The sequence below is a fragment of the Pelophylax lessonae genome (genome assembly GCF_965119305.1).
Source record: "Pelophylax lessonae genome assembly, chromosome: 4".
Classification (NCBI taxonomy): domain Eukaryota; kingdom Metazoa; phylum Chordata; class Amphibia; order Anura; family Ranidae; genus Pelophylax; species Pelophylax lessonae.
Genome location: NC_138771.1, coordinates 653,444,932 through 653,589,110, shown reverse-complemented (window position 1 = coordinate 653,589,110; position 144,179 = coordinate 653,444,932). Strand labels below are relative to the sequence as shown.

Here is a 144,179-nt window from a genome sequence, read left to right as displayed (position 1 = left end):
TCGGACCCCTAACTGACATTTTTGACACTTTTGGGGGGACCAGTGATATTACCACAGTAATCAGTGCTAAAAATATGCACTGTTACTGTAATAATGACACTGGCAGGGAAGGGGTTAACACTGTTGGTGATCAAGGGGTTAAATGTATGCCTCATGCTTACTGACGTGTGTGGGGGGAGGGGGTTGTGTGACACAGATCGCAGGTTCAGCTATGCTGAATCCTGTGATCTGTCCCTGTCTGTCACAGAGAAGATCCGCCTGCTTTGTTTACACAAGCAGGCGGATCTTCTCACACTTTCGCCGACTCTCCTCCTCTGGTCCGACTCCTGCTGTGTCTAAACACAGTGGGAGCGCGCCTCCGGTGGCGCGCGCATGCCGCCGAGATCACTAGGAGTCCAGCGACGTAGGTCTACATTGCTGGACCCAGGGGAGCCGCACTGCTGCAGTAATATTACTGTGAGCAGTCGGCAAGTGGTAAAATAATTGTGAACCATGGAGCCATACAAATGAAAAGTTAAAGAAACACGTTATACCAGAGAAAGCTTTTGGCTATCCCTCATAAGGAGATATAAAAGAGAAATGAAAAACCGGTCAGGCATCAAATGAGAAAGTCTGTAAGGAAAAAATAAAAGAAAGAATTAATAATTTTCGAGTATAAGCAGGGAAAGTAAGAGGAAGAAAAAGAAAGGAAAGAGGGGAAAAAAAGAGATAGGAAAAGTATGGAGGAGATATCAGAAAAGATAATAAACTATAAGTAATGCACAGCAATAAACAGTGAAGCCGTAAACCGGCAAGGGGAGGGACCAGAGAAAGAACCAAGGAAGACCATGGACAAGCTCCCTATATTACGAATCAATGCAAAAAGAAAAAATTCTTAGTAGTTAGGGAGAGGAGAGCCTATTTTTAAGGAAGTCAGAGGAGGAGAAATGTGTCCAAAGGAGCCATAAGGCCATAAATTTAGGGTAAGTGTTCTTATCCAAGGCCAACATCTCCTCCGTGCGCATAAATGTCATTCATAGTTGAGACCCAGGTGGCCAAAGGCGCAGCAGGCTCCTCCTTTGGACAGCAACAGAACCAGGCAGCATGGAAAGAAGAGCAACTTCTGGCGTGGGTCTCAAAGCGGTCTCAAAAAAATTGTGTTTATAAACCAGAAATACCTGATTCCAAAAGGGTCGGATCCTCTCGCGTTCCCACCAGATGTGAAGATAGGTCCCGATGGCTCCGTTACACCGCCAGCAGGAGTCCGATGTGGAGGGAAAAATGTTATGTAATGTCTGTGGGTCCCTATACCATCGTGATACAATTTTAAAGTTCTTTTCTTGCGAGTAACATGAGATGGAGGACTTATGCGTAAAAAAAAAAAAAAAGAAGAGGTTTGCCATTCAGCGTTGGTGAATGTCTTACCCAAGTCCCTAGACCAGTGCACGGTGTATGTAGGCAGATCAGGTTGGGTGAGCGTCTCGCCCAAACAATAAAGGTAGGATAAAAGATGGCCAGGGGTTTCTCGCAGAGCACAAATCTGTTCCAACTCCGTAAGGGAGAGAGATAGAGTTCTGAAAAAGGACTTAAGATGTAAAGAAGTTAACCCGTTGGTCGTATCGCAGAGATAGGGTTCTGAAAAAGAACTTAAGATGTAAAGAAGTTAACCAGTTGGTCGTATCGCAGAGATAGGATTCTGAAAAAGGACTTAAGATGTAAAGAAGTTAACCAGTTGGTCGTATCGTGGGATGCAACCGAAGGAGGCCAATAAAGACGCACAAAATTAAGTGCGACTGGCCAGGAGGCTCGGGTAAACATGCCAACCACGGAGGCCCCCCTCTCCGATAGGGAAGGCCGGGTTATCAAACAATGGTGTGAGCGGAGAGGGATCCGAGGAGAGGGTAGAACAAAGACCCCTCGTATACCATAGTTTTAGTGCGGAGTGTGTCAGCGGGGAAATGGAGTGCAGGCGAGATATTTCCTGGCTATAGCCCCAGAGAAGGGCCCGAAGATCTACTTCGGGAAGGGTCAGGGAAACCATTCCACAATGTGCGCTAATCACAGTGGCTTTATGATGGAGTTCAAAGTCCGGGGCGCCCACTCCACCATGGAATTTTGAAATGGTAAGCAATTTGTATTTAATTCTGGAGGGGCCCCAAATCCAAATAAAATGAATAGAAAGAGACGGTAGAGAAGAAAAAAAAGATTTAGGGACTAAGATAGGGATGGTTTGGAAAACATAGAGCAATTTCGGGAGGATGTCCATTTTTAAAGGTATTAATGCGACCCATCCAAGGCAATGAGGAATTACCCCATGATTCTAGATCTTTTTTAATATGAGATAACATAGGAGCATTGTTAAGGGAGTACAGTTTAGATAAGTCAGCTGGAATCGTAATCCCTAAATAGGAGATGCCCTTGGATTGCCATTGAAAAGAGTAATTAGAGCGAAGATGGAACATCGTGATATCCGGTAAAGATACATTGAGAGCCTCAGTTTTAAAGATGTTGAGTTTGAAATTACTAAACATCCCAAACCTAGAAAATTAATGGAAAAGAGAGGGGAGGGAGGTATGTGGGTGTTGTATGTAGACTAACAAATCGTCGGCATACAACGAGAGTTTATGGTGAGAAGACGAGGTAAAGATACCCTGTATTGATTCCTTTTTGGGTATAGCACAAGCCAGGTGTTCCATCACTATAACAAAGAGGAGGGGGGAGAGAGGACACCCCTGGCAAGTACCATTAGAGAGCTGGAATGGGGCCAAAAAAGTGCCATTCACAAGGACAGAAGCAGAAGGGTGAGAATATAGAGACATTGCTCTAGAGAGGAAATTGGTCCCCAAACCAAGTTGTTTTAAGGAGAGGCGGAGGAATTGCCAATTAACTCTGTCAAACGCCTTTTCGGCGTCAAAAGACCGTAGACAAGCTTTTAGGCCATGGCACGTTGAATATATAAAATTAGGTGAATCGTTTTGGCCGTGTTATCCCTCGCCTCACGGCCCGGGACGAATCCCACCTGATCTGCCTGTATAACCTTGGGAAGTAACGGAGACAAACGAGTGGCAAGTAATTTCGCAATAAGTTTAATATCGATATTCAGCAAGGATATCGGCCGGTAACTACCACACTGGGAGGGGTCCTTACCGGGTTTCGGGAGGATAGATATGTTAGCTGCCAGCAAGGCAGCAGAAGGCGACTGGGTGTCATCGATGGAATTAAAAGCCACAGTGAGCAAGGGGGAGAGAAGGTGCGCAAAAGTCTTCTAGAACCGAGGGGTATGCCTATCGGGACCAGGAGCCTTTCCCAACTTCAGGGCCTTGATGGCATTCAGAAATTCGATTTCGGAGAACGGTTTATCTAGGTCAAAAGCGGCCAGGGGGTCAATCGTGGGAATCGCAGTTTCAGCAACATAAGCTCGCATATATTCATGAGAGGCAGCTGAATCGTTGCAAGGGACATTGGGCGGTAGGTTGTATAGTTGAGAGTAGTATTGTTGGAAAGAAACCGAGATACCTTGCGTGTTATGTCGCTTACCATGTATCTATGATAAACGGGATAGGATGTCGAGGAGGCCTGGGATGTAAAGTCCTTGCCAAGTGTTTGCCACATTTATTAGATAAGGAATAGTGATGAGTGTGAGCCTTGTCGTGGGCTATCAGCGAATTAGAATCTAAAATGCGGAGCAAATCCTGGCGGGCATTGGACAAAGCAACATAAGTAGAGGGCAGGAGAACTCTCTTATGGGTAGCTTTAAGGGTCGCAATACTAGCTAGCAAGCGATTAATCTCAGCTGTTCTAGCCTTCTTCAGTCGGGAGCCCTGTTGAATGAGGGTGCCTCTAATAACACATTTTAGGGCCTCCCAACGTATAAGAGGGGATGTCGAGTCTGAGCCATGGCCTAAAAGAAAATGATTTATAGTCTTGGTGGCCTCAGCCAAGCAGACAGGATCTCGGAGGAGGTTGTCATTAAGACGCCACAAAGTACTCGTGCGGACGGTAGGGGGGTTGCATTCGTTTCAAATGTATAGGGGAGTGATCCGACCACAAATTATGACCTATTGAAGTGTGTAGTGGGGTATCAAGCAAAGATTGAGAAATGAAAAAAATAATCTAACCTCGCATAGGAGGTATGAGCTACTAAGTAATGACTATAATCTCTCCCCATGGGGTGCAGTATGCGCCATACATCCACCAGACGGTTGGCATGTAAAAGTGATTTAATACGTGTGAGAGATGTAGTGGAAATAGAGGACCTACCGGAGGAAGTATCAGCAGTAGGAGACAGAGCGCCGTTGAAGGCACGGACCACCAAATGAAGACAACCCAGTGAGAACAGTAGAGAGAAACCGAGCCTATTCTTGGTTAGGTGCGTAGATGTTAGCCACTGTGAAAACAAAACCATGATATTTCAGTTTAAGACAGATATATCGCCCCCCCCCCCCCCTTCATCCAAAAGAGTATCTAAAATTTCAGGGTTGAAAGATTTGTGAAACGCAATCGACTGTAATGTTCTGGTACCCTTGTTCCATATTTCTCCTTTGCTAATTGCGTCCCATCTTGTGTAACAAGAGACGCATATACCTTTAAGACCGGATGACATCATTGCCGAGCGCCGCTATGAGCGGCTATTTCAATCGCCGGCTTTCTCTCACTCATCGCTCGTTCAAACCACATGTTCACCGCACCTTCTCCTGTGAAGTCGGAGCTGCTGACATTTCCTTTGCTGAACTGACGCCAGAACCTCGCCGATGATCCGTATCTCGCTACGGGATCACCTCTCTATCTATGGACATTGTTACTACTAACCTATCTAAGTGATAAGTACCCCACAGGGGATTCCTTACTAACCAATCTCCTACTGTCATCTACTGCAATTACCAGGACTATCTATCTATCTATTCCATACCATCTGCATAGACTGTTAGCTCTTGGGACTACCTTCAACTATCCTTGCACTAGGTTACTCTGTCTAAGTATACTCCATCTGTGTCCTCTTACCATCTGCACTATACTAGACATCAGAACCTATCTGCTTTACCATCACCTGCAACTCTCCTAATATTACTCCTAGTAATCACCATACAACCTGTCTCTCATCTATACATTCTCATATGTTCTATCCCCCCACTAAAACATCTGATTGAGTATATGTATATTGCATAACAGGCTGTACACCGTAATGAAGTCCTGAGAGTTGGAAAGGTTTATTCAACAGTATCTCTACAAGGCTACTGAGTGTGATAATTCTGCAGCTGAAAATCCATCCATTAACAAAAACGCATGAACGTTACATCGACACACCTATAGATTTTGATTGAGGATTGGGGCTATGAACCCAGTTAGTGTAGTGTCTGTTGCGTATCAATGGAACAAGGCCAGTACGAAAATGTGTCTCCTGCAGGAGAATAATATCAGAACGGCTCTTGTGAAAGTGGTAAAGGATCTGGCTAAGCTTCTCAGGGGTGTTAAACCCGCAGCAATTGAAAGATGATATACTCACTGGGATCTTAAAATTCACATCACTAGCCATGGCATCGTATGGAAGCACAGAAAGAAGCTGTAGGTCCTGGGCCTCCCCCGGTTCCATACGTCCCTACTAGAAAGAGAAGACAAAAAAGAAGGGGGAAAGACAGAAAGAGAGAGAGAAAAGAAAAATAGAAGGGCAAGAAAACCGAGTTGGGAAAAAGGGAGAGATGTACCAAGGAAATGCCTGCTCGCCAATATCCATACCAGGCCCAGACGGGAAGGTATGTGACAGTATAGGATAAAGGCGACAGGGAAGAAAAAAATCAAGTAGCATAGAAGAATATAGGGACTCAAGAAGACCACTAGGTGGCTCCATATAATCAATAATACATAGAACTTGTAAAAACAGGTATCGGGAAAAATGGCGAAACAGTGAACAGTGCGGAAGTCCGCACTGAACAGCCAGGGGGGTACGCCGGGAGTAGTGGCTCCCGGGTCCCCCGTCCACAGGGCATAAAAAGGAAAAAGGAAAAAAAAAAAGGAAGGAAAAAACCTGATGGGTACACAAGCCAAAATTCGGGAACAGAGCAACAACAAATAGGCATTAAGCAAGGAACATATAATCCGGTGTCTGAAGGAAGTGTGCGAATAAATGTCACTAACGCCCCCGGTTCCACAACACAGCAGAGAAGAAGCCTGCAGAAATGGATATCCGAGGAGACACAGAAATCCTGTCAGTCATCGGGAGCTTTGCGGATGGGTGATCTGGTTCTGCGTATGCGGCCCTGTTTCTGCCATTGAGGGGCAAAGGGTAGGCCTGGGGTAGTAAGGGTGAGAGGCCAATCAGGCAAGGTGGCTTGAGGAAGCTCTAAAGTGCCAAGGAAGGTCGGGAGATCCCCGAGCGTGCGGAAAATCTCTGTCTTGCCGTCGTGGTGCACCCTAAGATGGAAGAGGAAGCGCCATTGATACTTGATTTTGCGGTCTTGAAGCAGTTGTGTCAAAGGTCTCAGGGCTTTACCCATAGCCAGGGTTTGGCGTGAAAGGTCAGGCAGGAGCATCACAGGGATATTATTGAACATATATATAAAGTAAATAACCGCGCTAAGCCAAAGAAAAAGCAGCAGCTGTAGTGGGAGTCACTAAGTAGAAGATGTAAAGGGAGAGCTGCGCTAAATTGATGGAAAACCAGAGTCACCCAGTATGAACAAAATAAGGTAAACCCACAATAACAGATGGTACTATGTCAAATAAATTCTCCTGCAACACAGACACATGTATGTCACAAATTGTCAGCAGGCATAAATACAGATGTGAGAAATAGTCCATCAAAAAAGTCCATAAGGTTGAATAGGTGTCCAGTGAAAAGGATGAAACCACACACCACTTTCAACGTGTCTAATTCCACAGGTGCCACATGCAAAGAGCTCAAGATCTGCTTACCAGAGCTCATAGGATTATGAGCATAACACACATGTCCACAAATGGGCCAACCAAAATCGACCATGTGTAGCGTAATACCACTATTCTTGGGCGGATGACCCCGAGCTGAAATAGGAGCCTCTCGGTGTTCCACGTTCCAAAAAAAAAGAAGGGTACGATAGCGTAGTACGTCCACACAAGTTTATTAAACATAGGTTAAAAGAAACACTTACATTGTATAAAAGAACAAGCGCTTGTAATAGTCTAATGCCGCCCGACTTCCGGGTCGCGTCGTGGTGACGTCAGCACGCCTTCCCTACGCCGTTTCGTGACACCTCACGTCTTCCAGGGGATGCGGGCGGCGCGCTGACGCACCACTTAAATAACAAACAACAGACCACCTCCTCCGCTGTCACACGGGACGGAAGCCGCCATCTTAACTAATGGAATGCCACTACCTAAGAGGTTTAACACCAAGGCAGGCAAAAAAAACACATAATCTCAAAAACAAAGCCACCGGAAGGAGCTAGGTCCGTATCAATATGCCATTTTAGACAGAAAGCTACATTGCAAAACAAACATCGTGTTGGTCCAAAAGCCCCCATGATGCTGTAATCAATTATACTGACAAACGATATGCAATTAGCCTCAATATCACAAAAACTTCACAAATGGGCAAACGCCCAATCTGCCATACTAAATGCTGGCAAAGTGGAAAAGGGAACCTGATCCATATAGCATAATCACAATAATATGAATAGACACTAGTATTTAAATAAGTCTACCGGGGCAGACAAAAAAGTAATTTGGGCAAAAGTAAGGATAGATTAGATCGTAATCTCTATATTACTAGATACTGTCCAGGCCCTTCTAAAATAAATAAACAATGATAAAAGTTCACCTATGTGACATTACATGAAATGTCCACATAATGGAAATGTTAAAAAAGGGGGCCAATCCTTGTCCCAAATCCATACAGCATAAACGCAGCATCATGAAAACCCATGGACACTACCCGATGCTTGTTGGTAAATACATGTAAATTACATAAATACATATAACAGCATTTTAAATATGTCAAGCATAGCCGAATAAATACACACTTTACGTGCGAACAAATGAAGGCAACCCCAAGCAAAAGGATCTGGAAGATTTTTAAATAAATAAGAAGATCCAAGCAGCAAAAAATAAAAGGTGAATAAATAAAAATTTAAATAAATAAAAAATTCCTTTTACAAGGAAGCATAATCCAAGGGACAAAAGGGATTGAGAAGGATCAGATGAGTACATAGACCTCAAGAATTATCTATGAATGCGTTCACATCCGTATCAATATTCAAACCAAACGGAGTGAACGTCTTCATCTTGTAGATCCAGGTCATCTCAAGTTTGGACAATCCCCTGACGAAGGGTTCCCCTCTCCAATGTGGAGAAAATTTATCGATCCCGAGAAAGATAGTACCTCGAGGGTCCTTGTTATGCTTGATCCTATAATGATTGGAAACAGAGTGTTTCCTGAAGCCCTTCTTGATGTTAGCAATGTGCTCGTTGCAGCGCACTTGAAAGGCACGTTTGGTCCTGCCAATATATTGCAGGCCACACGGGCACTGCAACAAGTACACAATCCCTGTTGAAGTACAAGAAATACAGGGCTTGATAGGGAAGCTGACACCCAAGCTAGTAGAGCGAATATCCCTGGTATTTCTCTGTTTGCATGCATTATAATAGCAAGTTTGACAACGGTTACACTTATAGTAACCCTTGAGTTGATCAAAGAAAGTAGGCTTAGGCCCGGGTACATCAAGAACGTTCGGTGCCAATTTGTCACGCAAAGTAGTGGCACCCCTAAAGATGACCCTGGGTTTCGTGGGTAAAACCTCTCTCAAGGTCCGGTCATTTTTTAGGATGTGCCAGTGTCGTTCTATGATGTTTTTTATCTTTCTATATTGAGTGGAGTAGGTGGTCACAAAGGGAGCAGTGTAAGCAGGCTGTGTGATAGCTGATCTAGTAGAGCCAGTTAACATGGCAGATCTATCCATAGCCTCCACTGTATTGAGGGTCCCAGTGAGAAAAGATTCCTCATAACCCTTGTCCAAAAAACGGTCAGTAAGGACCTGTGCTTGACATACAAAGTCCTCGTGACGGGTACAATTGCGTTTGAGCCGCATATACTGCCCCTTCGGCACAGCTTGCAACCAGGGGGAGTAATGACAGCTGTCTGTCGGAATGTAGGCATTCCTGTCGGTTGCTTTGAAGTATGTTCTTGTAATAAACTTGACCTCATCACGAGAGATGGTCAGGTCCAAAAAGTTAATGGACTCCTGGCTGGCTTCAAAACTGAGCTTAATACCTCTGTTATTGTTGTTCAGTTCTTCCATGAACACATCCAGCTCAGATCTAGGCCCATCCCATAGGAGGAGGACGTCATCAATGTACCTAGCCCAGAGCAAGATCTGGGGTTTAGCACTATTATAGATGACGTCCTCCTCCCACTGGGCCATAAAGAGGTTGGCGAGTGAGGGGGCATACTTCGCCCCCATCGCCACTCCTCTATCCTGGCGATAGTATTGCCCCCCAAACCAGAAATAGTTAGATCTGGTGGCAAATTTGAGTAGATCCATAATCAGCTGGGTCTGAAGTACAGAAATATCAGAGTCCCGGATAAGAGAATCCTCCACAGCCTTCAGTCCCAATTCATGCGGGATTATAGAATACAGGGAAGCCACATCTGCTGTGACGAGCCACAGGCCATCTACTGGGGCAATGGTTTCCAGCATGTTAATAACATGCCGAGTGTCCTTTATGTAAGATGGAATAAGCCGTACCAAAGGCTGAAGATACGAGTCTATATACCTCCCCACCCGGGACGTCACAGAGTCTATGCCACTGACAATGGGACGGCCCGGGGGGGAGGTTAGACTCTTATGTATCTTTGGTAAGTAGTAAATGATAGGCGTTCTTGGGGCCTTAGGTACCAAATAGGTCTTCTCTTTCTTATTCAAAATACCCAGAGAATGACCTTTGGACACAATATTTTCCAATTCTCTCTTATAACGGGTACCAGGGTCTTTTGGGAGGGGGGTATAGGTGTCGGAATCGCTGAGAATCCGCCTCATTTCAGACAGATAATCATCCCTATCCAACACTACTATACCACCCCCCTTGTCCGCTGGGCGGATCACCAGATCTTTATTCTGGCATAAGGTGTCCAGACCCAGGGTAAGTTTCTGGCTCAACCTGTTCTTGCGAACCTGGACATCGTTTAGATCCCGGATCACTACATCCCTAAACACCTTAAGGGAGGGTGCCAGGGCTCCAGGAGGATTAAATAAGGAGGCATTGGACAAATTGGAATGCTGGAAATGTGTGGGGACGGACTTCTTATCAGTTATAGGATTCCCCAACACATATTTTTGAATGTTGACCTTTCGGACAAATTTGTGAATGTCCATATAAGTTTGGAACTTATTTAATGGCCTAGGTGGAGCAAACTTAAGCCCTTTGTCAAGAATACTCATTTCAGAGTCAGACAAGGTCTGACGACTCAGGTTAAAAATACCAGCCCCACCTAGGTTCTTTTCTTTGCCCTTAAGTTGTAGCCTCCTCCCTCCTCTGGTGCCCCTTGGTTTTCTAACGGCCTTAGTGGGCCTTGTTTGACCCCTTGAAAACCCCAACCAGGGTAGCTCTGTTGGACTGGTTCATCCTGGGAGGGGAATTGTTTGTTCAATGAGGTACAAGTACTTGTGCCCTCCCCAGGGTCTTCAATGGCCTGTGACCTAGGTTCAATCTGTCTCTCCATTGGGGCTTGATTGTCCCTTAATGGGTAGAACTGATTTTGAACCGGCACATTGGGCCTATATTCAAGACCGTCATCTCCATCCCGATCCCTAGAGGGCATGCGTTGACCCTGCTGCTCATATGATCTATAATCGGGTCTATGCCTCCACTGCTGGGATTGGCCATTACTCTGTCCATAATACTGACCATAGGGCCCCCTATTATCAGGAACAAAGTCGGGTCTAGGTCTCCACTGTTGGTATTGATTGTTACCATAATGTTGGTCATGGGTTCCTCTATTATTAGGACCCTGAGGACGGTAGGGGGAATTGTTCTCCTTATAATGAGGTGACCAATTCCTATTATATTGATTACCCTGTTTATTACCACGAAAATTACCTCTACCACGCCCTCTGGCTCTACCCCTAGAGGGGGACTTAAAAGACTGGTAGTATTCCCTCTGTGGTAGGCTTAGTTGGGGCGGGTTGGTTCCATTAACAGGATTCATGGGTTCAGCTCCCGTCCGGATGAGTGGTACTGTGGTTGTCTCAACCGAAACGGCAGGTATCAGTTTTTTTTGCCACTCAAAAACCGTGCTGGTCTTATAATCACCCAGGTCCCTATTATATTTTTTCCGCTTTTTGATTTTTTGGTCCCTTTCTTCCTTTTCAAGAACCTTGAGGAGGTTGCCAGAACAGGCAATATATTCCTCATTGTCCTTGAGTGGGACCAACTTATCCTTAACCAACTTAATTTCTGTATCCAATTTGGCTAGTTTAGCTGTTTTACGCTTAATCAAAAACCTCAACAAGTCCAAACCAGCCTCATTGAAATATTTGTGCCATTGCTCAAGCTCCTCCTCCCCATTTTGGGGACTCACCTCCCAACGGAGGCTGCGGGGAACCATAGAATTTTTAATGTACACCTCAAGGAAGGCCAAATCCCATTGGGTATGGACTTCAGAGACCATCAGGTTTTTCAATCTTACGAACAGGCCATTAATATCATTGCTTTTCTCAGAGAAGGCTTCGAAGACTCCCTCTGTATTTACAATCCTTGAGGCCCGATACTCAAAAATATCCATAAAGGCTTGTGAGCAGCAGTTAGCGTTCCAAGATCAAAAATATAAAGTAAATAACCGCGCTAAGCCAAAGAAAAAGCAGCAGCTGTAGTGGGAGTCACTAAGTAGAAGATGTAAAGGGAGAGCTGCGCTAAATTGATGGAAAACCAGAGTCACCCAGTATGAACAAAATAAGGTAAACCCACAATAACAGATGGTACTATGTCAAATAAATTCTCCTGCAACACAGACACATGTATGTCACAAATTGTCAGCAGGCATAAATACAGATGTGAGAAATAGTCCATCAAAAAAGTCCATAAGGTTGAATAGGTGTCCAGTGAAAAGGATGAAACCACACACCACTTTCAACGTGTCTAATTCCACAGGTGCCACATGCAAAGAGCTCAAGATCTGCTTACCAGAGCTCATAGGATTATGAGCATAACACACATGTCCACAAATGGGCCAACCAAAATCGACCATGTGTAGCGTAATACCACTATTCTTGGGCGGATGACCCCGAGCTGAAATAGGAGCCTCTCGGTGTTCCACGTTCCAAAAAAAAAGAAGGGTACGATAGCGTAGTACGTCCACACAAGTTTATTAAACATAGGTTAAAAGAAACACTTACATTGTATAAAAGAACAAGCGCTTGTAATAGTCTAATGCCGCCCGACTTCCGGGTCGCGTCGTGGTGACGTCAGCACGCCTTCCCTACGCCGTTTCGTGACACCTCACGTCTTCCAGGGGATGCGGGCGGCGCGCTGACGCACCACTTAAATAACAAACAACAGACCACCTCCTCCGCTGTCACACGGGACGGAAGCCGCCATCTTAACTAATGGAATGCCACTACCTAAGAGGTTTAACACCAAGGCAGGCAAAAAAAACACATAATCTCAAAAACAAAGCCACCGGAAGGAGCTAGGTCCGTATCAATATGCCATTTTAGACAGAAAGCTACATTGCAAAACAAACATCGTGTTGGTCCAAAAGCCCCCATGATGCTGTAATCAATTATACTGACAAACGATATGCAATTAGCCTCAATATCACAAAAACTTCACAAATGGGCAAACGCCCAATCTGCCATACTAAATGCTGGCAAAGTGGAAAAGGGAACCTGATCCATATAGCATAATCACAATAATATGAATAGACACTAGTATTTAAATAAGTCTACCGGGGCAGACAAAAAAGTAATTTGGGCAAAAGTAAGGATAGATTAGATCGTAATCTCTATATTACTAGATACTGTCCAGGCCCTTCTAAAATAAATAAACAATGATAAAAGTTCACCTATGTGACATTACATGAAATGTCCACATAATGGAAATGTTAAAAAAGGGGGCCAATCCTTGTCCCAAATCCATACAGCATAAACGCAGCATCATGAAAACCCATGGACACTACCCGATGCTTGTTGGTAAATACATGTAAATTACATAAATACATATAACAGCATTTTAAATATGTCAAGCATAGCCGAATAAATACACACTTTACGTGCGAACAAATGAAGGCAACCCCAAGCAAAAGGATCTGGAAGATTTTTAAATAAATAAGAAGATCCAAGCAGCAAAAAATAAAAGGTGAATAAATAAAAATTTAAATAAATAAAAAATTCCTTTTACAAGGAAGCATAATCCAAGGGACAAAAGGGATTGAGAAGGATCAGATGAGTACATAGACCTCAAGAATTATCTATGAATGCGTTCACATCCGTATCAATATTCAAACCAAACGGAGTGAACGTCTTCATCTTGTAGATCCAGGTCATCTCAAGTTTGGACAATCCCCTGACGAAGGGTTCCCCTCTCCAATGTGGAGAAAATTTATCGATCCCGAGAAAGATAGTACCTCGAGGGTCCTTGTTATGCTTGATCCTATAATGATTGGAAACAGAGTGTTTCCTGAAGCCCTTCTTGATGTTAGCAATGTGCTCGTTGCAGCGCACTTGAAAGGCACGTTTGGTCCTGCCAATATATTGCAGGCCACACGGGCACTGCAACAAGTACACAATCCCTGTTGAAGTACAAGAAATACAGGGCTTGATAGGGAAGCTGACACCCAAGCTAGTAGAGCGAATATCCCTGGTATTTCTCTGTTTGCATGCATTATAATAGCAAGTTTGACAACGGTTACACTTATAGTAACCCTTGAGTTGATCAAAGAAAGTAGGCTTAGGCCCGGGTACATCAAGAACGTTCGGTGCCAATTTGTCACGCAAAGTAGTGGCACCCCTAAAGATGACCCTGGGTTTCGTGGGTAAAACCTCTCTCAAGGTCCGGTCATTTTTTAGGATGTGCCAGTGTCGTTCTATGATGTTTTTTATCTTTCTATATTGAGTGGAGTAGGTGGTCACAAAGGGAGCAGTGTAAGCAGGCTGTGTGATAGCTGATCTAGTAGAGCCAGTTAACATGGCAGATCTATCCATAGCCTCCACTGTATTGAGGGTCCCAGTGAGAAAAGATTCCTCATAACCCTTGTCCAAAAAACGGTCAGTAAGGACCTGTGCTTGACATACAAAGTCCTCGTGACGGGTACAATTGCGTTTGAGCCGCATATACTGCCCCTTCGGCACAGCTTGCAACCAGGGGGAGTAATGACAGCTGTCTGTCGGAATGTAGGCATTCCTGTCGGTTGCTTTGAAGTATGTTCTTGTAATAAACTTGACCTCATCACGAGAGATGGTCAGGTCCAAAAAGTTAATGGACTCCTGGCTGGCTTCAAAACTGAGCTTAATACCTCTGTTATTGTTGTTCAGTTCTTCCATGAACACATCCAGCTCAGATCTAGGCCCATCCCATAGGAGGAGGACGTCATCAATGTACCTAGCCCAGAGCAAGATCTGGGGTTTAGCACTATTATAGATGACGTCCTCCTCCCACTGGGCCATAAAGAGGTTGGCGAGTGAGGGGGCATACTTCGCCCCCATCGCCACTCCTCTATCCTGGCGATAGTATTGCCCCCCAAACCAGAAATAGTTAGATCTGGTGGCAAATTTGAGTAGATCCATAATCAGCTGGGTCTGAAGTACAGGAATATCAGAGGTTTTCATGATGCTGCGTTTATGCTGTATGGATTTGGGACAAGGATTGGCCCCCTTTTTTAACATTTCCATTATGTGGACATTTCATGTAATGTCACATAGGTGAACTTTTATCATTGTTTATTTATTTTAGAAGGGCCTGGACAGTATCTAGTAATATAGAGATTACGATCTAATCTATCCTTACTTTTGCCCAAATTACTTTTTTGTCTGCCCCGGTAGACTTATTTAAATACTAGTGTCTATTCATATTATTGTGATTATGCTATATGGATCAGGTTCCCTTTTCCACTTTGCCAGCATTTAGTATGGCAGATTGGGCGTTTGCCCATTTGTGAAGTTTTTGTGATATTGAGGCTAATTGCATATCGTTTGTCAGTATAATTGATTACAGCATCATGGGGGCTTTTGGACCAACACGATGTTTGTTTTGCAATGTAGCTTTCTGTCTAAAATGGCATATTGATACGGACCTAGCTCCTTCCGGTGGCTTTGTTTTTGAGATTATGTGTTTTTTTTGCCTGCCTTGGTGTTAAACCTCTTAGGTAGTGGCATTCCATTAGTTAAGATGGCGGCTTCCGTCCCGTGTGACAGCGGAGGAGGTGGTCTGTTGTTTGTTATTTAAGTGGTGCGTCAGCGCGCCGCCCGCATCCCCTGGAAGACGTGAGGTGTCACGAAACGGCGTAGGGAAGGCGTGCTGACGTCACCACGACGCGACCCGGAAGTCGGGCGGCATTAGACTATTACAAGCGCTTGTTCTTTTATACAATGTAAGTGTTTCTTTTAACCTATGTTTAATAAACTTGTGTGGACGTACTACGCTATCGTACCCTTCTTTTTTTTTGGAACGTGGAACACCGAGAGGCTCCTATTTCAGCTCGGGGTCATCCGCCCAAGAATAGTGGTATTACGCTACACATGGTCGATTTTGGTTGGCCCATTTGTGGACATGTGTGTTATGCTCATAATCCTATGAGCTCTGGTAAGCAGATCTTGAGCTCTTTGCATGTGGCACCTGTGGAATTAGACACGTTGAAAGTGGTGTGTGGTTTCATCCTTTTCACTGGACACCTATTCAACCTTATGGACTTTTTTGATGGACTATTTCTCACATCTGTATTTATGCCTGCTGACAATTTGTGACATACATGTGTCTGTGTTGCAGGAGAATTTATTTGACATAGTACCATCTGTTATTGTGGGTTTACCTTATTTTGTTCATACTGGGTGACTCTGGTTTTCCATCAATTTAGCGCAGCTCTCCCTTTACATATTATTGAACATGATGGTGTCCTGTGTGCGAGCAGTTCGCATGATGGATTCCTTTTCCCTGTAATAATGAACCCTGCAAAGAGTGTCACGCACAAAGGATGGATCTGGAGTGCGAGGGCCTGAGATCCTGTGAACACGGTCTACATCGATGGGGTCACCTTTGGCTCTATGGAGCAGCTCATTGAAAATGGTGGTAACCGCCACGTGTTTGAGCCCAAGTCCTTGGGCTCGACAGACTCGGGAATACCGCGTATCCGAATGTTATTACGGCGGTTCCTATTTTCTATGTCATCCTGTTGATAGGAGAATAGAAAGAATAACAATATAACCTTTTTCCAAAATTGAAATTTCGAATAGAACAGAAAAGAATAAAATATAATAGGAAATAATAAAATAGAAAATAAAAGAATGGAATAGAAAAAAAAAACAATAGAATGGAATAGAAAAAAATAACCATGTTCCGAAATTCTAATTTTATAAATTTATATGTCAATGGAATTCTATTCGATTGCAACTTGAATGGAACTCGAATCAATTTGAATTTTCAGTCGAATTGAATTTGGAAAATTCAAATCGATTTCAATTCGAATAAACAAAACTAATTCCAAAAACGAATTAAACAAATTTAACTAAACTACGTAATTTATGCAAATAACGAAAAGAAATTAAACAATTTTTTTTCGTTCTGCACACGTCTAAGGGCCAGTATACTGTCCTTCAGACTGTGGGGGGGGGGGGGGGGGGGCCGGACTGAAGCCAATGGGATTAGACAATGTCCTGGTGTCAATGGGAGTAAACTATGTCTCATCGTTGGTGTCAGTGGTGGGAATAGTGCCCAATCATTGGTGTCAGTAGGAGGAATTTTGCCCCATCATTGGTGTCATTAGAAGGAATTTTGCCCCTTCAATGGTGTCGTTGGTGGAAAGAATTGTGTCCCATCATTGGAGTTATTGGGAGGAATTGTGCACCATTGTTGGTGTCAATGGGAGGAATCCTGCCCCTTCATTGGTTTCAGTGGGAGGAAATATGCCCAATTGTTGGTGTAAGTGGGAGGACACTCCTTGTTGGTGTTAGTGGATGGAATAGTGGCCCAAGGGCGGCTGTTTGGAGACCACTCCTATATAAGGTGTTTTTACCTTTTTATGGATCACAACAGCAGGCAGCAAACAGAACACCGTCAGGACAGGAGGAATAATTTAGTGAACAAAGTCATGACCGGCAGCACTGGGTAAGTGGCCAATAGTGAAAGCCTAAGTCAGAACTGGCACCACAGGTTCGGTACTCGGCTGATGCAGCCAAATTCAAAAGAGGGGTGTTAGGGTTGATTTGGTTAAGCAGATCACACCAAGTTGGCACAAAACAGAGGAATGGCAAAGCCAATTTCAGGATAGGCAACTGCGAAACAGGGATCTGAACCCACAACCTCTGCTGCATCCAGCAGTGGTGCTCCTCGCTGAGCCACCTGAGATACTGAACAGCTTGCTGTCTGATTCCTTGCCTTGTACCTTGTTTCTGGTGAACCTTGAACTCCTTGCTCCTGCAATGAACATCCTATTTAAGCCATGCCTTTTCACTTTCTGTTTACCAGATTATTGTGCTCTCTCCCGCCGATATCTTGCCGATATCTTGCTCTTTTGCATTGAAGAGGCCCTTGTCCCCATGTTGATGGGGACAAGGGCCTCTTCCCGACAACCCTGGGCAGCAGTTGTGAGGGTGTGCGGGCAGAGCTGCCCGCACCGCAAAGCACCCCCCAATATTGAGGGCATGTGGCCTGGTATGATTCTAGGGGGGAACGAGTGACCTGGCTGACCTGACCTGCCGGGCTGCATGCTTGGATAAAGGTCTGGTATGGATTTTGGGGTGGACCCCACGCCGTTTTTTTTAACAATTTTTTTTAATGGAAATTCTTTTTATAACATTCAACTGTCAGAGGGGAACCCCGTTGAGAGCTGATGACTCATCGGTTGTTAACCACTTCTGGACCAGAAGGATTTTCCCCCTTACCAGGCCATATTTTGCGATTCAGCACTGCATTACTTTAATGGACAATTACGCGGTCGTGCGACGCTGTACCCAAATAAAATTGATTTCCATTTTCCCCCAAAAATAGAGCTTTCTTTTGGTGGTATTTGATCACCTGTGCGACTTTTATTTTTTGCGCTATAAACAAAAAAAGAGCGACAATTCTGAAAAAAAAAACAACTGTATTTTTCACATTCTGCTATATAACATTCCCGATAAAAAATTAAAAATCAAAATTTTTTAACAGTTTAGGCCAATTTGTTTTCTGCTACATATTTTTGGTAAAGCGTATTTTGATTGGTTTGTGCAAAAGTTATCGCGTCTACAAACTACGGGAAAGATTTCTGTCATTTTTATTGTACATTTTACTAGTAATGGCGGCGATCTGAGATTTTTTGCGGGACTGCAACATTGCGGCGGACAGATCGGACCCCTGACTGACATTTTTTACACTTTTGGGGGGGACCAGTGACATTACTACAGTAATCAGTGCTAACAATATGCACTGTCACTGTAATAATGACACTGGCAGGGAAGGGGTTAACATTGGGGCTGATCAAAGGGTTAAATGTGAGCCTAGGGGAGTGATTCTAACTGTATGGGGGCGTGGCTTGTGAAATTACCATAGAGACATGTGTTCCTATATAGAAGGATCACAGGAGCTCTGTGATCATTCCAGGGAGAAGAGCGGTTGGCTGTGTTTACAACAGCCGACAGTCCTTCTCTCTCAGTAGGGAGCAATCGCGGATGGCTGGCAGCAATCGTAGCCGCCGGCCTCATGCATCACCTTCCCCGTTGGTGAGCGGGGGGCGTGAGAGCACGCTCGCCCCCTAGCTCCTTGCGCACGACCGACGTATACCTACGGCGATTTGCGCAGGAGCGGCTGCCTGCCGCAGTATAACTGCGGCGGGCGGTCCTAAAGTGGTCAAAGACGCGGCAGTTGGCTTCCTGGCCCTCTCCTTAGCAGCTATATACAGTATTTTTAAAGGGGAAAAAAAAAACGCAAAACACATCAAAAATCGCATCACAAACACAACACTTTCTGGTGTGATTCTGTTGAAGTCTATTACACGCAAAACAGGGGGGGGGGGAAGAGTCCCTGGCCCTTTCTTAAAAGGCACCGCTGCAAAACTCATAGCCGTGAATGTGTACCATAGGAAGCCATGTTAAATGGACTTTAGTGCGTTTCTGAAAACTGCAAAAGGCACTAAACTTCCATTGCGACTTTGGAAGAGTGTGACATGGATGCAACTTTTAAAGGTTGACATTGCAGTCTATGGCACTCAAGTCACATGCAAGGTCGAAACAAAGCAATTCACACATGTTTGAACGGTTGTCATTGAGAAATATGGGGCGCGATTTTTCATGCGACTTTAGTGTCCAAAAGTCGCATGACAAGTTGCACAAGTGTGAATGAAGCTGTGATCCAGACAAGGTAACTAGTTGATGGGAATCTCAAAAAAAAAAAAAATTAATAAATCAGTGTCGGTGTACTACTACGGGTACAAACAACAACTAATGCACACATATGTGGTATCGCTGCAATCTCAGGAGCAAGAGAATTTATTTTCCACCAACTTTTTTTATTAGCTTTATTGAAATGTCACATAGTGACGCTTCATGAAAGTCTGTGCACAACAGCAACGCTGCGACTCACTGCAGTGCATTGACACGTGTTGTTGTGAGTGGCACTGCTTAAAAAAGCAGCATGTCTGCACATGTAGAAAGCAACCGCATAGCTATTCCTCCTGTGAACCTGTATGTACATTCGTTCTGTGCAAATGGGGCAAAATCAAAAGATATTAGGCTATTTTCTCTCCAGGTCGAATGTCATTCATTCATACTGAATAGAGCAGGAAAATATTGCATTACGGCCACTAGATGGCGCTAACAACCATTGAAAGAAATTACTGTAAATGTGAACATCAGCTCCATCTAGTGGCTGTAATGTGGACCAGTCTCTTTCAATGAATGAAAAGAAAATACCACATTATGGGCACTAGATGGCGATGACAGCCATGGGAAGCAAATACTGTAATGTGGACCACTATTTAATTGAATAAAAAGGAAATGTTGGATTATGGCCACTAGATGGCGATGACAGCCACTGAAAGTAAATACTGTAATGTGGACCACTATTTCATTAATTAAAAAGGAAATGTCTGATTATGGCCACTAGATGGCGATGACAGCCATGGGAAGTAAATACTGTAATGCCAACCACTATTTCAATGAATAAAAAGGAAATGATGGATTATGGTCACTAGATGGCGATGACAGCTATGGGAAGTAAATGCTGTAAATGCAATCATCCGCCCCATCTAGTGGACATAACGTGGACCACTCTATTTCAATTAATGAAAAGGAAATACCACATGAAAAGAAAAATACTGAATTATGGCCACTAGATGGAGCTGACAACCATGGAAAGAAAATACTGTAAATGCCAACGTCCGCTCCATCTAGTGGCTGTAATGTGGACCAGTCTATTTCAATGAATGAAAAGGAAATACCGCATTATGGCCACTAGATGGCGATGACAGCTATGGGAAGTAAATACTGTAATGCAGAACACTATTTCATTGAATAAAAAGGAAATTACTGATTATGGCCACTAGATGGCGATGACAGCCATATTGGGAAGCAAATGTTGTAAATGCTATCATCCACTCCATCTAGTGGACATAACATGGACCACTGTATTTCTTTCAAAAACATTTTATTAAATTTCTTGGTGAACACAAACAAGTGAATAGCAGTATTTTTACAATGACCATATAGTACAATGCTTAATAATGTTAGACATATAATACGGTCAATAACAAAGGGGAAGTGAAAGAGATCTTAAATCTTGACAAGTAAAAAGCAAAATACAATATCGCCATTGGTAAGAGTGATTGTGTGGGTAACTTTTATGCGAGAGATCCAGCACTGACACATTGTGAGTTGTATGGAACGTGTAAGAATCAAAGGAATCCGTCCCAAACTCCAGACACCCCCAAAGGGGATCATGCTGTGTCCAGGGCACGGGAGGATCCCCCGGATCTCAGCGTATGTCAGTAGGTAAACGTATCAGGTGTGGAGGAAAGAGGGGGAAGGGGGGGTGGAGGAAGGGTGTGTAAGGGGGGGGAGTGGTGGGAGGCACGTCAGGTGTAGGTAAGACATCATTTAATTGCAATCATCAATTTATCAAGACAATGATAGAGAAATGGTGAGCAGACAATTGTAATGTTCCGGTACCTTTGGTACCCTAAATTACACTTTCCACAAGTGTATGCGCCCTACCATTTACTTTTGGAAAGGTGCGCATACACCTTTAAGACTGGAGCTGTCATCACTCAGCGCCGGACTAGATGGCTATTTAAGGCGTCGGCTCTCACTCACATGTGTTCGTTCAAACACCCTTATCTGGATGCTAACCTTGCTTGAAGCTTCCATGCTTGCAAGCTTACTTCGCTGACGCAACCTCGCTGCGCTGATCCCTGTATCCCGCTACTGGATCATCCGCCTCTCCTGAACCACCCTTCGGCTGTATCGCTAATAGTGCTAAGTACCCCGCAGGGGAATTCTCTATAAACTTATACTAAGCTTACACTATCTAGCTCTGCATAGTAAAGACTGTTTATCACATCTGCATAAACTAGATTGCTAGCTCTTGAGACTACTGCTACTTTTCTGCACTGGGTTGATCTCTTTTGTATGTCCACCTGCTATTCTATCATCTGCTATCATACAACATTGCTAAACCTTCCTGCATCCATCTGCTACTGTCTCACCTTCAAGTGTCTATCACCTACCACCTCCACTCAACCTATCCCTCAACCTTCATCATTGTGTTACCACATACATGAAGTCACTCTAAGAACCAGCTTGCTAATTGTGTGTATTTACTGGCTGAAATAAGACCTTCCACACATGATGAGTCATTGAGGTTGGGAATGGTATCTCAGCATATCTCTTACATGACTACTGACGTGGAACTATTTCTGCAGCTGAAAATCCACACCATATAAAAACGCAGGAGCGTTACAACAATATGGTATAGAAGGGAAAAGTGTGTTTTTAGTTAGACCCTGAAATGTTAGAGGACAGGGTTATGTAATTCACGTATACATCAGACTTTGTGAATTCAAGCCAAGGGGCCCATGTCTTGTAGAATTTGTCAGGGGATTCTCTGGCTTGGTGGATTAATTCTTCCATCTCGGCTACTTTGTTGATACGGGAGAGCCATTCCTTTGTAGAGGGCGGGGTTGTTGACAACCAATGGCAGGGGATGCACATCTTGGCTGCATTGATGAGATGTAGTGTAAGTGATTTTCTGTAAGCTGATTGTGGGAGGGGGGTATGGTGTAAAAGGTATTGTTCGGGAGAGTAATCTGGAGTATAAGTAGTAATTTTAGATATAAGGTCATGAACACATTTCCAAAAGGGTTGAATAAAGTAACCTTTTTCTCTGTTACATCTCCAGCAGAGATTTGAGTTATCCGAATTGATCTTGTGCAGTTTGTCTGGTGTCATGTACCATTTTGTATATATTTTCATACTATTCTCTTGTGCTGAAACATTGAGGGAACCTGTATGTATATGGCAGAAGATACGCATCCAATCTGTATGTGAAAGGTGTATGGATAGGTCTTCTTCCCATCGTTTACAAGTTTTGTCCAGGGTGATATCGAATTGTGAGGACAGGAGTGTGTATATAGTAGAGATCAGATGTCGTTGGGGTTCGTTTGGGTACACAAGGCTTCGAAACGAGAGTGGGGTTTTGTCCAGTCTGAGGACCTTTTGGGGGATAGTAGAAATTGTCTAATTTGGAGGTAATTGAAGAAGGGTATACCATGTTTAGGGAACCTAGTCGTCAGATTCTCAAAGGAGGTGAAGGAGCCGTTGTGGAATAACTGTTCAGCTCTATCGGGACAATCTGAGGCAATTATAGGGTGGTTATGAAGTCTGAGACCACGGGGAAAGCATGAATTATTTGAGAGAGGTGTTAAGGGGCCGGGTGCGGAGGCTAGGTTAAACTTTTTACAAGCAAATCTAAATATTTGAAGGGTAGCAGCAATCAGAGGATATTTTGAGTGTGGTTTATGAGTAAGAATTGGATCAATCCAGGGAAGTTGTCGCGTGGGGATTTTTGACATGGAATTTTCTAAGGTAACCCAATCTTTAGAGGAAGCATGGACATGCCAGTCTACTAGTCTTGTGAGATGGCAGGACCAATAGTACTTAAGCAGGTCAGGGAGGCCTGCGCCACCTTGCATTTTAGGGGAGGTAAGTCTTTGCCAATTTAGCCTTGGGCGTTTGGAGGACCAGATGAATTTTGAACATATTTGTTTGTATGTTAGGAAAAAGGAGGGAGGGAGTTTGATGGGTATGGTTTGTAAAAGATATAGTAATCGCGGTAAGATGTTCATCCTAATGACGGCGATTTTCCCAAACCATGAGAAAGGGCAGTTTTTCCACTCGGATAGGTCTTGTTTGATCGAGCAAATTAATTGTGCGTGGTTCAGTGTGTATAGGTCAGGTAAGGATGAGGGGATCTGGATGCCCAAGTAAGTAATTGAGTGGGGTTCCCATACAAACGGGAAGTTTGATTGGCAAAGGTTGAGAATGTTCGCGGGAAGAGAAATATTCAATGCGTTAGATTTAGTATAGTTAATCTTTAGATTTGAGATGGATTGGAAAGAGGTAAGTTCGTGCAATAAGTTAGGGATTGAGGTAAGGGGTTCGGTAAGAAAGAGGAGGATATCATCCGCATATGCTGCGACCTTGTATTGTTTATCCTCAATATTAACTCCTTTGATGTCGGGGTGAGTGCGTAATCGGCGTAGAAAGGGTTCAAGTGTGATAATAAAGATAAGAGGGGAAAGGGGGCATCCCTGTCTGGTACCGTTTGACACGGAGAAGGCGTTCGACAGTTGGTTGTTGACCCTGACCCGGGCTCGAGGTTTGGTATAAAGTGTCATGATAAATTGAAGCATCTGATCTCCGATGCCAATTGTTTTCAAGGCTGCGGACATATAATCCCATGCCACTCTGTCGAACGCCTTCTCCGCGTCCAAGGATAAGAAGAAACCTTGTGTGTTTGAGTTAGTGAGCCAGTGATGGATATTCAGAGCTTTTAGGGTGTTGTCCCTAGCTTCCCTGCCCGGGACAAAACCTATTTGATCCAATGAAATCAGGTCAGGAAGGAGAGGGAGTAGGCGATTTGCAAGGATCTTGGCATACCATTTGATGTCTAAATTCAAGAGGGAGATGGGTCTATAGTTTGTAACTAGCGATGTGTCTTTTCCAGGTTTGGGTATAACTGCAATGTGTGCTTCTAATAGGTCAGGACATTTTTCGGTAGCTAAGGTGTTGGAGTTGAAGGTTTGAAGAAAATGAGGGGTCAAAATATCCGAGAAAAGTTTGTAATAAGTTGCGGTCAAACCATCTGGCCCTGGGCTTTTACCTGGTTTGATTTGATTAAGTGCTGTGGTTGCCTCATCCACTGACAGGGGTTGGTTTAGTTTTTCTGTTGCTTCAGCTGAGAGGGGGCCTGGGGAATATTTGTTTAGGAAGGCTTTGATTTTCTCTGTTCTAGACGTATTTGTTGTTTGGTTATCCGGGTGTAGGTTATATAGCGTTGAATAATATTTAACAAATTGATTGGCAATACCCTCGTTAGATGAGAATCTGTTACCGGCGGAGTCAACTATTGAATGTATAATTCTCAACGCTTTTTTGGCTTGGATGGCTTTAGCGAGTAATTTTCCAGATTTATTACCGAACTCATAATATAGTTTTTGCTGCAAGGAGAATTTTCGCTTAACTACTTTACCCAGTATTTCTAGTAATTCAGTACGAGCTTGTATTAGGTCGTTTAGAGTTTGGACGGCTAGGGATTGTTTGTGGGCACTTTCAAGGGAGCGAATTTTTTCAGTGAGTTGTGATATGTGTGCTTGTTGGATTTTTTTCCTCTTAGCAGCTAGTGATATTAGTTCTCCTCTAATGACGCATTTGTGGGCAGCCCAAATGGTGGCAGGAAGGAGATTGGTGTTTGAATTTTCACTGAAGTAATGTGTTAGGTTGGTTTCGATAGCTCTTATATGTTCTTGGTTGGAGAGTAATGAGTTATCAAGACGCCAGATATTGGAGTATGAGCGTTTGGAAGGGAGAGTCAGGGAAAGGGAGATGGGGTGGTGATCTGAAAGGATCATCGGGTCAATATCAGTTTTAGTAAGGGATTGGACAAAGTTTTGAGAAATGAAGAAGTAATCAAGCCTTGTGTAAGTGTTGTGTGGTGTGGAGAAGAATGTGAAATCTTTGGTATTCGGGTTCATGGTGCGCCAGGCATCGTGGAGAGTCAATTTATGTAATTCCAATTTGATTGCTTTTAGAGCTTTATATGAAAGAGCGGATGATCCCGAGGAGGTGTCCAGGAGGGGGTTGAGGCCCACGTTAAAGTCTCCGCCCACAATCATAAGTTCTGATTGAAAGTTTGTCAGGCGTTCTAGGACGTCTTTGAAGAATGTTACTTGGTCAGTATTGGGGGCGTAGACGTTAACTAAGGTTATGGGGAGGTCGAACAGCGTACCTTTAAGAAATAGGAATCTGCCTTGGGTGTCAGTAATAGAATCTGTTAGTGTAAAGGGGCAATGTTTAGAAATGAGAATGGATACACCTTTCGATTTTGACTCGAGATTTGGAGCATGGTAGGCCGTCGGGTAGTATTTGTTATAAAGTTTGGGGATATTATCTGCTCTGAAGTGTGTTTCTTGGATAAATATAACATCCGCTTTAGATGAACGGGTGGAAAGAAAAAATTTAGAACGCTTTTCTGGTGTATTTAGGCCTTTGATGTTTATGGAATATAACGAGAGTGTTCTAGGGGGGGGGTCAGGAGGTGGTGATGTGGGAGATGTCATCGTCAGTTTGCTTAGAGTGGGGATTAGGGGATAGGATAAAGGTTGAAGAGGATGGGAAAGGTGTCAGTGAGATTTCGGTATTAGGTGAACAAAGGGGGAGAAGGATTGGGCCTGATACTGTGTGAAAAGGGGTAATGTCTGGGACCAGGAGGACCTGCCTACCTGTCAGTCCAGCAGACCTAGGCGAAGGTTAGGCTAGTGAGAGAGTTGGTAGAATTTGGCAGTAAGTAAACTTCAGAGGAAGTTCTCTAGGTGGGGTTGGAGTTGTCCTCGCCGGAGGGTGTCCGCGTTGACCACGTGAACGCGAGCCACCGCCACGAGGGATGAATCTGTTAATAGTTATTGTCTGGAGAGTAATATGTTTCAGCCTGATGAGGTTTTTTTGGGTGTAGCTCATCGTATCGGGGACTAGGTAAGGTAAGGGAGGCCATTGGTTAAGGCCGTGTTGTGAGGATGTTAACAGAAGGGGCATTTAGTAGCTCAAAGAGAGCATTGGTGAGAATTTGTGCATGTTGTTGTAAGATCTCGTAAAAAAGTTGTTAAACATTTAAACATAGAAAAAAAACAGACTTAGAAATCAACCTGAGATGAACATCATTAAACATAGTTCAGTATTTCGTACATCACCTGGCATTGTTAGTCTAAAAGGGTAATGTAAACATGTCAAAAGTCAAATAAAAGAGATAAGATAGTCTTCTAGAAAAAATTTGGTGGTCTGTGTCAGCCACTGTTACCTCTGAGACTCAGACCATCTCCTCCACAGAAAACCGTGGGGGGGAGGGCCTTAAATGGCATTATGGCAAAGCATGTAATTAACACAGAAGATTAATACGCATGAGATAGGCATCATCAAATGAATTAGTGCAAATTAAAGAAAGTAGAAATAAGGAGCTGAATCTTCTACACGAGATAGGATACCTTGGTACGGGCGTACTGAGCGGTGCTCAAAAATCTTTGAGGGTAGGCTCAGTAGGCAATGTGTTTAATTGTCAAATCTCGTAACGGACAGTGACATATATTTCAACCTTTCTTCTTGTTTTTTCCCCCTTTTCTCCCAAATTTTTATCCTCCTCATTTCCCTCTCCACCCCCACCTCCCATCTCCTCCCCTCGAAGAGGGGAGAAGAAAAAGAAGAGAAAGAAAAAAAAAACAAAAAAAGGGGGGGGGGGGGGTGGGAGGGGGTGAGTCCAGTACAGGACCTAGAGTTTGATAGTTTTTTAAGGGTGGAAAAGGAAAAAAAAAAAAAAAAAAGTCTAATCAGTTTCTCAAAAATTCAAGGGATCTTGGTTCAAGCGAAGAAATCCAATGAGCTTTAAACGATATTAGGGTAAATGCCATCCTGCGTAATTGCTAAGGCATATGTAGGAAGGTAGTTTTGTAGGCAAAAAGTCAATAGCTGAGGCAATCTTTTGCTAGTTAGAGGTAACAGATACAGAGCTTTACCGGTGTATGGGGAGGGATCACAGTGAACAATAACTTGTGGCATCACACCAGGATCATTGAGCATGGGATGAGTATGCAATTGGTGGGGACTATAGAATGTTTTTAGCCATATGATAACCAGGGATGAGAAAAAGTGAAGAATAAAATGCACAGTGAACAGAACAAAAAAAAAAAAAAAAAAGGTGTATATTGACAGTTATCTCCCACAGTTAATGATCAGTGCGGGCTTTCCGTTGTTGCGGAGGTTTAGTTGGGCTGATTCCAAACGGCAGGTTATGTGAAACGGCAAAATCCCTGATGGTTGAAGGGGATCTCTGGCGTCTGTTTCTGGTTTCTAATGGCGCTTTTCCACTGCATAGAACCGTACCGGCTCGGCACGCTTTTGTGCTTTTCCACTGCTGGTACCGCATGGTATAGGGTCGGAACGGTTCGGTACGGTACGGTATAGGTTTGCTTTTCCACTGCATGGAACCGAACGGTACGGTACGGTACGGCTCTGAAAAAACAGTACCTACTCGATTGTGGTTCCAACAGGTACCAAACTGGTACCATATCCCACAATCCTTTGCATGCAGTCACTACTAGCCACTGATTGGTCAGAGAATCACACCCACCCCGTTGTTATCCCACCCACTTAACTTTAGTACTACTTTAGTGGAAAAGCAAACCTATACCGTACCGTACCGAACCGTTCCAACACCGTACCATGCGGTACCGCAGTGGAAAAGAAAACCGGGCCAAGCAGGGCCGAGTAGAGCCGAGCTGGTACTAGCCGGTACTTGCAGTGGAAAAGTGCCATAATACTTCCATGGAGTCTGAATCGGGTGGATCGACAGTGAGGGGGGAATTCCGGAATTCTGCATACCAGTTAGGAAGTGCCACTTGTTGGATGCCTAACGTTGCGCAGAAGAGCGGGAGGTCTTCTGGGACCTTTAATAGGGCTGTGCGACCTTGGTTAGTCGCCGATAGGCAAAAAGGGAATTTCCATTTGTAAATTATACCATTTGTGCGCAGAACTTCCAAGAGGGGTCTCAGATCTCTGCGGTGTTGTAAGGTGATATTAGAGAGATCTTGGTATATGTGTATGGTCACTCCTTCATATTCTATTTGATTCCTCACTCTTGCTTTTCTTAGAATGTCTTCTTTTAATTTAAAGTCAATCAGGCAACACACTACATCTCTGGGGGGGGGGTCACCCTCTCTGCCTTTGGGTCTCAGGGCACGGTGGATACGTTCCATATCAATAGGTGACATTATGGGGCGATCCAAGAGATTGTTAAATATGCCTGTAATTACTGAGGATAGATGGTCTGCATCAACAGATTCTGGGAGACCCCGTATGCGTAAATTATAGCGTCTCCCCCTGTTATCAAGATCCTCCAGATGACGCTGGAGGTCTCTCATTTGTAATGTATGATAGTCAAGTTTGTGAGTAACAGAGTGAAGGGTTAAGTCATGTGTGGCTGTGACTTTCTCAACTTCTTGCATTCTACCTGCCAGGGAAAGAATGTCAGCTTTCAGTTCTGCTTTCAGATCTAAGATGGCTGCTCCCAGTGTCTCTTTTATGTCAGCTGCTATGGCACGCAGATCTGACATATTTAGCTGGGGAGATTGTACAGGAGGAGTGTGTTTAGGGAGGAGGTCATCCGAAGTAGCTCTCAGGCAGCCATCCGTCGGCGAGGTCAAACCACGCCCCCGGACCACTGTATTTCAATTAATGAAAAGGAAATACCACATGAAAAGAAAAATACTGAATTATGGCCACTAGATGGAGCTGACAGCCATGGGATGTTAATGCTGTAATTGCTATCATCAGCTTCATCTAGTAGCTTTAATGTGGACCTCTTTATTTCAGTGAAGGAAAAAGGAAATACTGTACTGCTTTGAAAGGAAAATACCTCTTGGTGGCCACTAGATGGCCCTGATAGCCATGGGAAGTAAAAACTGTAAATGCTATCATCAGCTCCATCTAGTAACCAGTATGTGGACAACTCTCTGCACTATGGCCACTAGATGGCACTGGCAGCTATAGGAAGGAAATACTGTAAATGCTATCGTCAGCTCCATCTAGTGGAAATAATGTGGTCAACTTTATTTCAATGAATGAAAAGGAAATACGGCATTATGGCCACTAGATGGCGGTGAAAGCAATCAGAAGTAACTACTGTAAATGCTATCATCAGCTCCATCTAGTGGTAATAATGTGGACCACTCTGTTTCAACAAATAAAAAGCAAATGCCACATTAAAAGAAAAATAACGCAATATGGCCACTAAATGGCACTCACAGCTATGGGAAGTAAATATTGTAAATGCTATCGTCACCCCCATCTAGTGGCTGTAATGTGGACCAATGTCTTTCAATGAATGAAAAGGAAATACCGCATTATGGCCAGCTCCATCTAGTGGACATAATGTGGACCAGTCTTTTAATGAATGAAAAATCACATTATGGCCACTAGATGGCGCTGACAGCCATAGGAAGTAAATACTGTAAATACTATTGTCAGCTCCATCTACTGGCTGTAATGTGGACCTCTCTATTTCAATGAATGAAAAAGGAAATACTGCACTGAAAGTAAAATATCACTTTGTAGCCACTAGATGGCGCTGACAGCCATGAGTAGGAAATACTGTAAATGCTATCGTCAGCTCCATCTAGTGGCCATAATGTGGACCACTCTCTTTCAATGTATGAAAAGAAAATACCACATTATGGCCACTAGATGGTGCTGAAAGCAATGGGAAGTAACTACTGTAAATGCTATCATCAGCTCCATCTAGTGGCCATAATGTGCACCACTCTATTTCAATGAATGAAAAGGAAATATCACATTATGGCCACTAGATGATACTGACAGCCATGGAAATAAAATAATGTAAATACTATTGTCAGCTCCATCTAGTGGCCATAATGTGGACCACTCTTTCAACGAATAAAAAGCAAATGCTGCATTAAAAGACAAATACCGCATTATGACCACTAGATGGCACTGACAGCAATGGTAAGTAAATACAGTAAATGCTATCGTCAGCCCCAATCTAGTGGAAATAATGTGGTCCACTTTATAACAATAAATGAAAAGAAAATACGGCATTATGGCCACTAGATGGCACTGACAACCATGGGAAGTAAAACTGTAAATACTATTGTCAGCTCCATCTGGTAGCTGTAATGTGGACCTCTCTATTTCAATAAATGAAAAGGTAATACCACATTAAAAGGAAAATATTGCATTATGGCCACTAGATGTCACTGACCGCCATGGGAAATAAAACTGTAAATACTATCGTCAGCTCCATCTAGTGGCTGTAATGTGGACCACTATTTCATTAAATAAAAAGGAAATATTGAGTTATGGCCACTAGATGGCGATGACAACTATGGGAAGTAAATACTGTAAATGTTATTGTCAGCTCCATCTAGTGGCCATAATGCGGACCACTCTATTTCAATGAATACCTTTGGCCTACAGAGAACATAGCCTAATAACATTCGATTATTCCCTGATTGGCTCAGATCAAATGTACATATCGGACAAATAGCTCTGCATTTTCTTTTGATCAATACACCCCTTCGTGCCCTCGTGTTGAGCCTGTGTTGATCAATACGGATCCTCTCAGTTTTGCAGACCTAGTGCGAATGAGCCTAAAAAGCTAAGGGCTCCTTTAGACAGGCAGCTGGGGGGAAGGGGGGGGGCTAAAAATAGGTGGTTCAGCTGGGGTTTTACCACCCACCGACACGCTGACTTGCAGTTTTGATTAGGGAAGTGCAACCCCAATGACAACTGTGCTCCTGGTGTCACCCAAGCAAAGTATGCATGGATGGGCCTTACTATTCTTTCAGGATAAGAGAAAAGCAGACAACATTGACAGTGGGGGTACAGAAGGGCAAAAAAAAGAAAGACGGAGGGGTTCTCAATGCTTCAGCACAATTAAAAAAATATTTTTGGCATACACTTAAAGAAGGAGCAAATTTTTTGCAGGAAAAAAAAAAAGCTTCCTTGCTGCCTGTGCCTTTAAACAGCTCTTGGCTGCTGGTGCCCCCTAGTGCCCGGTAAGGGCATCTCACCCAAATATAGACTGGTATCCCAGCAGCTACGTGTCGCATGATCGGGGTAAACGCCATTCCTGTGTACAGTAAACACCCTGTATCACCGGGGGTTTGTGTCCAAACACCAAAACTGCCTACACCTGTCACAATATTCATCAGTCACACAGACCGTGGTCACGCTTGTTTATTTACAACTCGTGTCACCGAAACTGGGACCTTAATGTCAGAGGTCCACCTGAGGACCCCCGCTTACAGAGAGAACATTCGCCGCACGACGCAAACCGAGCCGCTGAAAAAATTGGGACCAGTTGAATAAAAGGCTTCGTTCTTTAGGGACATTTGGAAATACAGTATATATATATTATATATTTATATATTATATATATATATATATATATATATATATAGACACATATATACAGTATATATGTACATTTTAAAAAGAAACGGTATTATATATATATAAAAAGAAACTTAAATAAATAATAAGAAACAACATATAAAATAAAGTAAATCCTAAATCAAATACATAAATAAAACAAACAAACAGTGAATAAATAAATATATCTATTATATATATGTATATATACATATATATATATATATATATATATATATATATATATATATATATATATATATATATATATATATATATATATAACACAATAAAGAAAATAAATGAATACATTTGTTAATAAAAAATTATTTAAAAAATCTAAATAAATAACAAATAATACGTTCAAAAGAAATAATAAAAAAACAAATACATAAAATAAAATAACAATGTAAATAAATAAAACAACAATTAATTAAATGAATAATGAATAACATGTAATAATAAAATAAGCAAACTGAGGGAATGTACTATGTTCCCTGTATATACAAACCTTATATATAATCCATCTCTATATATAATCCCAGCTCTGTATATACAGACACTATATATAATCCCAGCTCTGTATATACAGACATTATATATAATCCCAGCTCTGTATATACAGACATTATATATAATCCCAGCTCTGTATATACAGACACTATATATAATCCCAGCTCTGTATATCCAGACACTATATATAATCCCAGCTCTGTATATACAGACATTATATATAATCCCAGCTCTGTATATACAGACACTATATATAATCCCAGCTCTGTATATACAGACATTATATATAATCCCAGCTCTGTATATACAGACACTATATATAATCCCAGCTCTGTATATACAGACACTATATATAATCCCAGCTCTGTATATCCAGACACTATATATAATCCCAGCTCTGTATATCCAGACACTATATATAATCCCAGCTCTGTATATACAGACATTATATATAATCCCAGCTCTGTATATCCAGACACTATATATAATCCCAGCTCTGTATATACAGACATTATATATAATCTCAGCTCTGTATATCCAGACACTATATATAATCCCAGCTCTGTATATACAGACACTATATATAATCCCAGCTCTGTATATACAGACATTATATATAATCCCAGCTCTGTATATCCAGACACTATATATAATCCCAGCTCTGTATATACAGACACTATATATAATCCCAGCTCTGTATATCCAGACACTATATATAATTCCAGCTCTGTATATACAGACACTATATATAATCCCAGCTCTGTATATACAGACACTATATATAATCCCAGCTCTGTATATACAGACATTATATATAATCCCAGCTCTGTATATACAGACACTATATATAATCCCAGCTCTGTATATCCAGACACTATATATAATCCCAGCTCTGTATATACAGACATTATATATAATCCCAGCTCTGTATATACAGACATTATATATAATCCCAGCTCTGTATATACAGACACTATATATAATCCCAGCTCTGTATATACAGACATTATATATAATCCCAGCTCTGTATATCCAGACACTATATATAATCCCAGCTCTGTATATACAGACACTATATATAATCCCAGCTATGTATATACAGACACTATATATAATCCCAGCTCTGTATATACAGACACTATAAATAGTCCCAGATCGGTGTCATCCTGTCTCATAGGTGTGTGTGCACTGGGTGTGCTGGGGGTGCCTGAGCACACCCTAAACACCCTGTACAGTGCAGATTGCCCCTGCTACCCAGCCCCCTTCTGTGTCCCCCCCCCTCCTTCCACAGCTCCCAGCTTCCCTCCTCTCCTGTCAGCTGCTGCGGACACACAGGGGGATCTTCAGGATGGAGAGTGAGGGAAGGGGCTGTTAAATATGTGGTTTCCTGCCTTTTTTTTGAATGAACACAGTGAGTGATCTGTACCAATCACTCACTGTGTTCATTCATAACTGAAGTATAGAAGCATAACAAACTGTGTTTACTATGCTTCACATTGTGAATGAACAGGAAGCCGCTCAGCACAGAGCACTTCCTATTCATCCACTGTCTAGTGCAGCTGAGACTGCAGAGAAAGGGACTGGGGAATCCGTGTCCTCAGTCCCGGTCTTAAAAGTGAGATATTATGGGTCTGTTTAGACAGTGTAAGTTTTCTGTCCACTCAAAGTAACCCAACACACAGCCATTAATGTCTAAACCTCTGGCAACAAAAGTAGGTACACCCCTAAGTGAAAATGTCCAAATTGGGCCCAATTAGCCATTTTCCCTCCCCAGTGTCATGTGACTCGTTAGTGTTACAAGGTCTCAGGTGTGAATGGGGAGCAGGTGTGGTAAATTTGGTGTTATCGCTCTCACTCTCTCATACTGGTCACTGGAAGTTCAACATGGCACCTCATGGCAAAGAACTCGTTGAGGATTTGAAAAAATAGAATTGTTGCTCTACATAAAGATGGCCTAGGCTATAAGAAGATTGCCAAGACCCTGAAACTGAGCTGCAGCACGGTGGCCAAGACCATACAGCGGTATAACAGGACAGGTTCCACTCAGAACAGGCCTCACCATGGTTGACCAAAGAAGTTGAGTGCACATGCTCAGCGTCATATCCAGATGTTGTCTTTGGGAAATAGATGTATGAGGGCTGCCAGCACTGCTGCAGAGGTTGAAGGGGGGGGGTCAGTCTGTCAGTGCTCAGACCATACACCGCACACTGCATCAAATTGGTCTGCATGGCGGTCATCCCAGAAGGAAGCCTCTTCTAAAGATGATGCACAAGAAAGCCTGCAAACAGTTTGCTGAAGACAAGCAGACTAAGGACATGGATTACTGGAACCATCTCCTGTGATCTGATGAGACCAAGATAAACTTATTTGGTTCAGATGGTGTCAAGCGTGTGTGGCAGCAACCAGGTGAGGAGTACAAAGACAAGTGTGTCTTACCTACAGTCAAGCATGGTGGTGGGAGCGTCATGGTCTGGAGCTGCATGAGTGCTGCCGGCACTGGGGAGCTACAGTTCATTGAGGTAACCATGAATGCCAACATGTACTGTGACATACTGAAGCAGAGCATGATCCCCTCCCTTCAGAGACTGGGCCCCAGGGCAATATTCCAACATGATAAGGACCCCAAACACACCTCCAAGATGACCACTGCCTTGCTAAAGAAGCTGAGGGTAAAGGTGATGGACGGCCAAGCATGTCTCCAGACCTAAACCCTATTGAGCATCTGTGGGGCATCCTCAAACAGAAGGTGGAGGAGCGCAAGGTCTCTGACATCCACCAGCTCTGTGATGTCATCATGGAGGAGTAGAAGAGGACTCCAGGGGCAACCTGTGAAGCTCTGGTGAACTCCATGCCCAAGAGGGTTAAGGCAGTGCTGGAAAATAATGGTGGCCACACAAAATATTGACATTTTAGGCCCGATTTGGACATTATAATTTAGGGGTGTACAGTGCGGCCATCAGAAATTTTGGGGCCCCTTACACAGCTTTAGGCCTGGGCCCCTCCGGTCCTGACAACCAACATTCCGCAGGGCCCGCCCTCTGGCCGTCCCACCGAATCCTTCAGTGCACCCACTTCTATTTTAACAGTCCTACAACTTAATATATGAAAATGAATTCAATCCATCAAAGAGACATCCCCATATATTCAGCAAAGAGACATCCCAATCCAGTAAAGAGACGGCCTCACATGTTCAGCAAAGAGACAGCTCCATATATTCAGCAAAGAGACGGCCTCACATGTTCACAGTGCCTTGCGAAAGTATTGGCCCCCTTGAACTTTGCGACCTTTTGCCTTATTTCAGGCTTCAAACATAAAGATATAAAACTGTAATTTTTTGTGAAGAATCAACAACAAGTGGGACACAATCATGAAGTGGAACGAAATTTATTGGATATTTCAAACTTTGTTAACAAATAAAAAACTGAAAAATTGGGCGTGCAAAATTATTCAGCCCCTTTACTTTCAGTGCAGCAAACTCTCTCCAGAAGTTCTGTGAGGATCTCTGAATGATCCAATGTTGACCTAAATGACTAATGATGATAAATAGAATCCACCTGTGTGTAATCAAGTCTCCGTATAAATGCACCTGCACTGTGATAGTCTCAGAGGTCCGTTTAAAGCGCAGAGAGCATCATGAAGAACAAGGAACACACCAGGCAGGTCCGAGATACTGTTGTGGAGAAGTTTAAAGCCGGATTTGGATACAAAAAGATTTCCCAAGCTTTAAACATCCCAAGGAGCACTGTGCAAGCGATAATATTGAAATGGAAGGAGTATCAGACCACTGCAAATCTACGAAGACCTGGCCGTCCCTCTAAACTTTCAGCTCATACAAGGAGAAGACTGATCAGAGATGCAGCCAAGAGGCCCATGATCACTCTGGATGAACTGCAGAGATCTACAGCTGAGGTGGGAGACTCTGTCCATAGGACAACAATCAGTCGTATACTGCACAAATCTGGCCTTTATGGAAGAGTGACAAGAAGAAAGCCATTTCTTAAAGATATCCATAAAAAGTGTCGTTTAAAGTTTGCCACAAGCCACCTGGGAGACACCAAACATGTGGAAGAAGGTGCTCTGGTCAGATGAAACCAAAATCAAACTTTTTGGCAACAATGCAAAACGTTATGTTTGCCATTAAAACAACACAGCTCATCACCCTGAACACACCATCCCCACTGTCAAACATGGTGGTGGCAGCATCATGGTTTGGGCCTGCTTTTCTTCAGCAGGGACAGGGAAGATGGTTAAAATTGATGGGAAGATGGATGGAGCCAAATACAGGACCATTCTGGAAGAAAACCTGATGGAGTCTGCAAAAGACCTGAGACTGGGACGGAGATTTGTCTTCCAACAAGACAATGATCCAAAACATAAAGCAAAATCTACAATGGAATGGTTCACAAATAAACATATCCAGGTGTTAGAATGGCCAAGTCAAAGTCCAGACCTGAATCCAATCGAGAATCTGTGGAAAGAACTGAAAACTGCTGTTCACAAACGCTCTCCATCCAACCTCACTGAGCTCCAGCTGTTTTGCAAGGAGGAATTGGCTAAAATTTCAGTCTCTCGATGTGCAAAACTGATAGAGACACACCCCAAGCGACTTACAGCTGTAATCGCAGCAAAAGGTGGCGCTACAAAGTATTAACTTAAGGGGGCTGAATAATTTTGCACACCCAATTTTTCAGTTTTTTATTTGTTAAAAAAGTTTGAAATATCCAATAAATTTCGTTCCACTTCATGATTGTGTCCCACTTGTTGTTGATTCTTCACAAAAAATTACAGTTTTATATCTTTATGTTTGAAGCCTGAAATTTGGCAAAAGGTCGAAAAGTTCAAGGGGGCCGAATACTTTCGCAAGGCACTGTATATTCAGCAAAGAGACATTCCAATCCAGTAAAGAGACATCCCTTCAGCTGCACTGGCTTACTCTGCAGCCACCAGCCACCCTGCTTTAGCAATTGCAAGTTACTACGGCAGCAACAACTTAGTTTTGTTGGTTGAGGCCTGGGTGGCCGGGCCCCTCAGGACGCCCGGGCCCCCTACATATGTATGGGCTGTCCCCCCTGATGATTCCCCATGGGGTGTAATCACTTTTGTTGCCAGCGGTTTAGACATTAATGGCTGTGTGTTGAGTTATTTTGAGGGGACAGCAAATTTACACTGTTATACAAGCTGTACACTCACTACTTTACATTGTAGCAAAGTGTCATTTCTTCAGTGTTGTCACATGAAAAGATAGAATAAAATATTTACAAAAATGTGAGGGGTGTACTCACTTTTGTGAGATACTGTATGTGTGTGTTTTAGCTAGGAATCAGACTTTCAGTATAATCCATGGGATCCTCATTGCCCAGTCTGGAGTTCGGCATGTTGCTGTTTGTCTTGTTCCTCTTACAGAGGAGGGGGGCAGGTGGGGGGGGGGGGGGGGGTGAAGGTTCTTATCATGTTTTGTGTTGATAATAAACTTTCCTCTGTTTGTTGTACCAACAAAAACTGTTTCTGTCTGAAGTTTATTTTTCTCTAAAACTGACAATCGCTCAGATCCGATATCAGCTGAAGGTGTGTCAATATGAGACAGCAAGGTCGCCGGATTGTGTGCTTCACCTTTAAGCCTCTTTATTTTCTTTGCTTGCATTTTTTTTTTTTGCAATTTCCTCGAGCGTTGTGTCATTAAAAAAAAGTTGTGTGACTGTTTTGTTTGGGAAATAACATGACCTGAAAGTTTCATTTCTATTGCAGCAAAACACAACACAATGTAAAATACCTAAACAGAAAATGGGAACATCCATTGCCGCCGTTCATAGATCTGAGAGGTTCAGCGGTTCTCCTTTTAGGTTTAGGCGTTGGGTTGCTATGGACAATAAATGGCACTGCAGAGTCCTAATGCATGAACGTGTGTTAATATAAATTGTACTAATGCACGCAGTAAGTCATTCATTCTTCTAACGCACCATGCTGACCGAACATCGAATCTGCCAGAGTCAGGAAAATGACCAGTCACTAACACTGCTAGGACCAGAAAACTGACCCGCCGCCAACTCTGCTAGAGCCAGGAAACTGACCGACCACCAACACTGCCACTGCCAGGAAACTGACCGACCACCAACACTGCCACTGCCAGGAAACTGACTGACCACCAACACTGCTAGAGCCAGTAAACTGACCGACCACCTACACTGCCAGAGCTAAGAAACTGAACGACCACCAACACTGCCACTGCCAGGAAACTGACCGACCACCAACACTGCCACTGCCAGGAAACTGACCGACCACCAACACTGCCACTGCCAGGAAACTGAGCAACTGCCAACCCTGCTAGAGCCAGGAAACTGACCGACCACCAACACTGCCACTGCCAGGAAACTGACCAACCACCAACACTGCCACTGCCAGGAAACTGACCGACCACTAACACTGCCACTGCCAGGAAACTGACCGACCACCAACACTGCCACTGCCAGGAAACTGACCGACCACCAACACTGCCACTGCCAGGAAACTGACCGACCACCAACACTGCCACTGCCAGGAAACTGACCGACCACCAACACTGCCACTGCCAGGAAACTGAACAACTGCCAACCCTGCTAGAGCCAGTAAACTGACTGACCACCAACCCTGCCAGAGCTAAGAAACTGACCGACCACCAACACTGCCACTGCCAGGAAACTGACCGACCACAAACACTGCCACTGCCAGGAAACTGAACAACTGCCAACTCTGCTAGAGCCAGTAAACTGACTGACCACCAACAATGCCAGAGCCAGGAAACTGACTGACCACCAACTCTGTTAGAGCCAGGAAACTGACCGACCACCAACACTGCCAGAGCCAGGAAACTGACTGATCACAAATACTGCCAAAGCCACAAAGCTGACAACTGCCAAAATTGCTAGAGCCAGGAAAGTGACCAACCACCAACTCTGCCAGAGCCAGAAAAATGACCAAACGCCAACCCTGCTAGAGCCAGGAAAGCGACCAACCCCCCACCCTGCTAGAGCCAGGAAACTTACCGACTACCAACACTGCCAGAGCCAGGAAACTGCCGACTACCAACACTGCCAAAGCCAGTAAACTGACAACCGCCAACCCTGCTAGAGCCAGGAATCTAACCGACCACCAACACTGCCAGAGCCAGAAACTGACCGACCACCAACTCTGCTACAAACAGGAAATTGACTGACTGCCAACTCTGCGAAAGCTAGGAAACCGACCATCCACCAACACTGCCAGAGCCACGAAACTGACTGACACACAACTCTGCCAGAATCAGGAAACTGACTGACCACCAACACTGCCAGAGCAAGGAAATTGGCCTACCACCAAAACTGCCAAAGTCAGAAACTGACCAACCACCAACTCAGCCAGGAAACTGACTGACCGCCAACTCTACCAGAGTCAGGAAACTGACCGACCACTAACATTGCCAAAGCCAGGAATCTGACTGACCGCCAACACTGCAAAAGCCAGGAAACTGACCAACCCTTAACCCTACAAGAGCCAGGAAACTGACCGACCACCAACATTGCCAAAGCCAGGATACTGACCAACCCCCCTACCCTGTTAGAGCCAGGAAACTAATCGACCACCTACTCTGCCATAATCAGAAAATTGACCGACTACCAATACTGCCAGAGCCATTAAACTGACCAACTACCAACACTGCCAAAGCCAGGAAACTGACCAACCACCAACTCTGCAAGAGCCAGGAAACTGACCGACCACCAACACTGCCAAAGTCAGAAAACTGACCAACTGCCAACTCTGCTACAGCCAGCAAACTGATAGACCACCAACTCTGCTACAGACAAGAAACTGACCGACCACCAACACCGCCAGAGCCAGGAAACTGACCGACCACCAACACCGCCAGAGCCAGGAAACTGACCGACCACCAACACCGCCAGAGCCAGGAAACTGACCGACCACCTACACTGCCAGAGCCAGGAAACTGACCGACCACCAACTCTGCCAGAGCTAGGAAACTGACCGACCACCTACACTGCCAAAGCAAAGAAACTGACCAACTGCCAACTCTGTTACAGACAGGAAATTGCACGACTGACAAGTCTGCTAGAGATAGGAAACTGACTGACCCCAAACTTTGCCAAAATCAGGAAACTGACCAACACCAACTCTGCCAGAGCCAGGAAACTGACCAACAACAAACACAACTACAGTGAGGAAATTGACCGACCACCAACACTGCTAAAGTAGTGAAACTGACCGACCACCAACTCTGCCAGGGCCAGGAAACTGACCGACCACCAACTCTGCCAGAGCCAGGAAACTTACCAACCACTAGTATAAAGGGTTGCGATTCTCTAATAGAACCCCTATATAGTTGGTTTTGCCAACATCCCTTGGGTATAGGATAGTTTGAAGGTTTGGTGCCTCAGGCCAAGAATAGGTGGGACTTTAAAGGCGAGTGACAAGGATTTTTGTAAAATATAACAATTTATTAAGTAAATAAAATAAAGCGCAAGAGCAAAAGATAAGAAGAGTTCAATATTGTGTATTGGGTTAAAGCCCCATTGGTGAAAGTGAGTACTGAAAGTTTGTGACAAGGTGATATGGTGACTTAATTGAATATTGTTCTCCGCTGTTCCATGCGTGTAGTTCAGCCTGGAATTTTGCAGAGAAAAAATATCCTAGAAAATCCAACGCGTTTCGGCTGGTTATGGTAGTATGCCTTTATGAAGGATTACTCGCCATATCTGCGATTCCAATAGAATGTGTTCAGTCAAAAACATATGCAAGCAAGGGGACAATTTCCCATTGTAGCATAGTGAGTAGTATATACATTTTCAGTGTTTGCCTGATCCATGTTAAAAAGGAATTTTGCTGATCCTCAAATTGCAACAAGAACTGTATGAGTGCTGCTTCTGGCAATGATATATAGTGTATTAACCACTTTACCACCGGAGGATTTTCCTGCTTTACGTCAAGGCCACTTTTTGCAACTTGGCACTGCGCGACTTTAACTGACAATTGCACGGTCATGCAACACTGTACCCAAACGAAATTTACGTCCTTTTTTTCCCACTAACAGAGCTTTCTTTTGGTGGTATTTGATCACCTCTGCGCTTTTCATTTTTTGCAATATTAATAAAAAAAGAGCGAAAATTTTGCGAAAAAATTGACATTTTCTACTTTGACAGTTAATAAATATCCAATATATTCAATTTTTGTCATATACTTAGGCCAAAATGTATTTAGCTACATGTCTTTGACAAAAAAATTCTCAATGCACGTATTTTTAACCGCTTTAAGACCGGAAGATTTTACCCCATTCCTGACCAGGCCATATTTTGCGATTCGGCACTGCGTTACTTTAACGGACAATTGCGTGACGCTGTACCCAAATTAAATTTATGTCCTTTTTTTCCCCACAAATAGAGCTTTCTTTTGGTGGTATCTGATCACCTGTGCGATTTTTATTTTTTGAAAAAAAAAGCGACAATTTTGAAAAAAAAAAAACAATATTTTTTACATTCTGATATATAACATTCCCAAAAAAAATTTAAAAATCTAAATTTTTTTATATTTTAGGCCAATTTGTTTTCTGCTACATATTTTTGGTAAAAAAAAAAAAAATCACAATAAGCGTATTTTGATTGGTTTGCGCAAAAGTTATCGCGTTTACTAACTACGGAAAGATTTGTAATGTTTATTGTTTATTTTTTTACTAGTAATGGCGGCGATCTGCGTTTTTTTTTTTTCTGGGACTGCGACATTGTGGCGGACAGATCGGACCCTTGACTGACATTTTTGACACTTTTGGGGATACCAGTGACATTACTACAGTAATCAGTGCTATAAATATGCACTGTTACTGTAATAATGACACTGGCAGGGCAGGGGTTAACTTTATTGGAGAAGGAGGGGTTAAGTGTATGCCTCATGCTTACTGACGTGAGTGGGGGGAGGGGATTGTGTGACACAGACACAGATCGCAGGTTCAGCTATGCTGAATCCTGTGATCTGTCCCTGCCTGTCACATAGGAGATCCGCCCGCTTTGTTTACACAAGCGGGCGGATCTCCTCACTCGATCCCCGACGATCGGGGAAGAGCGGCGGTGATCACCGCCTCTACTCCCCTGGCCCGTCTCCCGCTGTGTCTGAATACAGCGGGAGCGAGCCTGCGGCGCCGCGCGTGCGCCGCCGAGAGGGGGCGGGAAACAGCGATGCTATTGTTTATTGTTATTGTTTATTTTTTTTTTCTATGTATAATACAGTAAAATTTTGATGCTTTTTACAACTTAGTATTTTCTTTGTGTCCAGTGGCATTTATAGTCCCAAACAATTGGGGGTTTTCCTCTTGTATTTACCTATCGGGATGATGGCCACGGACACTAGGTACCAGGTGATGGGATAACATATAGGTCTACGTCGCTGGACGATAACGAGCCACTTTGCCGCAGTACCCTCAACGTGAGCGGTCGGCAAGTGGTTAATGAATAGTTCACATAAAATGTCTCTTTAAATAATATTAATGATATTTAGATTATGTACTCACAAGCTGCAGAATGTCCGCAGCTCTACTAGTGGGGAACACCAGAGGACCCCCCCTCTATACCTCTCCTGGATTAAAAATAATAACCAGATGATACAAGGAGAAACAAACTCTCCCCTGCAAAGAAATCCTTCAATGTGATCCAATCACAAAAATTCTTGTTTATTGTTTTTTGTTGAAATCAAGAGACAACTGGAACACCTACATACAATCACAGGTTTTCCTAAAAACATATGCCTCTTAACCACTTAAGCCCCGGAACATTTTACCCCCTTCCTGACCAGGCCCTATTTTGCGATTCGGCACTGCGTGACTTTAACGAACAATTGCGCGGTCGTGCGATGCTGTACCTAAACGAAATTGACGCCCTTTTTTTTCCCCACAAACAGAGCTTTCTTTTGGTGGTATTTGATCACCTGTGCGATTTTTACTTTTTGCGCTATAAACAAAAAAAGAGCCACAATTTTGCAAAAATAACAATATTTTTCACATTTTTTTTATATGAAATTCCCCCAAAAAAAAAATTTAAATATCAAAATTTTTTAACATTTTAGGCCAATTTTTTTATGCTACCTATGTTTGGTAAAAAAAAAATCCCAATAAGCGTATTTTGATTGGTTTGCGCAAAAGTTATTGCGTTTACTAACTACGGGAAAGGTTTTTGTCATTTTTGTTGTTTTTTTTTTTAACTAGTAATGGCGGCGATCTGCGATTTTTTTTGCGGGACTGCGACATTGCAGCGGACAGTTTGAACCCTTGACTGACATTTTTGGGGGTGCCAGTGACATTACTACAGTAATCAGTGCTATACATATGCACTGTTACTGTAAAAATGACACTGGCAGAGAAGGAGTTAACTTTATTAGACATCCAGGGGTTAAGTGTGTCCCTAGGGGCGTGCTTCTAACTGTAAAGGGGCGTGGCTAGTGGTGTAACTACAGAGACATACGATCCTACATAGCAGGACCGTATGATCTCTGTTCTTACACAGGGGAGAATGACAGGCGGCTTTGTTTACATCAGCCGCCTTCCTTTCTCCCTCTGCACCGGACGATCGCGATTGACCGGCGGACATCGGGTCTGCCGCTCACAGGCGTGGGGATGTGCAGGAGCGAGCGGGGGCGGGAGCACGCCTACGGCGGCGCGTGCTCTCCCCCTAGCAGAGCAGGGACAAGGTCATCCAGTGCCCAGGGCAAAGATGCCAAACTGCGCCCTCCCCTTTTCCTTATGGTTAGGGTCAGTGTGCCCCCATTCCTGAAATAAACCATTGCACCCAGGGCTGCCTCCCCTCCTGCCCACCCCTTGTCCCGGCCCTGCCCCCTAGAGCCTCACAGGATAGCGACGTAGTCCTACATCGCTTTGCCTGTGAGGGGCTGACTGCTGCAGTAAATATACTGTGGGCAGTCGCCAAGTGGGTAAACTCAACCCCTTTATCTGACATGTCCAAACACCTCGGGATTCCCACCCCCCTCCCTTCCTACTCGCAAGCCCCCAAATAGTTGCCATTTTTTTTCTCCTCTAAATCCTTACTGCTGTTAAAACCAAATTATTTTCACTTATTAATTGAAATCAGTAATTTGTTATTAGAATTGATGTGTACGCTATATAATCCTTTTTGTAAGCCCCCACCATGGTATACTCTTTCTGATCCATACAACTGCACCCAGCACGGAAAGCCCCGTTTCTCTCATGGAGCCGGGGCTGTTCAAAAGGCATGAAGGGCGGCAATACACCTTTTTCCCCTTCCTTTTCCCCTTCCTTTTCCCGTCCTTTTCCCCCTTCCTTGTCCCCTTCCTTTTCCCCTTCCTTTTCCCCGTCCTTTACCCCATCCTTGTCCCCATCCTTGTCCCCTTCCTTTTCCCCGTCCTTTTCCCCTTCCTTTTCCCCGTCCCTTTCCCCTTCCTTTTCCCCTTCCTTGTCCCCTTCCTTTTCCCCTTCCTTTTCCCCTTCCTTGTCCCCATCCTTGTCCCCTTCCTTTTCCCCGTCCTTGTCCCCATCCTTTTCCCCTTCCTTGTCCCTGCCCTTTTCCCCTTCCTTTTCCCCTTCCTTGTCCCCATCCTTGTCCCCTTCCTTTTCCCCGTCCTTGTCCCCATCCTTTTCCCCTTCCTTGTCCCCTTCCTTGTCCCCGTCCTCTTCCCCTTCCTCTTCCCCTTCCTTTTCCCCTTCCTTTTCCCCTTCCTTGTCCCCGTCCTTTTCCCCTTCCTTGTCCCCGTCCTTTTCCCCTTCCTTTTCCCCTTCCTTTTCCCCGTCCTTGTCCCCGTCCTTGTCCCCGTCCTTTTCCCCGTCCTTTTCCCCTTCCTTTTCCCCTTCCTTTTCCCCGTCTTTTTCCCCTTCCTTGTCCCCGTCCTCTTCCCCTTCCTTTTCCCCATCCTTTTCCCTGTCCTTTTCCCCTGCCTTTTCCCCGTCCTTTTCCCCTTCCTTTTCCCCTTCCTTTTCCCCTTCCTTTTCCCCTTCCTTTTCCCCGTCTTTTTCCCCTTCCTTTTCCCCGTCCTTCTCCCCTTCCTTGTCCCCGTCCTTTTCCCCTTCCTTGTCCCCTTCCTTGTCCCCGTCCTCTTCCCCTTCCTTTTCCCCTTCCTTTTCCCCGTCCTTTTCCCTGTACTTTTCCCCTTCCTTGTCCCCGTCCTTTTCCCCTTCCTTTTCCCCGTCTTTTTCCCCGTCCTCTTCCCCTTCCTTTTCCCCTTCCTTTTCCCCGTCCTTTTCCCTGTCCTTTTCCCCGTCCTTTTCCCCGTCCTTTTCCCCGTCTTTTTCCCCATCTTTTTCCCCGTCCTTTTCCCCTTCCTTTTCCCACCAGGGATCTGCCTCTTCTTCCGTGTCGGCGGCTGATATAGCAGAACATCCTACCCCTGATTGCGTACGCAGCCCCTACTAGGCGCAGGTGCATCAGGCACACAGCCAAAAAATTTTTTGGCAGTGTCACATGGTATACCACAGTGCTACTGAGCATGTGCGAACCGCTATTTAAGGCCGGGGAACTGAACAAGGTGTCACTTCCCTCTTGGAGAGGGAGACGAGCACACCAGCAGAGACGCTGCTCCTGGAGTACCTTCCCTTCTGATGAGCAATCTTAGGACACCTGAACAGTGAGTTTAGTTGAGCAATCTTGTGGAGGAACCCACTCAACACTTTCTAACAAATAAATCCTTTTTGGAAAAACTGTCACAACCTTTTTTTTTTTTTTTTTTCTTAATAGCAGGGCTTTTTTTCTCAGAGAATAGGTGCAGGAACTCCTCCCTTATAAGCCCCCCCCCCTTGTCTCTGCTCCCCACCCCTTTCCAAGAACCGTCCCTTGGTTACTCTCCCTACCCACCACCCAATACTGCCCCAAGTATCAGTTTATGGTGCTAAATAATTCGTATGGCATTTGTTCTTGTCTAATAACAAGAAAAGCAGATAAATAGATCCACTGGAGCCGGCAACAATAGATCCCCCCAGAAACAGTAGACCCCATCCCAGCAACAATAGATCACTCACACAACAATAGACTCCTCCAGCAACAATAGACACCAACCCAGCAACATCAGGTCCCTCCAGGAACAATAGATTCCCCCAGAAAGAGTAGACCCTACCCCAGCAACAATAGATCACTCACACAACAATAGACTCCCCCAGCAACAATGACACCAAACCAGCAACATCAGGTCCCTCCAGGAACAACAGATTCCCCCAGAAACAGTAGACCCTACCCCAGCAACAATAGATCACTCACACAACAAAAGACTCCCCCAGCACAAATAGACACCACCCCAGCAACAATAGATCACTCACACAACAATAGACTCATCCAGCAACAATAGACACCAACCCAGCAACATCAGGTCCCTCCAGGAACAATAGATTCCCCCAGAAACAGTAGACCCTACCCCAGCAACAATAGATCACTCACATAACAAAAGACTCCCCCAGCACAAATAGACACCACCCCAGCAACAATAGATCACTCACACAAAATAGACCCATCCAGCAACAATAGACACCAACCCAGCAACATCAGGTCCCTCCAGGAACAATAGATTCCCCCAGAAACAGTAGACCCTACCCCAGCAACAATAGATCACTCACACAACAAAAGACTCCCCCAGCACAAATAGACCCCACCCCAGCAACAATAGATCACTCACACAACAATAGACTCATCCAGCAACAATAGACACCAACCCAGCAACATCAGGTCCCTCCAGGAACAATAGATTCCCCCAGAAACAGTTGACCCCACCCCAGGAACAATAGATCACTCACACAACAAAAGACTCCCCCAGCAAAAATAGACCCCACCCCAGCAATAATAGATCACTCACACACGAATAGACTCCCCCAGCAACAATGGACACCAACCCAGCAACATCAGGTCCCTCCAGGAACAATAGATTCCACCAGAAACAATAGACCCCCCACAAGCAATAATAGACTCTCACACAAAAACAGATCCGCACCAGTGACAGTAAATCCCCCAGCAGACAGCATCAATAGACCCTCCAGCACACCCCTTGCTTTTATATACATTTAGTGCGTTCCCCCGCGTTCCAGCTGAAAAAAAGCCCTACTTAATAGTAACCTTTTAAATTTGGATGAAACCGGGGAAATACGTGGACCCCACTACTACAGCTGTAAACAATCTGCAGCTTGTGAGTAGAGAATCTGAATATCATTAATATTATTTAAAGAGACATTTTATGTGAACTATTCATTGATACACTATATATCATTGCCAGAAGCAGCACTCATACAGTTCTCGTTGCAATCAGCAAAATTCCTTTTTAACATGGATCAGGCAAACACTTACTACTCACTATGCTACAATGGGAAATTGTCCCCTTGCTTGCATATGTTTTTGACTTAATATATTCTATTGTAATTGCATATGTGGTGAGTAATCCTTGATAAAAGCATACTACCAGAACCAGCCGAAACGCGTTGGCTATCTAGGATATTTCTTCTCTGCAAAATTCCAGGCTGAACTACACGCATGGAACAGCGGAGAACAATATTCAATTAAGTCACCATATCACCTTGTCACAAACTTTCAGCACTCACTTTCACCAATGGGGCTTTAACCCAATACACAATATTGAACTCTTCTTATCTTTTGCTCTTGCGCTTTATTTTATCTACTTAATAAATTGTTATATTTTACAAAAATCCTTGTCACTCGCCTTTAAAGTCCCACCCATTCTTGGCCTGAGGCACCAAACCTTCAAACTAACGTACCAACCACCAACCCTGCCAAAGCCAAGAAACTGACCGACCACCAACTCTGCCAGAGCCAGGAAACTGACCGACCACCAACTCTGCCAGAGCCAGGAAACTGACCAACTACCAACTCTGCCAAAGCCAGGGAACTGACCGACCGCCAACTCTGCCAGAGCCAGGAAACTGACCGACCACCACCCTGTTAGAGCAAGGAAACTGACCGACCACCAACCCTGCCAAAGCCAAGAAACTGACCGACCCCCACCCTGTTAGAGCAAGGAAACTGACCGACCACCAACCCTGCCAAAGCCAAGAAACTGACCGACCCCCACCCTGTTAGAGCAAGGAAACTGACCGACCACCAACTCTGCCAGAGCCAGGAAACTGACCGACCTCCAACTCTGCCAGAGCCAGGAAACTGACCAACTACCAACTCTGCCAAAGCCAGGGAACTGACCGACCACCAACACTGCCAGAGCCAGGAAACTGACCGACCACCAACTCTGCCAGAGCCAGGAAACTGACCGACCACCAACACTGCCAAAGCCAAGGAACTGACCGACTACCAACTCTGCCAGAGCCAGGAAACTGACCGACCACCAACACTGCCAGAGCCAGGAAACTGACCGACCACCAACTCTGCCAGAGCCAGGAAACTGACCGACCACCAACTCTGCCAAAGCCAAGAAACTGACCGACCACCAACTCTGCCAGAGCCAGGAAACTGACGACCACCAACTCTGCCAGAGCCAGAAAACTGACCGACCTCCAACTCTGCCAGAGCCAGGAAACTGACCGACCACCAACTCTGCCAGAGCCAGGAAACTGACCGACCACCAACTCTGCCAGAGCCAGGAAACTGACCGACCACCAACTCTGCCAGAGCCAGGAAACTGACCGACCACCAACACTGCCAGAGCCAGGAAACTGACCGACCACCAACTCTGCCAGAGCCAGGAAACTGACCGACCACCAACTCTGCCAGAGCCAGGAAACTGACCGACCACCAACTCTGCCAGAGCCAGGAAACTGACCGACCACCAACTCTGCCAGAGCCAGGAAACTGACCGACCACCAACACTGCCAGAGCCAGGAAACTGACCGACCACCAACTCTGCCAGAGCCAGGAAACTGACCGACCACCAACTCTGCCAGAGCCAGGAAACTGACCGACCACCAACTCTGCCAGAGCCAGGAAACTGACCGACCACCAACACTGCCAGAGCCAGGAAACTGACCGACCACCAACTCTGCCAGAGCCAGGAAACTGACCGACCACCAACACTGCCAGAGCCAGGAAACTGACCGACCACCAACTCTGCCAGAGCCAGGAAACTGACCGACCACCAACACTGCCAGAGCCAGGAAACTGACCGACCACCAACTCTGCCAGAGCCAGGAAACTGACCGACCACCAACTCTGCCAGAGCCAGGAAACTGACCGACCAATATTCTGCGTGCTGTAATTTTTTTGTGCTGAGTAAAGAAGAACCTTCCCGGCAGAAATGCTTTCCTTCAGCTGCAAACTGTCACTCAAGGACCTTACTGGCTGATGTATGCAACACAGACAGTTCTTATGTCAGATTGTCTGACAAATGGGGCAGAACGAGCCTTATGCCTCGCTGCTGAACAGCTAATGATCGTCATGTGAGATTTTGCCTGTGAGCATGCAATCTTTTTACTCAATGCTGCAGACTGAACCAACTGACCCGGGCGTGTCTCCAACCTGAAAATAAACATTTTACTCCCCAGCTGAATGACCTCCACGTTACAGACTGAGAAAGTCATGTGACCCCGCCTCTGCCTGTGCCGTGTACATGGAACAGGGATTCATAGTGCCAGGAACCCCCAGGGACCATTCACAACATTGTGTATTATGTGACCTAGCATGCTACAACGCAGGCCCACAGCTTGCTAAAACATAGGACCACAGCATGCTACAACGTAGGACTACAGAGCGCTACAATGCAGGACCACAGACGCTACAATGCAGGACCACAGACGCTACAATGCAGGACCACAGAATGCTGTATTGCTGGACCACAGCATGCTACAATGCAGGACCACAGAGTGCACTACAATGCAGGACCACCGTGTGCTGCAACACATGACCCTAGAGAGCTACAATGCAGGACCACAGTACTCTAAAATATAGGACCATAGCGCGCTACAATGCAGGACCACAGTATCTAACAACGCAGGACCACATAATGCTACAATGCAGGACCACAGCTTGCTATAATGCAGAATCACAGCATGCTACAATGCAGGACCACAGCATGCTACAATGCAGGACCACAGCATGCTACAATGCAGGACCACAGCATGCTACAACGCATGACCACAGCATGCTACAACGCAGGACCACAGCATGCTACAACGCAGGACCACAGCATGCTACAATGCAGGACCGCAGCATGCTACAATGCAGCATCACAGCATGCTACAACACAGGACCACAACTTGCTACAACGTAGGACCACAGCATGCTACAATGTAGGACCACAGCATGCTACAATGCAGGACCACAGCATGCTACAATGCAGGACCACAGCTTGCTATAATGCAGGACCACCGCATGCTACAACACAGGACCACAACTTGCTACAATGTAGGACCACAGCATGTTACAATGCAGGACCAAAAGTATGCTACAATGCAGGACCACAGAAGGCTACAATGCAGGACCACAGCATGCTACAACGCAGGATCGCAGCATGCTACAACACAGGACCACAACTTGCTACAATGCAGGACCACAGCATGCTACAATGCAGTACCACAGCTTGCGATAATGCAGGATCACCGCATGCTACAACACAGGACCACAACTTGCTACAATGTAGGACCACAGCATGCTACAATGCAGGACTAAAAGTATGCTACAATGCAGGACCACAGTAGGCTACAATGCAGGACCACAGCTTGCGATAATGCAGGATCACCGCATGCTACAACACAGGACCACAACTTGCTACAATGTAGGACCACAGCATGTTACAATGCAGGACCAAAAGTATGCTACAATGCAGGACCACAGTAGGCTACAATGCAGGACCACAGCTTGCGATAATGCAGAATCACAGCATGCTACAAAGCAGGACCACAGCATGCTACAATGCAGGACCACAACTTGCTACAACGTAGGACCACAGCATGCTACAATGCAGGACCACAGCTTGCTACAATGCAGGACCACAGCTTGCTATAATGCAGAATCACAGCATGCTACAACGCAGGACCACAGCATGCGTTGGTTCACAGATATGCGATGACAGACATTGCATGTAATCCTGAGCGCACTGCTCTGAAAATCACATGCGATGTGCATGGCTGAATTCCCTTCGCATTCGGTCACAACACGCACAGAACCCTTTTCTGGTCCGCACCGGAATTGGATCACACGGGGGTGATTCATGTCCGAACTGACAGTTTACACTGCGATATGTGAACTGATCTGAGGGGGGTCATTAACTCCATACTGACACCCCCAGCGATTCGCATATGGCGGTGTGAACTGCCTGCGAGTCGGGTGCGATGCGGGAACCCGCAGTGGATTCGCAGGGATTCCTCATCGCATATATGTGACCCGGGATTCAGCCGTTGTGATATAAAAAACGTCTTTATAAATAAAACCAAGTTTCATAAACAAACAAAAAAATTGCTTTTTGACACACAGAAGTGCAACTTTAAAATACAAAAAAGTAGCGATTGACCGATATCGTTTTTCTATTGCCGATATTTTGGTCATCGGATAGCGGTAGTGGCCGATATTTTCGTACATTAAAATTCTTTTTTTTTTTTACAGGTTCTATTGTGGAGGGATCTGGGGGTCTAAAAGATCCCAAACCTCTCCTGTGCACTTAAAAGCATTCAAAACGCCAAGTTTGGCTGTTTTGAATGCTGTCATTTTTTTTCATTTGGCGCCCGGAAGTGATGTCATGACATCACTTCCGGGTGTTTACATGGAGACCCAATCAGAGCTGAATGCAGCTTTGATCGGGTCTTTGGCGGCCATGCAGGTTGGATGTCCAGGTGTCCCATACCACCAAGGAAGCTGCGGAAGGCATCGGGAGAGGGGGGGGGCCCCCGCCCCTTGTAACATCCCCTTCCGCCCCTTGTAACGTCCCCTCCCACACCTTGTAACATCCCCTCCCGCCCCTTGTAACGTCCCGTCCCGCTCCTTGTAACATCCCCTCCCGCTCCTTGTAACGTCCCCTCCCGCTCCTTGTAACCTCCCCTCCCGCTCCTTGTAACATCCCCTCCCACTCCTTGTATCGCCCTCTCCCGCTCCTTGTAACCTCCCCTCCCGCCCCTTGTAACGTCCCCTCCCACTCCTTGTAACGTACCCACCCGCTCCTTGTAACGTCCCCTCCCGCTCCTTGTAATGTCCCCTCCCGCTCCTTATAACGTCCCCTCCCGCTCCTTGTAACGTCCCCTCCCGTCCCCTGTAACGTCCCCTCCCGCTCCTTGTAACGTCCCCTCCCACTCCTTGTAACGTCCCCTCCCGTCCCTTGTAACGTCCCCTCCCGCTCCTTGTAACGTCCCCTCTCACTCCTTGTAATGTCCCCCCCCGCTCCTTGTAACGTCCTCTCCCCCTTGTAACGTCCCCTCCCGCTCCTTGTAAAATCCCCTCCCACTCTTTGTAACGCCCCCTCCCGCCCCTTGTAACGTCCCGCTCCTTGTAACGTCCCCTCCCGCTCCTTGTAACGTCCCCTCCCGCTCCTTGTAACGTCCCCTCCCGCTCCTTGTATCGTTCTCCCGCTCCTTGTAACCTCCCCTCCTGCCCCTTGTTACGTCCCCTCCCACTCCTTGTAACGTCCCCTCCCACTCCTTGTAACGTCCCCTCCCACTCCTTGTAACATCCCCTCCCGTCCCTTGTAACGTCCCCTCCCGTTCCTTGTAACGTCCCCTCCCGCTCCTTGTAATGACAGCCGAGTGGCTTCCTGGCCGCATCGGTTGTCATTACCAAACAGCCGACCATCGGCTATGGACGCCGGTACCGAGGTGATGCCTCTAGCTGCAGGAATCACTGCGGTACATGAACTTTCCCGAAATATCGGTAACCTCCGGGGGCCGATTCCGATATATCGGGGAAAGTGCAGATCGGCTTTGTCGGTAATCGGTCAATCCCTACAAAAAAAAACTGTAATTTCTATTGGCTGTGATGTCATCACACATTTTACCAGAATATATTGAATATTAGGAATAAATATCAGACAGTTGTAGATGCTCTCTGTGTATAGTGACAGTTGTAGACGCTCTCTGTGTATAGTGACAGTTGTAGATGCTCTCTGTGTATAGTGACAGTTGTAGACTCTCTCTGTGTATAGTGACAGTTGTAGACGCTCTCTGTGTATAGTGACAGTTGTAGACTCTCTCTGTGTATAGTGACAGTTGTAGACGCTCTCTGTGTATAGTGACAGTTGTAGACGCTTTCTGTGTATAGTGACAGTTGTAGACTCTCTCTGTGTATAGTGACAGTTGTAGACGCTCTCTGTGTATAGTGACAGTTGTAGACTCTCTCTGTGTATAGTGACAGATGTAGACTCTCTCTGTGTATAGTGACAGTTGTAGACGCTCTCTGTGTATAGTGACAGTTGTAGACGCTCTCTGTGTATAGTGACAGTTGTAGACTCTCTCTGTGTATAGTGACAGATGTAGACGCTCTCTGTGTATAGTGACAGTTGTAGACTCTCTCTGTGTATAGTGACAGTTGTAGACGCTCTCTGTGTATAGTGACAGTTGTAGACGCTCTCTGTGTATAGTGACAGTTGTAGACTCTCTCTGTGTATAGTGACATGTAGACGCTCTCTGTGTATAGTGACAGTTGTATAGGCTCTCTGTGTATAGTGACAGTTGTAGACTCTCTCTGTGTATAGTGACAGTTGTAGACGCTCTCTGTGTATAGTGACAGTTGTAGACTCTCTCTGTGTATAGTGACAGTTGTAGAAGCTCTCTGTGTATAGTGACAGTTGTAGACGCTCTCTGTGTATAGTGACAGTTGTAGATGCTCTCTGTGTATAGTGACAGTTGTAGACGCTCTCTGTGTATAGTGACAGTTGTAGAAGCTCTCTGTGTATAGTGACAGTTGTAGACGCTCTCTGTGTATAGTGACAGTTGTAGACTCTATCTGTGTATAGTGACAGTTGTAGACGCTCTCTGTGTATAGTGACAGTTGTAGACTCTATCTGTGTATAGTGACAGTTGTAGACGCTCTCTGTGTATAATGACAGTTGTAGACTCTATCTGTGTATAGTGACAGTTGTAGACGCTCTCTGTGTATAGTGACAGTTGTAGACTCTCTCTGTGTATAGTGACAGTTGTAGACTCTCTGTGTATAGTGACAGTTGTAGACGCTCTCTGTGTATAGTGACAGTTGTAGATGCTCTCTGTGTATAGTGACAGTTGTAGACTCTCTCTGTGTATAGTGACAGTTGTAGACTCTCTCTGTGTATAGTGACAGTTGTAGACGCTCTCTGTGTATAGTGACAGTTGTAGACTCTCTCTGTGTATAGTGACAGTTGTAGACGCTCTCTGTGTATAGTGACAGTTGTAGACTCTCTCTGTGTATAGTGACAGTTGTAGACGCTCTCTGTGTATAGTGACAGTTGTAGACTCTCTCTGTGTACAGTGACAGTTGTAGACGCTCTCTGTGTATAGTGACAGTTGTAGACGCTCTCTGTGTATAGTGACAGTTGTAGACTCTCTCTGTGTATAGTGACAGTTGTAGACGCTCTCTGTGTATAGTGACAGTTGTAGATGCTCTCTGTGTATAGTGACAGTTGTAGACTCTCTGTGTACAGTGACAGTTGTAGACTCTCTCTGTGTATAGTGACAGTTGTAGACGCTCTCTGTGTATAGTGACAGTTGTAGACGCTCTCTGTGTATAGTGACAGTTGTAGACTCTCTCTGTGTATAGTGACAGTTGTAGACTCTCTCTGTGTATAGTGACAGTTGTAGACTCTCTCTGTGTATAGTGACAGTTGTAGACTCTCTGTGTACAGTGACAGTTGTAGACTCTCTCTGTGTATAGTGACAGTTGTAGACGCTCTCTGTGTATAGTGACAGTTGTAGACGCTCTCTGTGTATAGTGACAGTTGTAGACGCTCTCTGTGTATAGTGACAGTTGTAGACTCTCTCTGTGTATAGTGACAGTTGTAGACTCTCTCTGTGTATAGTGACAGTTGTAGACGCTCTCTGTGTATAGTGACAGTTGTAGACGCTCTCTGTGTATAGTGACAGTTGTAGACTCTCTCTGTGTATAGTGACAGTTGTAGACTCTCTCTGTGTATAGTGACAGTTGTAGACGATCTCTGTGTATAGTGACAGTTGTAGACTCTCTCTGTGTATAGTGACAGTTGTAGACGCTCTCTGTGTATAGTGACAGTTGTAGACTCTCTCTGTGTATAGTGACAGTTGTAGACTCTCTCTGTGTATAGTGACAGTTGTAGACTCTCTGTGTGTATAGTGACAGTTGTAGACTCTCTGTGTGTATAGTGACAGTTGTAGACTCTCTCTGTGTATAGTGACAGTTGTAGACGCTCTCTGTGTATAGTGACAGTTGTAGACTCTCTCTGTGTATAGTGACAGTTGTAGACTCTCTCTGTGTATAGTGACAGTTGTAGACGCTCTCTGTGTATAGTGACAGTTGTAGACTCTCTCTGTGTACAGTGACAGTTGTAGACTCTCTCTGTGTATAGTGACAGTTGTAGACTCTCTCTGTGTATAGTGACAGTTGTACTCTCTCTGTGTATAGTGACAGTTGTATGGATCTCCCAGCTTTCTCCCTCTAGGACCTAGGAGTGTGGTGCAGCATTGGTCTGACCATGGGAGGAGATTGGGGGGAGTAGTTGTCTGTGGGAGGAGTAGTTGTCTGTGTGGTGGGGGGGGGGGAGTAGTTGTGTGATTCCGGCTCCCCTCTTGCACCCTTCCAATGTCCCCTCACCCAGTGCCCAGCACAGGATGGATCCCTCTGCCCCCCTGCACCCGGGGTCCTCTGCTGCATGAATGAGGAGCGCCCCCCCACCCCCACCTCCAGCCACGCCGCATGCATTGCAATCCAGGTATTTCCTTCCCTCCTGCAAGACCCCCCCACCCCACCACACCAACTGCCATGTGCCAGGCTGCAGCCAGGAGCCAGCCTGTCCCCCTGCCAGAGCACATGGGCAGGTCATAATGGTGGCCCCCACGCCACCCCCACCCTGCACCGACACCGCTGACTCCTGATCGGGGCCAAAGGACGCCGCCGACCATTATTGCAAAAAGCGTCGGAAAAAAAAAGAAAAAAGGAGCCCGAGCGCAAAAATACCCACCCAGCATGCGCGTGCCGAGCGCCCCGGGGGGGTGACATCCAACGTCTCTCTCCGCAGAACAAGCAACGTCCAATCCGCAGTCCCGGATCTCAGAGCGGCCCGAGGGGGTGACAAATCCACGCCAGGGTCCCCCACAAGACTTTTCCCCCCCAAGGATTCCTCGCTGGATAGGCCTGTGCCCTTTAAATGCTGCAAGCGGCTTTACGTCGCAGCAGCAGCAGCCGTCCCCCAATCCGAAAAACACATTGCAAAGTTTATTTCTTTTTTTTTTTCTTTTTTTCCAAGGCTGATTTTCTCTACTCCAAAATAAAAACAAGCGAGCAGCTACAACGTTGCAGATTTTTTTCTTTTTTTCAGAAAATTCAATTTAGCCTTGGAATTTTTTTTTTTTTTTTTTTTTGATCCATTTTTACTCTCAGAAAAATAAATTCAGCCTTGGAATTGTTTTTTTGATCCATTTTTACTCTCAGCAAAATAAAATTGAGCCTTGGAATTTTTTTTTTTTTTTGATCCATTTTTACTCAGAAAAAATTTTTTAGCCCTGGAATTTTTTTTTGATCCATATTTACTCTCAGAAAAATAAATTCAGCCTTGGAATTGTTTTTTGGATCCATTTTTACTCTCAGAAAAATAAATTGAGTGTTGGAATTTTTTTTGATCCATTTTTACTCTCAGAAAAATAAATTGAACCTTGGAATTTTTTTTTGATCCATTTTTACTCTCAGCAAAATAAAATTTAGCCTTGGAATTTTTTTTTTTTTTTTTGATCCATATTTACTCTCAGAAAAATAAATTTAGCCTTGGAATTTTTTTTTTTTTTGATCCATTTTTACTCTCAGCAAAATAAAATTTAGCCTTGGAATTTTTTTTTTTTTTTTGATCCGTATTTACTCTCAGAAAAATAAATTTAGCATTGGATTTTTTTTTGATCCGTATTTACTCTCAGAAAAATAAATTTTGCCTTGGAATTTTTTTTGGATCCATTTTTACTCTCAGAAAAATAAATTTAGTCTTGGAATTTTTTTTTGATCCATATTTACTCTCAGAAAAATAAATTCAGCATTGGAAATTTCTTTTTCTGTTTCAAATTTACTCCTTTTTTTTTTTTTTTTTTGCAGCCTATGTATGTATCACTACATATATAATTTGTTTTATTATTACTATTTCAAAAGAGACTTTACATTTTTTGGTGCTTTTGTTTTTTTTTTTTTTTTTTTTTTTTTTCTCTCAGGTGCAGATTTTTTTCTTTTTTTTAATGAATTAATTTGCTGGTGCTTGAATGTTGGCTTGAAAAAAAAAAAGAAAGAAACACACCTGGTGCTCTTGGACCTATGACCTGGAACTGGACGTTATATGCAGTCTGAGTGAACAGAACAGTTGTTAGCTCACTTTTCTTGCATGTGGACCTCGCCTTACTTTGCAAATATATTTTTGCTGAATGTGCAGATTTTGTGACCTCTTCTTTTTTTTTTTTTTTTTTAAAGGGATACAAACCATTAATTTTTTTTTTTTTTTTTTTTTTTTTTTTTTTTTCTCATCTTGAGTTGAACAGAAAACCTATAATCTGGCAAACACTGTGCTTCTTTCTTCCTCCCTTTTTTTTTTCCCCAGTATTTCTAAAGACGATCTGAGCCTCACACAGCTACAAGTGTTTAGAATATTTTTTTTTCTGCAATCCAAAGAGAGTGAAAAGCTTAAAAGATTCTTCTAAAAGTAACGCCGTGCCTTTGCCTAGTCTGAATCCTGTAAGCATTCTCTTTATTCCCCCACCCAGCCTAAGGGAAAAAAAAAATTTGCACATAAAAGTATATATATATTTTTTCTTTGCTGCATTTTATTTTACAGCTGAGAAGTTATTATTTTCAGAAAATTAAAAATTATAGATATATATCAGATGCACTACAGGTCTAAAGCTCTGTTTTAAGTTATTTTTGTAGCACCCTTAAAAAAAGAAATAGTCACTTTATTTTTTTGCACAAAAATAAAAATCTTAAGAAGCCACTGCTTTATAGAAAAAAAAAAAAAAGAAATTTGAGGAACCCCAGACTAGATATAAAAATAAAAATTAAGCTGCTTAAAAATCTACTGAATCGCTTTCCTTGGAATACAAGTGCCAAAAAAAAAAAAAAAAAAATAGTTAAAGGTCTCCATTGTTTAAGGAAGTCACCTCATTCATTGGCTGCACGCGATCTGTTGCACAATCTGATTAAGTAAATTAAACCTAGAAAAGTAATTGGTGCCTCTGAGGCTCAATTATTTATTTATTTTTTTTTTTTTTAAATTTTTGTTGTCAAAATAATTTTTTTTTTTTTCCAGGAATATTACTAAAATGTGCCAATGAACTCTCTGACCTGGAGCAATGGTGCATTAATCTGAAAAATATATTTTTTTTTCTAGGAATATTATTAAAATATGCCAATGAACTCTCTTATGGTGCATTGATCTGAAAAATATTTTTTTTTCCAGGAATATTATTAAAATATGCCAATGAACTATCTGACCTGGAGCAATGGTGCATTGATCTGAAAAATATTTTTTTTTTTCAGGAATATTATTAAAATATCCCAATGAACTATCTTACCTGGAGCAATGGTGCATTGATCTGAAAAATAATTTTTTTTTCAGGAATATTATTAAAATATCCCAATGAACTCTCTGACCTAGAGCAACGGTGCATTGATTTGAAATTAAAATATATATTTTTTTCTGAATATTTCAGTGTTTTGGGAAACTTGAATAGTGTTTATTCTCTCAAGAAGCTTCAAGGTACTTATGTGAAAAATTAAAGCCACATTTTTTTTTTTTAATAATTTGCATAAGTTTGGATAACAAAAAATTCATACATATTTTTTTTTTCTTTGTGAATATTTTACTCGATGGCATAATTTAATTCAGGAAGACGGGAACGTGACGATATAGACCTAGCGGTACTGGAAAATTAAATAGCACTTTTTGGACAGAAGGGCAAAAGAACATTTAAGTAACCGGCTAAGCAAAGATCTTGTGAAACCTGGACAGTTCAGCTATTTTTATTTTTTTGGAACATAAGCTAGCTCATCTGAAAAAAAAAAAACTTGTTCAGATATTTTTTTATTCTCGAAATAATAAAAAAAAAAAAACCTAAACTTATATTTCATGTACTTGAAGGGACTTTTTTGGTAAAAAAAAAAAACACCTAAGACGTGGATAATGTAGCTTTTTTTTTTTTTTAAAGAAGGAAAAAAAAATAAAAAAATCCCGCTGAATGTTTTTGAAATTCTTGGATAAATATATATATATATATTTTTTCTCTTTAACTTCATGGACAGAATGCTTTTGATCGTGTCCACAGAAATCTAAGATGGAGGACATAAAGAAGTCGGGGTATCTGCGCAAGCAGAAGTCCATGAGGAAGAGGTACTTTGTGCTGCGTGGCCCCGGGCCCCGGGGTCCGGCCCGGCTGGAGTACTATGAGAATGAGAAGAAGTTCAGGCTGGCGGACGGGTCCGGTGGGCCTCGGGGTACGGTCAGTCTGGAGGAGGCGTTTGGCGTCAACAAGCGGGCGGATGCCAAGAGGAGACACCTGCTGGTCCTTTACACGCGGGATGGCGGCCTGTGCGTGTCTGCGGATGGCGAGGAGGAGCAGGAGGCCTGGTACCAAGCCATACTGGAGCTGCAGGCGCAGGGTAATGACCTCCGACCAATCACATTGTCTTTATTGTCACTTATTACAATGTAACTCTTCCAAATAGAACATGTTTATAGTAATGGCACCAAAACCAATAGAGCGCCCCCTAGAAGGAAAAAAAAGTGAGATCTGCACTGTGTGTGTGTGTATAGGTGATGATGGGGATACAGTGTGTATATAGGTGATGATGGGGATGCAGTGTATGTGTATATAGGTGATGATGGGGATACAGTGTGTGTGTGTGTACCTAAGTAGACGTGTCATAGTGTAGAGGCATGTAAGTATGTATCGCGGTGTGTGTGTGCAGAAAGTTTGTGTTTTGCGGTGTCGTGGTGTATAGTTGTGTTTGTCATGGTGAAACCATATGTGTGCATCATTGTGTAGATATGTGCGTGTGTCGCGGGATGTGTGACAGTTTACCTGTTTGTTTGTAGCCTTATGTGTATTTTGTATGGTGTAGCCATATGGGTGTCACAGAGTAGCAGTGTGTGTCTTGTGGTGTAGCGGTGTGTGTGTGTCTCATGGCATAGAGAAAAAGTTTGTGTCCTAGTGTTGTGCTGTGTGTGTAGCAGGGTGTGTGTTGCGGCATAGTAGTGGGTGGGCTGTGTGTGTTGCAGTGGTTAGGGAAGGGTTGCAGTGTAGTGTGTGTGTATGTTGCCGCGGGGAGGTGTTGCGGTGTACTGGGGAAAAGTGTTATGGTGTAGCGCTGTGTGTGTGTGTGTGTGTTCCGGTGTATGTGTGTTGCAGGCGGGGGGTGTTGCAGTGTAGGGGTAGTGTAGTGGTGATGGGGTTGCAGTGTAGTGGGTGTGGGTGTTGCGGTGTAGGGATAGTGTAGTGGTGATGGGTGTTGCAGTATAGTGGGTGTTGCAGTGTAGGGTTAGTGTAGTGGGTGTGGGTGTTGCGGTGTAGGGGTAGTGTAGTGGTGATGGGGGTTGCAGTGTAGTGGGTGTTGCGGTGTAGGGGTAGTGTAGTGGTGATGGGGGTTGCAGTGTAGTGGGTGTGGGTGTTGCAGTGTAGGGGTAGTGTAGTGGTGAGGGGGGTTGCAGTGTAGGGGTAGTGTAGTGGTGATGGGGGTTGCAGTGTAGTGGGTGTGGGTGTTGCGGTGTAGGGGTAGTGTAGTGGTGATGGGGGTTGCAGTGTAGTGGGTGTGGGTGTTGCAATGTAGGGGTAGTGTAGTGGTGAGGGGGGTTGCAGTGTAGCGGGTGTGGGTGTTGCACTGTAGGGGTAGTGTAGTGGTGATGGGGGTTGCAGTGTAGTGGGTGTTGCAGTGTAGGGGTAGTGTAGTGGTGATGGGGGTTGCAGTGTAGTGGGTGTTGCGGTGTAGGGGTGAGGGGGGTTGCAGTGTAGTGTGTGTTGCAGTGTAGGATTAGTGTAGTGGTGAGGGGGTTGCAGTGTAGTGTGTGTTGCAGTGTAGCATTAGTGTAGTGGGTGTGGGTGTTGCAGTGTAGGGGTAGTGTAGTGGGTTTTGCGGTGTAGGGTTAGTGTAGTGGTGAGGGGGGTTGCAGTGTAGTGGATGTGGGTGTTGCAGTGTAGGGGTAGTGTAGTGGTGATGGGGGTTGCAGTGTACTGGGTGTTGCAGTGTAGGGTTAGTGTAGTGGTGATGGGGGTTGCAGTTTAGTGGAAGTGGGTGTAGGGGTAGTGTAGTAGTGATGGGGGTTGCAGTGTAGTGGGTGTGGGCAGGGGCGTAACTACAGGGGTTGCAGGGGTTGCAATCGCTACCGGGCCCCATGCTCCAGGGGGCCCGGTAGCAAACCAGTGGGTGAACTTCCAGGATTGCAAAGGTCACACTTGCGACCGGACCCTGGCATTGCACCACTGTGGGGAGGCCCCAAGATTGCAGAAAGGGGGCCCACTGCAGAACTTGTGAAAGAATCCTGCTGCGGGACCGTAATAAAAGGCCATGCAACGAGCGTAAAGAGCCCCAGGATTAGTGGGAAGAGCACTGGGCTTGAAGGTAAGGGCCCCGGCCAGGGGTCTGGGGGGCCCTTCATGGTTTCTTGCATCAGGGCCCTGAAGGTTCTAGTTACGCCTCTGGGTGTGGGTGTTGCGGTGTAGGGTTAGTATAGTGGTGAGGGGGCTTGCAGTGTAGTGGGTGTGGGTGTTGAAGTGTAGGGGTAGTGTAATGGTGATGGGGGTTGCAGTGTAGGGTTAGTGTAGTGGTGAGGGGGGTTGCAGTGTAGTGGGTGTGGGTGTTGCGGTGTAGGGGTAGTGTAGTGGTGATGGGGGTTGCCGTGTAGTGGGTGTTGCAGTGTAGTGTTAGTGTAGTGGGGAGGGGGTTGCAGTGTAGTGGGTGTTGCGGTGTAGGGGTAGTGTAGTGGTGATGGGGGGGTTGCAGTGTAGGGTTAATGTAGTGGTGAGGGGGCTTGCAGTGTAGTGGGTGTTGGTGTTGCAGTGTAGGGGTAGTGTAGTGGTGAGGGGGGTTGCAGTGTAGTGGATGTTGCAATGTAGGGGTAGTGTAGTGGTGATGTGGGTTGCAGTGTAGTGGGTGTTGCGGTGTAGGGTTAGTGTAGTGGTGAGGGGGGTTGCAGTGTAGTGGGTGTGGATGTTGCAATGTAGGGGTAGTGTAGTGGTGATGGGGGTTGCAGTGTACTGGGTGTTGCAGTGTAGGGGTAGTGTAGTGGTGATGGGGGTTGCAGTGTAGTGGGTGTGGATGTTGCAATGTAGGGGTAGTGTAGTGGTGATGGGGGTTGCAGTGTACTGGGAGTTGCAGTGTAGTGGGTGTGGATGTTGCAATGTAGGGGTAGTGTAGTGGTGATGGGGGTTGCAGTGTACTGGGTGTTGCAGTGTAGGGTTAGTGTAGTGGTGATGTGGGTTGCAGTGTAGTGGGTGTTGCGGTGTAGGGTTAATGTAGTGGTGAGGGGGGTTGCAGTGTAGTGGGTGTGGATGTTGCAATGTAGGGGTAGTGTAGTGGTGATGGGGGTTGCAGTGTAGTGGGTGTGGATGTTGCAATGTAGGGGTAGTGTAGTGGTGATGGGGGTTGCAGTGTACTGGGTGTTGCAGTGTAGGGTTAGTGTAGTGGTGATGTGGGTTGCAGTGTAGTGGGTGTTGCGGTGTAGGGTTAATGTAGTGGTGAGGGGGGTTGCAGTGTAGTGGGTGTGGATGTTGCAATGTAGGGGTAGTGTAGTGGTGATGGGGGTTGCAGTGTAGTGGGTGTGGATGTTGCAATGTAGGGGTAGTGTAGTGGTGATGGGGGTTGCAGTGTAGTGGGTGTGGGTGTTGCAGTGTAGGGGTAGTTTAGTGGTGATGGGGGTTGCAGTGTAGTGGGTGTGGGTGTTGCAGTGTAGGGGTAGTGTAGTGGTGATGGGGGTTGCAGTGTAGCGTGTGTGGGTGTTGCAGTGTAGGGGTAGTGTAGTGGTGATGGGGGTTGCAGTGTAGTGGGTGTGGGTGTTGCAGTGTAGGGGTAGTGTAGTGGTGATGGGGGTTGCAGTGTAGTGGGTGTTGCGGTGTAGGGGTGAGGGGGGTTGCAGTGTAGTGTGTGTTGCAGTGTAGGATTAGTGTAGTGGTGAGGGGGTTGCAGTGTAGTGTGTGTTGCAGTGTAGCGTTAGTGTAGTGGGTGTGGGTTTTGCAGTGTAGGGGTAGTGTAGTGGTGATGGGGGTTGCAGTGTAGTGGGTGTGGGTGTTGTGGTGATGGGGGTTGCAGTGTAGTGGGTGTTGCAGTGGGTTAGTGTAGTGGTGAGGGGGGTTGCAGTGTAGTGGATGTGGGTGTTGCGGTGTAGGGGTAGTGTAGTGGGTTTTGCGGTGTAGGGTTAGTGTAGTGGTGAGGGGGGTTGCAGTGTAGTGGATGTGGGTGTTGCAGTGTAGGGGTAGTGTAGTGGTGATGGGGGTTGCAGTGTACTGGGTGTTGCAGTGTAGGGTTAGTGTAGTGGTGATGGGGGTTGCAGTTTAGTGGAAGTGGGTGTAGGGGTAGTGTAGTAGTGATGGGGGTTGCAGTGTAGTGGGTGTTGCGGTGTAGGGTTAGTGTAGTGGTGAGGGGGCTTGCAGTGTAGTGGGTGTGGGTGTTGAAGTGTAGGGGTAGTGTAATGGTGATGGGGGTTGCAGTGTAGTGGGTGTTGCGGTGTAGGGTTAGTGTAGTGGTGAGGGGGGTTGCAGTGTAGTGGGTGTGGGTGTTGAAGTGTAGGGGTAGTGTAGTGGTGATGGGGGTTGCCGTGTAGTGGGTGTTGCAGTGTAGTGTTAGTGTAGTGGGGAGGGGGGTTGCAGTGTAGTGGGTGTTGCGGTGTAGGGGTAGTGTAGTGGTGATGGGGGGGTTGCAGTGTACTGGGTGTTGCAGTGTAGGGGTAGTGTAGTGGGGAGGGGGGTTGCAGTGTAGTGGGTGTTGCGGTGTAGGGGTAGTGTAGTGGTGATGGGGGGGTTGCAGTGTACTGGGTGTTGCAGTGTAGGGTTAATGTAGTGGTGAGGGGGCTTGCAGTGTAGTGGGTGTTGGTGTTGCAGTGTAGGGGTAGTGTAGTGGTGAGGGGGGTTGCAGTGTAGTGGGTGTTGCGGTGTAGGGTTAGTGTAGTGGTGAGGGGGGTTGCAGTGTAGTGGGTGTGGATGTTGCAATGTAGGGGTAGTGTAGTGGTGATGGGGGTTGCAGTGTACTGGGTGTTGCAGTGTAGTAGTGATGGGGGTTGCCGTGTAGTGGGTGTGGGTGTTGCAGTATAGTAAAGAAGTGTTGTGGTGTAGCACTCTGTGGGTGGCAAGGTTGTGGGGGGGGGGGGGAGTGTTGCAGTGTGTGTGTGCGTGTTACAGTGTAGTGGGTGTTGTGGTGTAGCGCTGTGTGTGTTGCAGTGTAGTGGGGGTATTGTGGTGTAGTGGTGAGGGGGGTTGCTGTGTAGTGAGGAGAAGTGTTGCGGTGTATGGGGGGTGTAGTGGTAATGGAGGGGGTGTAGTGTAGTGTAGTGTGTGTTGTGGGGGGGGGGGGTTGCATTGTAGCGCTGGGGTGTAGTGGTGAGGGGGTGTTGCGATATAGCGCTGCGTGTGTTGTGGGGGGATGGTTGCAGTGTAGTGCTGTGTGTTGTGGTATAGGGGTTGTGTAGTTGTGGGGGTTGTGGTGTAGCGCTGTGTGTCATACGGTGTAGGGAGGGTGTAGTGGGGGGGAAGTGTTGTGGTGTAGCGCTGTGTGTTGCAGTGTGAAGGGGTGTAGTGGTGGTGGGGGAGTGGTGGTGTAGCACTGTGTGTTGCATTGTGTGTGGGGTTGTGGTGGTGTAGTAGAGGGGTTACGGTGTAGGGGGGTGTAGTGCTGAGAGAGGTGGTTTTGTTGTGACGGTGGGGGTGTTGGTGTGGGGGTAGTAGTAATGGGGGTGTAGTGGTGGGGGTGTTGTGGTGAGGTGTTGTGGTGAGGGTGTGGGTGTTGTAGTGTAGGGGGGGGGGTGTAGTGGAGAGGGCGGTGGTGAATGGGGGGGTGTAGTGGTGAGGGTGGGGGTTTTCTGGTGTAGGGGGATGTTGCAGTTGTGTGGTGTGGGGGGGGGGTGTAGTGGTGAGGGTATTGTGGTGTAGTGGTGAGGTTTTGTGGTGTGTGGGGGGGTGTAGTGGCGAGTGTAGGGGTGTTGTGGTGTAGTGGTGAGGGTGGGGATGTAGGTGGGTGTGGTAGTGAGAGTAGGGGAGTGTAGGGGGGTGTTGTGGTATGGTGTAGGGGGGGTATTGTGGTGTAGGCAGGTTGTTGCGGTGTGGTGTAGTAGTGAGGGTGGTTGGTGTTGTGGCGTAGGGGGGGTGTTTGCTGGGGAGGGTGGGGGTGTAGGGGGGTTGTAGTGGTGAGGATGGGTGTGTTGTGGTGAGGGTTGGGGTGTAGGGTGGTGTCATGGTAGTGAGAGTGGGGGGATGTTGTGGTGTAGGGGGGGTGCGGTGTTCTATAGTGGTGGGGGTGTAGGGGGGGTGTGGTAGTGGTGTAGGGGGAGTGTAGTGGTGAGGGGGGGAGTTGAGGTGTAGCACTGTGTGTAGTAGTGAGAGTGGGGGAGGGGTGTAGTGGTGGGGGTGTAGTGGTGAGGGTGTAGGTGTAGTGTTTAGGGTGTAGGGGGGGTGTAGTAGTGAGAGTGGGAGGAGTGTTGTGGTGGGGGTGTAGGGGTGTGTAGTTAGTGAGAGTTGGGGGGGAGAGGGAGAGCGGGGATGATAGGAGCCGTCGCTGAGTTGCTTTTTATCTTGCCCCCATCTGGGCTATGTTACCAAATCCATGCCCAGGATAGGAGTCCAGACTTCACTGGCTGCATGCTTGTTCCAGGTCAGGAGCACAGCAGACAGTAAGTCGGGATGATGGCTCCGGGGCCCCCCAGATTTCGGCCCTCACAGGGTGACATACCGTCAGCTTCTGAGGCTGTGCCAGAGAGGACAAAGCAGCTTTCTGATTGGTAGGAACTGCCAACCACCCGCCCCCTTCACTTATAAGAACAGAACAGTGAGGGGGACGCCCAACTTCCTAAAAATCCTAAATATTTATTGAAAGTTCAAGAAGGCCGACGCGTTTCAGGGACCTTCCCCCCCCTTCCTTAGAGGCTGATGAGAAATAAAAGGGGAAGTTTGATCTGCTTGTATTTTCCTTCCCCGACTCCCCCCCCCCTCCCCCCTTTCCCCCTCCCTTCCCCCTTTCCCCTACACAACATGGTAATGATATTTTTGAATGTTATTGAATACCTTATTTTATACCCAGTGACATCACTGGGTCTCTGTGCTTCTCTATGCAGTGCAGGCAGATCATGGCTGGTGGGAGGGGCTATACATAGCTTCCTGGAAACCTCACAGCACCTCAGTAGTCATATCAGGAGCCCCCAGCCTTAATCCAAGCAGTGGGAGGAGTTATGCAAATACCAAAAAAGCCTTGGTAGGTAGGTGGGCATCCCTAAGCAGGACTCATTTGCATGCAAACCCCCCCCCCCCCCCCCCCCGGTGATACCTGCATGTGATGTTGAGCTTCCATGATTGGAAGAACTGAAATCCAATGAATGAAAGTGTAGTGGTGAGGGGGATGTTGTGGTGTAGAAGAGACAGTCAGGCTGGGGAGGAAAGGGCTAGATGATGCTAGTAGTCCTCCAGAAAATGGGGCGGAGCTCTGTCTGACTTGCTGCAGCTTTGAATGCATGTTGTGAGAAGCTTACACTTTTTTTTTTTTTTTTGTTGAAGTCCATCCGTCTGGCACAGTGTTGCCACAGTAACCAAAACCGGCATGATGGAGGGGGAAAAAAAAAAGGTGCGTTTCTATGGCGATTCTGGCGTCAGCTCTCTTGTTTTTCCTGTGCGGCGTCATGCCTTAACCCCTCGCATCCAGTTCTGCATCCAACTGGTTTAACCCCCGTCGTGCCGTCAGATTTACAACGTGGCCCCCCCCCCCCCCCGCGCTAAGTACAGCGGCTGCACACCCCCCGATCTGATCGTGCCGCCGTCTATCCTAATCCCCGCTGTATAGTCATCAATCACAGATCTAAAATCCAGCCGCTCGTTCTTCCTCTGCCACGCTGGCAAACTCCACTATTTTGTTTTTGGGGAAGTTGGAACTTTTTTAAAAAAAGGTTTAAATTACCAGAATAGGAAAAATCCTCCGACGCGTAGAGAATGCAGACGCAGAATAAATAAAAATTGTACAACCGCGCCGGGTGCGTCACAAATCTGTCCGAAAAGAGAAGAGAGTTTTTTTTCTGATTGGAACAAAATCGCCATTAAAACACGCCCTTTATATACTGTGTGTGTGTATGTGTGTGTATATATATATTTTTTTTTTTTATTATTATTTTATTATATATATAATGTTACCCATAATATTATATAATATATAGCTATAATACATTAAATATATATATATATAATGTTAAATTATTAATAATATAAAAAAATTGTATATAATATTTTATACATCCATAATATATATATATATATATATATATATATATATATATATATATATATATAAATATACACAGTGCCTTGCCAAAGTATTTGGCCCCTTTGAACTTTGCGACCTTTTGCCACATTTCAGGCTTCAAACATAAAGATATAAAACTGTAATTTTTTGGTGAAGAATCGACAACAAGTGGGACACAATCATGAAGTGGAACGAAATTTATTAAATATTTCAAACTTTGTTAACAAATAAAAAACTGAAAAATTGGGCGTGCAAAATTATTCAGCCCCTTTACTTTCAGTGCAGCAAACTCTCTCCAGAAGTTCAGTGAGGATCTCTGAATGATCCAATGTTGACCTAAATGACTAATGATGATAAATAGAATCCACCTGTGTGTAATCAAGTCTCCCTATAAATGCACCTGCACTGTGATAGTCTCAGAGGTCCGTTTAAAGTGCAGAGAGCATCATAAAGAACAAGGAACACACCAGGCAGGTCCGAGATACTGTTGTGGAGAAGTTTAAAGCCGGATTTGGATACAAAAAGATTTCCCAAGCTTTAAACCTCCCAAGGAGCACTGTGCAAGCGATAATATTGAAATGGAAGGAGTATCAGACCACTGCAAATCTAGGAAGACCTGGCCGTCCCTCTAAACTTTCAGCTCATACAAGGAGAAGACTGATCAGAGATGCAGCCAAGAGGCCCATGATCACTCTGGATGAACTGCAGAGATCTACAGCTGAGGTGGGAGACTCTGTCCATAGGACAACAATCAGTCGTATACTGCACAAATCTGCCCTTTATGGAAGAGTGGCAAGAAGAAAGCCATTTCTTAAAGATATCCATAAAAAGTGTTGTTTAAAGTTTGCCACAAGTCACCTGGGAGACACCAAACATGTGGAAAAAGGTGCTCTGGTCAGATGAAACCAAAATCGAACTTTTTGGCAACAATGCAAAACGTTATGTTTGGCGTAAAAGCAACACAGCTCATCACCCTGAACATACCATCCCCACTGTCAAACATGGTGGTGGCAGCATCATGGTTTGGGCCTGCTTTTCTTCAGCAGGGACAGGGAAGATGGTTAAAATTGATGGGAAGATGGGTGGAGCCAAATACAGGACCATTCTGGAAGAAAACCTGATGCAGTCTGCAAAAGACCTGAGACTGGGACGGAGATTTGTCTTCCAACAAGACAATGATCCAAAACATAAAGCAAAATCTACAATGGAATGGTTCACAAATAAACATATCCAGGTGTTAGAACGGCCAAGTCAAAGTCCAGACCTGAATCCAATCGAGAATCTGTGGAAAGAACTGAAAACTGCTGTTCACAAACGCTCTCCATCCAACCTCACTGAGCTCGAGCTGTTTTGCAAGGAGGAATTGGCAACAATTTCAGTCTCTCGATGTGCAAAACTGATAGAGACATACCCCAAGCGACTTACAGCTGTAATCCCAGCAAAAGGTGGCGCTACAAAGTATTAACTTAAGGGGGCTGAATAATTTTGCACGCCCAATTTTTCAGTTTTTTATTTGTTAACAAAGTTTGAAATATCCAATAAATTTCGTTCCACTTCATGATTGTGTCCCACTTGTTGTTGATTCTTCACAAAAAATTACAGTTTTATATCTTTATGTATGAAGCCTGAAATGTGGCAAAAGGTCAAAAAGTTCAAGGGGGCCGAATACTTTCGCAAGGCACTATATATATATATATATATATATATATTATACATACTGCTCAAACAAAATGAAATGAAAACTGAAAAAAATGAAAAAGGGTGTAGCATCAAGTCAAGTAAACTCCTGGGATATTGATCTGGGGTCAGATAAGTAGCAGAGGGGGTTGACATTTGTTTCCCCTACTCATCTTTTCTGACGTTTTTTCACTAGTTTTGCATTTGGCTGGGGTCAGTGTCACTACTGGTAGCATGAGGCCATACCTGGACCCTATAGAGGTTGCACAGGCAGTCTAACCCCTCCAGGATGGCACATCAATATGTGGCATTGCCAGAAGGTTTGCTGTGTCTTCCAGCACAGTCTCAGGAGCATGGAGAAGATTCCAGGAGACAGGCAGTTACTCTAGGAGAGCTGGACAGGGCCATAGAAGGTCCCCAACCCATCAGCAGGACCGGTATCTGCTCCTTTGTGCACAGAGGAACAGGATGAGCACTGCCAGAGCCCTACAAAATGACCTCCAGCAGACAACTGGTGTGAATGTTTCTGACCAATCAGAAACAGACTTCATGAGGGTGGCCTGAGGGCCGATGTCCTCTAGTGGGCGCTGTGCTCACTGCCCGGCACTGTGGCGCTCCAATGGCATTTTCCATTGAACACCAGAATTGGCAGCTCCACCACTGGCACCCTGTGCTTTTCATAGATGAGTGCAGGTTCACCCTGAGCACATGTGACAGACATGAAAGGGTCTGGAGAAGCCATGGAGAACGTTATGCTGCCTGTAACATCGTTCAGTATGAGCGGTTTGGTGGTGGTCAGTGATGGTCTAGGGAGGCATTTCCATGGAGGGACACACAGACCTCTACAGGCTAGACAATGGCACCCTGACTGTCATTGGGTATTAGGATGAAATCCTTGGACCCATTGTCAGATCCCACGCTGGTGCAGTGGGTCCTGGGTTCCTCCTGGTGCTTTACAATGCCCGGCCTCATGTGGTGAGAGTATGCAACCAGTTCCTGGAGGATGAAGGAATTGATACCATTGAATGCCCCCCCATGCTCATCTAACCTAATTTCAGTAGAACATCTCTGAGACATTGTTTGGGTCAATCCAATGCTGCCAGGTTGCACCTCAGTCTATTCAGGAGCTCAGTGATGCCTTGGTTGAAATCTGGGAGGAAATACCCCAGGACACCATCCGTCTTCTCATTAGGAGCATGTCCCCACATTGTCAGGCATGCATACAAGCACATGGGAGCCATACAAACTACCGAGGACCATTCTGAGTTCCTGCAATTAAATTTCAGCAAAATGGACTCGCCTGCTGCATCATTTTTTCACTTTGATTTTCGGGGTGTCTTTGAATTCATTCCTCTGTAGGGTGATAATTTTCATTTCCTTCCTAACACATTACCCAGTCCACACCAGTATAGATCCTAACACATTACCCAGTCCACACCAGTATAGATCCTAACATTACCCAGTCCATACCAGTATAGATCCTAACACATTACCCAGTCCATACCAGTATAGATCCTAACATTACCCAGTCCATACCAGTATAGATCCTAACACATTAGCCAGTCCATACCAGTATAGATCCTAACACATTACCCAGTCCATACCAGTATAGATCCTAACACATTACCCAGTCCATACCAGTATAGATCCTAACACATTACCCAGTCCATACCAGTATAGATGCTAACATTACCCAGTCCATACCAGTATAGATGCTAACATTACCCAGTCCATACCAGTATAGATGCTAACATTACCCAGTCCATACCAGTGTAGATCCTAACACATTACCCAGTCCATACCAGTATAGATCCCAACACATTACCCAGTTCATACCAGTATAGATCCTAACACATTAGCCAGTCCATACCAGTATAGATCCCAACACATTAGCCAGTCCATACCAGTATAGATCCCAACACATTACCCAGTCCATACCAGTATAGATCCTAACACATTACCCAGTCCATACCAGTATAGATCCTAACACATTACCCAGTCCATACCAGTATAGATCCTAACACATTACCCAGTCCATACCAGTATAGATCCCAACACATTACCCAGTCCATACCAGTATAGATCCTAACACATTACCCAGTCCATACCAGTATAGATCCTAACACATTACCCATGGAGGGACACACAAACGGAACTTCTTATGGCTTTCTTCTTCCCACTCTTCCATAAAGGGCAGATTTGTGGAGCGCAGGACTAATAGTTGTCCTGTGGACAGAGTCTCCCACCTGAGCTGTGGATCTCTGCAGCTCCTCCAGAGTTCCCATGGGCCTCTTGGCTGCTTCTCTGATGAATGTTCTCCATGCCCGGCCGGTCAGTTTAGGTGGACGGCCATGTCTTGGTAGGGTTGCAGTTGTGCCATACTCTTTCCATTTTCCCATGATGGATTGAACAGCGCTCCGTGAGATGTTCAAAGCTTGGGATACTTTATTTATACCCTAACCCTGCTTTAAACTTCTCCACAACTTTATCCCTGACCTGTCTGTTGTGTTCCTTGGCCTTCATGATGCTGTTTGTTCACTAAGGTTCTCTAACAAACCTCTGAGGGCCTCACAGAACAGCTGTATTTATACTGAGATTAAATGACGCACAGGAGGACTCTATTTACTACTTAGGTCACTTCTGAAGGCAATTGGATCCACTAGATTTTAGGGGTATCAGAGTAAAGGGGGGTGAATACAAATGCACGCCACACTTTTCACAGATTTATTTGTAAAAAAAAAAAAATATTGAAATCCATTTCTCATTTTCCTTCCACTTCACAATTATGTGCCACTTTGTGTCGGTCTATCACATAAAATCCCAATAAAATACATTTATGTTTTTGGTGGTAACATGACAAAATGTGGAAAGGGGTATATATACTTTTTCAACGCATTTATGTTGTTGCTGTTAATATTATTATAAAAAATATATATATATGTATGTATGTATGTATGTATGTGTGTGTGTGTATATAAATATGTGGGTGTAATGTATATGTGTATATATATATATAATGTATATGTATGTATGTGTATGTATATATATATAGTGTGTGTGTGTGGGTGTATGTATGTATGTATATATGTGTATGTATGTATGTGTGTGTGTGTATGTATATATATATATATATATAATGTATGTATGGGTGTATATGTATGTATGGGTGTATATATATATGTGTGGGTGTATGTATGTATGTGTATATATATATATTTATTTTCTGAGACGCTACAGCATTTTTGAAGAATGTAGCCCAGCGGTAGGCAATGTTGGCATTCAGCTGTAGGGAGACTACAAATCCCATCATGCCTCTGGGGGGCAGATCATGGAACTTGTAGTTCCACAAAAGCCTGAGACCCGGTTCACACTAATGCGAGTGCCGGGTTCGCATGTAATGTCGGAGCGCACTGCTCCGACATTACATGCGATCAGCTGTGCGGTGCGAGTTTAGCCATACAGTTTGTATGGCTAAATTCGCATCGCACCCGGTGCAAACACGCACAGGAGGCATTTTTGCAGCCGCATCAGGATCGGATCGCACAGCGGTTCACACTTGTGCGATCCCATCCTGTGCGAACTGCACGATCGCACTGCGATATGCGATCAAACTGGGGGTGTCGTTAAGATTACATTGACACCCCCAGCGTATCGCATATGGCAGTGTGAACTGCCGGGGGTGCGTGTGCGATGCGGGAAAAGGCTGCGAATTCGCAGCCTTCCCGCATCGCAATAGTGTGACCCGAGCCTTAGTGTGTAAATTGCCTCTATGGGATGATCGGTACACAATTATTTTGGCATCAAACAGCAGCAGATATCCCTGAGTACAGCTATTATAAATGTAACTGATTTGCGGGAAACAAAATAAAATGTATCAGATTGTATCACTCTGATTATTTGCTTTTGTAACTAAAATGTTGCAATTGTCTCCTATGCTTGTTACAAATGGCCAAGTAGAGAACAAAGCTCTGACATATACCTGAGTGTTGTACAGAGATCACTGAGCCAGTCACATCAGTCTCTGTACCAGAGGAGCTTACACTCTAATGTCCCCCCCACAGTCACATCAGTCTCTGTACCAGAGGAGCTTACACTCTAATGTCCCCCCCACAGTCACATCAGTCTCTGTACCAGAGGAGCTTACACTCTAATGTCCCCCCACAGTCACACACTATTATTATACATTTATATAGCTCTGACATATACCTGAGTGTTGTACAGAGATCACTGAGCCAGTCACATCAGTCTCTGATGACCAGAGGAGCTTACACTCTAATGTCCCCCCACAGTCACACACTATTATTATTATACATTTATATAGCTCTGACATATACCGCAGCGCTGTACAGAGATCACTGAGCCAGTCACATCAGTCTCTGTACCAGAGGAGCTTACACTCTAATGTTCCCCCCACAGTCACATCAGTCTCTGTACCAGAGGAGCTTACACTCTAATGTTCCCCCCACAGTCACATCAGTCTCTGTACCAGAGGAGCTTACACTCTAATGTCCCCCCACAGTCACATCAGTCTCTGTACCAGAGGAGCTTACACTCTAATGTCCCCCCACAGTCACATCAGTCTCTGTACCAGAGGAGCTTACACTCTAATGTTCCCCCCCCCCCCCCTCAGTCACACACTATTATTATTATACATTTATATAGCTCTGACATATACCGCAGTGCTGTACAGAGATCACTGAGCCAGTCACATCAGTCTCTGTACCAGAGGAGCTTACACTCTAATGTCCCCCCACAGTCACATCAGTCTCTGTACCAGAGGAGCTTACACTCTAATGTCCCCCCACAGTCACACACTATTATTATTATTATACATTTATATAGCTCTGACACATACCGCAGTGCTGTACAGAGAACACTGAGCCAGTCACATCACTCTCTGTACCAGAGGAGCTTACACTCTAATGCCCCTCAAGTTTGCTTCAATATTCACCTCCATTTCAGATGTTTCCACTGCTGTACTTTTTTTTTCTGCCACTAGATGTCCTCGGTCTGAAAGTCAAAAACATTCCTCCCACTTCCTCTGAGCCCAGGTTGTCCAGGACTAGCCCCCATCCTGTGACTGGACAGGGAAAGGAGAAGCAGCTCAGTGATGGAGCTCACCTACCTGTCACTCTGCTCTCTCCACCTATCAGCAGGCTTCTTGTCAGCACATGAACATGACTCCTTGTGCTGCTGCTTACTGTTCCAGTCTGAGCTCTGGTGTACAGGGATTGCAAGAGGCTGATACCAGGCCACATGCAGTCACATAGATTTAAAGAAATACATTATAATGGAGGTATTAATGATATTGGAGCTCAAAATTGTCTTGTATCCGCCGGGAGTTCAGCTTTAATGGATAATGCAGAAAGATGGCGCCTTCCATCCACTGTAGGCATGTGTATAGCAGGATGGAGGAGGGTTCTCTGTCATACTACCATATAATATGCATGAATGTATGCGCTCAGCCGCGCTCCTCCAGCACTGTGACTGCTGGCAGGACAGGCCCCTGATCTGTATTCAAACACATAATCCCCATACTGTGTGTAATCTGGACTGCCTGTAATCGTCGGCTCCATCTAGTGGCCCAAACACATAATCCCCATACTGTGTCTAATCTGGACTGCCTGTGATCGTCCGCTCCATCTAGTGGCCCCAACGCATAATCCCCATACTGTGTCTAATCTGGACTGCCTGTGATCGTCAGCTCCATCTAGTGGCCCAAACACATAATCCCCATTCTGTGTCTAATGTGGACTGCCTGTGATCGTCGGCTCCATCTAGTGGCCCAAACGCATAATCCCCATACTGTGTCTAATCTGGACTGCCTGTGATCATCGGCTCCATCTAGTGGCCCAAACGCATAATCCCCATACAGTGTCTAATCTGGACTGCCTGTGATCATTGGCTCCATCTAGTGGCCCAAACACATAATCCCCATACTGTGTCTAATGTGGACTGCCTGTGATCTTCAACTCCATCTAGTGGCCCAAATGCATAATCCCCATACTGTGTCTAATGTGGACTGCCTGTGATAGTCAGCTCCATCTAGTGGCCCAAACGCATAATCCCCATACTGTGTCTAATGTGGACTGCCTGTGATTGTCGGCTCCCTACTGTGGCCCAAACGCATAATCCCCATACTGTGTCTAATGTGGACTGCCTGTGATCGTCCGCTCCATCTAGTGGCCCAAACGCATAATCCCCATACTGTGTCTAATGTGGACTGCCTGTGATCGTCGGCTCCATCTAGTGGCCCAAACGCATAATCCCCATACTGTGTCTAATCTGGACTGCCTGTGATCGTCAGCTTCATCTAGTGGCCCAAACGCATAATCCCCATACTGTGTCTAATGTGGACTGCCTGTGATCGTCGGCTCCATCTAGTGGCCCAAATGCAGTATTTCCCTGAATGAGATATTTCAGGGAAATATCCCATTATGGGCACTAGATGGAGCTGACGATCATAAGGAAAACATATATTAGACAAAATTCTTACAGATCAATCTTGCTGAAATCATTTTACCCATCCCTATCGCTGTTGGTTCTGTAATAGGCGGTCTTGTATCCGGTTGGGAAGGTGGGTGTGAAGGCCGTGTATGTGATATAGCCGATTATTGTGCTACATCCCCCGCAGGTAACAATCTTTGTAAGACAGGCAGAGCCCACGTAGTACATCACAGTGTAAGAGGAGCAGCCATGACCCCGGACTACTGCATTGTATGAATGCGAGCACTGAGTCACTCCGACAGCGCTATAAACCTGCAATGTCCCCGCATAGTCACACACTATTAATAATAATATTATTATTATACATATATATAGCTCTGACACATACCGCAGTGCTGTACAGAGAACACTGAGCCAGTCACATCAGTCTCTGTACCAGAGGAGCTTACACTCTAATGTCCCCTCCCCCACAGTCGCACACTATTATTATACATTTATATAGCTCTGACATATACTGCAGTGCTGTACAGAGATCACTGAGCCAATCACATCAAGGCATTAACCATGATCAATATTTCATAATAATGATCAGTTAAATCATTGCTGGTCTTGTTGCGCTCCCTGGGGGAATGTATGCAGCTGGCGTCCTATGTAGGAATGTAAGCGGTGTAATTATAGTTGTTAATTATTAATGGATGTAATGAAATATTTATACGTATGACATCATAGAATTTAAAGGGAAGGCGCGGCGTATTGTTAGTGAGCTCATATTTTAAGCTGTTATTGTAGTGTTCACCTTGGGCAACCAAAGTGCATTTTTTACAAACGTTCTCATACAGATTTTTGTGTTAAATAGGGAGATTGTAAATAGCCACTGGAGGGAGGGAACATGCCACTGGAGGGAGGGAGTCACTAGAGGGAGGGAACGTGCCACAGGAGGGAGGGAGCTTGAAATCAGAGGGAGGAAATGTGCCGAGGAAGGAAGGGTGCCACTGGAGGGAGGGAGCGTGCCACTGGAGGGAGGGAGCGTGCCACTGGAGGGAGGGAACATGCCACTGGATGGAAGGAGGGAGCATGCCACTGGATGGAAGGAGGGAGCATGCCACTGGAGGGAGCATGCCACTGGAGGGAGGGAAGGAAGGAGCATGCCACTGGAGGGAGGGAGTCGCTAGAGGGAGGGAACGTGCCACTGGAGGAAGGGAGTCACTAGAGGGAGGGAACGTGCCACTGGAGGAAGGGAGCTTGAAATCAGAGGGAGGAAATGTGCCGAGGGAGGGAGCGTGCCACTGGAGAGAGGGAGCGTGCCACTGGAGGGAGGGAGCGTGCCACTGGAGGGAGGGAACATGCCACTGGATGGAAGGAGGGAGCATGCCACTGGATGGAAGGAGGGAGCATGCCACTGGAGGGAGCATGCCACTGGAGGGAGGGAAGGAAGGAGCATGCCACTGGAGGGAAGGAAGGAGCATGCCACTGGAGGGAGGGAAGGAAGGAGCATGCCACTGAAGGGAGGGAAGGAGGGAGCATGCCACTGGAGGGAGGGAAGGAGGGAGCATGCCACTGGAGGGAGGGAAGGAGGGAGCATACCACTGGAGGGAGGGAGTCACTAGAAGGAGGGAGCATGCCACTGGAGGGAGGGAGTCACTAGAAGGAGGGAGCATGCCACTGGAGGGAGGGAAGGTGCCACTGGAGGGAGGGAAGGAGGGAGCATGCCACTGGAGGGATGGAAGGAGGGAAGGAAGGAGCATGCCACTGGAGGGAGGGAAGGAAGGAGCGTGCCACTGGAGGGGGGGGGAAGGAGGGAGCGTGCCACTGGAGGGGGGGGGAGGAGGGAGGGTGCCACTGGAGAGGGGGGGGGGGGAAGAGGGAGCGTGCCACTGGAGGGAGAGGGGAAGGAGGGAGCGTGCCACTGGAGGGAGGGGGGAAGGAGGAAGCGTGCCACTGGAGGGGGGGGGAAGGAGGGAGCGTGCCACTGGAGGGGGGGGGAGGGAGCGTGCCACTGGAGAGGGGGGAGGAGGGAGGGTGCCACTAGAGGGAGCAAGCAAGCTACGGGAGGGAGGGAGGGAGCTACTAGATGGAGGGAGCGAATGAGCTACAGGAGGAAGGGAGCTGCTAGAGGGATGGAGCCTGCGAGCCACTAGAGGGGGCTCACTAGTTCAGTATTTCAGCCACACAGGTAGTGCATTGTTTTTTGTGCGGTCGGCCTGCTCGTACGTAGACCTAGATTATGGGAAGGAGTGGTGAATTGCAACTCATTGTGTAGCGCTGCAAATGAGTAAGCAGGGCCTGTATATACAATGAGCAGACACCTTTTCATTTCCTTTACAAATCTTCATGAATAAATTCCTAATGTCACCATAGACTTCAGCATCAGCAATATCATGAGTACAAATCCATGCTTGAGCTCCAGTCCGATGACTTTGCCTATGCTCAAAAATTCTATTGCCATTCTACTGAAGACAGGAGGAAACATTCCCTCAGTCTCCCCTCCCCCAGTGATCAGAATGTACAGTTATAAATTTGTAGCAAGGGGAGAGGGAGAGGCAGCAACAGGGAGCTGATATGTTTTAGATATTTGTGAACACAGCCATTTACGGCACAGGCACCAGGTTTTGTATAATTGTGTCATCTCTGAGCCAGCATCTCAGTCCAGGAAGTAGCTTGTGACCCTGGAGAAAATGCCTGAACAAAGATGGCATAATCCTTCTGGAGGAAAAAGCATAATGAAAGCATTGTTGGAGTAATTGGGGGGGGGGGGGGTCGTTATTATGAATACCAATAAATGTAATTGATGATGGGTCCACTTTAAAGTGGTATTTCACCCAAAAGGGTAATTTCCGCTTTTTCGCCTCTCCACCTACCCCCCCCACCTTTAACATTTGGGCACCTTTTTGGGAGGTGGGGAGCGGGTACCTACCTAGCTTTAATTTGTACCTACTCCTGGTTCTGCTTGGATCACCCAGGCCCCCCCCACCCTTCTGGGACAAATCACAGATACCAGAAGGCTCTAGGACCAATGATAAAGCCCAGTGGGAAACCACTGGGAGTCAAAGCTGACTTCCCACACTAGACATGGCAGCGCCGGGGACCTGAAGACCACCTACCTCCCACTTCCACCTTTTAACCACTTAAGCCCCGGAAGATTTTACCCCCTTCCTGACCAGGGGGTATTTTGCGATTCGGCACTGCGTGACTTTAACGGACTATTGCGCGGTCGTGCGACGCTGTACCTAAACAAATTTGACGTCCTTTTTTTCCCACAAACAGAGCTTTCTTTTGGTGGTATTTGATCACCTGTGCGATTTTTTGATCACGCGCTATAAACAAAAAAAGAGCGTCAATTTTGCAAAAATAACAATATTTTTCACATTTTTTTTATATGAAATTCCCCCAAAAAAAATGTAAAAATCAAAATTTTTTAAAATTTTCGGCCAATTTGTTTTATGCTACCTATGTTTGGTAAAAAAAATCGCAAAAAGCGTATTTTGATTGGTTTGCGCAAAAGTTATCGCGTTTACTAACAAAGGGAAAGATTTTTGTCATTTTTGTTGTTTTTTTTTTTAACGCGTAATGGCGGCAATCTGCGATTTTTTTTTTTTTTTTGCGGTACTGCGACATTGGGGCGGACAGATCGGACCCTTGACTGACATTTGTGACACTTTTGGGGTTACCAGTGACATTTCTACAGTAATCAGTGCTATACATATGCACTGTTACTGTAAAAATACACTGGTTGTGAAGGGGTTAACTTTATTTGGAAGGGAGGGGCTGTGTGTATCCCTAGGGGCGTGCTTTCTACTGTGATTGGCTGTGGCTTGAGCTGTAAGGACACTGATCAACGGATCTACATACTAGATCCGTTTTATCAGTGTCTTTACAGCGAGGAGAATGACAGGCAGCTTGTTTACACAAGCTGCCTGACATTCTCCCTCTCCCCCGCCGATCGCCGAGTGACCGGCGGACATCGGGTCCGCTGGTCACACGCGCGGGGGGGTCCGTGACCACGCGGGAGCGGGAGCGCGCCTCCGGGGGCGCGCGCTCGCTCCCTAGACCCTCACAAGCTAGTGACGTAGACCTACGTCACTTTGCCTGTGAGGGGCTGACTGCCGACGTAGATCGGCGTTAGGCAGTCGGCAAGTGGTTAACATTTGGTCACTTTTTTTGGGGTGGGGATTTTAATTTGTACCCACTCCCGCTTCCACTTGGAACCTGGCTGTGAAACAGCAAGGAGTCGCAGCTGGCTTCTCACACTAGACATGGCGGCGCCGGGGACCTGAAGACCAGCCTGGATGAAGACGGCGCTGAATTCCCGGACAGGTGAGTGTGTTTTGTTAAAAAGTCAGTGGCTTCAGTATTTGTAGCTCCTGACCTTTAATTTTTTTGCACTGAAGATCCTCTTTAGGTAATGGTGTAATAAAGATCCCCCTTTTGGAACACCAATAAATTGGGCTTCAGCCTGGGGTGGAGCAATCACCGATTTTCCTAATCTGTAAACCAGAAGAAATGTTTTGTCTTTAGTGTTCCGATAATTGAATAGGATGTTTTTTCCGGTCTCGTTCAATAGATCATATAGCTGTGTTGACCCGCCAGTAAAAGTAATTGCCTTTGCGGGTTGGAGGTGATTGGATGGCGGCCCCCTGCGGATGCTTTGAGATATTTTGTAGACTTTTCCCAATATAGGTTGACCATGGGGGTGATTTTAATCTGCGCTGTGCTATGATTGAAACGTTTCGGTCTGGCTCAGTGTTTACCCTGACAGCACATTCGTTTCACATTCGAGGTCTGGGGTCAAGAAGTTATGTATCTAAAGCCAAAACTTTTATTTGTGATTGTTTTAAATGGGGTGTGGAAGGTTTAACTCCTAAACACCAGCTGGACACATGTATGTGGTGGCATGGCGGTTGGTTGGAGTTGCTGTTTTGCCCTGGTGGGGCACTCACCAGTTACACCCAGCACTGTGATCGCTCTGTCACTGATGGTTTTTGGTCTCTGCTTGTGATCAAAAGCTGCTAGGATGGGCTCCTGATCACGTCATCACTGTGACAGCCAATCGCTGTGATCTACGACTGGGAAGCCCCAATGTAAAGATCGTAAATCCGCAGGAACCAGAAGCAAGGGGTTATAAAAAGTTGTCTAGCTTTTGTTCCTCCTGCGCCCAAGGAACACTTTATCCCCCCCCCCCCCCCAATACATATATACAATATATTACCAAAAGTTTTAGGATGCCTGCCTTGAATTTTAATGGCATCCCAGTCTTAGTCTGTAGGGTTCAATATTGAGTTAGCCAACCCTTTCTAGCTATAACAGCTTCAACTCTTCTAGGAAGGCTGTAGACAAGGTTTAGGAGTGTCTATGGGAATTTTTGTCCATTCTTCCAGAAGCGCATTTGGGAGGTCAGGCACTGATGGGACAAGAAGGCCTGGCTCGCTGTCTCCACTCTAATTCATCTCAAAGGTGTAAATCCGATCTCCAATATATCAAAAGTCAGGTCTCTGTGCAGGCCACTCGGGTTCCTCCACCCCAAACTCGCTCATCCATGTCTTTATGGACCTTGCTTTGTGCACTGGTGAGCAGTCATGTTGGAACAGGAAGGGGCCATCCCCAAACTGTTCCCACAAAGTTAGGAGCATGAAATTGTCAAAAATGTCTTGGTACGCTGACGCCTTAAGAGTTCCCTTCACTGGAACTAAGTGGCCGAGCCCAACCCCTGAAAAACAACCCCACACCATAATCCCCCCTCCACCAAATGATTTGGACCAGTGCACAAAGCAAGATCCATAAAGACATACATGAGTGAGTTTGGGGTGGAGTCCTGACCTCAACCCGATAGAACCCCTTTGGAAAGAATTAGAGCGCAGACTGTGAGCCAGGCTTTCTTGTCCAACATCCGTGCCTGACTTCACAAATGGGCTTCTGGAAAAATGGTCAAACATTCCCATTGACATACTCCTAAATCTTATGGACAGCTTTCTCAGAAGAGTTGAAGCTGTTATAGCTGCAAAGGGTTTGCCAACTTAATATTAAACCTAATCTGTCCCAATCTGTAATTAAACCGATCTGTCCACAGCCTGAAGGAGGCGGAAGCAGTGCTGGCTCATGAATAGAGAAAAGGCTCATAAATAGGCTAAAAAGAAGGGGAATTTTCTAGTACTGTGCTAGTTATTGAATGAGGAAGTAGTGGAGGACTACAGTGCTTTGCTGTTGGCTCTTCCATAGACCAAAAAATTGGGCTTCAGCCTGGGGTGGAGCAGTAACATTTTTTAATCTGTAAACCACAAAAGTTTTGGCTTTGGTTATGCTTGTATGGACATTGGAGGACTTAATCTATTTTTGACTGGGGAGAAGGAAAAAGGCATGGTTCCTAGTACTGTGCTGGCTCATTAATGGGGAGAAGGAAGAGGGAATGGTTTCTAGTACTGTGCTGGCTCACGAAGAAGAAAGAGGGCATGGTTCTTGGTACTGTGCTGTGCTGGCTCATGAATGGGGAGAAAGAGTGCATGGTTCCTACAGTAGTACTGTGCTGGCTCACGAAGAAGAAAGAGGGCATGGTTCTTAGTACTGTGCTGGCTCATGAATAAAGAGAAAGAGTGCATGGTTCCTACAGTACCGTGCTGGCTCAAGAATTGGGAAAGCGAAAAGCGCATGGTTCCTACAGTACCGTGCTGGCTCAAGAATTAGGAAAGCGAAAAGGGCATGGTTCCTACAGTACCGTGCTGGCTCAAGAATTAGGAAAGCGAAAAGGGCATGGTTCCTACCTAGCATTGTGCTGGCTCATGAAGGGGAGAAGGAAGAGGGCATGCTTCCTAGTATTGTGCTGGCTCATGAAGGGGGAGAAGGAAGAGGCCATGATTAGTAGGGAGTAGTACTGTGCTGGCTCATAAATTGGGAAAGTGAAAAGTGCATGGTTCCTAGTACTGTAGTGGTCCATTGGTTCATGAATGAGCAGAAGGAAGAGGGCATGGTTCCTAGTACTATGATGGCTCATGGATAGGGAGAAGGAAAGGAGCATGGTTCCTAGTACTGTGCTGGCTCATGGATGGGGAGAAGGAAAGGAGCATGGTTCCTAGTACTGTGCTGGCTCATGGATGGGGAGAAGGAAAGGAGCATGGTTCCTAGTACTGTGATGGCTCATGGATGGGGAGAAGGAAAGGAGCATGGTTCCTAGTACTGTGATGGCTCATGGATGGGGAGAAGGAAGAGGGCATGGTTCCTAGTACTGTGCTGGTTCATGAATGGGGAGAAGGAAGAGGGCATGGTTCCTAATATGGTGCTGGTTCATGAATGGGAAGAAGGAAGAGGGCATGGTTCCTTGTGCTTTGGTGGCTCATAGATGGGGAAAAGGAGTTGGGCATGGTTCCTAGTACTGTGCTGGTACATGGATGGGGAGAAGGAAGAGGGCATGGTTCCTAGTGTTGTGCTGGTTCATGGATAGGAAGAAGGAAGAGGGCATGTTTCCTTGTGCTTTGGTGGCTCATGGATGGGGAGAAGGAAGAAGGGGCAATCCCTGGTGCTGTGCTAGTTAATGAATGGAGAGAAGGAAGACAGGGGACTACAATGCTGTGCTTTTAGCTCCCTCATAGGAACACCAATAAATTGGGCTTTAGCTTGGGGTGGAGCAATAACTATTTCCTATTCTGTAAACCACAAAGAGTTTTGGCTTTAGGTATACTTTTATGGCTCTTGTAGGCATCAGATTTCTTAATCCACTTTTATGGGGTGTATGAAATGCTCTGCAGATTTTTTGTTGTTCATGGAGCAAAGTTCTGTAGATGAAGGGCTTAATGGAAAATTGGCAGACTATATGAACATTGATTTTTTTTTTTTTTTTAATGCATTGCGACAGTCAGTTTTCAAGTCTTTAAAATAATTCTCATCTCTTGTCCCTTTTTCCTCTGTTTCAGCTCGTTCTCTGTCCACCTCTGCCGATGCCTCGGCTTGGCCTGTTCCACCATTCAGGGAGGTGTGGCAGGTGAGCGTACGCCCCCGCGGACTCGGCCAAACCCGCAACCTCTCAGGAACTTACCGCCTGTGTCTGACGGACCGCACTCTCGGCCTCCTACGCCTCCGCTGTGACCACCCATCCGTTACCCTTCAGCTCATGAATGTGCGCCGATGTGGCCATTCCGACAACTATTTCTTCGTGGAAGTTGGGCGCTCGGCGGTGACCGGCCCGGGAGAGCTATGGATGCAGGTAAGGAATGCGGTCCACGTCCAGCACTTGGCCAATGCAATGTAGCTTGCCAAACCTAATGCACTTACTGGACAACTTTGTCTCTGGGTAAAATTGTCTATATTTTAGCTGTGGGTCAGGACTCCAATGGGGACCTTTTGTAAGTTTTTGGGGTCCTCCTTCCTATGTGCATTAGGACTACAGTGAAGTCTTATTGGGAATTTTATGGTTCACCCTTCTCTGTTCGTTGTGGGTCCAGTAGGGTCTTGTTTTTAAATTGTAGATAGGGGACTCTGTCTACTTGCATCAGCTGTAGGTTAGGACTCCACTCCAGTGGGGCCTTGTAAATTTAGTGTCTCCTGCCTAGGTGTTCCAAGACTCCACTGGGTTTTTCTTATGAATGTGTGAGATGGTTAAGCTGTGGTCAGGACTTCAGCGGGTTTTTGTGTAAATTGTTAGGGTCCCCTTGCCTAGGTGTGTCAGCAGTGGGTGAGGACTCTGATGGGGCCTTATTGTCAGTTTTTAAATTTGTCAAATCAAACCCCTGAGCCTTAAACTAAAACAGTACAGGGTTCATACCCAGTGGTGTATTTTGGTTTTGTGCTGCCCTAGGCAAGACTAAAATTGGGTGCCCCCCCCTCCCCCATGTAAATTTGCCTCACTCCTTTTTTAACGGATGTGACTCCCTCCAAAATTGAAGGAGAGAGAGAGAGGGGGATGAGAGAGAGGGGGATGAGAGAGAGGGGGATGAGAGAGAGGGGGATGAGAGAGAGGGGGGGGATGAGAGAGAGGGGGGGATGAGAGAGAGAGGGGGATGAGAGAGAGAGGGGGATGAGAGAGAGAGGGGGATGAGAGAGAGAGGGGGATGAGAGAGAGAGGGGGATGAGAGAGAGAGGGGGATGAGAGAGAGGGGGATGAGAGAGAGGGGGGATGAGAGAGAGGGGGGATGAGAGAGAGAGAGGGGGATGAGTGAGAGAGGGGGGGGGATGAGAGAGAGAGGGCGGGGGATGAGAGAGAGAGGGCGGGGGATGAGAGAGAGAGGGGAGGGTGAGAGAGAGAGGGGGGGGATGAGAGAGAGAGGGCGGGGGATGAGAGAGAGAGAGAGGGGGATGAGAGAGAGAGAGAGGAGGAGAGAGGAGGGGTGAGAGAGAGAGAGAGGGGGGTGAGAGAGAGAGAGGGGGGGATGAGGGAGAGGGAGAGAGAGGGTGAGAGAGGAGGCTCTAGCAATCGGTGGCCAATGGTCTCAGGTGGAGGGGGGGTGGCTTTTTTTGCTGCCCCCCTGCAAAGTTCTGCCCTAGGCCTGGGCCTTGTTGGCCTAGGCCAAAATATAGCACTGTTCATACCCCCAGGGTGACCAAAGGCTGATGCTGCATCAAAACAGATACAACCACCTAAAGGACATACAGTAGACACTTCTACACAAAACACAGCATTGTCTGTGCCAAAATGTTTATTTGTATAGTAGACTAATATGATGCATAACCAACACTTTGGGGTCCTCCCAATCCATAGACCTTATTGTTTAGATATAGCATCTGGTCTAAAGCTGCCATGGCATTTATTCAAATGTATAATTCCATTATATGTGATGACGGATGGCAACCACATGTCGCGTGCGACAGTTCACATTCCTCATTTGTTGATCTGGCCCCGTATCTCGTATGTCAGTAATATTTTATAATTCCATGCGGTTGTATATGGCAATCCAATGTGATGACAGGGATAAATATTGCATAGGGTTTGACATAGCTCCTTCAAATAGAAGTATGTGCAGTATATAATCTCATGAATATATTGCATGGTAGGGTATATAACTTGTGTAGAGTGAATGGTAGTTTGCATGTAGGAATCATAAATATAATGTATGGTAGGTCGCAAATAGGAGGAATCCTGACTGTAAACGATATAGTATGAAGCGTATAGGAATCCGAGTGCATATATAAATCCTGTATATAATGTATGTTAAGGTGTATATGGGAATCGTCAATATAACATACAGTATGAAAGGTTGTAGATAGGAATCCATGAATATAATGTATGGTATGTTGTCAAAAGTATTGGGACACCTGCTTTTAAACATACATGAGCTTTAATGGCATCCCAGTCTTAGTCCGTAGGGTTCAATATTGGGTTGACCCACCCATTGCATCTATAACAGCTTCAACTCTTCTGGGAAGGCTGTCCACAAGGTTTAGGAGTGTCTATGGGAATGTTTGACCATTCTTCCAGAAGTACATTTGTGAGGTCAGGCACTGATGTTGGACAAGAAGACCTGGCTTGCAGTCTGTGTTCTAATTCATCCTAAAAGTGTTCTATAGGGTTAAAGAGGTTGTACACCAAGAATTTTTTTTTTTGTCTTCTTTACAACCTGAAAGAGAAACCCATAATGAGCTATTATGCATCGCATACTAGCTCATTATGAAATACTTACCTTAGAACGAGCCCCCGCCGTGCCGTCCGCTTACCTGTATGACGGGCGACATGTATAGTCGCCCGTCTTCCGGGATCGCGGCATCCGGCCATCTGATTGGCCGGAGCCGCGGTGACGTCACTCCCGCGCACGCGCGCGGGAGCCGACGGTCACGGCACGGGGCTCTGAAGGAACGGCATGATCTGCCGTTCCTTCAGAGCGCATGCGCCAGTGACGTCACTGGCTGCATTAAAGGTAAATATCTCCTAAACGGTACATGTTTAGGAGATATTTACAGTACCTATAGGTAAGCCTTAATATAGGCTTACCTATAGGTACAACTTCCTGAGGAGGGTTTACTTCCTCTTTAAGGTCAGGCCAGTCAAGTCCCTTCACCCCTAAGATCCACGTCTTTATGGACCTTGTTTTGTGCACTGGTCCAAATTACTTGGTGGAGGGAGGGGGGATTATGGTGTGGGGTTGTTTTTCAGGGGTTGGGCTTGGCCCCTTAGTTCCAGTGAAGGGAACTCTTAAGGCATCAGCATACCAAGACATTTTGGACAATTTCATGCTCCTAACCTTGTGGGAACAGTTTGGGGATGACCCCTTCCTGATCCAACTTGACTGCGCACCAGTGTACAAAGCAAGGTCCATAAAGACATGGATGAGCGAGTTTGGGGTGGAGGAACCCGACTGGCCCGCACAGAGACCTGACTTTTGATATATTGGAGATTGGATTTACAACTTTGGGATGAATTAGAGTGGAGACTGAGAGCCAGGTCTTCTCGTCCAACATCAGTGCTTGACCTCACAAATGCGTTTCTGGAAGAATGGTCAAACATTCCCATAGACACTCCTAAACCTTGTGGACAGCCTTCCCAGAAGAGTTGAAGCTGTTATAGCTGCAAAGGGTGGGCCAACTCAATATTGAACCCTATGGACTAAGACTGGGATGCCATTAACCACTTGCCGTCTGCTCACATTGCTGCTACTGCGGCAATGTGGCTCGTTATCGTCCAGCGATGTAGACCTACGTCGCTGGACTCCTCCCCTTGTGGGCGGTGCGCGCGTGCCGCCGGAGTCTCACTCACACTGTATTCAGTCACAGCGGGAGTCGGGCCAGGGGAGGAGCGAGGAGTGATCGCCGCCGCTCTTCCCCGATTGTTGGGGATCGAGTGTGGAGATCCGCCCACTTGTGTAAATAGAGCGGGCGGATCTCCTATGTGACAGACAGGGTCAGATTGCAGGGTTCAGCATAGCTGAACCTGCGATCTGTGTCTGTGTTACACAGTCCCCTCCCCCCACACACATCAGTAAGCACCAGGCATACGTTAACCCCTCCCTCTCCAATAAAATTAACCCCTTCCCTGACAGTGTCATTTTAACAGTAACAGTGCATATATATAGCACTGATTACTGCAGTAATGTCACTGGTAACCCCAAAAGTGTCAAAAATGTCAGTCAAGGGTCCGATCTGTCCACCGCAATGTCGCAGTCCCGTAAAAAAAATCGCAGATCGCCGCCATTACTAGTTAAAAAAAAACACCAAAAATGACATAAATTTCCCGTAGTTAGTAGCTGCGATAACTTTTGCGCAAACCAATCAAAATACGCTTATTGTGATTTTTTTTTTTTTTTTTACCAAAAATATGTAGCAGAAAACAAATTGGCAAAAAAAGTTAAAACATTTTGATTTTTACATTTTTTTTGGGGGGGAATTTCATATAAAAAAATGTGAAAAATATTGTTATTTTTTCAAAATTGTCGCTCTTTTTTTGTATATAGCACAAAAAGTAAAAATCGCACAGGTGATCAGATACCACCAAAAGAAAGCTCTGTTTGTGGGAAAAAAAGGACATAAATTTAATTTGGGTACAGCGTCGCACGACTGTGCAATTGTCCGTTAAAGTAACGCAGTGCCGAATCGCAAAATATGGCCTGGTCAGGAATGGGGTAAAATCTTCTGGTCTTAAAGCGGTTAAAAATACGCTCATTGAGAATTTTTTTGTCAAAGACATGTAGCTAAATACATTTTGGCCTAAATATATGACAAAAATTGAATATATTGGATATTTTTTAACTGTCAAAGTAGAAAAATATTGTTATTTTTTTCAAAATTATCGCATTTTTTTTATTAATATCGCTAAAAATGAAAAGTGCAGAGGTGATCAAATACCAAAAGAAAGCTCTGTTTGTGGGAAAAAAAGGACGTAAATTTCGTTTGGGTACGGCGTTGCATGACCGCACAATTGTCAGTTAAATTGGCACAGTGCCGAATCGCAAAAAGTGGCCTGGACGTAAGACAGCAAAATCCTCCGGTGGTAAAGTGGTTAAAGTTCATGTGCGTGTAAAGGCAGGCGTCCCAATACTTTTGACAATATACAGTATAAGTCATGTATGTAATTTATGGTAGGGTACATACAGTCAATTGGGTACAATTTGCTAGTACCTGGTTGGATCCCCCTTTGCCTTCAGAACTGCCTTCATTCTTGGTGGCATAGATACAACAAAGTGTTGGAAACATTCCTCAGATTTTGCTCCATAGTGACATGATAGAATCACACAGTTACTGCAAATTTGTCGGCTGCGCATCCATGATGCCAATCTCTCGTTCCACCATAACCCAAAGGTGCTCTATTGGATGAGATCTGGTGAGTGTGGAGGCCATTGGAGTACAGTGACCAGATCTGGTGAGTGTGGAGGCCATTGGAGTACAGTGACCTGATCTGGTGAGTGTGGAGGCCATTGGAGTACAGTGACCAGATCTGGTGAGTGTGGAGGCCATTGGAGTACAGTGACCTGATCTGGTGAGTGTGGAGGCCATTGGAGTACAGTGACCAGATCTGGTGAGTGTGGAGGCCATTGGAGTACAGTGACCTGATCTGGTGAGTGTGGAGGCCATTGGAGTACAGTGACCGGATCTGGTGAGTGTGGAGGCCATTGGAGTACATTGACCTGATTGTCACGTTGAAGAAACCAGTGGTGAGATTGGAGCTTTGTGACATCTTGCATTATCCTGCTGGAAGGAGCCATCAGAAGATGGGGACACTGCAGTCATAAAAAGATGGACATGGTCAGCAACAAAACCAATGGATGATCTCCTAATTGACAGTCAGGCTTAGGCGTGGGCACTCCCTAATTACCCCGTGCCTGTTAGTGTAGCCGAGTATCGGCTGTCTCCCGAGATCTCCATTTTTGGCACTGAGGGTAGTGAGATACCCGAAGGAGGGGTGGCTGTGCTGTTTGGCTGTCATGTCTCCCCCCTGACACCCCACTACTATCACAGTATCTTCCCGCAAGGGGCTGCCATGAAATGCTGCATCCAAGGAGTGTGTAGCCCGTGCTGCCTGCGAAACCATTTCACATTCAGCAGATTCCACAATGCCTAGCTATAATTTAGTAGATTAGGGGTTAAAAAGCTGCCAATTATCGGCATTGATTCCAGAATGTTCTCTGTGGTGGAGCAGTCTGTGTTTTGATGTGGACTTCGGGGAAAGGTTGGTAACAGCACAGAAATAGAGCATCGATCGAGTCCAGTTAGTGAGGAGAACTAGAAGATCAGTGAAGGCTCTTCAAAGTAATTTAAACCTAGCTCTATAAATCTGGGACTGTTGTGCTAAACTTATGGCTGCCAACTGTCCCCATTTGCCTGGGACAGTCCCTGTTTTGAGGGATTGGTCAAGTGCAAACAAACCTCCCAGTGAAGACACACTGGGGTAGTCATTGCCCCTGCTATCTTGCCCCCCTGGGCAGTAGTGTTACGGAGGGCACCAGTAGGAGTCATGGGCCCCCCTAATATGGACGCTGCTGGAACCAGTCACGCATGTGCGGCAATTGTCTCTTGAGCTGACTTTCCTGCGCACTGCGCAGTCAATGATTTGGTGGGTGTGGTTACCAGTAAGGGAGCAGTTTTGTGGGCGTGGTTAAGAGCGTGGTCCGTAGGGTTTTTGGACTTCATTTTGAAAATTTGGCAACCATAATGTGGCATTGTATCTTAGTGAATCACATGTCAAACTATTAGGTCACTGCAGATCTACTTTATCTGAGTTTATTTTATTTTCAAACCCTGCAAACCGTATAATATTCACTGTGTAATACTTACATTATATACTAATGATATTATAAAAATCTTTAAATCTGAGGACGTTGTTTTAACCACTTAAGCCCCGGAAGATTTTACCCCCATTCCGACCAGGGGGTATTTTGCGATTCGGCACTGCGTGACTTTAACGGAGAATTGCGCGGTCGTGCGACGCTGTACCTAAACGAATTTGGCGTCCTTTTTTTCCCACAAACAGAGCTTTCTTTTGGCGGTATTTGATCACCTGTGCGATTTTTTTGATCACGCGCTATAAACAAAAAAAGAGCGTCCATTTTGCAAAAATAGCAATATTTTTCCCTTTTTTTTATATGAAATTCCCCCCAAAAAAAATGTAAAAATCAAAATTTTTTAAAATTTTCGGCCAATTTGTTTTATGCTACCTATGTTTGGTAAAAAAAATCGCAAAAAGCGTATTTTGATTGGTTTGCGCAAAAGTTATTGTGTTTACTAACTAAGGGAAAGATTTTTTGTCATTTTTGTTGTTTTTTTTTTTAACGCGTAATGGCGGCGATCTGCGATTTTTTTTTTTGCGGTACTGCGACATTGCGGCGGACAGATCGGACCCTTGACTGACATTTTTGACACTTTTGGGGTTACCAGTGACATTTCTACAGTAATCAGTGCTATATATATATGCACTGTTACTGTAAAAATACACTGGTAGTGAAGGGGTTAACTTTATTTGAGAGGGAGGGGCTGTGTTTGTCCCTAGGGGCGTGATTCTAACTGTGATTGGCTGGGGCTTCAGCTGTATGCAGACTGATCAACGGATCTACATAGTAGATCCAGATGATCAGCTCTCATACAGCGAGGAGAATGACAGGCAGCTTGTTTACACAAGCTGCCTGACATTCTCCCTCTCCCCCGCCGATCGCAGAGTGGCCGGTGGACATCGGGTCCGCCGGTCACACGCGCGGGGGGGTCCGTGACCACTCGGGAGCGGGAGCGCGCCTCCGGGGGCGCGCGCTCGCTCCCTAGACCCTCACAAGCTAGTGACGTAGCCCTACGTCACTTTGCCTGTGAGGGGCTGACCGCCGACGTAGATAGTCGTGCGGCGGTCGGCAAGTGGTTAATATTATTGGCCGAAATGGATTTCCAGTCTATAAATCTGGAAACATTGTGATAATATCGTTGGCTGAAATGGATCTCGAATCTATAAATCCGAGAAAATTGTTTTATCATTATTGGAGAACCATTTCGGCCAATAATGATAGAACAATGTGCTCGGATTTAAAGATTGGAGATCCATTTTGGCCAACAATATTATCAGTGTTCTCGCATTTCTAGATTGGAGATCCATTTCAGCCAATGATATTAAAACACTGTCCTCCGATTTTACATATTTTTATAATATCATTACTATGGTGCTCCAATCAATAAATCTGATGACATTGTGATAATATCATTGGCTGAATATGGTTCTCCAGTGTTCTCAGATTTATAGATTGGAGAACCATTTCGGCCATATGTGCTCAGATTCATGGATTGGCTGAAATGGTTCTTAAATCTATAAACCTGAGGACATTGAAAAACCATTTTGGGCAATGAGATTATAACATTGCCCCCAGATTTACAGACTGGAGAACCATTTCGGCCAATGATATAATGTTCTCAGAGTCATTGATTGGAGAACCATTTCAGCCAATCTATAAATCTGAGGACATTGGAGAACCATCTTCGGCCAATGAGATTATCACAATGTACCCAGATTTACAGATTGGAGAATCATTTTCGGCCAATGATATATAATCTCAGAGTTATAGATTGGAAAACCATTCTGGACAATGATATTAGAACAATGTTCTCAGATTTATAGATTGGAGAACCATTTCGACCAACGATAGTTTCACAATCTATAAATCTGAGAACATTGTGATAATATTGTTGGCTGATATCGTTGGCTGAAATGGTTCTCCAATCTATGAATCCGAGAAAATTGTTTTATCATTATTGAAGAACCATTTCGGCCAATGATAGAACAATGTGCTCGGATTTATAGATTGGAAATCCATTTTGGCCAATTATATTATCACAGTGTTCTCACATTTGTAGATCGTAGATCCATTTTGGCCAATTATATTAAAACAATGTCCTCAGATTTACATATTTTTATAATATCATTAGTACAGTAGGTTCTTTAATCCAATAAATCTGAGGACATTGTGATAATATCATTGGCTGAAATGGTTCTCCAGTCTTTAAATCTGGGGACAATGTGATAATCTCATTGGCCTCCCCAGTGAAGACCCACTGGGGTAGTCCTTGCCACCTGCTATCTTTCCCCCCTGGGCAGTAGTGTTACGGAGGGCACCAGTAGGAGTCACAGGCTCCCCCCCTAATATGGACGCTGCTTGAACCAGTCACGCATGTGCGGAAATTGTCTCTTGCGCTGGCTTTCCTACGCACTGCACAGTCAATGATTTTGTGGGTGTGGTTACCAGTAAGGGAGCGGTTTTGTGGGCGTGGTTGAGAGTGTGGTCTGTAGGGTTTTTGGACTTCATTTTGAAAATTTGGCAGCCATACTGTGCCATTGTATCTAAAGCCCCGTACACACGTACCGATGGTCGGCTTACAAATGTTCCTCTTTTCTCCCCGGGATGTCGGTGTCTGCTGAAAAGTGCAAAGACAGCACAAGGACAGCACAAGAATTTTGTCCGCCGACTGCAGAAGTGATGTCATGTAATGGTTAACTTTCCCTGTGTTTTCTATTTTCTGAGCATGCCCAGTCTTGCAAATCTGCGGTCTGTCGGCCGAATTGTGTACTGACAGGCGAACAATCGTCCGTTCTGGTGTCGGCATACAAATATTTTCATGTTTGCAAGAAAGACTTTTGTCCGCGGATTGTGCGCAGACATCTGTCGGAGGCACCATACTAACACGCGTACAATCGGCAGATCCTTCGTCCACCGACGTTTGTATGCCGACGATCGGTACGTGTGTACGGGGCTTTAGTGCATCGCTTGTCAAAGTATTAAGTCACAGTAGATCTACTTTATGAGTTTATTTTTATTCAAACCCCGCAAACTGTATAATATTCAGTGCACCAACAATATTTATCAGGCTCACCATGTGTGTTTTATTTATTTTTTGAAACTATACCCTTTAATTTATTTGTACTTTTCTGGAACCTGCATTAGTGGGGGCATCACATGTAATTACTGCTCAGTACGCCTTGCCTTCATTGTCTATACATGATCTAACTTCCACAGATTCCACAATGCCTAGCTATAATTTAGTAGATTAGGGGTTAAAAAGCTGCCAATTATCGGCATTGATTCCAGAATGTTCTCTGTGGTGGAGCAGTCTGTGTTTTGATGTGGACTTCGGGGGAAGGTTGCTTACAGCACAGAAAATGAGCATTGATCGAGTCCAGTTACTGAGGAGAACTAGAAGATCAGTGAAGGCTCTTCAAAGTAATTTAAACCTAGCTATAAATCTGGGACCATTGTGCTATCCTTATTGGCCAAAAGGGTTCTTGGTTGTATAAATCTGATTGCATTTTGACGTTATCATTGCTCAAAATGGTGGTTATTTCCTTTTGTCTCATATACAAATGAGCTATTATACAATTTATAGACCCCATAACAAATTTAGACACATTCCAAAGGTTGGGCATCACACTGTTGCTGAATAAGAAAGCATCTGTTTACAGTAATTCAAACTTGCAGCCTATAAATCCGAGGAAAGTGTGCCAATATTGTTGGTTGAAATGGTTCCTCGATCTATAAATCTGAGGATATTGTCATAATATTGTTGGCCGATCTGATTCTCTAATCTATAAATCTGAGCACATTGTTCTAAGATCATTGGCCAAAATGGTTCCCCAATCTGTAAATCCGAGCACATTGTTCTAAGATCATTGGCCAAAATGGTTCCCCAATCTGTAAATCCGAGCACATTGTTCTAAGATCATTGGCCAAAATGGTTCCCCAATCTGTAAATCCGAGCACATTGTTCTAATATTGTTTGCCGATATGGTTCTCTATAAATCTATTAGAACAATGTGCTCGGATTTACAGATTGGGGAACCATTTTGACCAATGATCTTAGAACAATGTGCTCGGATTTACAGATTGGGGAACCATTTTGGCCAATGATCTTAGAACAGTGTGCTCAGATTTAAGTCCCGTACACACGCGTCGAAAATCGGCAGGGAATTTTCGTCCGACGACCGATCTGCCGATTTTCGGCTTGTTAGTATGATGCTTCCGACAACCGACTCCGACTTTTCTGTCGAAAAAAATCTGGTGTGCAGGCTATAAAATTTTTGTCCTCCGTCAAAACACGGCCGATTTTCGTACAGTCAGTACAGATTTCTAATTTCTTCATCATAAGAAAAATCTTATGAGCAAGTCTGGGCATGCTCAGAGAAGAAAGCAAACCAACACATGACATCACTTCTGAAGTAGAATTTTGTCGGTCGACAAAAGTCCAGTGCAGTCTAGAGCACATTCCAACCAACAAAACACCACTCTGGACAAAAGACGGACGACCGGTCGGCGGAAAATCGTTGCGTGTGTACTAGGCTTTATAGATTGGAGAATCAGATCGGCCAACGATCTTATCACAATGTCCCCAGATTTATAGATCGAGGAACCATTTCAACCAACGATATTAGTACACTTTTCTCAGATTTATAGGCTGCAAGTTTGATTTACTGTAAGCAGATGCTTTCTTATTCAGCAACAGTGTGATGCCCAGTCTTTGGAATGTGACTAAATTGGTTACGGGGTTTATAAATTGTATAATAGCTCATTTTGTGTTTGAGACAAAGGAAATTACCCCACTTTCGAGGAATGATCTTGTCAAAATGCTATCAGATTTATACAGCCCAGAACCATTTTGGCCAATACGTTTTAGCACAGCAGTCCCAGATTTATAGATTAGAGAACCATATCGGAAAATGATGAGGACATTGTGATAAGATCATTGGCTGAAATGATTCTCCAATCTGTAAATCTGAGAACATTGCATAACCATTTTGGGCCAATTATATTCTCACAATGTCCTCAGATTTACAGATTTTGATAAGATCATTGTTAGGTTCTCCAATCAATAAATCTGAGGACATTGTGATACTATCATTGGCCAAAATGGTTCTCCAATGTTCTCAGATTTATAGATTGGAGAACCATTTCGGCCAATTATACTATCACAATGTCCTCAGATTTATTGATTGGGGCATCTACTAAAATCTTTCAACCTGAGGACATTGTTTTAATATCATTGGCCGAAATGGATCTCCAATCTATAAATCTGGAAACATTGTGATATCTTTGGCTGAAATGGTTTTCCAATCTATAAATCCGAGAAAATTGTTTTATCATCATTGGAAAACCATTTTGGCCAATGATAGAACAATGTGCTCGGATTTATAGATTGGAGATCCATTTTGGCCAATGATATTATCACAGTGTTCTCACGTTTGTAGATTGTTGATCCATTTCGGCCAATGGTATTAAAACAATGTCCTCCGATTTACAGATTTTGATAAGATCATTGTTAGGTTCTCCAATCAATAAATCTGAGGACATTGTGATACTATCATTGGCCAAAATGGTTCTCCAATGTTCTCATATTTATAGATTGGAGAACCATTTCGGCCAATGATATTCGACCCATGTGTTCAGATTCATGGATTGGAGAACCATTTCAGCCAATTTATAAATATGAGGACCTTTTGATACTATCATTGGCCAAAATGGTTATCCAATGTTCTCAGATTTGTAGATTGGAGAACCATTTCGGCCAATCATACCCGAACCATGTTCTCAGATTCATTGATTGGAGAACCATTTCAGCCGATCTATAAATTTGAGGACATTGGAGAACCATTTCGGCCAATGGGATTATCACAATGTCCCCAGATTTACAGATTGGAGAATCATTTCGGCCAATGATATATAATCTCAGAGTTATAGATTGGAGAACCATTCTGGACAATGATATTAGAACAATGTTCTCAGATTTATAGATTGGAGAACCATTTCGGCCAATGATATTTGACCCATGTGTTCAGATTCATGAATTGGAGAACCATTTCAGCCAATCTATAAATCTGAGGACCTTGTGATACTATCACTGGCCAAAATGGTTATCCAATGTTCTCAGATTTATAGATTGGAGAACCATTTCGGCCAATGATATTAGTACCATGTTCTCGGAGTCATTGATTGGAGAACCATTTCAGCCAATCTATAAATCTGAGGACATTGGAGAACCATTTTGGCCAATGAGATTATCACAATGTCCCCAGATTTACAGATTGGAGAATAATTTCGGCCAATGATATATACGGTAATCTCAGAGTTATAGATTGGAGAACTATTCTGGACAATGATATTAGAACAATGTTCTCAGATTTATAGATAGGAGAACCATTTCGACCAACGATAGTTTCACAATCTATAAATCTGAGAACATTGTTCTAATATCGTTGTCCAGAATAGTTCTCCAATCTATAACTCTGAAAACATTTATATCATTGGTCGAAATGGTTCTCCAATCTGTAAATCTGGGGGCATTGTGACAATCTCATTGGCCGAAATGGTTCTCCAATGTCCTCAGATTTTTTAGATAAGCTGAAATGGTTTTCCAATCCATGAATCTGAACACACGGGTCGAATATCATGGGCCGAAATGGTTTTACAATCTTTAAATCGGAGGACATTGTGATAATATAATTGGCCGAAATGCTACTCCAATCTATAAATCTGAGAACACTGGAGAACCATTTCGGCCAATGATATCATCACAATCTATACATCTGACAGCATTGGAATAATATCATTGGCTGAAATAGTGGTTATCACAACTATGCAAACGTCAAGGCATGTAGATATTTGCATAACTCCTCCCAAGAGCCAGCCCACTGTTTTCATTAGAGCTGAGGGCTCCTGAGAGGAGTAGTGCTATGATGTTTTCGGGATGCTATGTACAGCACCCTGCCAGCCTCTGCATAGAGAAGCACAGAGATCCAGTAATGGCCCCCACGGGTATAAAAGTATGTAACGAAAACCGGTCTTATTTAAAAATTTCATTAGCGTGTTGATGAAGGGGAGGGGAGGAACCGGGGAAAGCAAAATAAAAGCAGATTAAAACTCCAGCCTTCAAGGATTATATCTGCTTTAGCAAGTTTGCTTTCAAAACGGGGTTTGTGATCTGTAAGGCATTTGCATACGCTGGCAGCGTTTTGCGAATGTTTACTACATGTTAATTGGATACAAGGCCACCTAGAGAATTCTCCAACTCACACTTGGCTTAGTTGCTAATTCTTACACTAAACACTTCTGAGCCATGGGAATGCAATTAGCATTTACTAAGCATGTGCACAGATATCTCGTTTCTCGAAATAGAGCAGAACAACTTAGAATTGCTATAATGTATTCCCATTATTCTGCCCAAATGGGGCCCTACCATGTTAAATGCAAACTTTGCATGAAGCAATAAAGCACTTGTCCGTGTTACCCAATCACTTTATTATTTTGAATTAAAAAAAAAAAAAAAAGCGTTTCCCCTGAATAAAAAAATAAACTCTTCCTGAGTTGGTCTAATTACTCCCAATATACTATGTGGTGTATGTATAAAAAATTTGACATGTACTGTTTGTTTATAGAAGCTGCATGTAAATTCTTTCTGTGGGGCTAAATCCAATGTTTTTAGCCAATATTCTCTGCAGATTGAAAGTGTAAATGGGGGGAAATACTGAATTATGGCCACTAGATAGAGCTGATAAGTACCTTTTTCCTATGATACTCAGCGCCATCTAGTGGTCGTAATCTGAATTTGACAGGAATTGCTAAAATATCATAGTTTTCATCCCAAGTCATTGAACAGTGGCGTTCCATGGGCCAGGGGGGCGGCAGACGGACCGCACCATACCCCCCCTGGACCACACCAGGCCGCACACCATACCCCCCCCCCCAGGACCACAGCAGGACCACCCCCCCTCCCTCACTTACCCTGCCTTGATATCTGGACATGTGCAGCAGCAGCAAATGGCGGCGGCTTTGGCTTCTTCCCCCTCAGTCTTCTGCGTCTCCTCCCTCCCTCTTCCATGCCCAATGGCATGGCTTCTCCTTTTGGCCATTCGGGAAACGGGTCTCAGGACCCGCTTCCTGATTGGCCAGGAGGAGGATTTGTGTGACAATTGTGAATATTCATTTGCTATTGTCACACAACTGGGTGGGCTCGGGCGCAGTGCTCTGCGCCCCGAGCCCATCCTTTTTTTAGCCTATTTGAGCTTCTGGCTCTATTCACATGGTTAAAAAAATAAAAGCCAGATTGAACTCCATGCATCCTGCACCCTGCATGTAGATTAGGTTGCCGGATGCATGGATGGGGGGGCAGTGCCCCTGCGCCCCCAATGCACCTGCCGCCACTATCATTGAAGCATGGTATATCCAAGTGTGATGATGGGAGTAGATCAAATTGTGATGATCCCTGTGAAAAGGGAGGGAGAGTGATATGAGGGATAGGTTCTGTAACAAAACTCACCCAGGACAGGGGCTTTTGGAGGGGACTGCAGGCTAGCCTCTTGTCTACCGACTATGGGCCCTGGCTTGTGAGGGAACCCTGCTCTTTGTGGGGTGTATGCTGGGGGGGGGGAACCCTTGGAGTAATGTTACTTTGGATTCAAGTCCACATCTCCCCAAGACACACACACTCTGGGACTCTAGTTCTAGGATCCATGTTAAAGGCCTAGCTGCCTATAGGTTTTCTAGTGGTAGTCTGTTAAGGAAGCGCCCAATATCCACAATAAGAATCCCACTTGGATCGGTCTATGGTTATGCTGTCAGTTGCTGATCTCAACAGCAACATTTACGCCCTGAAGAAGGGGGAAGTCTCTGTTCCCCTGAAACGCATTGGCTTTAAAATGTTCTGCTACCAATAAAACTACGATCTTTGATCCAAGTGGGATTTCTATTGCTGATATTGGGCGCTCCCTTAACCGACTACCTCTAGAAACATTGGAAACGACCCCTAGGCTGTATATTTAACACAGGCCCATTGCCTTTTTTCATCCAGTTGGGGAAATTGAGTCCCAATCAATCTGGCCCAAGTGGCCCTCTCTTACCTGCTACCCACCCACAGACCCTCTATCGAGTAGGTCAGTCCAGCGCAGTCATCAACTTTAAAAAAAAAAAAAAACATTGCCAATAGGGGACTGCTCCACACAGTCAGACTCATTGCAGATGCTAATGTCATCAGCTCAACCACCTGTCTTCCTCACATTGTTGTGATTAACTCACCTATTTTTACTGTGGGGATGTGTTTACACTTATAATAATATATATTGTACTTTTAAGAGCTTGAAAAAAAAAACTATTGCCAATAGGGGACTGCTCCACACAGTCAGACTCATGGCAGATGCTAATGTCATCAGCTCAACCACCTGTCTTCCTCACATTGTTGTGATTAACTCACCTATTTTTACTGTGGGGATGTGTTTACACTTATAATAATATATATTGTACTTTTAAGAGCTTGATGACGGCAAGTCTGCTAGTTAATTAGCTAATGTTATTAAAATCACTGTCATCCTTTAGTTGCTAGTGGTAAAGTAGAATGTTTGTGTTTGCTGTTCCTTAGATATGTTAAATATATTTCTGTACACAATTTCATCTGTATATGATAATGTAATCAGGCACCTGACCTGGTGGGGTATATATTCGGTGTGAGTTTGTTTAATAGATGGTCCAGATCTTATACAAGCTATTTTCGGCTAGTTTTGTATGGGGGTGGCTAGAATATCTGATATCTATGTTCAAGACTAAAGGAAGCGGTATTCTGACGGAAGCCCACAAACAGTGTGGGTCGCGGTTCCATTACAGGTTAAAAAGGAGAGTTTATCCCCCTGCGCTCCTTGCGTCGACTTTGGTTAACCTTGTGTGCGATCCAGACACATAGTAAATAGTGGGTGAGTGTAGCTTCACCTTTATCAGGCACACACCCCCCCCCCACCTTCCCTTAAAGCAAATAAGCCTGCTTGTACTAGGTCCCCCCCCCCCCCCGGCTTGAAGGGCTTAATACACAAAACTATAGACTCTGGCTGTAGAATGTCCCTAGCGGACCCAAAGTAGAAGAGCTTAGCTGTACAGCAATAGGAGAAACAAGAGGGAAGGCATTCTAGAGAGGAGTCAGGGCTAACGGCTGGCTTCAGGCATAATCTGTGACCAAAGGTAATGTCAGGCAGTAGAGGAATCTGAGAATGTGGCAAAGGTCAGGGTGAGCAGTAGAGAATTCCAAGAACATAGCAGAGGTCAGAGCAGGCAGTAGAGGAATCTGAGAATATGGTGAAAATCAAGGCAGGTAGTAGAGGAACCTGAGAATGGAGCAAAGATCAGGGCAAGCTGTAGAGGAATCAAAGAACGTGGCAAAAGCCAGATCAGGCAGCAAGCGGTAGAGGAAATCAACAGTAAAGCAAAGGTCAGAACAGGTAGTTTACAGAAGAGGTCAAAAAAAGTCAATGTAAGCAGCAGGCATTAGAGGCATCTGAGAATGTGGCAAAGGTTAGGGTGAGCAGTAGAAGAGTTCAACAAGGTAGCGGAGGTCAGGGCAGGCAGTAGAGGAATCTGAGAATATGGTGAAGATCAAAGTAGGTAGTAGAGGAACCTGAGAATGGAGCAAAGGTCAGGGTGAGAAGTAGAGGAGTTCAATAACTTAGCAGAGGTCAGGGCAGGCAGTAAAGGAATATGGTGAAGATCAAGGCAAGTAGTAGAGAAACCTGAGAATAGAGCATAGATCAGGGCAAGCTGTAGCGGAATCAAAGAACATAGCAAAAGTAAAAAAAAAGGCAGCAAGAAATAGAGGATAAAGAGAATGTATGAAAGGTTAAGACCGAAAGCAGGCAGCAGAGGAATCTGAGAACAAACCAAAGGTCAGAACAGGCAGTCTACAGAATAGGTATCTCCTAACAGCCAAAGTCAGTGTAGACAGCATGCAGTGGAGTAGAGGAATCTGAGAACAAAGCAAAGGTCAGAATAGGCAGTCTACGAAAGAGGTATCTGGTAACAAAGCAAGTCAGAGTAGGCAGAAGAGGAATCTGAGAATGTGGCAAAGGTCAGGGTGAGCAGTAGGGGAGTTCAAGAACCTAGCATAGGTTAGGGCAGGCAGTAGAGGAATCTGAGAATATGGTGAAGATCAAGGCAGGGAAGTAGGGGAACCTGAGAATGGAGCAAAGGCCTGGCCAGGCTGTAGAAGAATCAAAGAACATCGCAAAAGTCCAAGAAGGCAGCAAGCAGTAGAGGAAATGGAGAATGTATGAAAGGTCAAGACAGACGGCAGGTAGTTGAGGAATCTGAGAACAAATTAAAGGTCAGAACAGGTAGTCTACAGAAGAGGTATTTGGTAACACAGCAAAAGTCAGTGTAGGCAGCGGGCAGTAGAGGAATCTGAGAATGTAGCAAAGGTCAGGGCAGGCAGCAGAAAGAGGAATCCAAAGGTCTAGTCAAAAATGCATAGTCAGTAGGAAAAAAAAGGGCCTCCTGTGCTGACCGATCCCAGAGATAGGGGTGTGTGGCCAACAAATTAAACTGCATTTGACTAGGAAGTCGGGCAGGTACAGTGCCGCAATCAAAATTCTAGGAGGAGCTGGGAAGCTGCATCCCATTGCCCGGCAACTCGGGCACTAGCTGAGCAGAGGAGAGGCACTGCACCCCATTGCCTACCAACCAGGTGACCCTGCATATCATCAAGGCTATGTTTCCCAACCTGTGGCCCAAGGACCATATGCAGCCCTTGGGTGTTTGCAGTGGGGCCCTTGGAATGCAGCAATCAGGGCACTGATTGGTAAAGGAACTGTAAAATCCATGATCGTTAGCATTTGGTAGAACAGGTATTACAGTTTCCGACAGTCTCCTACAGCATTACCTAAGTCTCCAACCACTCTGGTAGCACAGTCTGTCCTCCAGTAAGTCTTCAGTCTATGATCGTGTTCTGTAGCATTACCTACAATGAACGTTCTATGCAGCCATCTGACGACATGGCCAATTTTAAGGCCCCCTATAATTTGTAAGTTGACGACCACTGCCATAAGGGATCGCGGTTTAGAATTGCCCCATAGAATCGCCCCATGGTCTCAATAGGGAATAGGATTAAACACCAATATTATGATTTTTTTGTATTATTATTATTGCATAACTTATGTATTTTTTAATGGCAAATCTTTTTTGCAGTTTTGCACAAAACAGCCCTGATCCCCTTTTTGGGTCCCTCGCCGGCAGTGCTGATTCCTCCAGGACCATAGCCTCTTGCTATGGGGGCACTCAAGCATGCTAGTTTCTGAGCCACGGTCGTGTTTGTCCATTCACACGCAGAGTGTAGCTCGGCCCCCCCCTCATCGGCTCACTGGCTGTGACTGACAACAGCAGGAACCAATGGCTCCTGCATGAGCTATTGAGGAGAGCGAGAAACCTGGGAGAGCGGAGACTCTCATGCACTTCGCTGGATTGGGATGGGGCTCAGATAAGTATATAGGGGGGGGGGGGAGCTGCACCTATAAGTTTTTATTTTTTTTACCCTAACGCATAGAATGCATTAAGGTAAAGAAACCTTGAGCCTTTAAAACCACTTCAAGCCCTGGGCTATTGTACATCCTGGAAATCGCTGAGATTCTGTTTCTATGGGGTGGATAAGCCGATTTTGAAGCATCTATATCATGGGTGTCCAACCTTTTGGCCTCTCTGGGCCACATTGAGTGTAGAGAAATTTTCTCGGGATGCATATAAAATATATACTATAGTTAAGGCATGTAATAAAATGCCGCCGAGCCCCCCCGCACTAATTTAACACAACTAGAGGATGATCAAATTAAATGGAATCAGTATACAGAGGTTTACTTCTTCTAAAAGACATTAATGGAACACTCTAACCACTTCAGTAATTTGAAGTGGTCATGGTGGTAGGAGTCAGAAACACTGCACATGCTCGCCTCCCCTCAGCCTCTGCCTACCGTTAGTTGGAAGCTGCTGTGGCCGTGCCCCCGACCCGATTTCCTTCCTCCCCTGCAAAAAAAAATTGTCAGGGGGCAGTGGGCCGCATTGCCTGCGGTTCTGGGCCGCAGGTTGGACATGCCTGGTCTATATCATGGGTGTCCAACCTTTTGGCTTCTCTGGGCCACATTGAGTGTAGAGAAATTTTCTCGGGCCGCATATAAAATATATACTATAGTTAAGGTATATAAGTAATAAAATGACGCCGCGCCCTTCACGCGTGGCCGCACTCCCCGCACTAATTTAACTAGAGGATGATCAAATGAAATGGAATCAGTATATGGAGGTTTACTTCTTTTGAGAGATATTAAAGGAACACTCTAACCACCATGACTACTTCATTGATTTGAAGTGGTCGTGGTGGTAGGAGTCAGAAACACTGCACATGCTCACATTCCCCCCCCCCTCCCCCTCCCATCTGAGGCAGCCTCTGCCTACCGTTAGTTGGAAGCTGCTGTAGCCATGCCCCCGACCCGACTTCCTTCCTCCCCAGCAACAAAAAAAAAATTGTCAGGGGGCAGTGGGCTGCAATGCCTGGGGTTCCGGGCCGTATGTGGCCCCCGGGCCACAGGTTGGACATGCCTGGTCTATATGGGGAGAGCTTAGTTGCTATTAGGTCCCTTTGACACATCTGTGGGTGTGGCTCGTGTTCCTTTGTTTATTGAATATTATTTGTATTGCGCCCTTGGAGGGGGTGGGTAGGTACATAGTTTCCCATTAGGTCTACCAGGAATGGTCTTCTGTTAGGCACACTGTTAATCTCTTTTTATGGACTGGAGTTGGCTTTGGGTATAATGACCGGTAGGTTGGGTTTTGAAATAGTATTTTTTTTATTGGGTATAATGTTATAATTCTCAGCTTCCCTTCATGCCAGACACCTCTACATGGTTTAGCTACTCCCACTGTGTGCTTACCAATTTGATGTTGTCTTACATTCTGCATGGCCACGGAGTGATTTGATAGAGGTGCGGACGACTTTTGATATATTGGAGATTGGATTTACACCTTTGGGATGAGTTAGAGCGGATTCTGTGAGCCAGGCCTTGTTGTCCACATCAGTGCCTGACCTCACAAATGCGCTTCTGGAAGAATGGTCAAACATTCCCATAGACACTCCTAAACCTTGTGGACAGCCTTCCCAGAAGAGTTGAAGCTGTTATAGCTGCAAAGGGGTGGGCCAACTCAATATTGAACTCTACGGACTAAGACTGGGATGGTCAATTTCTGTGGCTCTAAGGTTGCTCATACAAGAAAGTCTGTCCCTTTGCCCTGGATAAGAAAAGTACATTTCTGTAAAATGTATATCCTAAAAAGCTCTTGGTTTATATTTAGTTTAGCTATCAACATATAAATACAAACTCATATAATTTTCTAATCTTCCAGGTTGAAGACTCTGTTGTAGCCCAGAACATGCACGAGACCATCCTGGAAGCTATGAAGTCTTTAAGTGAAGAGTTTCGTCCACGGACCAAGAGTCAGTCCCTTTCCTCTACGCCAATCACTGTCCCATCCAGAAGGCATCTACCTAACCCACCACCGCCTAGCCAAGTTGGCTTGTCTCGCCGCTCCAGGATTGAAGTTTCGATGGACAGCTCACCGGCTCCAAAGCCTCACTCCCTGCCTAGGGATCACAGCCCACGCTCCCCAGAGGAAGAGGAGAAGCGGCCAAGAGTAGAAGCTATTCACCCTTCCGTGGACTATGGTTCTGCCTCTTCAGATGAGTACGGCTCAAGTCCTAGTCTGCATGAGCCTCCGATATTTTTGCCACCATCTCCAGTTACAGGAGAAACCAATTACATCTCAATGGGCCAGTTTGGGAGGAGGTCTCTAGCGCTGGACCTCGCATCCGTTCCCATCACACCAAATGATGAAGATGGGGGAAAAGCTATCAAACTGGAACATGATGAAGACAATTATGCCATGATGGGCAGATGTGAGCCACGCCCAGAAACAGGGTATATGCCCATGCTTCCTGGTAGCCGATCCCAAGATTACATGCCAATGACACCTAACAGTATCTCTCCACCAGCCCCTATAGAATTGGCAGGTTATGTCTTGATGTCCCCATTGGGTAGCTGTTCTCCAGACCAAGAGAGGATCAGCTGGCCACATTCTGTAGATATGTCAGTGGGAAGTGCAGACAGCCAAGCTTCAGATTACATGAACATGTGGCCACTAAGCCGCTCGGCATCTAGTACCCCTCCACCCATGGAGAAGTCATTAAAACTGAGCAATGGGCCTACAAGGATTCCTGCCTCCTACCGTTCACTTCCCCGCTCTTATAAACTGGACCCGGTACCTCCTGTTAGGAACTCTTGCTCCTCATCCTCGGACAGCCTAGAAGAAGTCAGCAGTGGCAGGAGTCGGAGGCCACTCAGTATGTCTGTGGACACTTGGAGGGCAAACACATTGCCAGGAAATTACCGAAGACCCCCCAGCCCAGGGGAATATGTCAGCATCAACTTCAGGGCTAAACAGGAAAAGACAAGAAAGGACTTAGATGTTCCCCAGGCTGAATATATTGCCATGGACACACGGCATCCAGAGATGGCTGGTGGAGACTATACCAAAATGACTTTTGAACCAGTGACATGGCGCTCACAACCTCCATCGGTTACCAACCAAAAAGTTGAGAAGGCTTCAAAGACAACTCCTGAAAGTGTGTCTGGCCTGGCAACTGCAGAAGTAAACTCCAGGTCTGTTTCAAAAAAGTCATCATGGCCTACCTCAACTATAGAAAAGACTCTAAAGCCATCACCAGAAAATGATCCCTGGCCCATGGTGGCCAGCGATAACCCATTCAGGCCCATAGCGCCTGCAGATAACAAGCTAAGCCTTACTGCCAAGGTGCCAACAGAGGCCCAAGCAGACAGTGTGTTGGGTCTTGCCGAGAAGACTATAGCAACAAAGACCCTGTCCGAAGACTTGGAATTGAGGGGCCTGCTAGCTGGATGTAGTCTTTACAATGGGCAGGACCGTAACAAGTTTGTGAGGGCCGATCACCCGGCCCGAATGAGGCACTGTTCTGATAACCTGCCCCTCAATGCTGTTCCCTCTTGCAATGGAAACAGGGCACAATCCAAGGAATCTGGGCTCAATTACATTGATCTGGACCTCGTAAAAGACGTGAGTACCAGTCCACTGACTGCCTATTTGGTGAGTGCTAGTGTGCCACAGCCAATAAAGAACGGAACCCTGGGAGCCAATCCATGCATCAACACCTATGCTAGCATCGACTTCCAGATGTCAGGAGAGCTGAGAAGAGGTAGCAGGGATGAAACAGGTAAAAACCTAGAGTGCATGCACGTGGTACAGTACAAGAATAGTAGATGAAGTTGTAGTCCCAGAGCTCTCTGTACAGAAAGAGACCCTATCACTAGACTATTTATTTCCATATGGAATACGACTATATGTGCATTTAACATAATTGTATTCCTATTGCAGTATTTATCTGTAAAAGCCACCTTTGGGTAAACCTACAAAAGGCCTGAGATTGTTGCCGAGTGCCATCATCTTGAATATAAGGTCAAATGGCCCCACCGTTCTTGGATGGCTTCTGTAGAATAAGGAGAGCGTTGTTCTTTGGTGTTTCTTAGTAGGACGTTATTCTGGTTTTGGTGGGTGTGGAGGGGGTGGCTGGACCGTATTTTACTCCCCGACATGAAGCTTGTGCTAACCTGGCACTGGCTACAGAATATAGAACAGTCTTTCTCAGCCAGGGCTCCTTGGGCCCACAATAAATGCTTATGGGCCCCCACTCAGTCTGACAAGGTCCAGTAAATTGGGTGCAGGCTGGGAAGAGGTTCGTACAGACCCAAAGCATGCTGTTGAAATAGAAAAAAATGGCCTTGCCACCGCACACCTCGCCTGAGTAGTTCGGTAAAAGCAGCCTCAGCTTGATTCATCCAGCTTGATTCATACCAGTGATCAATATAAGAGGACACTACACTGACCACCAATGCAACGGGCCAATCTTTCCACTGATCACTAATGTCCGTGTGTCCTATCATAGGCCACCAATATGCGTGGTCCTTCAGCCATTGACCGCCTATGATAGGCAGCCTTTTTCCACTGACCACCAATATAAAGAAACACTAGGATCTATACTGGTATGGACTGGGTAATGTGTTAGGATCTATACTGGTATGGACTAGGTAATGTGTTAGGATCTATACTGGTATGGACTGGGTAATGTGTTAGGATCTATACTGGTATGGACTAGGTAATGTGTTAGGATCTATACTGGTATGGACTAGGCAATGTGTTAGGATCTATACTGGTATGGACAGGGTAATGTGTTAGGATCTATACTGGTATGGACTGGGTAATGTGTTAGGATCTATACTGGTATGGACTGAGTAATGTGTTAGGATCTATACTGGTATGGACTGGGTAATGTGTTAGGATCTATACTGGAATGGACTGGGTAATGTGTTAGGATCTATACTGGTATGGACTGGGTAATGTTTTAGGATCTATACTGGTATGGACTGGGTAATGTTTTAGGATCTATACTGGTATGGACTGGGTAATGTGTTAGGATCTATACTGGTATGGACTGGGTAATGTGTTAGGATCTATACTGGTATGGACTAGGCAATGTGTTAGGATCTATACTGGTATGGACAGGGTAATGTGTTAGGATCTATACTGGTATGGACTGGGTAATGTGTTAGGATCTATACTGGTATGGACTGAGTAATGTGTTAGGATCTATACTGGTATGGACTGGGTAATGTGTTAGGATCTATACTGGTATGGAATTAGTAATGTGTTAGGGTCTATACTGGTATGGACTGGGTAATGTGTTAGGATCTATACTGGTATGGACTGGGTAATGTGTTAGGATCTATACTGGTAGGGACTGGGTAATGTGTTAGGATCTATAATGATATGGACTGGGTAATGTGTTAGGATCTTTACTGGTATGGGCTGGGTAATGTGTTAGGATCTATACTGGTATAGACTGGGTAATTTGTTAGGATCTATACTGGTATGGACTGAGTAATGTGTGAGGATCTATACTGGTATGGACTGGGTAATGTGTTGGGATCTATACTGGTATGGACTGGGTAATGTGTTAGGATCTATACTGGTATGGACGGGGTAATGTGTTAGGATCTATACTGGTATGGACTGGGTAATGTGTTAGAATCTATACTGGTATGGACTGGATAATGTGTGAGGATCTATACTGGTATGGACTGGGTAATGTGTTAAGATCTATACTGGTATGGACTGGGTAATGTTAGGATCTATACTGGTATGGACTGGGTAATGTGTTAGGATCTATACTGGTATGGACTGGGTAATGTGTTGGGATCTATACTGGTATGGACTGGGTAATGTGTTAGGATCTATACTGGTATGGACTGGGTGATGTGTTAGGAAGGAAAGGATGCTACATCGTTTGATGGAAATGAAAATTATCACCCTACAGAGGGCTGAATTCAAAGACTGAAAAAAAATGGCCTGGCAACCGCACACCTTGCCTGAGTAGTTAGCAGGTAAAAGCAGCCTCAGCTTGATTCATCCAGGCCATAAATTTTTTGCCCCTGCCCTCGGGGCATAATCATGGAGGTCAAGGGCAGCACGAAACATGTTGGGGGCACAAAATCGAGCTGAGGCAGCCTAACCCTGCTAACTCCTTGGGCTGGGCAAGGTTTGAGGCGGCTGGGCTGTTTCTTTTTTTTTTGGGCTCCTTAGAGTTGTAAGATTATTCCAGGGGGCTCCTTGGGGAGTAATGGATTATTCTGCCTGACAGTAGATCTGCAGCTCACGCACAAACATCACTAGGCAGGACTATTGACTTGGTACCGGTGATCAATATAAGAGGACACTACACTGACCGCCAATGCAACGGGCCAATCTTTCCACTGATCACTAATGTCCGTGTGTCCTATCATAGGCCACCAATATGCGTGGTCCTTCAGCCATTGACCGCCTATGATAGACAGCCTTTTTCCACTGACCATCAATGTAAAGAAACGCTACAATTTTCACCGTGAACCAATGCCAACTCTATGGGCACTACTCAAGGCTCCATTGGGTTCTCTTCTATTATCAGCCACTGGGAGTGCAGGCAAGGGCAGAGCTTGTCCCAGCTACGTAGATTTTAACAGGGCTGCTGATGAAGCACTTCAGCCTGCCCTCCTATACTGGGCCCGGGCCCCATCCACTTTGTTTGCTATGCTTTGGTTTGTGAATGAGCTGGAAGGCTCAGAGTGCTTCCTATTTATTCATCTGCGCAGCAGAGGCTTCAGAGAAAGGGACCGATAAATCTATGTCCTCAGTCACTTTCAGCGGTGGTGGGGGGCCTTGTCCGGTAGGCTGTATGGGGCCCCGTGATTTCTAACAGCAACCCTGGATTCCGATGCAAAGAGAGAAGAGTCCCATAAGCCACACACCCTAACAAAACCCTGTGTGGGGAAAGTAAAGTAGCTTCAGCCTGGGCTCCATCCAGACCATAACACCAACGCGTTTCACCATGATCCGGCCCATGGGCGGGGCGAAGTATGTTGGGGATGTGGCCTGGGCTAAGGCTGTTTTCACTTTCCACACACAGGGCTTTGTTGTGATGTGTGGCTTATGAAACTCTTCTTTCTTTTCAATTTTCTTTGTCTCGAGTTTCATTTCTGACCATTGTTAATCAAATTTAGTTGTAGAGCGCAGGAGTTATGGAATGGTCCACCACGGGTGTCCAATGAGCTACGTAAGCCCCAAATTATTTATTCTTTAACCACTTGCCGACCGCCGCACGACTATCTACGTCGGCGGTCAGCCCCTCACAGGCAAAGTGACGTAGGGCTACGTCACTAGCTTGTGAGGGTCTAGGGAGCGAGCGCGCGCCCCCGGAGGCGCGCTCCCGCTCCCGAGTGGTCACGGACCCCCCCGCGCGTGTGACCGGCGGACCCGATGTCCGCCGGCCACTCTGCGATCGGCGGGGGAGAGGGAGAATGTCAGGCAGCTTGTGTAAACAAGCGACCTGTCATTCTCCCCGGTGTATGAGAGCTGATCATCTGGATCTACTATGTAGATCCGTTGATCAGTCTGCATACAGCTGAAGCCCCAGCCAATCACAGTTAGAATCACGCCCCTAGGGACACACACAGCCCCTCCCTCTCAAATAAAGTTAACCCCTTCACTACCAGTGTATTTTTACAGTAACAGTGCATATATATAGCACTGATTACTGTAGAAATGTCACTGGTAACCCCAAAAGTGTCAAAAATGTCAGTCAAGGGTCCGATCTGTCCGCCGCAATGTCGCAGTACCGCAAAAAAAATCGCAGATCGCCGCCATTACGCGTTAAAAAAAAAAACAACAAAAATGACAAAAATCTTTCCCTTAGTTAGTAAACACAATAACTTTTGCGCAAACCAATCAAAATACGCTTTTTGCGATTTTTTTTTACCAAACATAGGTAGCATAAAACAAATTGGCCGAAAATTTTAAAAAATTTTGATTTTTCATTTTTTTTTGGGGGGAATTTCATATAAAAAAAAGGGAAAAATATTGCTATTTTTGCAAAATGGACGCTCTTTTTTTGTTTATAGCGCGTGATCAAAAAATCGCACAGGTGATCAAATACCGCCAAAAGAAAGCTCTGTTTGTGGGAAAAAAAGGACGCCAAATTCGTTTAGGTACAGCGTCGCACGTCCGCGCAATTCTCTGTTAAAGTCACGCAGTGCCGAATCGCAAAATACCCCCTGGTCGGAATGGGGGTAAAATCTTCCGGGGCTTAAGTGGTTAACGTGTTCCTATATGTTCCAGCTTACTGATCATGCTAATGTATTTTGAGCCGTTGATATAGTCATTTTTTAGCAGGCTTCCCCAAGGTCTGAACATAATTTCAAGGGTTCCTCCATGATGAGAAGGGCTGATAAACCCAACCACAGGGGTGTCAAACTCAACTTCATCTGGGGCCGTATCAGCATTATGATTGCCCTCAAAGGGCCGGTTGTATCTGTAATACTAGATGTCCAGAGTATCCCAACCCTTTTACATTAGATGTCAAGTGCCCCCCCACCCCACCTTACATCAAAGTGCACCCCCTTACCTTGTGTTGCTGCTGGGAAGAAGCTGGGGGCAGAGCTGGGAAGCAGAAAGTTCGGGGTCCGGAGGAGGCCCAAAAGAGGGCTGGAGCTCTAGGAGAGGTGCAAGGGCCACATAAAGAAGGCCTGTGGGGCCGGATTCAGCCCACGGGCCTTGTGTTTGACACATGTGCCCAAACAGTTCTGCTCTGTGGGCCTTCTATCCACAGTGAGGGCTCCCAGTTTGCCCCCCACAAATAAAAAAAATCTATGGGTCATTGAAAATGTATGTGTCAGTAAAAATTCATTCACTCCCCCCCTCCTCCCAAAAAAAGAGAAAAAAAAATCAGGCACTAACCTGCATGCTCACCCCCTAAGCATAAGTTCCCCCTTCCCCCCCCAAAACAAACTTGCCCCCCTGCTGAAATCTTTACCCCCCCCCCCCCACACACACACCAGCTCAAACCCTCTCTCTTCCCATTTGCCCCCAGCACAACCCCCCCTCTCAAAAAAAAACAAATACCCCTCCTAGCACAAATCCTCTACCCCCCAAATTTCCCTTCTAAGTACAAATCCCCCCCTTTAAATTCCCTCCCCCATATCCCCAATGCTAGCACAACCCCCCCTCTCAAAAGAAATACCACTCCTAGCACAAATCCTCTACCCCCCCAAATTTCCCTTCTAAGTACAAATCCTCCCCCCCCCCCTGTAAATTCCCTCCCCCATATCCCCAATGCTAGCACAACCCCCCCTCTCAAAAAAAAATACCCCTCCTAGCACAAATCCTCTACCCCCCAAATTTCCCTTCTACGTACAAATCCTCCCCCCCCCTGTAAATTCCCTCCCCCATATCCCCAATGCTAGCACCACCCCCCCCCTCTCAAAAAAAATACCCCTCCTAGCACAAATCCTCAACCCCCCAAATTTCCCTTCGAAGTACAAATCCCCCCCCCCCTGTAAATTCCCTCCCCCATATCCCCAATGCTAGCACCACCCCCCCCTCTCAACAAAAAAAAAATACCCCCCTAGCACAAATCCTCTACCCCCCAAATTTCCCTTCTACGTACAAATCCTCCCCCCCCTGTAAATTCCCTCCCCCATATCCCCAATGCTAGCACCACCCCCCCCCTCTCAAAAAAAATACCCCTCCTAGCACAAATCCTCAACCCCCCAAATTTCCCTTCGAAGTACAAATCCCCCCCCCCTGTAAATTCCCTCCCCCATATCCCCAATGCTAGCACCACCCCCCCCTCTCAACAAAAAAAAAATACCCCCCTAGCACAAATCCTCTACCCCCCAAATATCCCTTCTAAGTACAAATCCCCCCCCCCCTGTAAATCCCCCCCCCCTCTTCCAGCGCAAAGTCCCCTCCCCCAATCCCCAATGCTAGTACAACCCCCCTTCAAAAAAAATTCCCCTCTACAACTTTACTTTTATAGCACGAACTCCCCAAATGCCCCCTCCTAGCACAAATCATCTTCCCCACCCCCCCTCCCAACCCAGATCACTACTCTTAGCACACCTCTCTAAATTTGCCCTCCTAGAACAATTCTTGCCATCCCCAAATTTCCCTTCTCAACACAAATCCCCTTCCTCCCCCAATCTCCTTGTGGTGCCCCCCCACCCCCACCTCACATGATTCCACAGTTCCCAGGGCAGCTGCCCCTTCTGCCCATCCCTTATCCTGGCCCTGTTTGTTGCGCTTGGACCCCCGCAACACGCGGAATTGCATTAAAAATTACCCCCATACATTGCAGGGGGGATGGTGAGTTCCCGATACGTGAAGTGTGAAGTAGGGCTGTAGGGTAGCCCATGAAAATAAAACGTTGCGTTACATAGCCTGAACGAGTTTCGCCGCATCGGGCGTATTTTCACGCATGCAAAAAATGTCCACCTTGCTCGGTGCATATGGGGTGCTAATGAATGGCTCTACAAGTACGGTGCACGTTTTTTGGGGGTTTCCTGAATACGACGAGCCGATCTTCCATGAGGATCTCCAGTCTCCCCCCCCCCCCCCCAACCACCTCCACCAAAGAACAAAAACTAGATTGGTGATTTATAAATGGGGAAGTCCAGCCGTGGGAGGGGGGGGGACACCTTCATTATGTCCTTGTGGGCGGGGCAGAGGCACAAATGACGGCCTGGGAAATGTCTACGCTGGGATGACCGGATTACAGTGTGGGAATGGTTTCCTCCGTCTGTTCTGAGAGCTGGAAGAAACTGGCAGCTTCTTCAAAGCACCAGAGCACCACCCTGAAATAAAACATAAATCTATACATACACACACTATATTGTCAAAGGTAAAACGGCACCACTAGCTGTACTGTATATATACAATATATAACCAAAAGTATTGGGACGCCTGCCTTTACACACACATGAACTTTAATGGCATCCCAGTCTTAGTCTTAGCTGCAAAGGGTGGGCCAACTCAATATTGAACCCTACGGACTAAGACTGGGATGCCATTAAAGTTCATGTGTGTGTAAAGGCAGGCGTCCCAATACTTTTGGTAACATAGTGTGTGTGTGTGTATATATATATATATATATATATATATCACAAAAAATAAAGGAACACTATGAAAACACATCTCAATGGGGAAAAATATGCTGGATATCTATACTGGTATGTACTGGATAATGTGTTAGGATCTATACTGGTATGGACTGGGTAATGTGTTAGGATCTATACTGGTATGGACTGGGTAATGTGTTAGGATCTATACTGGTATGGACTGGGTAATGTGTTAGGATCTATACTGGTATGGACTGGGTAATGTGTTAGGGTCTATACTGGTATGGACTGGGTAATGTTAGGATCTATACTGGTATGGACTGGGTAATGTGTTAGGATCTATACTGGTATGGGCTGGGTAATGTGTTAGGGTCTATACTGGTATGGACTGGGTAATGTGTTAGGATCTATACTGGTATGGACTGGGTAATATGTTAGGATCTATACTGGTATGGACTGGGTAATGTGTTAGGATCTATACTGGTATGGACTGGGTAATGTGTTAGGATCTATACTGGTATGGACGGGGTAATGTGTTAGGATCTATACTGGTATGGACTGGGTAATGTGTTAGGATCTATACTGGTATGGACTGGGTAATGTGTTAGGATCTATACTGGTATGGACTGGGTAATGTGTTAGGATCTATACTGGTATGGACTGGGCAATGTGTTAGGATCTATACTGGTATGGACTGGGTAATGTGTTAGGATCTATACTGGTATGGACTGGGTAATGTGTTAGGATCTATACTGGTATGGACTGGGCAATGTGTTAGGATCTATACTGGTATGGACTGGGTAATGTGTTAGGATCTATACTGGTATGGACTGGGCAATGTGTTAGGATCTATACTGGTATGGACTGGGTAATGTGTTAGGATCTATACTGGTATGGACGGGGTAATGTGTTAGGATCTATACTGGTATGGACTGGGTAATGTGTTAGGATCTATACTGGTATGGACTGGGTAATGTGTTAGGATCTATACTGGTATGGACTGGGTAATGTGTTAGGATCTATACTGGTATGGACTGGGTAATGTGTTAGGATCTATACTGGTATGGACTGGGTAATGTGTTAGGATCTATACTGGTATGGACTGGGCAATGTGTTAGGATCTATACTGGTATGGACTGGGTAATGTGTTAGGATCTATACTGGTATGGACTGGGTAATGTGTTAGGATCTATACTGGTATGGACTGGGTAATGTGTTAGGATCTATACTGGTATGGACTGGGCAATGTGTTAGGATCTATACTGGTATGGACTGGGTAATGTGTTAGGATCTATACTGGTATGGACTGGGCAATGTGTTAGGATCTATACTGGTATGGACTGGGTAATGTGTTAGGATCTATACTGGTATGGACTGGGTAATGTGTTAGGATCTATACTGGTATGGACTGGGTAACGCACAGCCATTAATGTCTAAACCGCTGGCAACAAAAGTGAGTACACCCCTAAGTGAAAATGTCTAAATTGGGTCCAGAGTGTCAATATTTTGTGTGGCCTCGATTATTTTCCAGCACTGCCTTAACCCTCTTGGTCATGGAGTTCACCAGAGCTTCACAGGTTGTCACTGGAGCCCTCTTAATATATGTGTGTATGTATGTATGTATGTATGTATGTATGTATGTATGTATGTGTGTGTGTATATATAATGTGTATGTATGTATATATGTATATGTTGATAATATTTTTTTTCTAAGATATTCTGTTTCTCTTCTTTCTTTCTTTTTTTTTTTTTTTTTTCTTACCCAATTCTGAATTCCCAATTGGGTAAAAAAAAAAAAAAAAAAAAAAAAAGAAATACGAAAAAAATCGCCTGCTTTGGGATCTTTTGTACGTAGGCTTTCAATGGGGCGCGGTCATGAGAAGTCCAGAGGGAATTTTATTCTCCACAGAAGCTCGATGGGATTCGAGTTGTGGTGAGGAATATAAAACATTTGCGAGCTGTCGGTAGGAAGGGTTGCCCAATCACAGCGGGGACAGCGAGGAGGACAGACTGTGCCGATAGTCGAGCAAATATTTGAGCACACAACACCGGGCATTGTCAGTGTCACGCAGGCCTGCCGTCATTCTAGCACTGTTCAAATCTACGCGTTTAAAGTCCTTTTCATTTTATCACTTAAAGGGGATGTGCAGAGGTTTTGTATATAATAAAAAAAATAAAATAAAAATTAACCAGTAATACTTTATTTTATATCTTCCTATCCAGTCAAAAGGGGAAGCTTTGGGCTGTTTCACACGATACTCAGGGGTCTAATTAGCTTTTTTTTTTTTCCTTTTTTTGTTTTAACACAGCTCACATTTTTGTTTTTTAAATCTGTGAAGATATAATGCAGTCCACGTTTCATTTTTTTTTATCTCTGAAGCAATAACGTAGTTCACATTTCTATGTTTTAAAATCTATAACGCAGTTCACTTTTTTATTTTTTAATTTGTGAAGCTATAACACAGTCACATTTTTCTATGTTTTTAAAGCTATAATGCAGTTCATTTTTTTTTTTTTTTTTTTTTTTAAGTTTGTAAAGCTATAACACAGTAAAATTTTTCTATGTTTTTAAATCTATGAAGCTATAACGCAGTTCATTTTTTTTTTTTAATTAAGCTATAACGCAGTTCACTTTTTTTTTTTTTTTTTTTTTTTTTAATCTGTGAAGTCAAATTCTCTATTTAAAAATCTATAAAGCTATAACGCAGTTCACTTTTTTTTTTTTTTTATTTGTGAAGCTAGAACACTGTGTCAAATTTTCAATGATTTTAAATCTATAAATCTATACCGCAGTTCCCTTTTTTTTTTTTTTTTTTTTTTTTTACTTTGTGAATTTATAACGCAGTCAAATTTTCAATGTTTTTAAATCTATAAAGCAAAAAATGCAGTTCACTTTTTTTTATTTATTTTTTTTTAATTTGTGAAGCTATAACGCAGTCACATTTTCAATGTTTTTAAATCTATGGAGCTAAAACACAGTTCACAAATTAAAAAAAAAAAAAAAAGTGAAGCTAGAAAGCAGTCACATTTTCAATGATTTTAAATCTATAAAGCTATACCACAGTTCACTTATTTATTTTTTTAATTTGTGAAGCTAGAACACTGTGTCAAATTTTCAATTATTTTAAATCTATAAAGCTATAACGCAGTTCACTTTTTTTTTTTTTTTTTAATTTGTGAAGCTATAACGCAGTCAAATTTTCAATGATTTTAAATCTATAAAGCTATAACGCAGTTAACTTTTTTTTTTTTTTTTTAACTTTGTGAATTTATAACGCAGTCGACTTTTCTATGTTTTTAAATCTATAAAGCAAAAAACGCAGTTCACTTTTTTTTTTTTTTTTTTTTAACTTTGTGAATTTATAACGCAGTCGACTTTTCTATGTTTTTAAATCTATAAAGCAAAAAACGCAGTTCACTTTTTTTTTTTTTTTTTTTTTTTAAATTGTGAAGCTAGAAAGCAGTCAAATTTTCAATGATTTTAAATCTATAAAGCTATAACGCAGTTCACATTTTATTTTATTTTATTTTTTTAAATCTGTGAAGCTTTAACGCAGTCACATTTTCAATGATTTTAAATCTATAAATCTATACCGCAGTTCACTTATTTATTTTTTTAATTTGTGAAGCTAGAACACTGTGTCAAATTTTCAATGATCTTAAATCCTATAAAGCTATAACGCAGTTCACTTTTTTTTTTAACTTTGTGAATTTATAACGCAGTCGACTTTTCTATGTTTTTAAATCTATAAAGCAAAAAACGCAGTTCACTTTTTTTTTTTTTTTTTTTTTTTAATTTGTGAAGCTATAACACAGTCAAATTTTCAATGATTTTAAATCTATAAAGATATAACGCAGTTCACTTTTTTTTTTTTTTTTTTTTTAATTTGTGAAGCTATAACGCAGTCAAATTCTTTATGATTTTAAATCTATAAAGCTATAACACAGTTCTAGCTTCACAAATTAAAAAAAAAAAAAAAAAGAGAACTGCGTTATAGCTTTATAGATTTAAAAACATAGAAAATTCGACTGCGTTATAAGTTCACAAAGTTAAAAAAAATAAAATAAAAAGTGAACTGCGTTTTTTGCTTTATAGATTTAAAATCATTGAAAATTTGACTGCGTTATAAATTCACAAATTAAAAAAAAAAAAAAGTGAAGCTAGAACGCAGTCAAATTTTCAATGATTTTAAATCTATAAAGCAAAAAACGCAGTTCACTTTTTTTTTTAACTTTGTGAATTTATAACGCAGTCGACTTTTCTATGTTTTTAAATCTATAAAGCAAAAAACGCAGTTCACTTTTTATTTTATTTTTTTTTAAATTGTGAAGCTATAACGCAGTCAAATTTTCAATGATTTTAAATCTATAAAGATATAACGCAGTTCTAGCTTCACAAATTTAAAAAAAGAAAAGTGAACTGCGTTATAGCTTTATAGATTTAAAAACCTAGAAAATTCGACTGCGTTATAAATTCACAAAGTTAAAAAAATAAAATAAAAAGTGAACTGCGTTTTTTGCTTTATAGATTTAAAATCATTGAAAAGTTGACTGCATTATAAATTCACAAATTAAAAAAAAAAAAAAAGACAACGCAGTTACATTTTTAATGATTTTAAATCTATAAAGCTTTAACGCAGTTCACTTTTTTCTTTCTTTTTTTTAATTTGTGAAGCTATAACGCAGTAGAATTTTCTATGTTTTTAAATCTATTAAGCAAAATACGCAGTTCACTTTTTTTTTTATTTTTTTATTAATTTTTTTTAATTTGTGAAGCTATAACTTCAAATTTTCAATGATTTTAAATCTATAAAGCTATAATGCAGTTCATGTTTCTTTTTAATTTGTGAAGCTCTAACGCAGTCCAATTTTTTAAATTTTTTTTCCTGACCCTGAATTCGTAATTATCCAGGACTCAGTTTTGAGGTCCGCAGCAGCCCTGAGACAGTGAGCCGAAGGCTGCCACCGTCCTCTGTGCCCCCACCCCGCTGCCACCGTCCTCTGTGCCCCCACCTCGCTGCCACCGTCCTCTGTGCCCCCCCCCCCTTTTTTTTTTTTTATCTTAAAAAAAATGGAAAGTGTCATCTTTATTCATCTCCCAGCAGCTACCCGTCTTGTTACCACCCATCCCCCCCAACACTCATAAAAACGCCACTCCGGGGTCGCTCGGCTCCCTTTCATGCGTCGCTGTTATTTATGGAGGTGGCAGATGGGACGACGAGGGTGAGAAAAGCGGGCACAGCTGCGAGTTCATAGGGCGCTCCCACCCCATCTCTTAAGTCTCCCATGGGCATTTCTTGTACAAATCCGGCCATTTTTTTTTTTTTTTTTTTTAACTTCTAAAATAACGCGCTTTTCTCTGGTCGCACCCCGCCTCCTAAATATACTGCGAAGCTGAGAACGGTTTACATAGTTTTTTTTTCCCTACGTTCTTTGTACTGATGGCGGGCGTCTATAATCGACATTGATTTATTATTGTCACATGTTGGCGACGCCCTAAACTCGCTTTAACCTCCATCCCCCTCCCCCCAGCTTCCCTCTGTGAGAAAAGGGTAGTCCTGCCTCAAAGCTGTGCTGTTCAGTCTCTTTCACACGGGCAAAAAAAATAAATAAATCAAAAAGCAGCTGTGCAGATATGGCAACCCCTCATAATGGGCACAGCAGGTGTGCAAAATCAGATGCAGAAATTCAGCATTGGAACGGTGGGAACCCCTCGTAATGGGCACAGCAGGTGTACAGACCCAGGAACTCAGCACAGGGATGGTGGGAACCCCTCATAATGGGCACAGCAGGTGTACAGACCTGGGAACTCAGCACAGGGATGGTGGGAACCCCTCGTAATGGGCACAGAAGGTGTACAGACCCAGGAACTCAGCACAGGGATGGTGGGAACCCCTCATAATGGGCACAGCAGGTGTACAGACCCGGGAACTCAGCACAGGGATGGTGGGAACCCCTCATAATGGGCACAGCAGGTGTACAGACCTGGGAACTCAGCACAGGGATGGTGGGAACCCCTCATAATGGGCACAACACGGGTACAGACCCAGGAACTCAGCACAGAGATGGTGGGAACCCCTCATAATGGGCACAGCAGGTGTACAGACCTGGGAACTCAGCACAGGGATGGTGGGAACCCCTCATAATGGGCACAACACAGGTACAGACCCAGGAACTCAGCACAGGGATGGTGGGAACCCCTCATAATGGGCACAGCAGGTGTACAGACCTGGGAACTCAGCACAGGGATGGTGGGAACCCCTCATAATGGGCACAACACGGGTATAGACCCAGGAACTCAGCACAGGGATGGTGGGAACCCCTCACAATGGGAACAGCAGGTGTACAGATCTAGAAACTCAGCACAGGGATGGTGGGAACCCCTCATAATGGGGACAGCAGGTGTACAGATCCAGTAACTCAGCACAGGGATGGAGGGAACCCCTCACAATGGGAACAGCAGGTGTACAGACCCAGAAACTCAGCACAGGGATAGTGGGAACCCCTCATAATGGGCACAGCAGGTGTACAGACTCAGGAACCCAGCACAGGGATGGTGGGAACCCTCAAAATGGGCACAGCAAGTGTAATGACCTGGGAACTCCTCACAGAGATAGTAGGGACCCCTTATAATGGGCACAGCAGTTGTACAGGCCCAGAAATTCAGCACTGGGATAGTGGGAACCCCCCATAATGGGCACAGAACATATACAGACTTGGTAAATCCGCACAGGGATGGTGGGAACCCCTCATAATGGGCACAGAAGGTGTACAGACCCGGGGACTCAGCACAGGGATGGTGGGAACCCCTCGTAATGGGCACAGCAGGTATACAGACGGCAGTCTGTGGCCAGTGAGGCATTGGAATAGCAAGGCCCCAGGTAATGGTGGTCCATGGCCGGAGAAAAATGATGCCTTGGTGTCGGTGGGAGGAAAAAATGGCCCAGTGGCAGGCGATTGGGAGGGGAAGGGCCCCAGAAATGCTTGTCAGTGGCAAAACAAAAATGCCCTGTTGTCACTGAGAGGGCAATATGCCCCATGGCCGTGCATCGAGTGGAGAAAGAATCATAGAGTGGAGGAGAGTGAAAGGAAAAAAGCCTTGGCATTACGAGGAAAATATGCCCCAGGGGGGTAAAAAAAATGCCTTGATGAAAATTGTCATAGAAACGGCCAGTGAGGCATTGGAATAGCAATGCCTCAGAGGTGGTAGTCCATGGCAAGAAAAAGTTATGCCTTAGCGTCAGTGTCAATGGGAGGGAAAAACGCCCCAGTGGCAGGTAATTGGGAGGAGAAAGGCGCCAGAAATGGTGGTCAATGGCAGAATAAAAATGCCCTGTTGTCATTGCGAAGAAAAATGCCCCAGGGTTGGTGGGTCATTGAGGGAAGAAAGGCCCCAGAAGAGGCTATAAGCAGCTGGAGAAAATGCCTTGGTGTTGTCATTGCGAAGGAAAAAATGCCCTGGTGTTGCATCATTGTGTGGACAATGACCCAAGAAGTGGGGGGGTGATGACAGGAAAAATGCATTGGTGTCGTCATTAGGAGGAAAACATGCCCCGGAAGTTGGGTCACTGTAGAAAAATTTGCCCTGGTGGTACTGTAATTGGGAAGAAAAAATGCTCTGGTCGTGGGTCATTGGGAGAGAAAAAAAATATCCCAGAAATGGTGGTCAGTGACAGGAAAAAAAAATGCCTAGGTGTCATTGGGAGGAAAATATACCTCGGTAGTGGGTCACCGGGAGGTGATAACGCCCCAGAGGCGGTGACCGATGGCAGGAAAAATGTCCTGGTGTCATTAGTGGGGGAAATTTCCACCAGTGGTGGGTCACTGGGAGAAGAAAGGCCCCAGAAGTGGTGGTCGGTGATGGGAAACAAAGACCTGGCATCACTAGGAGGAATAAATTGCCCCAGTGGTTGGTCACTGGGAGGATAAAAGCCCCATAAGTAGTGGGCAGTGGCAAACATAAAATGCCCTGGGGTCATTGGGAAGAAAAAATACCTTGGTGGTGGGTCACCGGGAGGCGATAATGCCCCAGAGGCGGTGATCGATGGCAGGAAAAATGTCCTGGTGTCATTAGTGGGGGAAAATTCCACCAGTGATGGGTCACTACGAGGATAAAGGTCCCAAAAGTAGTGGTCGGTGACAGGAAAAAACGCCCTGGTGTCACTAGGGAGCCCCAGTGGTGGGTCACTGGGAGGAGAGAGGCCCCAGAAATGGTGGTCAGTGGCAGGACAAAAATCGTATTTTTGTACTTACCGTAAAATCCATTTCTCTGAGTTCGTCGACGGAAACAGTGCTCCATGAATGATAACTAGTGGGTCCAGGAGTAGGACTAGGCAGAACAAAAAACACCTGGCTACACCCATGGCCCATCCTCCGCTGGTATATAACCCCCTCTCTGCTCTAGGTAATAAGTTTAGTAGCAAGCAGTATTAGAAGTATCAGAACTCCATAGAGGGGTGGGTGCTGTGTCCGTTGATGAACTCAGATCGATGGATTTTACAGTAAGTACAAAAATTCAATTTTCTCTTTCATTCATCGACGGACACAGCACTCCATAAATCATATCCAAAAGCAGTGCCAAAAAGGAAAATGAGGGGTGGGGAAAATAACCCAAGGCTAAACATAAGAGACCTTAACCGGGTGACAGGAGCCCCTCTTAAACACCAGCCTGCAAAACCTTAGGGCCAAAAGAAGCATCAACAGATGCCAAAGTATCTACCTTATAGAATATCGTGAAGGTATGCACGGAAAACCAAATGGCCGCCTTGCAAACTTGCAATATTGAAGCCTGATGACGGAAGGCCCAAGAAGCACTCAGCGCCTAAGTAGAATGTGGCGTGACGGTGAAAGGTGGAACCTGACCTTTAATGGAATAGGCCTGAGTCACCATCAGTCTGAACCATCTGGAGATGGTAGACGAAGAAGTGGCCAGCCCTTTTCTTGGTCCGCCTGTAACCACAAAAAGCGAGTCTGACCTCCAAAAGGACTCATTAGCTGCCAGATACACCCGAATCGCGCAAACCACATCCAAGGTATGCAGAGCAAATTCCTTGGGCTGTGCTGGCTTGGGACACAAGGAAGGAAACACAATGTCCTCATTCAAATGGAAGTCGGAGACAACTTTGGTTCTTCGTCCTGGTCCATCATTCCTGCCCACTTTATCCCAATGGACCACTAAATAGGGACTTGCCAATTCCGATACCCTGCGGGCCTTGGTAATAGCCACCAAGAATGTAACCTTCTGGGATAACGTAGGCAAGGGAATCTCCCAAATTATTCTCAAATGGAGATTTCTGGAGAACTGAAAGCACTAAATTTAAATCCCACGGCGGCAAAAGAGACCATACAGGTGGGGGCCGCATGTCGAACCCCCTGAATGAAGGTACGAACTAAAGAGTGCATGGCTAGGGGTTGCTGAAAGAAGATTGCCAAGGCAGACACCTGGCCCTTGATGGTACTCAAGGCCAAGGTCTAATTAACGCCCTGTTAAAGAAATGTTAAGATCCGAGCCACAGAAGAGGATCGAGGATGAGCGCCAATCGACTCACACCGAGAAATGTACGCTTTCCACGTACGATGGTATATCTTGCTGGAAGACGATTTCACCATAGTAGGGATCACTGATCCAGACAGACCTCTTTCCCTCAGTACCTGGCTTTCAATCGCTAAGCCATTAAAACCACCGACTGTAAAGCAGGATAGTAGATCTGCCCTTGGGACAACAGGTCTTCTCTGAGAGGAAGCCCCCAAGGGACGTTTACAGCCACCAGGAGGATTGGAAGATCCTTGCTCTTGATTCCTCACAGGAACTGCGGAAGAAGCCCTAGCCTAGGATGATACTGGCCTTACCGTGGCCCTTGGATGCCTGTGGCATCTGTCGGAGGACCCCGTGACCTCGTCACAAACTTCGGTATCCTTCTGTGGAGCCAAATCTGCTAAAGGAGCTGCATGTAAGACTGTGCAAACAGAACCGTCTTGAAGGTGGATACCGCCAGACTCAGAACCTGTATGCAAAATGGGAGGGAGAATTATCTGTGTGACAGCAGCAAGTGAATCTGGGCCTGTGGTCGCTGAAGTTTGTGCAGAGGAAGGACCACCCTTGTCAGAAAAAGAATTTGACCTAGGTAAATCAATTCCCTGGACAGGTGATAGGAGGGACCTTAGGTAGTTCACACTAGGGATCGACCGATTATCGGCAATGCCGATATATCAGGGGCCGATATGCACTTTCTCTAAAATATTGGAATCGGCCCCTGAGGTTACCGATATTGCCGATATTTCAGGAAAGTGCTGTACCGGAGTGATGCCTGCAGCTAGAGGCATCACCCCGATACCGGCGTCCATAGCCGACGGTCGGCTGTCTTGTAATGACAACTGATGCGGCTGAAAAGCCGCTCGGCTGTCATTACAAGGAGCGGGAGGGGACATCCGCCTTCCGTGGCTCGCCCGGATCTCCCGTCCCACTGAGAGACCCAGGCATCCTACCTGCACAACCGCCGAATAGAAGACCCGATCAAAACCGCATTCGCCTCTGATCGGGTCTCCACGTAAAAAACTCGGCGGCAAATTAAAAAAAATGCGAGCATCCAAAACAGCCAAACTTGCCGTTTTTGAATGCTTTTAAGTGCAGAGGAGGGGTTTGGGGTCTTTTTGGACCCCCAGATCCCTCCACAACAGTACCGGTGAAAAATAAAAATAAAAAATTTTTTTTTTTAAATGTCTGAAAATATCGGCCGATACCGATATCCGATGACCAACATATCGGTATTGGCTCTAAAAAATAAAACTATATCGGTCGATCATTAGTTCAGACATCACCTGAACCTTTGCAGGAATTAAATCCGCACAAGGAGACTCAGGATCTAAAAAACCTGAAAAGGACAAGCTATGTCCCCCTTTCTGGGTACCCCCAAAAGAAACATTTTTCGGATCTCCTTGACGCCCACCAAAGAATTCCACGGGGCCGGAAGCCAGAAAAGAAGTCCCCCCCCACCCCAATAATGGGTGAGTGCAGACATTCGTGCTGAAGGGGTCTTCTCTGCTGGTCCAGAGAAGCTAGATCTAGGCTTACCAGACCAAGGTTGCTTGGAGCCTCCAGGGGAAGATTTGAAAGATCTATTTCCCCTATTCTCCGTCACAGAAGCACGGAAGAATTTTCTATGGGCTGAGAAGAGGGCCCTGCATCTGTGGCGAGCCTCCCTTCCTTTCCTTGACTGTGGTTGGAAGGTACTCTTCCCCCCTCCCCTTCCCCATTATACCCTTAACGATGTCATCTAGGGTAGTCCCAAACAAGTGATCGCCTTGAAAGGGCAGATCAATGAGAGCTTTCTTAGAGGCTTGGTCTGCGGACCAATTCTTAAACCACAGCACGCGCCTAATCACCACCACAGAAACAAAGTTTGGACAGCACAGGAGCTGTATCCAAAGCTGCATCACAAATAAACTGCAGCCCATGGACCAACTGGTCCGCTAAATCAACAAACGCAGCGGGGACCTGCTCACCCCCAGGCCCTGGTGCAAAAGCTTGGCCCATTCAGTTCGGGTCTGAGACATCAGGGCTGAGGCAAAGACTGGCCACCATGATGAACCAGCCATAGTAGTCTACAGACCAGCATGCTACAAACTCCGCTTTCTTGTCAGCCGGGGGCCTTAAAGGACGGGGATTCCTCTACTAGGATCATGGTTGCTTTATTCAACCTGGAAACAGGAGGCTCCACCACTGGCCCACTTTTTTAAAAGTGACTTTGTAAACGTTTGGCGACCACAAAGGGTAATTTTGGTTGTTCCCATTCCTTACAGGAAAACCTGTCAAAATAAGGTACATAATGCCTCGTACACACGCAACGATTATCGGCCGACCGATCGGCCGTCTTTTGTCCAGTGTTGTTGTGTTGGTTGAAATGTGCTCTAGACTGCACACGAATTTTCTCGGCCAACAAAAACCAACTTCAGAAGTGATGTCATGTGCTGGTTTACTTCCCGTGTGTTTTTTCTTCTCTGAGCATGCCCAGTCTTGCTCATCAGATTTTTGTCTGCCGAAATCTGTACTGACTGACGGAAAATCGGCCGTTCTGTTGACGGCCAACAAAAATTTTATAGGCTGCACACCAGATTTTTTTCGGCAGAAAAGTCGGAGTCGGTTGTCGAAAGCATCATACTAACAAGCCGAAAATCAGACGTTGGTCGAAAATTCACGGCCAACTATCGATGCGTGTGTATGAGGCATAAGGAAACACCTTTTGGAGTTGCGACTTGTGCGTACCAAACAACACAGGCACTTCCGTGGCTACATCAGCGCATCCTCCATTTTTAAAGTCTCACACACTGCAGCAATAAGTGCGTCTACCAGCGTTTTTTCATTCGCTAGTGCGACCATGGAGGAATCAATCATCACTGGATCAGGAGGTGATATTAAATCCCCCTGGATGGGCTGCGTCCATGGCGGCATCAGGCTCAGAATCAGAGAAGACCGACTGAGAAGCGAAAGGCGGGGGGCACTTCCTTCTGTGCCTTTCACCACATGCCACTTCCACCTGGGACAATAAGAACTGCAAGACCTCTGGCAGTGCAACCATGGGAAGCTGGGGTTCCAAAGGAACCTGCCACCTCTATGAGGGGGTCAGTGGGGGAGATGTGACCCTGAGGCTCCATAAGGAAAGGAAGACCTTGGAGTACAAAAACAATCTTTTGGCACCACTAAAGGATCCTCTCAAGGCTCAGGGTACCTATCGGCAGAGAGAAAAAGATAACAGGACCCCCAAAGACTCATCCTACCCTTTGGAGGAACGCAGAGAATTCAAACCCAACATCATCATGGACGATATCCTTGTTCATATGTCCTGGGCACAGGAAGAGGACACTAAGGAGGAAGAGGAGCTTCGGCATCCCCTACGAGGCTTCAGTTGTCTCCAGCATTTCCCAGACTAAAGAAAAATGGCCCCTGTGACATCATGCAGCTACACTAAAATGGCCGCCAAACCGAAGCCCAGCCAGACTAAGGGAAAATGGCCTCCTGTGACATAATCTGGCTCCACAAACCTGGCCGGAGACCAGCCAGACTAAGGTAAAATGGCCACCATCAGCTACAAACGCTGAAGCATGCTGCCAGGATCTTTCCTGCATCCTCTGCAAGGGGGCTCCCCCCTGAAGGTAGGACACACATTTACGGGAGACTCTGCTGTGCACTCTGCACTGGGACCCCACTGAACTATACCCACACTGCAAACATGCACCTAGGGGCCTCCTACACTAGGACCCCTTCAGACTACCAGGGCAGGACAAACACTATCCCAGGAACCTTACAGAGTGGGGATAGAGGGGGGAGACCCAAGGGGTCTCTGCTGTGTTCTCTGCCCTGGGACCCCCCCACCAGCCTCTATGTCCAGAAAGGGAGGAATGGGAGTGGGGGAAGCCCAGTTCAGTGAGGGATTTAAGTATGGGAGGAGGGAACCTGCAGGCAGGTCTGACTGTCCCTGGAGGATAGCCGCGTCCACCCCAAAGAAAACCACCAAAAGGGGAGGGGGGGGGACTGTATTTACCCTTCCATGGCACAGGTAACGCTCCAGACAGAACTCCTTGCCACTGAAGTAGGGGAGCTGTCGGCCAAGGGACAACTGCGTCTCAGACCCAAGCCCGGTCGTATGCGACCCTGCGAGATGTTTAACTCACGGGCCAGCCTCTGTCCATGAGGCCATGTAACCACCAACCTAGCGTGCAGCTGCAGTCTGAACGCGCTCGCTGGCTGGGCTGGGGGGAACCAGTGGATCTAGATTATCCAGCCCTTCGCCCAGCCTGGTAGTTGATTTGTAAATTTCCCAAGAGAAAAAACAAAAAAGATGTAAGGAAGGAGAAAATTGCTAGGACCAGAGATCGCAGCCAGGAGCCTAGGTCCCTACTCCTGCCTAGACAGATTAAAACTGATTACCTAGAGCAGGGAGGGGGGTGTTATACCAGCTGAGGACAGCCCATGGGCGTAGCCAGGTGTTTTGTGCTGCCTAGACCTAGTCCTACTCCTGGAGGAGGAAATATAACCCACTAGTTACGATTTATGGAGCGATGTGTCTGTCGATGAATGAAAATGCCTTGTTGTCCATGTCATTGAGAGACATAATTGCCCAGTGCTATCAGTTTTTTTCCTATTCATTCTTTCGGTCCATATTATAGGTGCATACTAGGGGCGTGTCCTTTTGGATACATATTTGCTGGTAAAGGTGTCCCTCTTTCCTGGGAATTAGTTGAAGTTCTGGGACAGTTGTGGGTTGTACCACCTATAATGGTCATCGGTCAGCAATATATCACTATTGCAGTGATCTGTTACTGCCAGGAAATACAGAGGGGAGCAGGATCCGGTCCATCCAATCTAAAACTGGAAACCAGTCACAAGAAGTGCTTATGATGTCACCACTGACATCACAGAACCTTTTGTTTACTGTACTGCTACAAAGCCCACCCCCACCGCACTCAGCTGTGAATGCAGAATACAGTCAGTCTTACTGCCCCACCCTGTGAAGGCCTGGCAGTGGTTGATCTATAATTATGTTTTGGGTTTCTGTTATAAAGAAAAAGGCAACGTATATTAAATTTTGTTTCTTTTTTTTCCCACTAGAATGCTAAAAATGGAATCCTGAGACCCGGCCAGACTCTTCTCATGAAAAGCAAGATGGCTGACTTGGCGTATTCTGCACAAAACTATTGCCGTTTCTCTATTTGCACTTTCTGTAAATCTCGCATCTGCCAGAAGCTTCAGGATCGGTCTTTTCGAAGGGAGGAAAAAAAAGTGCCTTTTTTTTTTCTTTTGCGAAATAGTTTTTTTTTTTTCTTCTGGAATTGCAGTTGACAATGTTGGTCTTGGCCGCCATCACACCCTACTCGGCATTGAAATGAGAACGGAGGTCCGATGCACAGGGAGGAAACATTTGCCTTGATAGGTCAGGTTTATAGAAGGAACACTGACTGTATAGGATGTTTTTTTTTTTTTTTTTTGGCCGACAAGTAGCCTATATTTTTGGTGCTTGCAGCAAGCTGCTTCATGGGGGTGACGTTATCGGTGAGTTGGCCATTTTGGGACTTGTTAGAAATTTCTACCTGAAATCGCGAGGCTCCGGATGCCTTAGCAATTACATTTGACCGCCTTGTTGACATCTCGCAAAATGGCCTCCGGCACCGACTGGGTCTTTACGACTGAGATTTTTTTTTTTTTGCTGAGTTTATCATAGAAATAGATATTGGTACTCAAAGGATGTAAATCCTATTGTGGTTAAATGTAGAAGGTATGATGTAAGGGGGCTGCCATGGCTTCAAAACCATTGGCTGTCCAATTCCCAGAGCCACATGTAGCTACACATGGCGAGCCAAATAGTGATTAACCACCATTCAGACACACAATTGTACAACATGGCTGCTTGACCCCCCCCCCCCCCTCCCCCTCCCATTCCTCTTGAGGTTGGGTTGGGGAGAATTTTTGCATTTCGAATACTTTTCTGGTACGAGTCTGTTTTTGTTGGGTTGTTTACGATCTAATGGCTGTGTGACACGGCCTCAATGCAGCCATATTGTATCTTTAACCAATACGTGAGGGCTTGAGCCCGCTTCACCAGGGACGTTTCTGCCAATGTGTGAGGGCTTGAGCCCGCTTCCCCAGGGATGTTCCTGCCAATACCTGAGGGCTTGGGCACACTTCACCAGGGATGTTCCTGCCAATGCGTGAGGGCTTAAGCCCGCTTCCCCAGGGATGTTCCTGCCAATACCTGAGGGCTTGGGCACACTTCACCAGGGATGTTCTTGCTATTATGTGAGGGCCTGAGCCTACTTCACCAGGGACATTCCTGCCAATAGCTGAGGGCTTGAGCTTGCTTCACCAGGGATGTTCCTGCCAATACAGGAGGGCTTAAGCTTGCTTCACCAGGGCTGTTCCTCCCAATACAGGAAGGCTTGAGACTGCTTCACCAGGGACGTGCCTGCTAATACGGGAAGGCTTGAGACCACTTCACCAGGGACAATCCTGCCAATATGGGAGGGCTTGAGCCTGCTTTACCAGCGATGTTCCTGCCAATACAGGAGGGCTTAAGCCCGCTTCACCAGGGACATTCCTATAGGTACGAGACACTCAATCTCAATGAACTAAGAGTCCTCTTTGTGCAATGGGCAGGTACTTCGTATAGGCGTGGGTCGGCCTTGGACTCATTTTAGATCAATTTACTTTTCTGAAACCAAAAGGAAAAAAAAAAAAAATATATATATGTATGTATAGATGTTTATGCAGATGATATAATATATAGAGTAAGATTAAAGTATTATGGGGATGGACGTAGGAATCTTAAACGATGGAGTTACGTGTTATCCAGGTGATGTTCAACAGCAGCGGTTTAGCACCGAATTACGGTAAAACCTCCCTGATGGTTCCTCCTGGTAATCCTGAGGCTCAGGGGTGACCTACGACTGGACTTAATGATTTCACAGGTGTCAATATATGCAAGAGACCATTTTATATCCCCCTCAATGTGCTGCTTTATACCTGGATAGAACCAAAAAAAAATAAAAAAAATTGTATTTTAAGCTTGTCTCCCCCCATATTTAGTGGGTAAGTGGAACATTCCAAGATTTGATGGTGCTGCGGGGGTGGGGCTGAGTAAGAAAAAGGAATCTGAGCCAATGTGAATGCTCACTTTGCCATAAGGGTGTCCTGGGTTTGGTTAGTGAACTATTTCCAAAACCGAAGGAGGGGGTACTCAAAAGATGGGAGCCGCCAGAAGCCTGGAAGTTTGCCTTGTATAAGCTAAGTCTATTAATAAAGTGTTCTAAATGCCTTTGCAGCTGAGTTTTTTTTTGGGGGGGTGGTGGTTAAGAGGTTATCCTTACATCAGGCACTGATCATATAGTCAATCATGTCAATTTTTAAACAAATGCTGGTGGGTCCCATGGGGAGACCCCTTTCCTCATCTTTTGTACTGGTGTCACCTGGACAATTGAGAAAAATGACCCACTGATGAAGTCAAAGAGCTCATTATTTCTTCTCTTTCCGAACCCTTGAGCACCTATGAAAAAATGTGCTGTACCAAATGCCACAGCATTCGCAGAGGTCATGAATCATTCCAGTAAGGTGTCTAATTCCTATGATCTTCAGCGCCCTCTAGTGACCATAATGTGATATTCCACTGATTAAAGTATTTCAGGAAAATATTGCCAATTGGCCACTAGATGGAGCTGACGATCTTAGGAAATAAAAGTATTAAAATATGGGGAGCTGTGTGAGTGCTGTCATATTTGTACAGAAAACGTTTTGTAAATGAACCCCTTGCTGTTTCCACTGATTGTCAGAATTTGTTTTTCATAAGGAGATAATCAGGACCTGTAGCATGTTATACTGTAGCGCCATGCCAAAATAATTCCTGTGTTTGAGTGGAGCAGCGACTGATTTCCCTGTCAAGTCTGCATGGCTGTCTAGGATTCTTATGAGAAAATTCCTGGCCTTCCCCCCCACCCTAGTGTATCTATAGAAGGTGGAGCTTCCTGGCCTTCCCCCCACCCTAGTGTATCTATAGAAGGTGGAGCTTCCTGGCCTTCCCCCCACCCTAGTGTATCTATAGAAGGTGGAGCTTCCTGGCCTTCCCCCCACCCTAGTGTATCTATAGAAGGTGGAGCTTCCTGGCCTTCCCCCCCCACCCTAGTGTATCTATAGAAGGTGGAGCTTCCTGGTCTTCCCCCCACCCTAGTGTATCTATAGAAGGTGGAGCTTCCTGGCCTTCCCCCCCACCCTAGTGTATCTATAGAAGGTGGAGCTTCCTGGCCTTCCCCCCCCCACCCTAGTGTATCTATAGAAGGTGGAGCTTCCTGGTCTTCCCCCCACCCTAGTGTATCTATAGAAGGTGGAGCTTCCTGGCCTTCCCCCCACCCTAGTGTATCTATAGAAGGTGGAGCTTCCTGGCCTTCCCCCCCCACCCTAGTGTATCTATAGAAGGTGGAGCTTCCTGGCCTTCCCCCCACCCTAGTGTATCTATAGAAGGTGGAGCTTCCTGGCCTTCCCCCCCCCACCCTAGTGTATCTATAGAAGGTGGAGCTTCCTGGTCTTCCCCCCACCCTAGTGTATCTATAGAAGGTGGAGCTTCCTGGCCTTCCCCCCCACCCTAGTGTATCTATAGAAGGTGGAGCTTCCTGGCCTTCCCCCCCCACCCTAGTGTATCTATAGAAGGTGGAGCTTCCTGGTCTTCCCCCCACCCTAGTGTATCTATAGAAGGTGGAGCTTCCTGGCCTTCCCCCCACCCTAGTGTATCTATAGAAGGTGGAGCTTCCTGGCCTTCCCCCCCACCCTAGTGTATCTATAGAAGGTAGAGCTTCCTGGCCTTCCCCCCACCCTAGTGTATCTATAGAAGGTGGAGCTTCCTGGCCTTCCCCCCCCCACCCTAGTGTATCTATAGAAGGTGGAGCTTCCTGGCCTTCCCCCCCACCCTAGTGTATCTATAGAAGGTGGAGCTTCCTGGCCTTCCCCCCACCCTAGTGTATCTATAGAAGGTGGAGCTTCCTGGCCTTCCCCCCACCCTAGCGTATCTATAGAAGGTGGAGCTTCCTGGCCTTCCCCCCACCCTAGCGTATCAATAGAAGGTGGAGCTTCCTGGCCTTCCCCCCACCCTAGCGTATCTATAGAAGGTGGAGCTTCCTGGTCTTCCCCCCACCCTAGCGTATCTATAGAAGGTGGAGCTTCCTGGCCTTCCCCCAACCCTAGTGTATCTATAGAAGGTGGAGCTTCCTGGCCTTCCCCCCCACCCTAGTGTATCTATAGAAGGTGGAGCTTCCTGGCCTTCCCCCCCACCCTAGTGTATCTATAGAAGGTGGAGCTTCCTGGCCTTCCCCCCACCCTAGTGTATCTATAGAAGGTGGAGCTTCCTGGCCTTCCCCCCCACCCTAGTGTATCTATAGAAGGTGGAGCTTCCTGGCCTTCCCCCCACCCTAGTGTATCTATAGAAGGTGGAGCTTCCTGGCCTTCCCCCCCACCCTAGTGTATCTATAGAAGGTGGAGCTTCCTGGCCTTCCCCCCCACCCTAGTGTATCTATAGAAGGTGGAGCTTCCTGGCCTTCCCCCCACCCTAGTGTATCTATAGAAGGTGGAGCTTGTCTTTTCACCTGAGCTACTAGTGTCACCAGCCATGATGGATGCATATTACCTGCCCTCCCTGCTATGGCATGAGAACCACCCCTTATGGTGGCCATGTTGATTAAGGCGGCTGGTCAGGGGACAGTAAAACCACAGCTTAATAGCCTATTTTTAATACCCCCTTTTTCCATAATACAAAGCCACACCTTAATTACGAGGAAAAGGGTGGGGTTTTTCTGAAATACCACCGAATCTATATAAACATTCCACATTTTTTTATTCTCATAAAAAGGACGAAAAAAATCAATCTAATATTCATGACTGCTCCTCATTGGACCATGAAACAAGAGATCTTTGCAATCTCGTAGTTGTATGCTGATTTTTATCCAATTCCATCCATTCCTTGGACCAAAGTCCACTTTTTCAAGGATGTGCAATGCAATTCAAATGTTGAAGAGGATCTCATGTGATGTTTCATAGTAGATTGTACAACAAATCTATATCAAGGGGCATTGCCAAAAGATCAGAAGGTGCCCGAGATTAAAACCACACCTGTCCAGGAGAAGAGTCTCAGGAAAGAGTAGGACCCATGCAAATGGTAGGATCTAATGTGATGGATCATAGTAGATGGTTAAACAAATCCATATCACCACTTATTAACCACTTAAGCCCTGGAAGATTTTACCCCCTTCCTGACCAGGGGGTATTTTGCGATTCGGCACTGCGTGACTTTAACGGACAATTGCACGGTCATGTGAAGCTGTACCTAAACTAATTTGACGTCCTTTTTTTCTCACAAACAGAGCTTTCTTTTGGTGGTATTTGATCACCTGTGCGATTTTTTTTTTTTTTTTGATCATGCGCTATAAACAAAAAAAGAGCGTACATTTTACAAAAATAACAATATTTTTCTATATGAAATTCCCCCCAAAAAATTTAAAAATCTAAATTTTTTAACATTTTCGGCCAATTTGTTTTATGCTACATATGTTTGGTAAATAAAATCGCAATAAGCGTATTTTGATTGGTTTGAGCAAAATTTATCGCGTTTTACTAACTAAGGGAAAGCTTTTTGTCATTTTTGTTGTTTTTTTTTTTAAACGAGTAATGGCGGCGATCTGCGTTTTTTTTTTTTTGCGGGTCTGCGACATTGCGGCGGACAGATCTGACCCTTGACTGACATTTTTGACACTTTTGGGGGTACCAGTGACATTACTACAGTAATCAGTGCTATACATATGCACTGTTACTGTACAAAATGACATTGGCAGGGAAGGGGTTAACTTTATTGGAGAAGGAGGGGTTAAGTGTGTCCCTAGGGGGCGTGCTTCTAACTGTGTAGGGATGTGGCTGTTTGTGTAACTACAGAGATATACGATCCTACATAGCAGGACCGTATGATCTCTGCACTTACACAGGGGAGAATGACAGACGGCTTTTTTTACATTAGCCGCCTGCCTTTCTCCCTCTGTACCGGACGATCGAGAGTGACCGGCGGACATCGGGTGCGCCAGGCACACGCGCGGGGGTGTCCGTGAACGAGCCCCCAATTGGCTCGCAGGTGAGTGACGTACCCATACGTCACTTTGCCTGCATGGGGCTGACCGCCGCAGTATATGTACTTTCGGCGGTCGGCAAGCGGTTAAGTCAGTAAAATGTTATAAGACCAGAGTGCACCCAATAACTAGGGCAGCACCTCTGCAGAAGATCCTCAGGAAAGGTGATGGATCGTAATCATTCAATAAATCTTTCTCGGGGATCATCAGTAAATTGGGGAAAGATCAGAAGGCACCAGATATCGAGCACATGTCCAGGAGAGGGTCCTCAGAAAAGGATAGGATCTCATGTGATGGGTCATTGTAGATTGTTCAACAAATGTACATCAATAGTCATCCGTAAAATGTTGAGAGATCAGAAGGCACTTTGCACGGGGCATACCCTTTCTCGAGCATCTTCTCCTGGACAGGGGAGGTCCTCCATACCAAGGGTAGGATCTAATGTGATGGACCATAATAGATGGTTCAACAAATCTATATTAACATTCGTTATTAAAATGCTGAAAGATTAGTGGGCACTCAGTAACCAGGACAGTGCATCTTCAGGATAGGATCCTCAGGAAAGGGTAGGATCTAATGTGATGATCATAGTAGATGGTTCAACAAGTTTATATCAAGAGTCACTAGTAAAAGGTAGAGCAAGACTAGAAGGCACCAGAGATTGAGGATCGCACATGTGTAGAAGATGCTCAGAAAAGGGTAGACTCTCATGTGATGGGTCATTGTAGACTGTTCAACAAATCTACATCAATGGTCAGTAGTAGCACATAAGTCCAGGAGAAGATCCCCAAGGTAGAGTAGACACCATGTGAAGGGTAGGATCTCATGTGATGGCTCATTGTAGATTATTGAACAAGTCTACATCAATGGTCATTAGTAGAATGCTGGGAGATCAGAAAGCACCCAATATCGTGGACCACATAAGTCCAGAAGATCCCCAGGGTAGAGTAGACACCATGTGAAGGGTAGGATCTCATGTTCTGGATCATTGTAGATTATTGAACAAGTCTACATCAATGCCCATTAGTTGAATGTTGAAAGATCAGAAAGCACCCAATATCGAGGACCACATAAGTCCAGGAGAAGATCCCCAGGGTAGAGTAGACACCATGTGCAGGGTAGGATCTCATGTGATGGATCATTGAAAATTATTGAACAAGTCTACATCAATGGTCATTAGTAGAATGCTGAGAGATCAGAAAGCACCCAATATCGAGGACCACATAAGTCCAGGAAAAGATCCTCAGGGAAGGGTAGACCCCATGTGAAGGGTAGGGTCTCATGTGATGGATCATTGTAGATTATTGAACAAGTCTACATTAATGGTCATTGGTATAATGCTGAAAGATCAGAAAGCACCCAATATCGAGTACCACATAAGTCCAGGAGAAGATCCTTAGGGTAGGATAGACAACATGTGAAGGGTAGGATCTTATGTTCTGGATCATTGAAAAATATTGAACAAGTCTACATCGATGGTCATTAGTAGAATGTTGAAAGATCAGAAAGCACACAAGATGGAAGACCACAAAAATCTAGAATATCCTCAGGGAAGGGTCAACACCATGTGAAGGGTAGGATCTCATGTGATGGAATATTGTAGTTTTTTGAACAAGTCTACATCAATGGTCATTAGTAGAATGCTGAGAGATCAGAAAGCACCCAATATCGAGGACCACATAAGTCCAGGAGAAGATCCTTGGGGTAGGATAGATAACATGTGAAGGGTAGGATTGTCGTGGAAATTAATAGGGCTTGGAGCATAGAAACCCGCTTCAGTGCGCTCAAAATTAATACGCACCAAACACTATTAATAGCTTGTACTGAAAAGTAGAATTGTACTGCTCTTCTGTATAAAGTTTCCCAGCGCTGGCAGCAAAGAAAATGAACAGACATCCTTGCTGTAGTCAATTCGATGCTCTCTGGAGGGTTCCTCTGAGTAACTGCTTCCTCCAGGACACATCAGGTTTATTTAACAAAAAGGGAGTTACAGGGAGTGGCTTCAAGAGCACCAATCACAGAACATGTATACACTCAAAAAACACAATAGAACCTGTGGAGTACATGCCCATGAATGGACACGAGCGAAAAAAAGGGCTCAACTGCCACAAGGGGCACATGGCTTTTCATTGTTCAATCATGTCAATCCATAAACATGAATCCATTACCTGTTAATGGGTCTTCATCAAACATGATTCACATATAAAGCAGATTTGATAGTGACCATTCTATTTGTTCCAGTTGATGAGGTTTTATCTGCATAAGATAATAGCAGCAGCCCCTCAGTCACACCGATCGAATGTGACTAAAAGGTGCCATCTATTAATCTTGGTAAAATGATAAGAATTTCCATATCACAAACATATCTCAGCAGTACAGGGCCCCGAACTGCGGACATAGATCCGTGCGATGGACTCTCTTTGCTACTAGTACTGTGCCATCTCATCCAATGGAAGGTTTTAACTAACAAGTCTTTCCTGCAATGACAGTTAAAGCGACAATCACTGTAAATAGTGATTATCGGTAAAACCGACACTGGGAGACATTATGACTATTTAACTAAAGAAATGTCCACAACCAAAATTTCCACAACAAGGATCTCATGTGATGAATCCTTGAAGAATATTGAACAAGTCTACATCGATGGTCATTAGTAGAATGTTGGGAGATCAGAAAGCACTCATTTTGGAGGACCACATAAGTCCGGGAGAAGATCCTCAGGGAACACTATGCGAAGGATGATTGTAGATTGCTGAACAAGTCTACATCAATGGTCATTAGTAAAATGTCAGGAGATCACAAAGCACCTGCTACTGAGGACCATGCATGTCTAAAACAAGATCCTCAGAAAAGGGTAGGCCCGATACGAATAGGCCAACCAGCCTGCTGTCACCTACCTTACAGATCCTCTTTAATCTTTGTAGTTGGGGCATACCTAACAACTTACAAAGCCACAACTTGGCCTCCATCCACATCACTAACCTATTATGAAAAAAACAACCTACTCATTCTATTTGTTCTGATTATAACCTCCTGCTCTCTAGCTCCCTTGTCTCCTCCTCGTATGCTCGCTTCCAGGACTTCTGCTGACCCTCTCCCATCCTCTGGAATACCCTACCCCAATCTGTCCGACTACCTCCTACTCTGTCCACTTTTAGATGATCCCTGAAAACCCTTCTCTTTAGAGAAGCCTATTCTGGCTCCACCTAACAATGGTACTTTTATTTTCTCCATCAACTCATCCACCACAGTTATTACTTTTCGTATCGCTTGACCCTCTCTCCTAGATTGTAAGCTCTAACAAGCAGGGCCCTCTGATTCCTCCTGTATTGAATTGTATTGTAACTGTACTGTCTGCCCTCATGTTGTAAAGTGCTGTGCAAAATGTTGGCGCTATATAAATCCTATATAATAAAATGACTACCCTTTCCTGAGGATCCTCCCCTGGGCATGTGTAGTCCTCAATATCAGATGCCTTCTAATCTGTTAACATTTTACTAATGACCATTGATGTGTTTCAACAAAGTACAAGGATCCATCACATGAAAAAGCGGGGCTTTATTCCAAGGAACATGTGAGATGAAAATCAGCAAGATGGTTTGTCATGTCTTGTATAACTATGGATCTCTTGACCCATGTTCTACGGAAGAGAAGTCATGAACGTCAGATGAACTTTTTGTCTATTTTATGAAAAAAAATTGAATTTGGATTGTTTATAAATATATATGTATATATACATACATACACACACACACACACATATATATATATATATATACACATACATACAGTACCTCACAAAAGTGAGTACACCCTTCACATTTCTGTAAATACTTTATTCTATCTTTTCATGTGACAACACTGAAGAAATGACACTTTGCTACAATGTAAAGTAGTGAGTGTACAGCTTGTATAACAGTGTAAATTTGCTGTCCCCTCAAAATAACTCAACACACAGCCATTAATGTCTAAATCACTGGCAACAAAAGTGAGTACACCCCTAAGTGACAATGTCCAAATTGGGCCCACAGTGTCAATATTTTGTGTGGCCACCATTATTTTCCAGCACTGCCTTAACCCTCTTGGGCATGGAGTTCACCAGAGCTTCACAGGTTGCCACTGGAGTCCTCTTCCACTCCTCCATGATGACATCACGGAGCTGGTGGATGTTAGAGACCTTGCGCTCCTCCACCTTTCGTTTGGGGATTCCCCACAGATGCTCAATAGGGTTTGGGTCTGGAGACATGCTTGGCCAGTCCATCACCTTTACCCTCAGCTTCTTTAGCAAGGCAGAGGTCATCCTGGAGGTGTGTTGGGGTCGTTATGTTGGAATATTGCCCTGCGGCCCAGTCTCTGAAGGGAGGGGATCATGCTCTGCTTCAGTATGTCACAGTACATGTTGGCATTCATGGTTCCCTCAATGAACTGTAGCTCCCCAGTGCCGGCAGCACTCATGCAGCCCCAGACCATGACACTCCCACCACCATGCTTGACTGTAGGGAAGACACACTTGTCTTTGTATTCCTTACCACGCTTGACACCATCTGAGCCAAATAAGTTTATCTTGGTCTCATCAGACCACAGGACATGGTTCCACTAATCCATGTCCTTAGTCTGCTTGTCTTCAGCAAACTGTTTGTGGGCTTTCTTGTGCATCATCTTTAGAAGAGGCTTCCTTCTGGGATGACAGCCATGCAGACCAATTTGATGCAGTGTGCGGTGTATGGTCTGAGCACTGACAGGCTGACCCCCCACCCCTTCAACCTCTGCAGCAAGGCTGGCAGCACTCATACGTCTATTTCCCAAAGACAACCTCTGGATATGACGCTGAGCACGTGCACTCAACTACTTTGGTCGACCAGGGCGAAGCCTGTTCTGAGTGGAACCTAACCTGTTAAACCACTGTATGGCCTTGGCCACCATGCTGCAGCTCAGTTTCAGGGTCTTGGCAATCTTCTTATGGCCTAGGCCATCTTTATGTAGAGCAACAATTCTTTTTTTAAGATCCTCAGAGAGTTCTTTGCCATGAGGTGCCATGTTGAAATTCCAGTGACCAGTATGAGCGAGTGAGAGCGATAACACCAAATTTAACACACCTGCTCCCCATTCACACCTGAGACCTTGTAACACTAGCGAGTCACATGACACCGGGGACGGAAAATGGCTAATTGGGCCCAATTTGGACATATTTCACTTAGGGGTGTACTCACTTTTGTTGCCAGCGGTTTAGACATTAATGGCTGTGCGTTGAGTTATTTTGAGGGGACAGCAAATTTACACTGTTATACAAGCTGTACACTCACTACTTTACATTGTAGCAAAGTGTCATTTCTTCAGTGTTGTCACATGAAAAAAAGATAGAATAAAATATTTACAAAAATGTGAGGGGTGTACTCACTTTTGTGAGATACTGTATATATATATATATAGTGGCTTTGACTATTACATATCAGAAATCCTACTTTTTTTCCCCCCAGTTTTTGGGGTGTAGATTGTATGTAAAGAAAACCGCCACATCGTGACCATGACAACCGTTTCCCAGAATCCTTCTTCCTCCCAATTCTATAATTGGCTCCATTACTCTCCCGCAAGTCTGTACACAAGCTGGACTTCAGATTCCAGGCGGCCTGTTCAATGGAACGCGGCATCCCACCAACGACCTTGGCGTTTATTCATTAATCTACAGCTTCAGTGTTGGATGTCAGGAATGAAATCTAAGCCCAATAATGTGCCCATAATAATGGCAGACCCATCCATCAGGCGCTCATTTTGAAAGATTTCAGCAGCTGCAGTGGAATAACTGATATCACCGAAGGGTCTCCGGTTCCGTGCGGTGAAATGCCCGCAATATACGGGGCAGACGTGGAAGATATTGTTTTTATTCTTTTTCAACAACACTGGGATTTAAGCATAGTGAAAGCTGAAGATTCATGGTATATAATAATATACATAATGTATATATCCAGAACTATAATTATAGGTAATGGACGCCAGCAAAAATACGCCGCCGACAAACTGGCGTACCAAAGATCGAAAGAGCAGTCATACCGGGAAAGATGGAGGACTGGAGAAGAGGCCCTGACCTGGGTGGGTTATGGCATATGTATGTACTATTACATTACAGCCAGGGACTTTACTTCTTCAATTAAAGGACAACACCCCTAGGTGAGCACTGTAGAGCATTCCGGAAACGTAACTTGCCATATCCCACAACCGTGAGATATTCCCCCCCCAGTAGTTTGTGTCTCTGCCCCTCCCACAATGGTGAGATTTCCCTGCATTAGTTTGTCTCTGCCCCTCCCACAATGGTGAGATTTCCTGCAGTAGTTTGTCTCTGCCCCTCCCACAATGGTGAGATTTCCCCGCAGTAGTTTGTGTCTCTGCCCCTCCCACAATGGTGAGCTTTCCCTGCATTAGTTTGTCTCTGCCCCTCCCACAATGGTGAGATTTCCTGCAGTAGTTTGTCTCTGCCCCTCCCACAATGGTGAGATTTCCCCGCAGTAGTTTGTGTCTCTGCCCCTCCCACAATGGTGAGATTTCCCTGCATTAGTTTGTCTCTGCCCCTCCCACAATGGTGAGATTTCCTGCAGTAGTTTGTCTCTGCCCCTCCCACAATGGTGAGATTTCCCCGCAGTAGTTTGTGTCTCTGCCCCTCCCACAATGGTGAGCTTTCCTGCAGTAATTTGTGTTTCTGCCCCTCCCACAATGGTGAGATTTCCCGCAGTTTGTGTTTCTGCCCCTCCCACAATGGGGAGATTTCCCTGCACTCGTTTGCGTCTCTGCCCCTCCCACAAGGATGAGATTTCCCTGCAGTAGTTTGTGTCTCCGCCCCTCACACGATGAGATTTCCCTGCAGTAGTTTGTGTCTCTGCCCCTCCCACGATGAGATTTCCCTGCAGTAGTTTGTGTCTCCGCCCCTCCCACAATGATGAGATTTTCCCGCAGTAGTTTGTGTTTCTGCCCCTCCCACAATGGGGAGATTTCCCTGCACTCATTTGCGTCTCTGCCCCTCCCACAAGTATGAGATTTCCTGCAGCAGTTTGTGACTCTGCCCCTCCCACAAGGATGAGATTTTCCTGCAGTAGTTTGTGTCTCCGCCCCTCCCACGATGAGATTTCCCTGCAGTAGTTTGTGACTCTGCCCCTCCCACAAGGATGAGATTTCCCTGCAGTAGTTTGTGTCTCTGCCCCTCCCACAATGGTGAGATTTCCTTGCAGTAGTTTGTGTCTCCGCCCCTCCCACAATGGTGAGATTTCCCTGCAGTAGTTTGTGTCTCTGCCCCTCCCACAATGGTGAGATTTCCTTGCAGTAGTTTGTGTCTCTGCCCCTCCCACAATAGGAAGATTTCCTGCAGTAGTTTGTGTCTCTGCCCCTCCCACAATGGTGAGATTTCCCTGCAGTAGTTTGTGTCTCTGCCCCTCCCACAATGGTGAGATTTCCTGCAGTAGTTTGTGTCTCTGCCCCTCCCACAATGGTGAGATTTCCTGCAGTAGTTTGTGTCTCTGCCCCTCCCACAATGATGAGATTTTCCTGCAGTAGTTTGTGTCTCTGCCCCTCCCACAATGATGAGATTTTCCTGCAGTAGTTTGTGTCTCTGCCCCTCCTACAATGGTGAGATTTCCTGCAGTAGTTTGTGTCTCTGCCCCTCCCACAATGATGAGATTTTCCTGCAGTAGTTTGTGTCTCTGCCCCTCCTACAATGGTGAGATTTCCCTGCAGTAGTTTGTGTCTCTGCCCCTCCTACAATGGTGAGATTTCCTGCAGTAGTTTGTGTCTCTGCCCCTCCCACAATGATGAGATTTCCTGCAGTAGTTTGTGTCTCTGCCCCTCCCACAATAGGAAGATTTCCTGCAGTAGTTTGTGTCTCTGCCCCTCCCACAATGGTGAGATTTCCTAGCAGCTGGCATGATCGGAGCCTGCAGGAAAAACATGAATTACTCATCTCACATAACAAGTAACCTTTAACCACTTCTGGACCGGAAGATTTCCCCCCTTAATGACCAGGCCCTATTTTACGATTCGGCACTGCGTTACTTTAACTGACAATCGCGCGGTCGTGTGACGCTGTACCCAAATAAAATTGATGTCACTTTTTCCCCACAAACAGAGCTTTCTTTTGGAGGTATTTGATCACCTGTGCGATTTTTATTTTTTGTGCTATAAACAAAAAAAAAAAAAAGCGACAATTCTGAAAAAAAAAAAAAAAAAATATTTTTCACATTCTGCTATATAACATTCCCAAAAAAAAAAAAAATAAATGTAAAAATCAAATTTTTTTTTTAACATTTTAGGCCAATTTGTTTTCTGCTACATATTTTTGGTAAAAAAAAAAAAAAAATCGCAATAACCGTATTTTGATTGTTTTGCGCAAAATTTATTGCGTCTACTAACTACAGGAAAGATTTATGTCATTTTTATTGTTTTTTTTTTTTATTAGCAATGGCGGCGATCTGCGATTTTTAGCGGGACTGAAGAAGGTGTCACTGGTGTATATCATATCGCCATAAAGCTTCATTTCCCAGCATCAGTCTATTCATATCACTAATCACAAAAATCTCACCCAATTGTAAATAACTTTTTTTTTTTTTTATTACACAACTGACCATCAGTGTATAAAAAAATATAATGCTGAATTAAAAATATATTAAACATAACAATTCAACATGTGCAAACTTTTAACAACAAGTGCAAAACTTTTAACAAGTGCAAAACGTAACAGGAAATAAATACTGAACAGGAAAGAAAATGGGAGTTCTAAAACAAGCCTGAGGAAAACTGCCCCCTACTGGCCGCCACAAGGAGGGTAACTGCCAGATAAATGGAGGAGGCCAGACACAGCCTCCAGCTCAGACAGCGTGTATGGACCATTCCCGTATATCACACTCTTAGTGCATGGTGACCCAGGGAGGCTCCTCCCACTCTCTGCAGAGCACACCGACTCAGGGAGGCTCCTCCCACTCTCCACAGGGCACACCGACTCAGGGAGGCTCCTCCCACTCTCCGCAGGGCACAACGACTCAGGGAGGCTCCTCCCACTCTCCGCAGGGCACAACGACTCAGGGAGGCTCCTCCCACTCTCCGCAGGGCACAACGACTCAGGGAGGCTCCTCCCACTCTCCGCAGGGCACAACGACTCAGGGAGGCTCCTCCCACTCTCCGCAGGGCACAACGACTCAGGGAGGCTCCTCCCACTCTCCGCAGGGCACAACGACTCAGGGAGGCTCCTCCCACTCTCCGCAGGGCACAACGACTCAGGGTGGCTCCTCCCACTCTCCGCAGGGCACACCGGCTCAGGGTGGCTCCTCCCACTCTCCGCAGGACACACCGACT

The 144,179-nt window shown here is 45.2% G+C and overlaps 2 protein-coding genes across 2 annotated transcripts in view; one reads left to right on the top strand and one right to left on the bottom strand.

The window, feature by feature from the left end:
* Nucleotides 1-59,601: 59,601 nt before the first annotated feature.
* On the top strand, nucleotides 59,602-129,616 carry LOC309553457 (insulin receptor substrate 1-like). The gene is made up of 4 exons (XM_082254665.1): nucleotides 59,602-60,037; nucleotides 83,884-84,173; nucleotides 105,040-106,939; nucleotides 128,812-129,616. The coding sequence occupies exons 1-4, from the start codon at nucleotides 59,713-59,715 to the stop codon at nucleotides 128,817-128,819; spliced, it is 2,523 nt and encodes an 840-aa protein (XP_082110791.1). The 5' UTR covers nucleotides 59,602-59,712; the 3' UTR covers nucleotides 128,820-129,616.
* Nucleotides 129,617-143,631: 14,015 nt separating this feature from the next.
* The window catches only part of SAP25 (Sin3A associated protein 25), a gene marked incomplete at its 3' end in the record, with an annotated part of 8,284 nt that continues 7,736 nt past the window's right edge, over nucleotides 143,632-144,179 (bottom strand). The window contains exon 6 of the mRNA XM_082253944.1: nucleotides 143,632-144,179. This exon is cut by the window's right edge and continues 859 nt beyond it. Coding sequence (XP_082110070.1) covers nucleotides 143,632-144,179 — 548 coding nt within the window.

What these genes read in the sequence shown, in the direction of transcription:
- LOC309553457 (XM_082254665.1), top strand. Translation starts at nt 59,713, where the DNA reads ATGGAGGACATAAAGAAGTCGGGGTATCTGCGCAAGCAGAAGTCCATG. An exon ending in ACTGGAGCTGCAGGCGCAGG is followed by an intron (nt 60,038 to 83,883) that starts GTAATGACCTCC and finishes CCTCTGTTTCAG; the next exon opens with CTCGTTCTCTGTCCACCTCT. An exon ending in CGGGAGAGCTATGGATGCAG is followed by an intron (nt 84,174 to 105,039) that starts GTAAGGAATGCG and finishes CTAATCTTCCAG; the next exon opens with GTTGAAGACTCTGTTGTAGC.